Here is a 144,179-nt window from a genome sequence, read left to right as displayed (position 1 = left end):
GGTGGGCTTTTTTTAATGTGTCAGCTGCTGACAATAGTGTTGCCATCTGCAGCCTGTGCTGTCAATGCATAAGTTGCGGTAAGCCCAACACTCACCTAGGGACGACCGCCTTAAGAAGGCACCTGGCCTCCCATCACTGAGCCCAGTGGGAGCAACTCCGTCAGATATCACAAAGCCAAACTCTCGACGCTCCACGTCCTGCCTCTTCTCCTTCTCCTCTATCCTGCCATTTGTCCTCCACTCCACCTTCCACCGTGCCGTTGTCGCGTTCATCTGGCAGAAGGCAGGCTTTCGTACCCCAAATGTTAGAGCGTAAAAAGTTTATGACGCCGGATAACCCTCTTGCCCAATGGCTGACCGCTGGCTTGTTGGAATTGCTAGCCCAACAAATACTGCCATAAAAACTGGTGGACTCATAGGCCTTTAGAAAATGTGTGGCCATTGGCACGTGGAGTTAAGTTTATGGAAGGTCCCCGGAAGGAAATATTTCTCACAGAAGGGCATCCCAGAGCTATATGGCCATGTTCAGCGGCAATTGAATATATCTCTGTCACACAGTGTCGGTGCCAAGACACATGGTCTACCAAACATGGGCCGGCCGTCAAGCATGTAACCCGTGGCACCCGTGTGGATTTGGTGTTACTGCCACGGATTGCATGCAGGCCTGCCCCTATTCTCCTCCTCCTACTCCATTTTCCGTCTCCTCCTCGGCTGACTCCTCCTTTTCCACTGCTACCGCCTCTTCCGCTGCACCCCCCAAGCTCCCCAGAACCTTTTCGACGTGCCAGTTGAGACGTTGCCATGCTGTGCTGTGGCTGTTGTGCCTGGAAGCCAAGAGCTACACTGGTCCTGCACTGCTTTCAGCTCTGTGGTCACAGGCCGATCAGTGGCTAACCCTGCTCAATTTGACAGTTGGTAAAGTGGTGTGCGACAACAATGCCAATCTGCTGAGCGCGCTGAAACAGGGCAAAATGACACACGTGACGTGCATGGCAAGCGTCCTGAACTTAGTCGTGCAGCGGTTCATTGCCAAATACCCCGGGGTCCAGGACGTCTTGCGGCAGGCCAGGAAAATATCTGGCCATTTTAGAAGATCTTACACGGCCATGGCTCGTCTTGCTGACATTCAGCGGCAACATCAACTGCCCGTCAGACGTCTGATTTGTGACAGCCCAACGTGCTGGAACTCAACCTTGCATATGCTTGATAGGCTTCTCCAGCAGCAACGTGCTGTTAATGACTACCTGTACGAAATCTGCAGCAGGACAGGTTCTGGGGAGCTTGGTTTCTTTTCACCGTGCCAGTGGCTGCTCATGCTCAACACATGCAGACTTCTGCGGCCATTTGATGAGATTACCAAACTGGTCAGTTGGAGACAGGGCACCATCAGTGACATCGTACCTTACGCCCCCTCTTTCTGGAGCGTTGTCTCATTGATCAAGCCATCGAGGAGCAGGAGCTGGAAGATGAGGAAGTCGCAATGCTGAATGAATTCCCAGGGGGGCTACTCCATCTGAGACAAGTCAGCAGGAGTATGAAGAGGAGTCAGAGGAGGATGGTGGCTGGGGGGAGGAGGAGGAGCAAGAAGAGCAGGCTTTGAGGGGACTTTAAACTTTTCGGGGATCCCTGTTGTTGTCCACGGCTTGGGGGGGATACCAAGGACGACATTCTCCTGGGCGATGAGCACGAGCCAGGGCGCTCCACCGCTTCCAATTTAGTGCAAATGGGGGCCTTTATGCTGCAGTGTTTGAAGAGGGACCCCTGTATAAAAACCATAAAGGGCAAGGACCAGTACTGGGTGGCAACGTACTTAGACCCCCGGTACAAACACAAAAGGGCAGACATGTCACCAGCATCACAGAGGGCTGTCAGAATACAGCATTTCCAGGCCTTGCTGCATTCTGCTGTTGCGGGGGCGCTGGCAGAGGAATTTCCACCGACAGTGAAACGGGTGCGGGTACCAATCCTACCGCGCCTGCAAGTAGAGGGCAGTTTGAAGATGTGTTGGTTACTTCGTATATGAGATCATTCTTACAACCAACCCATCGAGAGCCTCACTCCGGAACCAGCCTCAGGCAACGCCTAGACCGACAGGTGTCCGACTACATCGGGTTAACAGCCGATGTGGATGCTCTGAGAAGCGAGGAACCCTTGGACTACTGGGTGTGCAGGCTTGACCTGTAGACAGAGCTGGCACAATTTGCCATGGAACTCTTGGCTTGTCCCTCGTCGAGTGTCCTGTCCGAAAGGACGTTTAGCGCACTCGCCTAGCTCACGACAGTGTGGACTACCTCACATTTCTAAAAATGAATGAGGCATGGATCTCGGAGGAATTCAACACCTGTGACAACCACATGTAGTTGAATTTCCTCATGCCAGCCCACACATATCCGCCACCACCCAGAACAAAGAATGGTCCTTGTCTTCTGTATATACAGCGGCATAAAAGGCCTTTTCTGTCAGGTGAATGCCTAATTTTTGGGGCCTGTACTCCACTGGCCTACAGTAAAATTGTTATCCACTGACCACCTAATATACCACCAGCCACATAATCACTTGCTCTTTTCTGTCAGGTGAATGCATAATTTGTGGGGCCTGTACTCCATTGGCCTACAGTAAAATTGTTATCCACTGACTGTCTAATATATCTCCAGCCACATAATCACTTGTTCTTTTCTGTCCAGTGAATGCATCATTTTTGGGGCCTGTACTCCACTGGCCTACAGTAAAATTGTTATCCACTCACCTCCTAATATACCACCAGCCACATTAATCACTTGTTATTTTCTGTTAGGTGAATGCATCATTTTGGGGGCCTGTACTCCACTGGCCTACAGTAAAATTGTTATCCACTGACCACCTAATATACCTCCAGCCACATAATCACTTGTTATTTTCTGTTAGGTGAATGCATAATTTTTGGGGCCTGTACTCCACTGGCCTACAGTAAAATTGTTATCCACTGACCGCCTAATATACCTCCAGCCACATAATCACTTGTTCTTTTCTGTCAGGTGAATGCATCATTTTTGGGGCCTGTACTCCACTGACCTACAGTAAGGCTACTTTCACACTAGCGTTCGGGCGGATCCGTTCTGAACGGATCCGCTCATAATAATGCAGACGGAGGCTCCGTTCAGAACGGATCCGTCTGCATTATATTAGCTAAAAAAAGCTAAGTGTGAAAATAGCCTCGGACGGATCCGTCCAGACTTTCAATGTAAAGTCAATGGGGGACGGATCCGCCTGAAGATTGAGCCACAGGGTGACATCTTCAAACGGATCCGTCCCCATTGACTTACATTGTAAGTCTGGGCGGATCCGCACGGCCAGGCGGACACCCGAACGCTGCAAGCAGCGTTCAGCTGTCCGCCTGTCCGTGCGGAGGCGAGCGGAGCGGAGGCTGAACGCCGCCAGACTGATGCAGTCTGAGCGGATCCGCTCCATTCAGACTGCATCAGGGCTGGACGGCTGCGTTCGGGTCCGCTCGTGAGCCCCTTCAAACGGAGCTCACGAACGGACCAGCGAACGCTAGTGTGAAAGCAGCCTTAAATTGTTATTCTCTGGCCGTCTAATATACCTGCAGACACATAATCACTTGTTCTTTTCTGTCAGGTGAATCCGTAATTTTTGGGGCCTTTACTCCACTGGCCTACAGTGAAACTGTTATGCACTGACTGTCTAATATACCTCATGCCACATAATCACTTGTTCTTTTCTGTCAGGTGAATGCCTAATTTTGGGGGCCCGTACTCCTGTGGCCTAAAATAACATTTCTCTAGGCTCCAGCAGAGAACATTTTTCAGAGTTTCCCTTTAAGATGCATACAAATGGCTCCTTATTAAAATACATTTTTTTTTGTGGGAATTTTTGCCATTGATCCCCCTCTGGTATGTCACTGTCCATGTTGTAGGACTATTTGTGCACATCTAGTAAGTATTTGGTGGCTGCAAATTAAAGTGAATGGGGACCGCCGGGAACGCGCGGTCCTTCAACATTTAAACGCGAACGCGAATGCCGGCCAACGTCCCAGCCAATGTTTATCCATCACTAGTTTATCCATACTAGTTGATATTTGCCATTGTGGGCCGGCTGCTAGGTGTGCCACTATTGAGAGTGGAAGCTAAAGGGCAAGTAGGTAAATGACAAAACCTGAGGAGATTTTGTTCAGAGTGCAAGTGACAGCTCATTATACCCCTTAGGGCCCCCTGACCATATAACATCAACAAACCAATATAACTGACATATATCACTGACAATATCAGAGAACATTTAAAGGGAAGCCACCTCAGCCAACCATTTGAAATTAGGAACTCTGTCCACTGTGGAATTGACATGTATAGAGGCCTCTTAAACAGACTTAACCACCATGGCTGTTGAAGTTTCTTATAGTAATCTCCTGAAGGGCCTCCTCGGACTAAAAGTGAGTTAAGTTGCTAGAAGTTAGTTGTGCTTGTGTCTTTTCCTGTGCTATTCTTCCTGTAGGGTGGATACCATCTGGCCCATTGCCTACCATACACTGGTTCAGTCAAATTACACAGGCATAGCACCCCTAGCAGCCAGTCTATCCATTTCTGAAACATTAATTAGATTTTAATATAATAGACATGGGTGGAAATTTTATTTATAGACGCCGGTAGTTTGAAAGTCTCAAAAAAAAAAGTCACATGCGCCCTTACATCCCACTGGGTTTAGGCAATGTCTCTTCAGGCTGCATTACTCAGCTCTTTAATCTTGTTGCTGTGGTTTATATTACTAATGGCAGTGTATGATCATTTTGTACACAAATTCCCATTTCTCATATCCTTTGCTTCTTTATTCGTCCTTTACAAGGTATTTAAATTTTGATACAAGTATTAAACAAGTCTTAATCAGAAGAAACGAGATTTCTGCCTTTCAGCATGGCTGTAATTGTAATGTGCAATCCCATATTTATTGCTGCTCTGATTAGCTTTAAGAATTAGGAACAATCGATCAGTTTTGTCTTCTGTTTCCATTACTTGTAAAAAAGACATTACAGGTTATATGCCTCCAGTAATGGTAGCTGTGACAAACAGAAGACACTTTATGCCATTGCTGGTCGGTCCTGAACCAGGATAAAGCAGTGCAGTAAACATTAGAAGCTATAACCATTGGTGTAGGACGACCTACTGTGACAACAGCATCCATAGCCTGGGGCTCAACAACCTCTGGCTTCATATGGATGGGCTGACAAGTATAATCACCATTGGTTGACTCCTGCCAGCAACTGTTGACAGAGCTGACTGACCTTGGTCCTTGGACCTTGGCTACTTGGTCAACACTTACTGTGACTTCCATATGGCTCATGTTCTGCCTTTGTCCTTTTTCCAAAAACAGTACAACTCGCTCCAGCTAAATACCCCACCTGAACTCTCCGTACTTTGTAATCCCTTTGTAGCATTTTCTGACCTCCATCCCACCTAGACTACCTGGTGCCTTTATGGCCACAGAAGCCAACCCCTTCTTGGCCTGTCACATTACTATGTATGTGCCTGCCTTGAACATGTGCACCTGTTATGGCTGGTCTCCTGAATGAACTGGACCTGACGGACAAATCTTGATTTCTGGTGTGAACTGTATCTCCAAATTTTATGAAGCATCAGCTCATACTTTTCTACCTCTCATTGTTTGTGCTCCATATCAATGTAGCTCCTCAATGACAGTTCTTACCTCTACTGATATATTGTAGCAAACCAGAAGTAACGAAGCTTCAGGACCCCAAGGCAAAATCTGTTATAGGGCCCTCATTTCCCATGTGCCACTTATTAATACTGTTATCTTCATATGTGGCAGAGGGATCATTGGGCCCCCTCAGGCACCAGAGGTTGGCTGTAACTGCTCACCGCTATTCCTCTAGCAAGACCCTTAACATTCCTGCAGCAATAATTTGCATTCTAGCTGCCTGGTAATGTTTATATACATGGAAGCTGTACCTGGCGGAGATGTTATATAGAGACGTATATGGGGAGGCGAGATAAGTATTGTATATGAAGAGAGGGAGATTAAACAGTGAGCAGGGATTAGATAAAAGGAAGCATAATGTATGGGCTCTGAGCGGGGTACCCCAGCATGCTGGTCTTGGTGCTGACAGGAGACACATGGCGGCAGGAGGCAAGAGCTCTGTTGAGATGTTAGAGCAATGATTTGGCTCTCTCTGCAGAAAATGAAATAAAGCCGCCAATCAATATGCCACAACAAAAAGCTTTTGCTAATCAAGAACGCGATGAAAAAGTGCAAGTGAGAAGGGAGAGACGAGGAGTGTTCTGTATATACGTCTCACAAAGCGAGGATGACGAAGGAGGCATAAACAGAAATATAGAAAGAAACAGAGTCACCAGCTTTCCCAGAATGCTGATCGGCATGCCTCGCTATAGAGCTTGATATAACAGGACAGATCTGAGAAATATGTGTGACAACCCCTGTGGGAGCTGTAATGGTGGGCGTATAGGTTGTCACCCTGCTTTCCCAGAAACTGTATGATAGAGATGTCTGTGTGACAACCCCAGCGGAAGCTTAGATTGTGGATATTTTAGCTGTCACCCAGCTTTACCAAAAACTGTAAGTAAGAAACGGCTAAACAGAGTTTGTCTTGTCTGTGAATGTTTATTTTTAAAGAGATGGCTTAAAAGTGTAAAAAGTGACAATCACCTCACCAATCCCCTGCCGCTCCTGTATATTTTCATCTCTTGACACGGAAATATGACTGCTCAGCCAATCACTGTTGAGGCAGGTCTCCGCCCAGGCTCAGACTGGCCCACAGGGGTACAGGGGAATCCCCCGGTGGGCCTCTGAGCAAGGTGGGCCCCTAGTCTCTCACCCCCTGCACAAGTGGCACATAACACAGTAGACTTACTGCACTAAATACATATATTCAATGTACAGCACCTCAACCAGCCAATGTTCATATAAAAAACTTGTTAGATTATTTATTATATTTCAATGTATTTGTACGGTGGGCCTCCAAAATAAATTTTACTGGTGGGCCCTAGGCATCCCAGTCTGACACTGTCTCAACCATTTCCAGTACCTGACAGAGCAGTCACATTTCCTGTGTCAAGAGCAGGGCCGGACTGGCCATAGGGCAGACCGGGCATTTGCCCGGTGGGCCGGGCCGCCTCAGGGGGGCCGCCTCAGGGCTCGAGTGGGTGTGCCGTGACTGCCGGCCGGGTATGGCCTAATCACACCCCTGTCACTGTGACTGCTCCGCCTCCTGCCAGCCCACAGACACATAGAGATACTGACTGTGACTGCTCCGCCTCCTGTGCTCCGCCTCCTGTGCTCCGCCTCCTGTGCTCTGCCTCCCATCTTCCGGCGGCCGGCAGCGTAACGTCGCTCACTCCGACGTCACGCGCCTGCTCTGCCTTCATTAATAAAGTGGGAGGAGCATGCGCGTGCGGCGTTACGTAGTGAGTGACGTCACGTCACGTTACGCTGCCGCCGGCCGCCTAGTTTGAACTTGAAGAGCGGGACTGGAGCCACCCACCAGCTGCCACCTGCCCACTGACTGTCCAAGGGCCTTGGACCAAGGTAGTAAGTTAGTCATGATAGTGATTGATAGATTATTAGATAGTAACTTATGTAAGTGAGCTATTGAGCTTGTAAATAAACTTGTGCAAAGTATATGAGTAGTTACTAACTACTCATATACTTTGCACAAGTTTATTTACAAGCTCAATAGCTCACTTACATAAGGAACGGCGGGGTCTGTCTTACAATAGGGAGGGACACTGTTATGGGGGGGGGGGGGAGAAATCTGTGGATCATGTGGATGATGACACATATATAAAGCACAAGATGCTTGCGCTGCCATATATGTGTGTCATCCACAGATCCCCCCGGCCACCCATAACAGTGTCATCCACAGATGCCGCCATAACAGTGCCATGCAATCCACAGATATCCCCTTAACAGTCTATTAAGGGGGTATCTGTGGATGACACTGTTATGGGGTGGGGTCTGTGGATGATGCACTGTTAATAACAGTGCATCATCCACAGATACCCCCATAACTGTGTGTCATCCACTGATGCCCATAACACTTGAGTGTCCTCCACAGATGCCCATAACAGTGCGTCATCCACTGATGCCCCCATAATAGTGTCATCCACAGATGCCCCATTAATAGTGTAATTCACAGATTCCCCATAACAGTACGTCATCCACAGATGCCCCCATAACCGTGTGTCATCCACAGATGCCCCCATAACAGTGTGTCATCCACAGGTCCCCCATAACAGTGTGTCATCCACAGGTCCCCCGTAACAGTGTGTCATCCACAGGTCCCCCATAACAGTGTGTCATACTGTCATCCACAGATTCCCCATAACAGTGCGCCTGCGCACTGAGGAGAGACAGAAAGGAGGGCACATAATCAGTGGAAGCAAGCAGAGGACGGCACAGCAGATGACTGAATAGCTTCTTTTGTAAGTAAATTGTTTTATTATAAATGTAGTTTAATGTTTTTGTCTTTTATTATATTCTGGCTTTTGCTTGGTTATGTATGATGCTTTTTGATAATAAGTAAATGTAGTGGTGCTATAATGTGGCCCCCAGGCCTCTTCGGTGTCCTGCAGGCTGGCGCTGTGGCAGCATACGGTTGGTCAGGCAGCAGAAAGGCTCTGGGGCTGTCATTGTGCTCTGGAACTTTTCCCTTCACAGCCACTGCTATCTCTCGTACAGTGCAGACTCTGCAAGAGGCTTTCCGTTTGCTCTCCGTCCTCTTAAAAGTCTATGGGAATCAAAACGGATCCATCTGGTTCCTGTTATGCAAGACGGAAAACAAAGTCCGTCTTGCATAAGGGGACCCAGACTGATCTGTTATGCTTTCTCATAAACTTCTATTAGGACAGAGCAAAACGGAATGTCTCTTAGGGTCCATTCACACGTCCGTTGTTTCTTTCCTGATCTGTTACGTTTTTTGCGGAACAGATCTGGACCAGTTCTGTACCCATTCATTTTCAATGGGTCCTGAAAAAAATCGGACAGCTCAATGTCTGATTTTTTTTCAGGACCCATTGAAAATGAATGGGTACAGAACTGGTCCAGATCTGTTCCGCAAAAAACGGAACAGATCAGGAAAGAAACAACAGACGTGTGAATGGACCCTTAAAGGTTTCCGTTTTGCATTCCATCTGGCCATTCCGTTATATTCCGTTTGAAACGGAACCTATAACGGAATGGCATAACGCAGATGTAAACCCACCCTGTACGGAATAGGTGGTATTTGCCAGAGTTGCTGGAGAACTGTGAGTGCAATTTCGGGGGCACTGACCTGTACAGGGTGTGGAGGATGGGGAGGTTGAGATCCACTGAGGATATTATAAGACTTTTCTGTAGCTTCCTATATTGTTGCAAAGCTTGTGTGTTGGCTGAAGCCTTCCTATCTTACTGGTGGCTGGCCCTGCCCCTCAATTGTGCTTCCGGGTTTGGCTCCGCCCCTAGACTGCAAGGCGGTGGGGCCTGTTGGGGGTCATGTGATTGGGCTGCTCAGTCAAAAATGCCCGGGCCTATTTTTTGTCCCAGTCCGGCCCTGGTCAAGAGGGACCATGAAGTGCAGAAGGCATCAGAACGGGAGTGGTGGGGGATTCGGTGAGGTGAGTATGGCTTCTTTTATGTTTTTTGAAGTCATTCTATTATTTATAATTTTTTATGAGCAGCCGGATAAGCCCTTTCAATCAACTTGACACCAAAGTCTGGGAAAGCTGGCTGACATCTCCTGTGGGCTTTCCAGAAATAGATATAACTAATATTAGCTGAATCTCTTTTTTCCAACTTGAGATACATCAAAGGAACGAGAATAGTCATATCAATCGGATGTCAGTCACCCAACTTTCCTACACTTCTGAAAGGCAAGTGTTCTTAGTAATAAAGCAACACAAGAGGTGAAATCCTATCATGAAACAACCACAGAAGACAGTGGAGCTATATCGGGAGCCATATTTGTTGTCAGACAACTTTCCCAATGCTGAATGGCTTTTTAACCATTTGAATGTAATTATAAAGAATGGGAATAGTTTGTTCTAATTGTCAAGGACGTCACCAGGCTGCTATTGATTTTATTGGCTGCGTTTTCATCAAGGTGGACCAAGCCTAAAATGGCCAAAAGGAAACGTAAGCGAGAAAATGACCTTCTGTCAAATTGTCATTATTACAAGATTTGTAGATTTCTCAGAAAGGTCAAGACATTTTTCCTGCTCTGCTGACAAGAGATATCTTGTTAAAACAAAGGACAATGGAGCGGCTTAGAGTCCTCAAGCAATATTATATTCTACTAACTACTATTATATTCTAACAGAGATTTAAAGATGTAGTAATACTGACATTTTGGGGGACCGGCCACTGGGAAGCTTGCTAGTCACTAAACTTGAGGGGCATCTACAGTAACATGCCCCTTTGATTCCCATCAGCCACTCTCAGCCTCAACTGAAAGGCGCCAGAACCCTAATGATAGTATTGGGGTCACTTATTAAACTGGTGTAAAACAGAACTGGCTTAGTTTCCCTTAGCAACCAATCAGATTCCACCTTTCATTTTCCAAAGGGGCTGTCAAAAATGAAAGGTGGAACCTGATTGGTTGCTATGGACAACTAAGCCTGTTCTACTTTACACCAGTTTGATAAATGACCTCATATGTATGTATATCTGGCCTTACACATTAGATAGCTGCCAAATGCTTGTTGGCTATCTCTTTCAATCCTCCTTGTCAGGTTTGGCCAATAAATATCTAATGTGTATGGCCAGCTTAAAGGGAACCTGTCATGTGGATATTTGATTATAATCTAACTAATTATATACAATCTTTAACTAATAAAAAGTGCCTTAGATGTATTCACTTACTGGTGTGACAGATGGTTACCTCATAATATACACACAAAGATGCCACATGCCGCATGCTAATGAGCTGATTTGAATTCAGCGTGATGTCAGTGAGTCCAGCGTTTATTTAATTAACAGCAATAGCCACTCCCCTGCCCACCTGCTGCTGATTCATATGGAAAAAAACTGTCAATCAGCAGCAGGTAGGCAGGGAGAGTCAGGAGCTCATGAATATTCAGGACTCATAATTATGAGCTGGAGCTTTTCAATACAAGATGTTGGCAGATTGACTGGGTCAATTAAAGAAAGTGACCCAGCATTTTGCTAAGAGAATCGGTCACTTATTTATGTTTCCCTTAGTTAGGACACCATAAAACTGGTGACAGGTTCCCTTTTAGTGTCAGTCTTTACTGCAGTCAGTATTGGAGTGGCCCACCAGAGTACCAGATGATCCTCTGGCGGGCCCGGGATCTGTTACCATAATGGGCCTAGAAGATTTAGGGGAAAAAACATTGGGCTGCCTTTGAAGCCAATCACTTGCCACTAGGGTCTATTTATGTAATTCAAAACCCATTAAACTTTATTGGTGATATAGGGGTTGTACCTCAAGAATAATTTCCCTTGGTAGGCCCCAGGACCCCGAGTCGGACACTGACTGCAGTGCTGGTATTCCATTCATGTACATCATGTCCATTTGGCTCCCATTGGATTGTAAAACAGCTTTTCACAAATCTGAAAAGTGATATTACCTCTCCTATAGCATTACCTGTGTATCTTTACTGCAGTTCTGGTGTTTAGCTCATGCACCAGGAAGAACAGGCTGAACAGTGGTCTTCAGTGCATTACATTATAAGAGGACATGAAAAAATAATGACTTGGTACTATGAAGTGAAACGTATACAAACATTTTACTTGATTTATTGATAATATAGTTTGAGGTATTTTAGATGAATAAATAGGGAATGCTTTTTTAGCCACATAAAACCTCAAAAATCAGATCAAGCCATATGGGATGATTGTACGATGCCTCTCATTCATCAACATGCCAGTCATCTCCACTAGTCACAAACTGGAAGAGACAGAATCCTTGAACTAAGAGACCTTAGTTTATTATGTCAGCAGCTTTCTATGTGGCTAGGCTGAGATGTCAGCTCTGTTCAATGTTGTGTGTCCCAGTGGTTGGGAGAACAATGATGAACTGGAGTGACAGCAAGAGGTGCTCAGAGAGGAACCTCTGCATGGACAGAGACAATCTGATTAGAAGAATGAGCGTAGTGATCCATTTTGTACTGCAAGTGAAATTGGACATCCCATCCCGAGCCGAGGGCGGCAAACAGTGTCTACACAAACCATCAGAATGTGTTTGCATAATATTGGTCTATGAGCCACTGCTCTCAAAGGCCATTTAGCACAGCAACATGGTAAAGGGGACTAGAATGTAGGTCTGTCCTCTTCAGCAATGAGTCCTGCTTTTGTCTTGGATGCAGTGATACCTGGCGAATGGTCTGGAAACCATGTGGGCAGATCTTCACAAGGGAACGTCACACCAGTCTTATTCCAGGGATCATGGTATGAGGTGGCATAATTATGGTAGCCAGACCCAGGGGCGAAGCTAAAGGCTCATGGGCCCTGGTGCAAGATTTTAGCTTGGGCCCCCCTTCCCTCAGTGCTTTGTGACCAGGGAAGCAAATATTGAATAATTTAAACGGCACCCGCCAACCCCCCTCATGCCAAATTCTTGACCTAACCCCTTCCATTCAGCCAGGTGTAACTTGACCAGCATGCACTTTCCATAATACCTGTGTCTTCTTATGTGGCACAAGGGTCTTTGGGCCCCCTTAGGCTCCTGGGCCTGGTAGCGACTGCTACCTCTGCACCCCCTATAGCTGTGCCCCTGGCCAGACCCCTCTAGTCTCCATTTCAGGTACGTACACAAACAGCTTGGTGTTACATAGATTTGGTCATGGAACCAGTGGTTATGGCTATTTTTCAAAGTGTCCCAGGGACATGTTGTTCGTGCTACTGTGAGCAGCCGGCCTGGTCTAAAGGTGTTATCATGGCCACCAGCATCTCTGGATTTGTCTCCCATTCAGCGCAACTGGGACGACATTGCTCAGTTTTTGCTCTGTCCACTAAAGACTGTATTACACAGAAGGATGTGGCAGGTGATTTTCCGGAGGGAAGCGTTCCCTCCCGGCAATCACCTGCTGGCTAGTGGAGGAGGGAGCTGCTTTTACATGCAGCGATCTCCTCTGCATTATGGGAAGGAACGATCAGGGCCAGACTGGCCTGCCGGGATACCGGGAAATTTCCCACTAGGCCGTGGCCCTGGTGACAAGTGGGGGCGGCCGGCGGGAGGGCACAGCAGCAGGAGATGAGCGCTTCCATTGTGGAAGCGCTCATCTCCATAGTCATCTGTATCGCCATCCTCAGGACGGCGATATAGATGTCTATGCTGCGGCAGGGGAGGGAGAGGTGTTTTAAAATAAATGCTTTCTCCTATTATAAACAAATAAATAATGACGCAATGCTGTGGGGCTGGTGTGAAACTTTTTCCAGGTCTGGTTTTTATCCCCAGTCCAGCCCTGGGAACGATCGCTATGCCAACGCTCGTCCCCATGCTGTATAGTGGTTTGCCGGCTGTTATTAGACACCACAATCTGCTGCCTGCAAATGATAATTTTTTAACATGTTAAAAGATTAAGATTGCCCGATGATCGAGTGTTTTCTCGTTCATCAGTAATCGAGAGCAGTATTACACTGCCAGATGATCACCAATGAGTGTTCATATGAATGCTCGTTAGCGTTTATCTGCTGAAAAATTTTGCAGTGTAATACAGGATAGTGATGCAACGGACTACTGGAGACATGAGCCATGGGATCCCTTTAAGATGTTATGAGAGTTTTTGTCGTGACTCCAGTTGCATTTCAGCAACGAGGGACTAAGTCCCCCTATGTAGGTAGTAACAGTGGAACCCAGGTGTAGGAATGCCAGAGTGGTGTAAGGGTAGCCTAGAATGTCCCTCTAAGTGTGGCTGTGCACTTGTCTCGGTGCTCCTGCATGGATACCCTGGAACCCTAGGTGTTGTAGTCCGAAGCATTGCAAATAGGGTGAATGGTTGAGAAATTTGTAGAATGAATTGAGTCCAGATTTGGGTTGAAGTTGAAACAGCTTTTACTTGAATAAACTTGCATCAGAAAACAATCTAATCTTTCAACTTTGTCTTGGTTGCCAGCAGGCTTTGGCATGAAATCTGGCAGACAAACACATTCAGCTCTGCTACAGCTGTACTCTCTAGCTCTGCTGTGCTGGCTGGATTAAATAGAAACTTTTTCCTTTGCTGCTGTATGCTGCAACTTCTCTCTCTGTATTCTGACTCTGTCTTTATCTTGATCTATGTCTTTGTCTTTATCCAGAGAACCTTTCCTCCTGGCTTCTGAGGCCTGTAGAATGGGCCCCTATGCCTAGCAGAGCAGACAGTGCTCTGCTGGCTGGAACACAGCCTTCCCCTTGCAGGGGGTACTCTGAACTAACTCAACTCCTCCCTCTCTAGAGAGGGGGCTAGAATGGAAGAAGGGCTCCATTCTAGCTAACACATCACTGTCAGAGGTGTCGTCATCTGCTGGTAGACCAGGTATATTGCATGAAGGAATACACATGGTGCAGGACATAGTAATAGATGCATAAGATGACACGGAATCACCCATTAAAGATAGTGGAGGGGTGCAAAAGGAGGTAATGCCACTCCTGGGCATTACATTGGCTATTAATAGGCTCCACTTTTTAGTCTGTTCAGATCACTTTTCAGCAGTCATGTCATTATCACATAATTACAGGCAAGATTACAATGACAGATTTTATATATATATATATATATATATATATATATATATATATATATATATATATATATATATATATATGTATATGTATATCCACCATTACGGTAGGAGTTGTCACATCTTATCTACTCCTTCCTTGTACAATCACCTCTGCTCAGGTCACAGAACAAGTTTAGAACTCTCCCATAGAAGTAAATGTACAGTGCACCATATGTTGCTACTCTCTGGGAGGGATGGTGAGCCTAGAGTACCACAATAGTAAATTTGTCAAAATAGTCAGGGTTTGCAATAAACTAGTGTACTTCTCTACTGGAGGAACTTAAAGGGGTTCTGCAGTTTTAAAAAAAGACTAATCTATCCTCTGGATACATCATCAGCATCTGATCGTCGGGCGCCCGACACCCGGGACCCCCGCCGATCAGCTGTTTGAGAAGGCAGTGGCGCTGGCAGTAGTGCCGCGACCTTCTCGCTGTTTACCGCAGGCCCAGTGACGTCACGACTAGTATCACTGGCCTGGGCACGGCTAAGCTCCATTCAAGTGAGCAGAGCTTAGCCCCGCCCAGACCATTGATACTCGTTGTGACATCACTGGGCCTGCAGTAAACAGCGAGAAGGCTGCTGCGCTACTGGCAGCGCCTCTGCCTTCTCAAACAGCTGAGCGGCAGGGGTCCCGGGTGTCGGACCCCTGCCGATCAGATGCTGATGATCTATCTAGAGAACTAGGGGCTCTGATTGTTCCACTTATATACAGTTGCTAGCTGAACTAGAAACTTCTAATGGGAGGGGTGGAGTGGAGAAACACAGCCTAAACAGAAACATTGGCACAATTGTAGTCTGTAGACTTATTTATAATTTCAATGCAAGTCTAGAGAAATTAATAAGTAGACATAAACAAGTCTTCAGACATAAACAACCAAGCTTAGGCCTCTTTCACACTTGCGTTGTCTGGATCCGGCGTGTACTCCACTTGCCGGAATTACACGCCGGATCCGGAAAAACGCAAGTGAACTGAAAGCATTTGAAGACGGATCCGTCTTCAAAATGCTTTCAGTGTTACTATGGCAGCCAGGACGCTATTAAAGTCCTGGTTGCCATAGTAGTAGTGGGGACCGGGGGAGCGGTATACTTACAGTCCGTGCGGCTCCCAGGGCGCTCCAGAGTGACGTCAGAGCGTCCCATGCGCATGGATGACGTGCCATGCGATCACGTCATCGATGCGCCTGGGGCGCCCTGACGTCACTCTGGAGCGGCCCCGGGAGCCGCACAGACGGTAAGTATGCTGCTACCCCGCTCCCCGCTACACTTTACCATGGCTGCCAGGACTTTAGCGTCCCGGCAGCCATGGTAACCACTCTAAAAAAGCTAAACGTCGGATCCGGCAATGCGCCGAAACAACGTTTAGCTTAAGGCCGGATCCGGATCAATGCCTTTCAATAGGCATTAATTCCGGATCAGGCCTTGCGGCAAGTGTTCAGGATTTTTGGCCGGAGCAAAAAGCGCAGCATGCTGCGGTATTTTCTCCGGCCAAAAAACGTTCCGTTCCGGAACTAAAGACATCCTGATGCATCCTGAACGGATTTCACTCCATTCAGAATGCATTAGGATAAAACTGATCAGGATTCTTCCGGCATAGAGCCCCGACGACGGAACTCTATGCCGGAAGAAAAGAACGCAAGTGTGAAAGAGCCCTAAGCCAGACAGTCAGAAGGTCAGTGTGTCTCGTTTCTCCCTCCAAAACTTTGCATAGGTACAAAATCATAAAATCTCTCACTTATTACTGTACTGTGCTGTACATTAACGCTTTCCAAAGTGCAGTGCAGCTATAGCGTAATAAGATATATTACAATAAACATAAAAAATACATTTCAACAATATGAAACAGTGCATACAACAGCATAAATCACAGTGCAAGTTAAAGGGGTTATCCCATGACTAATGTAAAAATAAAATGAAAATCAGACATCATATAGAACATGACAATCTCTAACAAAGCCAGAACCAGCCCTGTACCTCACATGGATCCAGAGATCTTCCCATTCATTGCTTTGCTAGATTTATATCAAACTGACAGCTAAAGGGGAGTGCTGCAGCTCAGGGGGCGTGTCTCAGCTCCACTTATCACAGCTAAGGGGTGTGTCTCAGCTCTGCCTATCACAGCTCAGGAGGCAGCTGAAGGGTGAAACTGAGCATGTGCGGCCTTCTCAGTGAGCAGGTCAAAGAAATAAGAAAAAAACTGCAGGTGGTGCTATACAGATAGATTTTTTTGAATAACTCAGTGGCTATACTGAATATTTAATTACTTGCAATTACAAAAGTATTCAGATCCAGGCGCTGGTTTGAAAACTGTAGAATAATTTTAGTGGGATAACCCCTTCAACCCTTCAAAGTGTAATAAAGTAGTGAGTTGATGGCTTTGCACAGTAGCAATAGGAGCAAATGTCCATAGTCCAAAATACCCTTGCTCCAGGGTCCAATAAATGAGTCCCCTCCAGTATTGTGTCTATGACACATGTCGGCTACTGTTAAGCTTATAACTAAATGTGGTTCACGACAGCCTGGGCAAGATGGCAGCCCCTATAATCATGTTTAGGAAACAGAATTTTAAAAAATCTACAACAAATCAATAAGCGGCAGTTGGGCAGGGGGCGTTCACAACTCATGAATCTGTCAGACTCCTGTCCTATAGCCAGGGGTGTTGCTAGGGTCTCAAAAGATCTGGGGTCCAAGCTCCAATAATTATGGCCCAATTCTCTAAGTCGACCCTTCCCCTGCACACCGCATTTTACTGTATTTGCTATACAGCAGCACATACAGATGCAGCAGGGTTAGCACTCCCGCTGTTAACTCAAATTTCTTAACTCATTTCATTATCTTGAGACAAAAGCCATTGAAAAGCAATTGAAGGTGTTTGCTTAGATTAGATAACCAAACTCAGAAATCTCAGAAAAAAGGAGTGCTAACCATGCTACATCTGTACCTGTCACATCCAATGCCTCTCAAGTGTACCTCTCCTCTAATATAGATATTCGCTGTCATCATCTTCTGTCACCACAGCTTCTTCCCCAGGACTTCTCCTCTTCACTTCTGAGCGCCATCCTCTCCTGCACTGGTCACATGATGGTAACATCATCACAGGTCCTTCTAAGCCACTGCTTTTAGCACTGATCACATGACAGTGATGTCATGACAGGTCTTTCAGCTCTTCCAGTGCATTAGTCCTGAGGACTGCAATACAGTTGTATCTATCTGGCAGGCAGTACTGGCGTACATCTGGGGCCTGGGACAAAACCATCACAGGGCCCAGGACCCGAATGTTTTAGCCTGGAAATGGCCCTGCTTATAGCATTTTTAAAAAGCACTATAAGGAATAATAGATATGCTGTTCTATTTTGTATAGGACATGTTCATATTCTTCCCTTCAATAAAACTAAAAAGAAATGTTCTAATGAATTTCCCTTCTTTTGCAAGTAGAAGAGTTGACAGTGCCGATTTTGCAGATACAATTCTACAGTTCAGCCAGTGAAAGGAGTGGAGCTCCAAGCCCAGCCCAAAAGGGGCAGTTTGTGTGCATTTCATTTTGGGGTGTTCCCAGGTGGTCTAAATTTTTAATTTTTAAATGTTGGTCAGTATGGATAGACATATAAAGTTGATAGAAACCTGCAGGAATATGGGAGATGGTGATATGTATCTGTATGAGAAAACACAAGTACCAGCAAGGTATTAAATAAAGGACAAGACGCATTAAGGGACACAGAGAGATGAGAAGAAGGGAGCGGGCAAAGGAGAGAGGAAGAGAGAAAAGCCAGTGCTTGCCAGTAAAGCAATTACTGATAGTCATGAGTGAAAGAAAGGGAGGGGAGAGAGGGAATGTGGCCGGACAAAACATAACACTCCTTCCTCCGCCAACCACATCAAAAGACACAACAAGGGCACCGCTCAATGCTTAGTTATTCTGGGACAATCAATTTACGGGGCATTTTACTGGCGCATAGGATATTCAGTATAAATCTGAATAGCATTATACTGGTCTACAGAGGCTACAGGCAATGTACAGAAATACAACTACAATATTCCACTATGCCAGTCGTGCCCCTCTGGAGGGAAATGCATACAGCTGCCTAGTGCTCCCATTGTAGTATTGTATTTGTATATACAGTCAGAGAGGGAAATTGGTCTCCTTTTCTATAAGCATAGTGCAGAGACATTCCACCTCCAAAATGAATCAAGGAGGCACAACCTAACAGTGGAAGGATGGACCTATTCAGATTTTTCTTTACGGACCCTCTACTTTGTGAACAATCCTGCTAGTTTTGGATATTACCCATGTTGTGTTTGGCATGCTGCTATTTCCTGCTATATGTATTGTGCATGTTGGCATTTTCTATTATTTGAAGTACACTGTTCCTTTAAGAGAGAGATAATAATGATGACTATTGGTACTGTGTTTTGCATATTCAGCCCATGTATATTGAAATGTGTCATGTCACATCCGGTTTACCTGTTAATACCTGTTTAGATATTGTAGTATTCATTTGTGACGCTAGGTGTCACTATTGTATATTATGTAAGTGCTTGCTACAGGGAAGAACAGTGCATACCTGAAGCCACCTGGTGTGAGGCTGCTGTAACAAACTCTGGGTCTTTACTAAGAAGTCAGGTTAGAGTGGTGAATCAGTTAGCCAGATATTGAGCAAGCTGTCAAAGAGAACATGAAGGATTGTGTGAAGCAGGATGATCATATGAAGGCACACACTAGTTATAAGTAGAGTTGAGCGGACACCTGTAAGTTCGGGTTTGACGGGTTCGGCCGTACTTCGCAAAAAAGTTAGAGTTCGGGACCCGAACTTGACTCCGAACCCGAACCTTATTGAAGTCAATGGGGACCCGAACTTTGGAGCACTAAAATTGCTCTAAAAATGTCATGGAAAGGGCTAGAGGACTGCAAAAGGCAGCGAAATGTGGTTAAGAGCATGGCAAGTGCTCTGCAAACAAATGTGGATAGGGAAACAACTTTAGGGTACTTTCACACTTGCGTTTTTCTTTTCCGGCATAGAGTTCTGTCACAGGGGCTCTATACCGGAAAAGAACTGATCAGTTTTATCCCCATGCATTCTGAACGGAGAGTAATCCGTTCAGTTTGCATCAGGATGTCTTCAGTTCAGTCGTTTTGACTGATCAGGCAAAAAAGAAAACCGCAGCGTGCTACGGTTTTCTCTCCGGTGAAAAAAACGGAAGACTTGCCTGAATGCCGGCATTTTTTCCCATAGGAATGTATTAGTGCCGGATCCGGCATTCAGAATACCGGAATGCCGGATCCGTCCTTCCGGTCTGCGCATGCACCTGGTGGTGCTGGTTGTTGTGGCGTGCTGACAAAGCTTTTCCACATTTCGGCCATGCTAACCCTGCCTTCTGAGGTGGTGGCGGTGCCCCAGCTGCGTTGGCGACCTCTTCCTCCTCCTCTGCCTTCGCCTTGTGCTTCCACTGTGCCCCCGCTGTCAGGTGGGAATGCCATCAGCAGAGCGTCTACCAGCGTGCGCTTGTACTCGCGCATCTTCCGATCACGATCCAATGACGGCATTAGGGACTGTACGTTGTCCTTGTAACGGGGATCCAGCAGCGTGGCCACCCAGTAATCAGCACAAGTTAGAATGTGGGCAACTCGGCGGTCGTTGCGGAGACACTGCAGCATGTGTGCCAGGCTGCCCAGAGGCAACGAAAAGCTGTCCTCTGTGGGAGGTGTATCGTCTGTGTCCTCTGTATCCCCCCATCCACGCACCAGTGAAGGCCATGAGCTGGTCTGGGTGCCACCCTGCTGTTAACACAGTTCCTCCTCCAACATCTCCTCCTCCTCATCCTCCAGAACTGTGCCCTAGCTGGACAATTGTGTACCTGGCCTATGTTGGTGCAGGAACCCACCCTTGGAGCCACTTGTGAATGACTGGCCGGAAACCCTATGAAATGATCCTGTTTCCTACTCCTCCTCCTGGGCCACATCCTCTTCCATCATCCCCCGAAGCATTTTTTCAAGGAAACATAGAAGTGGAATAGTAATGCTAAGAACGGCATCATTGGCACTGGCCATGTTGGTGGAGTACTCGAAACAGCGCAACAGATGTATTTAATGAAACAGATGTATTTAACTGAGATAATATTGCGCTCTCACAAATTAAGCACAGGTTTTTTTTTTACAAAAAAAATGGTGGATATGTCACCCCTCTAATGGAACAGATGGATTTTCTGAATTTATGTGCCTAACTTTCACATGTGCAGGCCTCAGAGTTACCCCCAATCCCGGACAACCCCTTTAAATGGACATTATGCGTTTAATAGTGATGACCTAACCTCAGGATAAGTCATCAATATCACAGCAGTGTGGGTCTGACATAGCTTGAGTTTTTTTTATTTACCACTTGTGCCTACCACACAGACATATTACAGCCAAAAAAATGCTGGCTGGAGAAGTTCTTGGACAATGTCTACCCCACATGCTTTAAGAAAAAGAAGAGAATGGCTGCCTAGACCAAGGATCAGCAACCTCTGACACTTCAGCTGTTCTGAAACGCCAACTCCCAGATTCCTCCTTTCACTTCTATGGGAGTTACAAGGACAGCTAAGAAAGTGTGCATGCTGGGAGTTGTAGTTTCACAGCAGCAGTAATGCCGAAGGTTTCTGAATCCTGGCATAGTGCAAGTCCAGACCTTCCAGTGTTGATCCTCATCTTTGATCTGTTTGGTCAGATTCTTTATCTTTATGAGCTTGTGACCTTAACACATCTTTCAGATTTTATGCTTTGTTTCATCAGCCCTTCTTCCACCTGTCAGACTGAAAGACAGGCTTGAGGGTCATGAATAGGAAACATTTGGTTGATGAGCAATGTATTTTGCAGTGGCTCGGGGTGATGGTAAAGTGGGTTTAGGTTAAAGGGGTTGTGCCACTAATATAAATGTATCCCACCCAACAGATATCACTGTTATATCACTTTCCTCAAATACCAACATTTATAAAAACGCGCCATTGGTAAGAATAAGTGGCGTGGCACGTGTCACATGCTCTGCTCTAAGGCATGATGGCACAGCAAATACATGACAAAGTAGGATTCAAGCCTGGGGTGTAAGAGAAAACTGCAAATGAGGTAAATATGAAGAAAAACTAAAACAAACCAAGGAGGAATGGAAGCTAGAGTAATTGATGACAATAAACGTTAGAGTGAAACTTAGTTTGTGACACAACCCATTTAAGGATACAGCAGAGGTTTTGTTACAGTGTCACCTACACTAAACTCTGGAGATCCACAGAGTGTTGTAGTTTAGCCACAACCTGGTTCACACCGATTGTTGACAACTGCCATAATATAGCAATTGTCATTGATTCTACTAGGAAAATTCAGAAGAAATACTTTTCTGCAGAATAGACTCTCTTATAGATTGTAAGCTCTTGCGGGCAGGGTCCTCTACCCCTCTGTACTAGTTTGTTAATAGTTTCTTGTTTACTGTATTTTTATATTTGTGTAACCCTGGCTGGATGTACAACACCATGGAATTAATGGGGCTTTAAAAGAAATAATAATAATAATGATATGGCTTACTGAGTAGATTATTCTTAAGGGCCTTCGGACAGTCCTACAAGAAATGGAACAGCATTTCTTAACATGCAGAAGCACGGGGCAGATATCTCTCCAAAAACCAGAAATGTAATTTGAATGAATGGAGACACAGACATGCATCTGCAGGTGTAGACTAAGAGTGGTCTGGGCCCCTAGGGTCATGGGTCCCTTAAAGGGGTTGACCGGGTTCAGAGCTGAATCCGGACATACCTCCATTTTCACCCCGGCAGCCCCCCTGACAGGAGCATCGGAGCAGTTCATGCTCCGATGCTCTCCTTTGCCCTGCGCTAAATCGCGCAGGGCAAAGGCATTTTTTGGAGATCCGGTGATGTACCAGGGCTCTCCATGGGGCTGCCAGGAAGCCCGGTGATGTCACTGGCACTGATGGACGGGATTTAGAGCTGCCCTAGCCAGTAAAACGGTTATAGCAGCGCTAAAGCCCGCCCTTCAGAGTCGGTGACATCACCAAACACACTACCGGGCGGAAGTTTCCACCCGGCAGTGTGTTATTGTAAATAAAAGATCGCTTGCCCTGCGCGATTTAGCGCAGGACAAGGGAGCGCATCGGAGCATGAGATGGTCCGATGCTAGCCTCAGGGGGGCTGCCTGGGTGAAAATAAGGGTATGGCCGGGTTCAGCTCTGAACGCGGACAACCCCTTTAACTTGAGCCTGAATGGTCAGTCCACTTCAAGAATGTATCTTCCTGAATCTCACTGTACAAACATCACAAAATATGTCTGTTATTCCAAACAGCTATTCTTCCAGATGTAAACCCCAGGGAAAATATGTTTCTTCTGTTTTTAAAGGACATTTAATTGAAGCTTCTGGCTTGTCTAATTGGTCAACAAAGAAATCTGGAATAAAGATTAAGCCCTGGTCTGGAGTTCTTCACCTCTACATGCTGCCGCGGAGTGTGTTGGATCTTGGCCACTGTGCATTCTGGGATTTTTTATTAACAGAAATATTGTCGGTGTGTTCCCGGTCTGACATTAAATGATATAATAACAAATAAAGCAGATAAACAGCCATTAGTCTCATATTTCATGCTCGCTATGTCTAAACACTGTTGCACTAAGTGCATCTTGGCAGCGGGCACCTTCACTCTGATACTAATTATTGTTTTTGGCATATGATGTAAAATATTTGGGAATTCCACTGGTTGTAAATGATAACTATATTGTTTATATTGTCTATTTTAGCCTATATAGTCACAGAGCTGGGTTTATAGCAAACTTTAACAGCCCCCTGAACATGAGATTCACATGCACTATTTCTTTGAATATTTAGAAAACCTCCATACAATGCCCACAATAATACTGCCATAATGTATGTAAATAACAGTACAATATAGTGTCCATGTGTAGTGTTTGGTTGTGAAGGGTTTTTCTCACCTGTACAGGTTCCTGCAGGTCCTGCTGTAACCGGAAACTGAAGAGACGAGTCTAAACTTCCCTTCCTCTCCTGCAATGTGCCTTGAGATGTCATAGAGACACAGAGTGGATTCCACAGGACCACTGGAACTGACAGCAGAGCAGAAAGCATTCTGTACTTCACTATTAAGCCTCATTCACACGTCTGTGCTCAAATCCGTGAGCAGGTGGTCAGTGATGCATCCGTGAAGCTGTCTTTAAAGGGTCCCTATTGGGTCCGTTTTTTGCTGTCCGTGTTGCATCTGTGTTTCACTGACACTGAATAATTTTCAGACCATTTCTTCTTAATGATCTGTGAAACACGAATGGCATCCGTGTTGCATCCGTGGTTTTCACGGACCCATAGACTATAATGGACGTGATGGATCCATGAACACGGACAAAATTGACCATGCATCCCTGCTAAAAACACTGACCCACGGACCATGCTAAAACACTGATGTCTGAATACACACATTAAAATGAATGAGGACGTGTGCTATTCGTGGAGAACACGTACAGCACATGTCCGTAAAAAACACTGACATGTGAATGAGGCTTTAGGCAGGATCCGCACATGGCCAAATTGTATTGGGTTTTCAATTGTATTGGATGTCATATCCTCAGGGCCCCCTTGGGCGGTGACGGCTTGGCATCGGTCCATTTTGTCAACCATTAAATCTGGCCATGTATATTAATAAAGTTGTGGGAATAGGGGTTATCATAAAAAAGTTTCCAAAAATAGGCCAATGGGGCTAGATACCAGCTTTACCCGGAAGGCAATATCTCATTAAAATGTAACTTTTATTTATCACTGTATAAAACTTGATAATGTGAGACATTCAATGTGGTATTAAAAATACACTTTTCCCTGTCTACTGATCATACACGTTTCTGCTGCCTATTGATATATCCGTATTTCAATGTTGCTCTTGCAAGGATGTGCACTCTCCCTGCTAGGGATAACAGCTTTCTAGTAACTTGTCCTTCGTTTCCAGTTAACTCACTGGTTACTGTATTGGACTGAATCTACCTCTTGGTTGTATTGTTGTATGACTACTAGTTGCCTGACACAAAAAGACAGGTTAACAAGTGATCGTAAAACCCATGTTGAATACACCATAAACAAGTGGAACTTGTTTCAAAGTCTTATGATAGATAGAAGACATCAGTCCATAAAACTGGAGAATATATAATAATCTCTTGAAATTGAATACAGAGAAGTTACTCACACATTTTGAGCTTCTCTGAGCCTTTAATCCTAGGTGAAAAGCTTAAAACGTGTGTGTATATATATATATATATATATATATATATATATATAATTCTCCGAGATGATTAAGTAACGTCTAGTTTTATGGACAGACAAAGTAACAGATTTCTACTATCTACTTGTGATGAGCAGCAGGGGTCATATTCGAATTTGCGATATTTCGCGAATATATTGTAGAACAGTGATCAGCAACCTCCGGCACTCCAGGTGTTGTGAAACTACATCGCCCATCATGCACACTTGCTTGGCTGTTCTCTGAACTCCCATAGAATTCAAAGGAGCATGCTGGGAGTTGTAGTTTCACAACAGCTGGAGTACCGAAGGTTGCTGATCCCTGTTGTAGAATATTTGCAAATTTGAATATTCTTTATATTCTAAATTTTTTTTACTCGAAAAATCGGCAAGGTAATGATCGTGTAATATGCGAATATTACTCAATCAATACAGGTGGCGGTCAAAAACGAATATATAGTACTATAGAATTTGTTTTTTAGAATATTCAATATTATTTTTTCATCTGAAGTCATGATTCCTCCCTGCTTAAGTAAGGAATCATGACTTCAGATGGAAAAAAATTACAAATATTCTAAAAAATGAATCTATAGAGCAATATACGGTAGCTAATATAGTTCTAGATTCGTTTTTCAGAATATTCGTAATATTCTAAAACAAGAATATATAGCAATATAGCGAATATTCAAAAGAAAACTAATATAGAGCAATTTAGCTAATATAGTGCTATAATCTTTTTTTTTTATAGTCGTAATTTCCGATGGTATATTCTAACCTCCAGCCGTTCCCATGTCAGTGAGATAGTGAAAACTCAGATCCGATGGTATATTCTAACCCCCAGGCATTCCCATGGTGACAGGGATGCTTGTCGGGGAGGAGTATGCTGAAGTGGAACAGCTGTACAGATTAAAAAAAAAAAAAAGAAGCATATTCTAAAAAACAAATATATTCGATATAGTGCTATATATTCGTTTTTTAGAATATTTGTCATTTTTCCCACCTAATGTCATGATTCCTCCCTGCTTAAGTTGCTTGTGGGCCAATGACTAATTGGCCCACAAGCAAGAAGCAGGGAGGAGTCATATGTTCAAATGGGAAAAAAATGACGAATATTCGCTATAACGAATATATAGCACTATATTAGAAATATTCGCGAATTCTCGAAGTTGCGATATTCGAGATAAAAATTTGCTATTCGAATATTCGCGCTCAACACTACTGTCTACTGTGGATTCTACATCTGGTCTCTAATGTACTCTGGTGAAGTATAGGCTGCACTCGTACTGTACCAACTCTGTGTGTTACACCTTCAGCAATGTGAATCTCTATCTTAATACTTTATTTATTTGTGTCGTCACCTTCCCTTTGGTTTGATCTATCAGTGTGATGTATGTAGGTCCATAATTACTAGACATGGAAGTGTCATCTGGCCCAAATCTACCTACCAGCTTTGTCTAAAGATGAGTAGATCATTTTGACACCCATTATTACTCACAAGGAGGTCTGATTTTTGTTCTTTTGTCCCATGAGACTTCTGGTCTGTAGCACCATTCTAAAGATAAAGAAATAGAGAGATACATAAAAGAAAGGCATTTCTCAGAGAATTTACCACTACAGGTATCCTCTTGACCCTTCCCATAATATGAGCATATTTTTCCCATAAATATTGCTCCATTTTGCTTTCATGTTGGGTACATTTACATATAGCTGGAGCTGTAAATGTAGCCCTGCCTGAAGCATATATTCCAGGTGTCTTTCTATTGTAGGGACAGTTTCCATATATGAGGCAGATTCAAGAATGGACTAAGGGCATATGAGGCACCATAACAAAGGTCAAATGTGCCCACACAGACGGTGCTCCTTACACCATCACACAATGCCTATCCCAGGACAGGAGAACCTGTTGCTTGTCCACATTTGTGACCCTTGGCTCAGTTGCCTCCTTGTTTGTTTGCAAACATTGTTGATCCTGTAGAAAAGGAGAGACATGAGCATATTCAAATCCCTTTAGAGCCAGCTTGAGTTGAATTTTGCTCCTCTCAAGTTCATAGACTCAGGAGCTCCATTAATTATGAGTGTGATGTTACACAAATCTCACTATTTCTCTTTTTTCCAATCAATCCACCTCTACGGGGTGCTGCATACTATTTATACATAGATCTCAATAATCAAACAGTTGGCAGTAAGCTCCCCTTAGTGGTGCCTATAAGCAGACAGAATTGTATAATTTAACCTTATGTCTGTGCTGGAATTTTGGAGATCTGTATCAGAAAAAAAGTGAGCTCATATAAAGATTTATCATTAACAATAATCAGCATAGAATGCTGGACCTGAAAAACAGCATGACAATAAAATTTAGACATTCACTTTAAGGCTTTACCTACCAAACACTAGTTCCTTCTATAAATATCACTGTGACCTCCAGTTGCTTTTGTACAAGAAGGTTAGGAAGACATATGAGCAAAAGTAAACCTGAGAGCTCAGGGGATTTTACGAGCATAGCTCACCTCATGTGTCGAGCTGGACTGGGCCTCTTCATGATCAGATTTCCTCACTATGTTAGTGCCCTCCATTTCCAGTTTTTTCAGTATGTGTGGTTATCTGACCCAGCAGCTATCATGTGTTATATTCCCCTTTGATACCGCACACACAGAGAAAATCCTGCTCAACTATGCCCAAGTTTAGAGGACCCTAATGTCCGACCCTACTACTGCCCAGAAAACAGCCATATTACCAAAGTACTCGTGAGAAAGAGACCAGATATTTGAGAAGGTATAGAACTGACAAGGCTGTGCATTGGACTCAGACAGCAAGGTATGGTGCTCGCTAATAGAGTTGAGCGAACCCAAACTGCAACCCGGACCTGAACCCGGACTTTTTCACTGAAGTTCAGTGTTCGGGTGATTTTATTATTTTCTGTTATAACATGGTTATAACGGAAAATAATAGCATTCTTAAAACAGAATGCTAAATAAAATGTCTATTGAGGGCTTAAAAAAACAAACAAAACTCACCTCATCCACTTGATCGCACAGCCGGTATCTTCTTTTTTTCAGGACCTGCAAAAGGACCTGCGGTGACATCACCGCAGGTCCTGCTGTAGAAGGGACTATTGCTAAAGCATTCCACACACTTTGATCAGATTGGCCATCCGTATCTCAATTTTACACCCTTCAGTCTGGGAACTGCAGAAGGACTTAACAAGAACCTTATGGCAAACCTGTGATTCTGCTGGAAGATTGAAAAGTGTCTTTAGAGAGAGGGGGTACTATAAACACCATCATTGCTGCTGTCCATCAGCTGCTATTTGGGGAATATTGTACTCTAATAATGTGGAAATGTGCCTTTTGCTGCTATTTGTACTACAATCCCTATCATCAACTGATCATTGTCTCCATCCTTGTGACTAGCAAAACATCCAAAATCAAGGGCACCTCAATCTGACTGAAGAAAGGGTGCATCTTTTTGTCACTGCACAACCATAGAGAGCACAGGAATTTAAGTTAATATCTCAGAAAACTAGAACATTGTGACAAAGTTTAACATTGTAGACTCATGATGTCACACTCCAATCAGCTAATCAACACAAAACACCAGCAAAAGTTTCCTAAGCCTTTAAATGGTTTTGGTTCAGTAGACTATACAATCATGGGGAAGACTGATTTGACAGTTGTCCAGAAGACAGTCATTGAAGGAGATACACAAAAGACCAGTGCTAAAGAAGCTGGCTGTTCACAGTGTGCTGTATCCAAGCATATTAATGGAAAGTTGAGTGGAAAGAAGAAAAACGTGTCATAGAAAAAGATGCAAAGCAAAGGGAATAAGGATTCAAGGATCAAGAAAGGCCATTCACGAATTTGGGGAGATTCACAAGGAGTGGACTGCAGCTGGAGTCAGTGCTTCAAGAGCCACCACACACAGACATATCCAGGACAAGGGCTACAACTGTTGCATTCCTTGTGTAAAGCCACCCATGACCCAGAGATGACTTCAGAAGCCTGGACTAAGGAAAAAAAGACCTGGACTGTTGTTCAGTGGTCCAAAGTTCTGTCTTCAGATGAAAGCAAATTTTGCAATCTATTTGGAAATCATGGTCCCACAGTCTGGAGAAAGAATGGATAGGTAAAAAATCTAAGTTGCTTGAGGTCCTGTATGATGTTTCCACAGTCAGTGATGATTTGGGGAGCCATGTCCTCTGCTGGTGTTGGTCCACTATGTTATATCAAGTCTAAGCACAGCCATCTGGCAGGAAACTTTAGAGACCTTCATGCTTCCCTCTGCTGACCCGCTTTATGGTGATGCTGAATTCATTTTCCAGCAGGACCTGGCACCTGCCCACACTGCCAAAAGTACCAATACCTGGTTTAATAACCACAGTGTCACTGTTCTTGATTTCCCAGCAAACTAGCCTGACCTAAACCCCTTAGAGAATCTATGATGTATTGTCAAGAGGAAGACGAGAGACACCAGACCCAACAATGCATACAAACTGAAGGCTGCTAGCAAAGCGACTTGGGTGTCCATAACATCTCAGCAGTGCCAGGCTGCATTGATGCAGTAATTCATGCAAAAGGAGCCCCGACCAAGTATTGAGTGCAAATACTGTACACACTTTTCAGTAGCCGACATTTCTGTATTAAAATATATTTTTTTTATTGGTCTTATATGATATAGCACAGCCATCTGGCAGGAAACTTTAGAGACCTTCATGCTTCCCTCTGCTGACCCGCTTTATGGTGATGCTGAATTCATTTTCCAGCAGGACCTGGCACCTGCCCACACTGCCAAAAGTACCAATACCTGGTTTAATAACCACAGTGTCACTGTTCTTGATTTCCCAGCAAACTAGCCTGACCTAAACCCCTTAGAGAATCTATGATGTATTGTCAAGAGGAAGACGAGAGACACCAGACCCAACAATGCATACAAACTGAAGGCTGCTAGCAAAGCGACTTGGGTGTCCATAACATCTCAGCAGTGCCAGGCTGCATTGATGCAGTAATTCATGCAAAAGGAGCCCCGACCAAGTATTGAGTGCAAATACTGTACACACTTTTCAGTAGCCGACATTTCTGTATTAAAATATATTTTTTTTATTGGTCTTATATGATATAGCAAATTTTTATGACTTTTGGGGTTTCATTAGCTGTAAGCCATCAACATTAAAAGAAAAAACACCTTGAAATAGATCACAGAAACCAATGCCTCCTATTGACTATATTTGTTGCCATCGGGTTTCAATCAGGGAGCCCTGCATCCTACCAGAAAGAATAGCACAGTATGCTGCCGTAAAGTACTCTGTCTTCCTTTTTAATAGTCTGCTATCAAGGCCCGAAGCTTCAGATGCAGATGAGACACTAACCTATGTCATTGTAGAAAAGATCAGCAGTTTTTGTTACACAGTGCATACTACTTTAAGGATCCTAGGCACGTCATAATAATACAGTAGATTGCTTTTAGCATAAGCATCATGACGTGGCCAGATGCCAAGACACTGGAAATTTGTAGATGTAACCAAGCAGCTCTACTTTAAGAAATGCTGAGGCTCAAGCAAACTGACTGATCTGAGGGGCACCTAAGACCACCAGGGTTGTCTCTTAGTAACATAGAGTAAATAACAGAAATATGACATAATGTTTTACAATCAGTAAGATCCACCTGTTCACTGGGATTGGAAAGACTTTAAGCCCGTGTCAAGATATACACAAAGCAGACTGCAAAGTTATTCTTGCAAAATAGCACATTTACTACTACACACACCCGAGTCTTCATAAGTGTCACAATGGGGGGACCCATAGCAACTGATAACATGTCTACAGTCGTGGCCAAAAGTTTTGAGAATTACATAAATATTGGAAATTGGAAAAGTTGCTGCTTGAGTTTTTATAATAGCAATTTGCATATACTCCAGAATGTTATGAAGAGTGATCAGATGAATTGCATAGTCCATAGCTTTGCCATGATAATGAATTTAATCCCCAAAAAACCTTTCCACTGCATTTCATTGCTGTAATTAAAGGACCTGCTGAGATCATTTCAGTAATCGTCTTGTTAACTTAGGTGAGAATGTTGACGAGCACAAGGCTGGAGATCATTATGTCAAGCTGATTGTGTTAAAATGGTAGACTTGACCTGTTAAAAGGAGGGTGATGCTTGAAATCATTGTTCTTCCATTGTTAACCATGGTGACCTGCAAAGAAACGCGTGCAGCCATCATTGAGTTGCATAAAAATGGCTTCACAGGCAAGGATATTGTGGCTACTAAGATTGCACCTCAATCAACAATTTATAGGATCATCAAGAACTTCAAGGAAAGAGGTTCATTTCTTGTTAAGAAGGCTTCAGGGCGTCCAAGAAAGTCCAGAAAGCGCCAGGATCGTCTTCTAAAGAGGATTTAGCTGCGGGATCGGAGTGCCACCAGTGCAGAGCTTGCTCAGGAATGGCAGCAGGCAGGTGTGAGCGCATCTGCACGCACAATGGGGCGAAGACTTGGAAGATGGCCTGGTGTCAAGAAGGGCAGCAAAGAAGCCACTTCTCTCCAAAAAAAAACATCAGGGACAGATTGATCTTCTGCAGAAAATATGGTGAATGGACTGCTGAGGACTGGGACAAAGTCATATTCTCCGATGAAGCCTCTTTCCGATTGTTTGGGGTATCAGGAGAAAGGCTTGTCCGGAGAAGAAAAGGTGAGCGCTACCATCAATCCTGCGTCATGCCAACAGTAAAGCATCCTGAGACCATTCATGTGTGGGGTTGCTTCTCATCCAAGGGAGTGGGCTCACTCACAATTTTGCCCAAAAACACAGCCATGAATAAAGAATGGTACCAAAACACCCTCCAACAGCAACTTCTTCGAACAATTCAACAACAGTTTGGTGAAGAACAATGCATTTTCCAGCACGATGGAGCACCGTGCCATAAGGCAAAAGTGATAACTAAGTGGCTCGGGGACCAAAACTTTGACATTTTGAGTCCATGGCCTGGAAACTCCACAGATCTTAATCCCATTGAGAACTTGTGGTCAATCCTTCAAGAGGTGGGTGGACAAACAAAAGCCCACTAATTCTGACAAACTCCAAGAAGTGATTATGAAAGTATAGGTTGCTATCAGTCAGGAATTGGCCCAGAAGTTGATTGAGAGCATGCCCAGTCGAATTGCAGAGGTCCTGAAAAAGAAGGGCCAACACTGCAAATACTGACTCTTTGCATAAATGTCATGTAATTGTCGATAAAAGCCTTTGAAACTTATGAAGTGCGTGTAATTATATTTCACTACATCACAGAAACAACTGAAATAAAGATCTAAAAGCAGTTTAGCAGCAAACTTTGTGAAAACTAATATTTGTGTCATTCTCAAAACTTTTGGCCATGACTGTACATGTGATTAAACTCACAGTGAATTTCTCATTCTGTTATAATAAATACAATTCTGTTATAATAAAGACAATTTCTGGAAACCTCTTATATTCCTTGCAAATACTTCACCTCGTCATTGATACGACAGGAAATGTATGAGAGCACATGCTATCTCATCCTGGCATACTGCAGATATTTATATACGCAGTTGCTCATGCTGATGATTCTTGCTTTGCTGGATGGGAATATCTGACATTGTTACTTATGTTTATGGTAATGAGTAGCTAATGGTCTTTGGCTACAAGACTAAGAGTGACCCCTGGTGTACACTGCTGGTACTTCAGCTTAACTTGTAACCAATCACTGAAACCTAAAGGGGTATGCCCAAGATCTAACTGATGGCTCCTTTTCTCTTATATGTAGAAGTTAGCAAATATAATATAATTTTCTGTAATGCACTATATTTGTGGAATGACTCCCCCCCCAATATACCCCATGAAATATTGATATTGGTACCTGGTTGCTATGGTATAGAGTACATCATTCAGTAGGTCTTTACTTTACATATGCACTATATATACACTGTCTCTATATAGTGTGATCGGTAAATCTCCCTGTTCAGCGATTCCATGCAGTAGATACTGCTTTGCTTAGCTGCTTAGCCTTTTAAAGCAGCATGTGGTATATAAATTGGTATATAAGTATATATAAATGGGGGTTTTACAAGAGCGCGTCCATGGGGATCTGCTCCATTTACCACTAACTTCGCAAAGGATTTATTATCATGTGCTTAGTGAAGAAAGTCCAAAACTAAGGGAGTTTTTTCATAAGTTAGGAAGGTACTAGACTTTTGAAAAACAGTCAAATTGTGAGATAACCACTTTATGGTACGGTCACATGGTCAGGTTTCCTGATGCAGTTTTGGAAGCCAGAATCAGGAGTGAATGCAAAAATGAGATGAAGTTGTAGCTGTCCCTTATACTTTCCTTTTATGATCCACTACTAATTTTGGCTTCCAAAACTGAATCAGGAAACCTGAGCATGGGGCCATACCCTGAGAGGAATGGCCACTTTTGCTCTATTTTTGCCTTGTGTAAATTTAGTGCCCTGGAGCAAAGGATTTTGAACTATGGGCACTTTTGGACATTTTGCCCTTATTGCTACTATGCAAAGCCATCAACTCATTATTGCACTTTGCAGGGTTAACTTGCACTGTGTGTAACATTTTCTTTTTATTGAAAATTTTGTATTAGGCATAATAATTTCTTATGTCAATACATTTATAATATTTAAGTTATATAAACAGTGGTCAGTGTTATAATACGAACATATCAGTATACACCACTTGTAACAGATTATGAACATATCCTTCAGCTAGCATGAGTAAAAATCAATTCGACTTAAGAATCTCTTTATTTCTGAGTCAGTAAAGGACGTGAGTCTTTATTAGTGACCTCATTATTCTGGAGTGTGTACTCTAAATAAAAGCAGATTGATAACTTCTGAACACAACTTATTTCCGGGTTATAGGAGATCAAGGGCCTTATTAACGCAATTATAATATGGCGAATAAACCAAAGGACAAAAGGCCCAAAAACCCCATACGTTATGTGTGGGATAACACATCTTATAAGTGTAGGAAAATTATAAGTGTTATATGCCATTTCAGTTTGTCTAACCAAAACAACACAAAGGGTAGGGCGAACCTAGCCTACGGCAACCTTAAAACCTTAAAAAAAATTCTGCGCCAAAATAACTTAATGGATGCATGGAGGGTTTTAAACCCCACCGGCAGAGACTACTCTTTTTATTCTTCTGCTCATGCAACATATTCCAGACTAGACTATTTCTTCATACACCATAAAGACATCCATTTATTGAAAAAAGCAGATTATAAATCTCTTCATCTCTCCGACCATGCCCCTTTATTGTTGCACCTCTTCCTTGGAAATGACGCAGCTAGACAAGGTTAACTTGCACTGTGATTTATGCTGTTGTGTGCACTTTTACCATTTCATAATGTAAACTGGGTTTATATGTTTATTGCACTAAATCATGTTCATTTGAACTGTTATTACACTATAGCTGTACTGCACTTTGTAAAGGGTTAATGAAGCAGCCAGCTAATACTGAGGCACAGTATTTGAATAGTTTTGTATGAAAAAAACCCAGACACCCTGATTTTCTGTCTGGTCTGGCTCTGTTGTTTTTGTCTGAAGACTTGTTTATGTCTAGAAAGGCTGTTTATTTATTGAAGTTTATGATGGACAAAAATTGCAACAGTGTTTTTGTTTAGGCTGTGCTTCTCCACTCCACTCCTAGCATTAGAAGGTTGTAGCTCAGCTGGAAACTGCCTATAAGGAAAGCAGTCAGAGCTCCTAGTTTTCTGCAGATAGGGACCAGTGCTTACTAGGAGAGACTCTGCCAGATTGCATGAGAACCCAGAAGAAGATGCTGGGATACTCTGCTACAGATACTCGGTCACCAGCTCTGTGACCAGGGAGCCCGTCTGACAACTGAACCACAGACCCTGTGCCACCAGCTTTTGTCAAGGGGATGTCCCCCTGAGACAGAGAGGGACAGCTAGCTCAGGCCTTTCCTTAGCACAGAACCTTCTTCTGCCAGGGAGAAGACTGAAGAAGCCAGCCCTATACCTAACTTATTGTTTTGTACCTGAATTCCTCCAGTAAAGAAGCACACTGGTTTACTGGTTTACTACATTGGGGTGCAAATGCTGTGACACCTTTATGGTGTCCAGGGGACCCAGCGTAGCATTGGGACCACCCCAAACCCAGCCACTGCATAAACATAGTAATATATTTTAATTAAAGCGAACATGCCTATGTGCTAAAATAAACAGTGACAAGACTATACATAAAGCAATAGTACAAGTAAATAAAAAAACCTTTGTAATATATTTAATTTGAGAAAATGCCTCTTTCTCAATTTATTAGCCACTTATTTTTCTTCTTTTCCTCCTCTATTGATTATTCTCCCTCAATTATTCACAATTAAAATGCCCCTTGAGAGACTAGATATATAAGCTTGCTGAAGGATTGGGTTGCATGCTGGCCATAAAAGCCTATGGAAGGGGGATTATGGGATCAGCTGCAGAGTGAGACCAGACAGAGAGATAGAGAGACTGGTGAAAGCTCTAGAAGGTTTTCTATCTCACCCCAGTGCTAGATTCCAAACTTCACTGCTTAGTCCTGTTGTATATTGTCCTCCATGATGTTTCTGCTTCTGAGGGTGCACTGCAGAGAGATAGGGGAGCAGAATCTCCTCTTCTCTATGTGTATGCTAGGTATGTTAGACATCATAGCACCTAGGCTCCTCCCACTATAGAACTGAGCTCAGGGGATACTGGCAATTACAGATGGAGCCTGCAGAGGGGTAAAACTGGTGAAAAATGCAAAAAGCAAGTCATATAATGTCAGATATAGCTCTGCTCCTCAAGTATACACACATGACAGCTTATGTCACTTGAAATAATTCAGGTAAGCACAGGAGCCAACAGTTTGCAGGGTTTCTAGATATCAGTGGTGGTGACTGTAAGACATTTTTGCTACTGAGCTACTTTTTTGTCAAGCTCGAGCCAAGTAATCTAACAGCCACCAATGAGTAGTCATGAGAAGTACTGCTGCTGAAAATGGAAAACAGCAACAATGTGGTGTGTGTGGCAAATTTCTATGACGTTCCTTAAGTGCCTGCTATATCACTTCATCCATAGATAACGTCACGTGCTAGTCACAGATGTCTTCCTAACTGCAAGCATTAGTCACAGAAACTGCAGTAACAGTGTATCGCCCACAGATGATCCCAGGTCAGTGTACCAGCTACAATGCAATAAGAAGGGAGGAGAGTGGAGGGGCAAGTGCAGGATTGTTGCTACAGTGATCATGACCGACCTGCAGCTCCACCGTCTGAAACATGACAGTCAGTGATTACTTCTTGTGAATAAACTAGGAGAAAGGAGAGGAATAAGCATTGAAGGAAATGGCCCCACAAAAGTACTGTGGATGAGGATCTAAGAGCTTTCTGTAAATTTATTTCACCGAAGGTATGCATAAAACATAAATACATTACAAATTATAATAGCATTGTTGCCTGTAGGTATAAAAAAGTGATAAACAACAAGGAGGAAAACAAAGGATTCGTGAAGCATCTGTAGAGAGCCTCATCCCGGTCTCTGCTGTGTATGCACTAATACTCTTACTCATTTTTAATAACTTAGAACAACCCTCCGAGGAGTAATAACTGCTGCGCTCTATAAGCTCAGCTTGCCAGAGTCTCTCTTATCAAAGTGCAATGAAACCGCTACATTATTTATTTGCTGGTGAATTGAACCTGGCAGATATTTTGGTAATCTTGATTCGGTGACAATGGTAAAAATATAATTTATTAGTCTAATGATTTTATAAATGAATTCGGTATGCAATGGTTAAAGGGGTTGTGCCACTTCCGTAATTTATCATGTAGAGAAAGTTAATACAACCCTCTTACTCAGCGCCATCTTGAATATTGATTGGACCCTGGGCAAGAATTTACTTGGGCCCCCTGGATCCTGCCTTCCCACACCCTAGCATGCAATCACACCCTCCACCACAACACACACAAAAAAACAATCCACACACCTCGAAGAGTAGTAAACTTTATTAATGATGAGTGGCCACTACTGTAGAGGTGTTCCTTGGAAGTAATGTAAATACTGCCTTTTTTTTCTGAAAAGACAGTGTTTACATTAAAAAGCTTGCAGAGACATGCTATAGACACCAGAACTACTGCGTTTAGCTGTTGTGGGTCTGGTGACTATGGTGTCCCTTAATATAGAGAAAAAAAAGAATCAGCACAAATGTATCAAATAAAATGGCTGTATCATTTTTCTAAAAGATTTTTCTAAAAAAAAAGCACAACTTCTGACACAAATATATAGTATTTTGCAGATTACTTTATTTTTACAATGTGCAGATAGTACTGTACTACTAACCCCTCCATCCACCCCTACATACAGGGTAATACAGCGCCACATACCTCTTACATCCAGTGACGTCTCTTTGATGTAGATATTCTCTTTCCTCATCTTCTCCTTTCAGACGCAGACCACCTTTTTCCAGCCATTTCTCGTCTCTGCAGTTTGACAAACAAAATCTTAGTTTACTACTTTTCCATCATCCTCACATCTTTTGGACAATACATCCTACCACCCCAAATACTGTGCCGCTGTGCTCCCCAATACTATACTGCAGAAACAGATAAACCCCCTGATAATAGTAGTACCATGCAGATAGTGCCCTTCAATAATTATTGGCACACAGTGCCCTAAAATAACTGTGCCCAGCAAATAGTGCCCCTGACACTAATCGTGTAAACATAACGTCCCCAAAAAATAATTGTGGTAAGCTGATACTGTGCCAGTAATAGTGCCCCCAAAAGTCCCACCAATAGGAATAATTCCCTGCTAGAGCACACATGGTAGTAATAGTGCTCCTACAGTGCCTCCAGCATGTCCCTACTGTGCCCAAGAAGTAATAATGCTCCCATAGTGCCCATACTAGTAATCATGTTCCCCTTAGACCCCCAGTGGTAATAAAACCCATCATAATGCCCCCTGTAGTAATAATTCTCCTTATAATGTGCCAGTGTAAAAAAAAATAACCCCTTTTAATGGCTTCAGTTGAGCTAATGTCCCCATAGTGCCCCCATAATGTGCAAGTTTAAAATACCCCTATATAGTGCCCCCAGTAAATGCCCCATAGTGCTCCTCTCCCCCCTTCTTCCTAGTGCCCCCCATAATGTACCAGTATAAAATACCCCATATATAGTGCCCCAGTAGATGCCCTCAGTGTCTCCCTATAATTTACAAGTATAAAATACCACTTAGTGCCCCCCAAAGATGAGCCCATAGTACTCCTCTCTCCTCTTCCCCATAGTACCCACCATAATGTGTCCCAGTATAAAATACCCCTATACAGAGCCCCCAATATAAAAAAAACCTTTTTTGTGGCCTCAGTAGAAGCCCCCATAGTGTTCCTCTCCCCCTTCCCCCATATAAAATACCCCTTGTTTGTGGCCTCAGTAGATGCCCCCAATAATGTGCCAGAAAGAAGTGCCACCCAATAATGTGCCAGGAAAAAGTGCCACCAATAATGTGCCATTAAGAAGTGTCCCCATGGATGCCCCCACAGTGTCCCCCAATAATGTGCCAGTAAGATGTGCCCCTATAGATGCCCCCAATAATGTGATATTAACAAGTGCCCCCATAGATGCCCCCAAGCATGTGCCAGTAACAAGTGCCCCCATAGATGCCCCCCAATCATGTGCCAGTAACAAGTGCCCCCATAGATGCCCACCAATCATGTGCCAGTAACAAGTACCCTCCTAGATGCCCCCCAATCATGTGCCAGTAACAAGTACCCCATAGATGCCCCCAATCATGTGCCAGTATCAAATGCCCCATAGATGCCCCCCAATCATGTGCCAGTAGCAACTGCCCCCATAGATGCCCCCCCAATCATTTGCCAGTAACAAGTACCCTCATAGATGCCCCCTAATCATGTGCCAATACCAAGTGCCCCCATAGATGCCCCCCAATCATGTGCCAGTAATAAGTTTCTCCATAGATGCCCCCCAATCATGTGCCAGTAACAAGTGCCCCCATAGATGCCCCCCAATCATGTGCCAGTAACAAGTGCCCCCAATCATGTGCTGGTAACAGGTGCCCCCATAGATACCCCCCAATCATGTGCCAGTAACAGGTACCCCCTATAGATGCCCCCAATCATGTGCCAGTAGTAATACCATATAAAAAAAATAAACACTTATACTTACCTCCATCAGGATGGCAGCGATGCGATACAGGCCTCTTCCGGCCTGTGTCCCGCTCTGTACGGCTCAGGCGGTGCCATGACGTCATTGCGCCGCCTGCGCCAGCCTCTGATAGGCAGCAGGCCTAGGCCTGCAGCCTATCAGAGGAATGGGGATGGGAGACGCCTCTCCCTCCCCTGCCCCGCCGCAGCACTCCTATCTGTATCGCTGTCCTGAGGACGGCAATACAGATGACTATGGAGATGAGCGCTTCCACAATGGAAGCGCTCATCTCTCTGTGCCCTCCGCCGCCCCCGATGTCAACAGTGGCAAGCAGGGCTCAAGAAGCAGCTGCCTTGGGCCTCCCAGGAGCAACTGGGCCCGGGGCAGCTGCCCCTTTTGCCCCGTGTTAAAGACGGCCCTGCTCTTACTAATGTACTGTTATTATCCATATTGCTTATGTTGCTTGGTGGATTGATTTTTATATTACTTTATACACTGCTCGTTTTCATGGTTGCGACTGCAACGTGCCGATTGTGTCCCAGAAAAAACAACATATAACACAAAGAAAAAAACAATATATAACATCTTTAAAGTATATCAAGTTACTGTCATGGTACACGATTGTATAAATACTATGTTCAGAATAAAATAGATTATGCATATCTTACATGAAGGGTAATCATAATTATCATGCATGAGAGGATTATGAAATATAAGATCATACACTTCGTTGTGGGGAGGGAGAAAAGTGGAAGGGGAGGGAAGAGGGGGATATACTTCCTGACATACTGTATCTTCTAGAAAGAAAAGGGAAAAAAACTAAAGAATAGGACTTGAGTCCAAACAATCAGCCTGAACCAACCAATTCTGAAGGGCTTGTGGACTTTTAAATAGAATGCAAGGGGTCCAAGTTTTAAGATATCTCTTATCTACTCCCTCATCTTCCGCTGATAGTTCCTCCATTCTACGGATCATCTCAAATGTGTCTAGCCACTCCCTAAGGGTTGGTTTATTGGGGGATTTCCAATATCTAGGTACAACCAAGCGAGCGGCCTGCCTAAAGAATCTCAGGAGGCCCTTTTTCAGGGTAGAGATGAAAACCAAGAGAATAGATAGCACAGCTTCCTGAAGGGTACACTGCAAGGCGCTGCCACTCATCTAGTTGTATAAATTATTTTAGGCCCTCCAGAAAAGTGCCACACGATCACACTGCCACCAGATGTGGAACATAGTGCCCATCTCCTTGTCGCAGTGCCAACACAGATCCGGACATGAGGGGTAGAATGAGTGGGTCCTGTACCATCTGGATAGGATCTTAAAGTTCTTCTCCTGGAGTCTACCACTAATGGACAACTTGTGTGAAAAAATGAATGCTTTCTCCCATTGGTCCGAGGAGAAAGATCTCCCCAACTCTCTCTCCCATGCTGACACATAAGGCAGGAAAGATGGGGTTCCCCTATTTCCCTGGAGCAATCCGTAGACCAGAGACACCTGAACCTGATGCATGGATGGAGTGGATTGAAGGCAGATAGATTCAAAAGGGGTGAGGTCTCTAGAGAGAGTCGAGTCTGGCATATTGATACCATGCCCCACTTCCGATCCCTCCAGGGAATGAGTCAAGGGGGCGCACGGCTGTCCCTAAGAAAGTGCTGCACCCGACACGAGGATTGTCCCCTTTCAGAAGACCCAAAATTGCCGGTTGCTCCCACTCCGAGGGGGAAGTTTAGGTTATCAAACACAGGAGTCCTGGGTCCTGGATGGGTAGTAAGACCTAGAGACACCGCATATCTATCCCAGACTTGCAATATTCCCGTTGTCAGCGAGGGGAAGTGTGGGGGTCTGTTTGACTTTTTAATCCAGAGCAGATGTTAAGTGGGCCGACCCACTTCCTGCCTTTCAAACTGAGTTTATCTTTTAGATGATCCAAAATGGAACCAATCTAGGACATATGAACAGATTGCGGCTTTGTGGTAAAGTTATAGATCAGGAAGAACCACCCCTCCCCTAAGTTTAGAACAGGTCAGGAAATGTATACCTAGTCTAGGGGATGTGCCTGCCCATACAAAGTCCAGGAACATTGAGCGAAAGGCCCTAATGAAAGGCCCTAATGAGCCTTAATGATTTCTGTGTGTGTCACGCTGCTCCTACATTGATGCCGTGGATCCCCAGGGCTAGGCTCTGAAGTAATAGGGGAAAGTAATGGAGGATGTGGTCCAGACTTCATAAAGTTCAACAGCTTTACTTGACTCACTTGCATCAGTTCAAGAAATGATCTTTCTCTTGGTTCCAGCAGGTTTTGGTATAAACTGGCAGGCAAACTGTGATATTCTGCTTTATCCTTCTCTGCTTTGCTAAACTCGGCTTTCGTCTGGTAACTGGACTCTGTAGTGATTTTGGTACCTTTAGAGTGGGGTGCCTTTGGCTGTTGAGCCCGTCGTGACACTATATCTGTAAATCTGTAAGGAGTCATGGTGCTCTATGATTTACGTCCCTCTGGAGAGACTCCTGCTGCAGCTTTACTTGTCTGTTTCCAATACTAGAATGAACTAAGAATGAATTAACACTTCCTGCAGCCTTTACCTTGGTAGGAAGCAGGGCTAGCCCACTTGTGCCCAAAAGGGGGAGAATGGAATGGTAAGTTCCATTCTAGCTAAAGATCTCTCCTCCATATATCCGCTGCCACCTGCTGGCGAACTGGGCATATAACATGTAATACAACAAATAACAGTTACATAGCAGAACAATTAATGCACAGTGTAAGAGGACCTGGAATTAATACACAGATGACATTATAGTCAGCCCATTAGAGACAGTAGCAGGGTGTAGGGATGGTAACACCACTCTGGGGTATTACACAACCACCCTGCAATCGATCAGCCATGGTCGTGCTTGCACACTATAGGAAAAAGTGTCGGCCTCTCTGGTGGCCGGGACTGTGGGAGCACATACATGCTGGTGCTTTTATCTATAATGTGCAAACATGGCAATTGCTGATGGATTGCAGGGTGGTTGTAACCATGGATGCAAGCAGTGTATAATGTGATGGAAAAATGAATCCAGCCAGCAAAGAAAGCAATATGGATAATAACAATACATTAATAAGTGTCTTGTAACTTTCTCTACATAATAAATGCTATTTTCTGAAGTGACACTAGCCCTTTAACATAAAGTCATATACAACCCCCTTTTGGTGTTGTTTGATCCCCCTATTCCTCACACTCCTCCAGCCAGGGACATGTGTTTCTTCTTTTTCCTATTCTTTGTCTGTGCACAAATAAGGTACTGTTTGTAAAGATTCAGCTTGTAGGGAGTCTTTATGACAATGCTTTAATGCTGGGAAAAAGATATGCAAAATAGCTCAGCTTCAGAAGAACGAAGACCACGTCATCTAGTGACATTGATAGGTGGCACTGGAGAGACTGGGTCCTTCCTTTTGCTAAAGAGCTATTTTTATACTTCCTATCATGTCTAGAAGAGATTTTAAGAGAGCTCTGCATTTGCTGAAACCACCTATGCCTTGTCTTCCCCCACCTTATCTAGAAACCCTAAATATGTTCCATTGAGAACTTTGATGGTTTATTTGCCCTTATTTGCTAGGTTTGTGAGACCGTGCTCCTCGGGGACTGAGAGAAGAAAGAAAGACACAGTGTAGGCATATATCCTCTTTAGAATGTTCATGTGGTGGCCTACAGAGGTGCAACTTCAAGCTCCTGGATCTTGATGCAAAATTTATAACTAAACCCCCTCACGAACCATATGCTATTTATGATACCGTTGTCTTCAGATATGACAGAAGGGCATCTATCATGTCTATAGTAGACTAAGCCATGGAGAAATATGAAGACCCCTGCTTAATTCCTGAATAAAATATATATACTAGGTTACTTTTCTAAGAAAATGGTAATTTAGAAAATCACCACCTATTCTCCTATACAAGTGTTACACTGGCAGCACATGTCCGCCACTGTCCTACTTTCCCCTGGCAACTGTTAGTCCAGTCACCCTGTGTGAATTGGGACTAGTGCTCCATTAACGTCCTTACAGTGCTGCTCGAGTTAATCCTTCCTATTTTGCTCCCTGACTACTGCTGATCAACCATTTAGCTGGGCTGTGGATCCACCTCCTAGCCTGAGCTTTGCGTTTTTTAGAGTCTAGTAACCAGCAAACATGATCTGTTGTCTGAATACCTGTGTACCATACCTTGCTTGACTATTGATTCTGCTCCTTGCCACCTGTCCTGTCTTTGGAATTGCTATTTGGATTACGAACATACTCAGCTTGCCCCGACCTTGAAATTGCCATCTGGAATAAACATGTACTCAGCTTGCACTCATCTTGGATTTTATCACATCCTTGCCTGATCCTTTAGTGCTTCACACAAGTGTTTCTGACCCCCGTGGGTCAGCTGCCATCTACACCAGGTCTACTCCAGGAGGTAGCAGCCTGATTGGTTCCCTGCAGAAAAGTCCAGATCCCTGAACAGGGGTTAATAGGTGAATACCAGGGAACCACCAGGACAACTCCCTTAGGTTTAGCCCAAAGTCAAACTGGTTAGTTTGCACAGTGGGTCCACAACTACTGCCTGCTACAACAAGATGGACAGACTTAGATGTAGTGATGGTCTTGGATAGGCAAGTATTCATTTTCATAAATCACTGCGAAAGGTGCACCACAATGCACCTTTACAATTGTCCAAAGGCTACCAGTAATTATCCTTAAAGGGGTTGTCTGGTTTTAAAACATTATTTTCAAATATTCCTCTCTCATTAATAGAAACAGAGTGGGTTCCTTCATTCAAGACCTCTGTTAATTAGCCGGAGTAGAGAGCAGCTATGAAGCCTTGCGCGTTACCCACACAGCCCATTGATTTCAGTACACACCATGTAACACTTCATTACTCCTGTGGTGGCGCTACAGGAGAACTGAATATTTGCTGCGATCTTCTGCAAATAACACCTAATTGATGCTGATCTCAGCAGTAGGGTTCCCATGTAACAAAAATAATTGTAAAACTAGTTTAAGGTCAATCAGTGAGTTCTTCCCGATAACTGTCAGTTCCTAAACTTCCACCAAGGTTGTCTTGTAAGTAATCCGCCATGTTTTACGCTGTACGCAAGGTACAATCCTGTCCCATGTGCTTGACGTGTATTCATGTGATATACAGCGACAGGTCTACTTTGCTGTTTGCTTTAGTTAAGAATGCCCCAAGGACACAAACTTACACATTCCTTCAGAGGAGCAGAAAATGACCATATTACCAGAGCATAGTACTCCAGGTGTCCTAGGTTTATAAGAACATTGCTGGTTTTTATAGGTCTCTCCTTCGCAATATCTGTTTTCTTATCTTCAGGTTGGGATTTTGGAGTAAAACCTCCTTTTCTACAACTCATGACATCACTACTTTCACACCAGCGTTTTTACTGGATCCGGCAGGGTTCAGCAAAAAGCTTCCGTTACTGATAATACAGCCATCTTCATCTGTTATGAACGGATCCGGTTGTATTATCTTTAACATTGCCAAGACGGATCCGTCATGAACTCCATTGAAACTCAATGGGAGACGGATCAATTTTCTATTGTGTCAGATTGTGTCCAAGAAAACAGATCCGCCTTGCTCCGCATCCCAGGACGGAAAACAAAAAGCAGCATGCTTCGGTTTGCTCTCCGGTATGAGAATGGAAAGGAATGCATTTTGAAGCATTCCGTTCTGTTAAGGTACGTTTTGTCCCCATAGAAAATGAATGCGGACAAACCGGAAGCGTTTTTTTCCGGTATTGAGAACCTATGACGGATAGAAACGCTAGTGTGATAGTAGCCTTAGGCTCCATTCACACGTCCATACTGTGTTTTGAAGATCCACAGATCCGCAAAAAACGGACACCGAAAATGTGCGTTACTAGGTGGTATACTAACCTTTAAAAAATATTTTACAATGTACCTGTAGATACAATCATAATAAATTGAGCCACTTTGTAAATTAAAGGCTTTTTCAAATATATTTTACTGTATAGGTCATCAGTAGCTGATCGGTGGGGTTCTGACACCCATGACCCCTGTTGTTTGAGAAGGTACCAGCACTCGCAGTAGCCTTCTCCAGCTTTTCCAGGGTTGCAGCGCTGTGCTTGGCGAGCAGTGAGAAGGCCGCAGCACAACTGCGAGCGCTGGTGCAGAGGATAGGTCATCACTAAAAAAATCTTGAAAACCCCCTTTAATTTAATAACTTATCCTGTTACAGGATACAGTCTGCCATATACTTCAGAGCTGTATTAATAATTCTGCTTTGTTTTTGTTTTTTGTTTTTGCCATTTGTTTCACATGATGTCAGGCATACTTCTAACAGCTTAGGTGAGCTCTGACAATGCAGGAGGACAGTTAGTTTTTGCTATATTAGATTACTGAACACAAGCTGAGGACAATTCCTCGAATGCATATCACTAGAGTAAGTGTGCAGACATTGAGCCAGTAAGGAGTGTTGGAAGGTTTCAGATCTGAAGCATGCAGAATTGTGAATGCAGCTCCACAATAAAATACAGGCTGTAATTCAATATAGCATATAGGTAATGTAATATCAGTTTGCCATTGTGGCTCCCATGAGGGTTGTCATGCCATCCAGTTATGCCAGGATAAGTTTCCCTGCTCCCATGTTTCTACATAACTAGTCCTATTTGCCAGTCTGGAGTATAGGAAAAGAGGATATGAGCTGCTATGGCAGCCATGTTCATTATCACCAGCTTTCCCAGGAACAGATATAACGAAGACAGAAGCATGTCTAGGACTTATATTAACCAGCAATTTATTTTAGAGGGAAAATGTTTTTACTAAAATGCTCTGCGCTGGTGTTCGGTGGGGCCCCAGGATGGTGAAGGTCCCAGTGATGGCCCATCTTAAGGACAAGCCATCAATGTTACATCCCGGAAAAACCTCTTTAATAGCATCTCTATAAATCACCAGTATAACCAGAAAAGCCTCAGTGTTTGGACTGTACAATGGCAATGGGTTATTAATCCAGCCTAGGTCATGGTATATGTTTGCTTGGCAAAAAAAGATCATCCATAAAAAGGCCTAAGGGGCCGAATGGAGATAAACAATTAGGCATGGCCTAGTAAATTTACGAGGTGGAATGTGTAACCAATGAAGTTGAATTATTACCTAGTAGTCACCAATAGCAAGAAGACAATACCAACCTCCGACATTACTTCACACAGCATTGAAATCTTGATACAAAGAATCCAGAAGGAGAATTACTACTATCCTGTCACTTCAGATGACATTAGAAGAATCAAAAAGTTGCATGGCCCAAATTGCTGAAAAGTTGTTTTTGGTCCCAACTTGAATAGAAGACTTGATGGATTAGCCTTAAAAATGGATTGTCTGGTTTACAAAATTCATCTTCAAATACCCTATCTGGGAACAAGCTAGATCGGAGAGCAGCAACGAAACACCCACAGGTTGTACAGAACTTCAGTGAGAGGGACATAATGACAGAAGCTCACTCTTGGATTTTACATTCCCTTGTTTTGGACTATGAACTTTGAAACTGAGAAATCTAAGAGTTTGATGAGCTATAGACTGTTAATGAAGTCATTTGCAGTGTTTCTATAATAATCTGCTAATCTTTGCTGCTGGGCTGGGTATGAGACTCTCCAGCCTGCTACATTGGCCCTGTATAACTGCACATTTACAGCTCTGCCTGTGGCCAGCACTACTAAAACTCTACTACACCAAGTGTGTTCCTACTCTGCTTCCATGGGTGCACCACTAATGAGGTGAAGCGATTGCCTGAGGCAGATCCAGTTAGGGGCAAGAAGGACCATGGGCAATGAGCTCTTCCATGGTGGAAACACTCATCTCTACATATTTAACTGCATCACTGTACTCAGAACAGTAATATCGGTGAATGCTGCAACGGGGCACGGGAGAGATGTCTGCCTGGCCCACCGTTTCCTCTAATAGGTTTTAGTCCTAGTTCCTGTAGCTTATCAGAGGCCGGTGTCATCATCATCACACTGCCTGAGCCTGGCTGCATAGAGCTCAGGGTGCAGACTAGAAGAGGTCCGTGTCTTGCACTGCATCACTGACAGCAGAATGGAGGTAAGTATTTGAGTTTATTATTTTTATTTAACTGTTGGGCCACAATGGGTGGGGGTCATTATTTTGTAACTGGAGAAAGCACTGTGGGGACATTACGGCTGTAAAAAGGAGCATTTTTGTACTGGCACACATTATAAGAGGACCACAATGGGGACATTCTTACTACTTGGGGCACTAAATGGGGGAATTTTTGTCGTACTGAAACACGTTATAAGGGAGCATTTTTGTACTGGCACATAAGGGGGAATTTTGTGTACTTAGTGCACATTATAAGGAAGCATTTTTGAACTGGCAAGTATGTCTATAACAGTAGGGCTGTAGGGAAGGGGTTAGGTTAAGAAATTGGCATTGGGGCTTTGCTTCAGCTCTTCTTCATTTTTGGATGTCCACAGCTCGTCATCAGTTCCACCACTCTACCTGTGCTGCATCTGAACTGCACCTGTCTATTCCTCTGGATCAGCTCTTCCAGACCAGAGGCTTAGTGGATCCACCTCTTCAGGTGAGACATAGCAGTCATCTGCAGGTTACAGCTACAAGGAATAAGTTTTTCTCTGGGGGACCCAGCATGTCAAGACATTATGTGGACAGCATATTAAAGGGGGCCAGGCAATCTTTTATTTCCCTTGTTGGGAAATCCAATGAATGCTTGTGGCCCAATACGAAGAAAGGATTGTCTAAAGAGGGGTAGGAGGCCCCATGCATGTAGATAATTGACCAATCCTGACGAAATCTACATGTTTGGCCAACTTTAATCCAACATGTATGTCCAGATATATCCATGTATGTCCAGATATACATATATGTATGTCCGGATATATAATCCAACATGTATGTCCAGATATATTGTCTAATATTAACACAAGTCCTGTCCCACATGGTGAGTCAAGGCTGCGGTGGTTTCATCAACAGGAACGCATTGAGTCACCCAATGAGAAAGACCCAATACAACGTCAATACAACTACATACAACTATTTGCAATTGCAACTCATTGCAACTATTCTTCAATATGACAATCTGACAACCACCTCCTGGAGAAATCTATGGAATCTGCCACTGTGGCTAAAGGATCTTACAAATTTCCTTTTTTTCTGAAATAAAACTCAAATTGAAATATCCTCCTCCATCTCCTCTATAGCAGTATAACAACAGCAGAGAGGCAGTAGAGAGGCCTGTACTTCTATGCAAACCATACCTGAAGCACTATTATTTGAGTGTAAGAAAAATGTGTTGTAATGCAGGTAGCTAATCTTCCAAGTACAGTATAGTTCCAGTACAGCCCTTGACATAATGGACGGTTGGCATCCCGATCACTCAGGATGAGAAATGTGTTTGTGTCAATGCTTGGCTGAAGAGAGAACATTGATTGCAAAGAAGTAAATGGATGTTTACATTACCTAAACATTATCCCAGAGGGACGGGCCCAGCAACAGTTCTATTACATTGATTACATTCTACATAGTTAAAGGGGTTCTCCAGGAATTTAATGTTGATGATCAGCTGTTCGCTGGAGCTCTGGTGGGTGCTGTGGCCTCCTAACGCCTCACCAAGCACAGTGCCGTGCATAGTATAACGGCTGTGCTTGGTTTTGCAGCTCAGGACCATTCACTGGAATGAGACTGAGCTGTGCTTAGGCAGTGTGACTGATGTATGGTCACGTGTCTGGCCTAAGTGCATTCAACGTGCCAAGGTCTCTTCTAACAGCTGATCGTGGGGGTGCCAGGAGTCAGACCTCCACCGATCTAATATTGATAACCAATCAAAAAGGCAAAACAAAATAGTGCAGCATCCTGTACTATTCTGTCCAGTCAAATGCCAGGCTCCTTGACAGAAAACCCATTATAGACAAAGGGGTCCGTCAGGCACCAGTCATTTCCATCATAAAGCTGCTCCAGTGCTTCCATTATTTTAATCATTCTGCTCCTGTAGATAATAGATAGTGCAGATGTGAATATAAGTTTAGATATTCTGTAGTGTAAAGGTCCTTTTACACAGGCTGCTACAGGAGACAATTATAGAGAATGATCCATTCATTCTAGGTCAGTGATGCCCAACCTGTGGCCCTCTAGCTGTTGTAAAAATACAACTCCCACCATGTCCTGTTGTAGTCTGATATCTGTGGGCTGCCAGAGCATGCTGGGAGTTGGAGTTTTTCAACACCTGGAGGGCTGCAATTTAGGCATCCCAGTTCTAGATAATTTTTTACTTGTCAGAGGAGGTGAGAGCTGTATTTATGGAGTAGATATATCACCCATAGGGGATATAAGACATAAGCGCTGGTACACAATCAAATTCAGCTAGTCCTAGGAAGTTGGCACTATGCTTGGTGCCAATCTGAATAATCAGATGATTTTGCTGCACAAGTAGGATATATCGGAGTGTGGATAACTGTCGTAGTAGGTCAGGATGTATAATCAGTGGCTGGGAGTGAGCGGACAGTGTGTAATATAAAGGTATTGGCACTAGGAATAAAGCGGCAAGTGAGAGGTGAATACTGGTATAACCACTATCCTGGGTACCTTGTTTGTTCTTTCTCTAAGAAGTTCCTTATGTCGGTGTTCTATTGTGTTGTTCCTTCTGCATTCTTCTTGTTGCTTCCGTGGGGATGTTGATATCCTTTCAAGTCCTGGCGTTCTTCTTGCTCTCCTGTCAGCAGCAGCGCGGCCCCGGCCGGAAGCACGCGCGTCGCGAGGGAGCTTGGTCCGTTACCCGGGAAACCGCTAGCGGTGACGTCACCTGATACGAGTATGGTGGCCTTCGTGGGGCAAAAGACTGTAACCTACGCGTTTCGGAGCCAAAGCGGGCTCCTTCGTCAGGGTTAACATCTTACCAAGCACCCTGACGAAGGAGCCCGCTTTGGCTCCGAAACGCGTAGGTTACAGTCTTTTGCCCCACGGAGGCCACCATACTCGTATCAGGTGACGTCACCGCTAGCCCATATACAGGTGGCTGTTCTGTCCATGTAATGGTGTTTTCAAGGCCGGTGACCGACTGCAGTATTCACATATGGCATACAGGAACCCCACTACTGTAGCCAATGGCCGCAACCTGGAAGACTGGACGGATCAGCCGCACTGGATCAGAAGGGTAAGTTTATTTTTTTTTTTATTATTATTCTAACAACCTCCCTGTAGTTTTCCTAGAAAAAATCTGGTTGGACAACCTCTTTAAGGACGCAATTTATTTTGGACTCTATGGCGTGACTATTTTTTTTTTTCAAACCATAACTTTTTATTTTTCCAGTTACATAGCTGTAGGTTTGTTTTTGTGGGGTGAGTTACTGTATATTTTTCAATGGCACCATTTTGTAGTAGATATAATGTATTGTACTGTTTAACTTGTATTACATTTTTGGGTGAGATGGTGTGAGATGGTTGTTTTTATGGCATTCAACGGAAACTTTTTTTATTTTTGGAAATTATTTGTTTCTGTGTTTTAAGACCTATACCATTTTTTATTTTTCTGTTGACCGAACTGTGTGAGGACTTGCTTTTTGTGGGAAAAGTTGCAGTATTCATTAGTGTGATTTTGGGGTACATTTCACAATATAGTCATTTTTTATTTACAATAAAATAGCCCTTTTGGCATTGTCTTTTTAGGTTTTTACAGTGTTCACTGTATGGAAATAAATAATATAATCCTTTTATTGTACAAGTCATTTAAGATGCAGCAATACCAATTATGTCGTTTATTTCATTTTTTTACATTTTTCTTAATTTTTTCCCCAGTAGGGAATCTGAGGTCCTCTGATCCATATAATACACTTCAGTACTTCTGTATTGCAGTGAATTATGTCAGTTACAGTAAAACTAACTTAATGCCTATTAGGCCCTGCATCTAGCAGCCCTGGAGGTTATTATTAGGCCTCTGGCTGCCATGGCAATGCTTTAACACCCTGTGATTACATCGGAGGGGCTGATGGGGTAAGAGAGGAAGGCCCCTCCTCTCTCTAACCACTTAGATGCTGCAGTCAGTATTGACAACTAGGGCTGTACTGGAACTACAGGGAGTGCAGAATTATTAGGCAAGTTGTATTTTTGAGGATTAATTTTATTATTGAACAACAACCATGTTCTCAATGAACCCAAAAAACTCATTAATATCAATAGCTGAATATTTTTGGAAGTAGTTTTTAGTTTGTTTTTAGTTTTAGCTATTTTAGGGGGATATCTGTGTTTGCAGGTGACTATTACTGTGCATAATTATTAGGCAACTTAACAAAAAACAAATATATACCCATTTCAATTATTTATTTTTACCAGTCAAACCAATATAACATCTCAACATTCACAAATATACATTTCTGACATTCAAAAACAAAACAAAAACAAATCAGTGACCAATATAGCCACCTTTCTTTGCAAGGACACTCAAAAGCCTGCCATCCATGGATTCTGTCAGTGTTTTGATCTGTTCACCATCAACATTGCGTGCAGCAGCAACCACAGCCTCCCAGACACTGTTCAGAGAGGTGTACTGTTTTCCCTCCCTGTAAATCTCACATTTGATGATGGACCACAGGTTCTCAATGGGGTTCAGATCAGGTGAACAAGGAGGCCATGTCATTAGATTTTCTTCTTTTATACCCTTTCTTGCCAGCCACGCTGTGGAGTACTTGGACGCGTGTGATGGAGCATTGTCCTGCATGAAAATCATGTTTTTCTTGAAGGATGCAGACTTCTTCCTGTACCACTGCTTGAAAAAGGTGTCTTCCAGAAACTGGCAGTTGGACTGGGAGTTGAGCTTGACTCCATCCTCAACCCGAAAAGGCCCCACAAGCTCATCTTTGATGATACCAGCCCAAACTAGTACTCCACCTCCACCTTGCTGGCGTCTGAGTCGGACTGGAGCTCTCTGCCCTTTACCAATCCAGCCACGGGCCCATCCATCTGGCCCATCAAGACTCACTCTCATTTCATCAGTCCATAAAACCTTTGAAAAATCAGTCTTGAGATATTTCTTGGCCCAGTCTTGACGTTTCAGCTTGTGTGTCTTGTTCAGTGGTGGTCGTCTTTCAGCCTTTCTTACCTTGGCCATGTCTCTGAGTATTGCACACCTTGTGCTTTTGGGCACTCCAGTGATGTTGCAGCTCTGAAATATGGCCAAACTGGTGGCAAGTGGCATCTTGGCAGCTGCACGCTTGACTTTTCTCAGTTCATGGGCAGTTATTTTGCGCCTTGGTTTTTCCACACGCTTCTTGCGACCCTGTTGACTATTTTGAATGAAACGCTTGATTGTTCGATGATCACGCTTCAGAAGCTTTGCAATTTTAAGAGTGCTGCATCCCTCTGCAAGATATCTCACTATTTTTTTTACTTTTCTGAGCCTGTCAAGTCCTTCTTTTGACCCATTTTGCCAAAGGAAAGGAAGTTGCCTAATAATTATGCACACCTGATATAGGGTGTTGATGTCATTAGACCATACCTCTTCTCATTACAGAGATGCACATCACCTAATATGCTTAATTGGTAGTAGGCTTTCGAGCCTATACAGCTTGGAGTAAGACAACATGCATAAAGAGGATGATGTGGTCAAAATACTCATTTGCCTAATAATTCTGCACGCAGTGTATACTGTACTTGGAAGATTAGCTACCTGCATTACAACACATTTTCTTACACTAAAATAATATTGCTTCAGGTATGGTTTGCACAGAAGTACAGGCCTCTCTACTGTTGTAAAACTGCAGAAATCAGAGAACTGGAGTCCCCGACCTACCCGGTGAGACAACCATGAGCTTCTGCATCCAGGCAGAAGATCAATGGAGAACTGGTTGTGCTTTTGCTCTCTCTTTATTGACTGCTTTGGAAGATACAGAAATGCCTGAGAAAGACTGCCAGTAGCCTCATTCTTTCTCTGTCTGAAAGTGGCCACTGTCTCCCCAGGTTAATTGGCTGTCAAGGGATCCCTGTTCCTCATGCAGGTGAGGATACCAGATGTGGGACTGAGCCCATTGTCTAAGAGACATTTACTGGGAGCTGGGAAAACCCCCTTTGTAAGGAGGAGATGCAGAAAGGCGCCTCCTGCCACCTGCTGGTAGAATTGCTCATTGCATTTCTTTCCTAAAACCTTCCTGGAAAAGATAGAAAAGAGCATGATAATACTATTCAACTAGACTAAAACTTCACCCCTCTTGTTTAATCATCCACGCATTGTGTTTATTGTCCCATCAGTTAGTAGATACTAATGAATGAACATTAAACAACATTTCTTACTTCATTTATCCACAAAGAGAGAGGATAAAATGATTTGTTTCGGCAGCAAATGAACGTCACATTCTCTAAACCGAACAGTCAGAATGATAAATGTGCAAGGAAGACAAGTCTAGATTTGCCTACTATATGTTCATCTCTTCACAGACCATTGCTAAACTAAGATCTGCACTTCACGCACGTTTATCACAAGCTCAACAATCTCTCTGGCATTTGAAATCATCCTCACACCACGCATTTCACGTCACTTCACTTCTCCTAATACAGTGGGAGGGAGGAACTGGACTAGTCTTACATATGCTGTTTACTGAGAAGCCTATGCTGCCATCTTAAAGGTAATCTGTTTATATATAAGAACGAATTTATGTACCGTAAGTCCGTTAAAACACCTAAGGGTAACCCTATGCTGTTATATAAAAAAATTCCAAATACTGCTTTTAACTAATACATAGTTTCCAACATTCCTGGGAAGGGACTGGTGCTGACTGCAAAGGGGATGTGAATGTCCTGAATTATGTTGAATTATGTCCCGAACTATTACATTTATTTTCTTTCATTAAAGTTTATGGTACATAACTACCATCCGAAGGTGTATGTGTGAGGCAATGGCCCGCAGGGTGTGTGTGGAGTGGTTGAGAGGATGGGAGTGGTGGCAGTGGAAATGAAGTCATCATGGTAGCTACTCCCTGTTCCAGTGGTCTCCCAGCCTGGACATGCAGTGCAAGGAGAGGCGCAACGCTTTAATCCCTCAGATTTTATGGTCTGCTGCCTGGTGGTGGCTGGGTTGTCCTTAATATGGAGACCAATGACGATGGCTACTATGATGGTCCTACCTGAGTTTCTTTCCACAGATACCCAAATGACCAAAGGTGTGCAGTTTCTCTAAATATTTCTCTGCAATGCCCAACTGCAGGGTGCCAACCTAGATTAGATATTCAGTCTATTTCATTAGTGTGGTGGGCGCCAGAAGCACCCAAGCCACATGCAGTAAAATCTAAAGCAATATGGGTGCGTTACCTTTACTGTCTATGTCCAAGCACTGTCCCTTAAATTATCCTCAACCTTCTGCAAAAATTCATTTTCTGGCAGCTTTTCACTCACGGGGATGGTGTCTCCCTGGAGAAGAATTATTTACTCCTGCTTCAGCTTGTCTTGTTTACACACCAGCAGCATATACATCCACATTCTAGGCCAGTGGGGCCAGCCCACCACCAGCAACTTTTACTAATGACTGCCAGTTAACTATTTACACCCCATACACAGCTTTTTGGAATACATAGTGCATAGTAAAGTCACATTAGTCATTTGTACCACTGGATGTGCCAGTTAGCATCTCAGTAAACATCCTGACAACTTTAGATGTGAACCATAACATAATATAACATTAACTCTTAAGTAGTGAATAATGGCATTAACCCTATAGCAGTGAACCATAGCATTAACTCTTTAGCAATGAAACAGCGGGGCACTGTATATGTACCATAGAGACAGCCCATGTGTCTGCAGTGTGGACCCTGGAAAATGGGGACCCATTCAGGTTGGGTGCGTCCTTTATTTAAATAGATTGTAAGACCCTTTCGTTAGACCTTACAATGTTAGCAGACTTGGTCCGGGAGATTAACTGGGTTCTTCATGGGCAGTAGAGAACCATTAGTATCTTACGGTTCTTTTATGCAGCCCAATTTGGGACCATAATAAGCAACAATCCAAGATAAAAACAATTGATCACGTTTATAAGGCACTAGCAGAAGGACCCGGCTTTGCACGGGTATATTTCTTCTATTTCAATTAATGTTTCTGTGTGTCGTTAAAAGATATTGACAGTATCCCCCATAACAGTGACCTCTACAGCACCCTGCACCTTTAACAGTGAACTCCACAGCCCCTCACCCCTTAACACTGACCCCCCCCCCCACAGAGCCCCGCCACTTTAAAATGGTACCTCCATAGCAGCCCATCCCCTTAACTTTGACCTTCACAGCAGCCCGCCCCTTTAAGAGGGAGTTTCACAACATCCGACTTCCTTGACAGTGACCTCCTCAGGGTCCCGCCTCCTTAACAGTGACCTCACAGTACCCTGCTGCCTTAATAGTGACCTCCACAGCAGTTGCCCCTTTAATATTGGCTCCTGCCCCCTTAACAGTGACCTCCACAGTGTCCGCCCCTTTAAGAGCGATCTCCACAGTGGCCTACCCCCATAACAGTATCATCCACAGTGAAAGCCTTTTTAACAGTGACCTCCACAGTGCCCACCCCTTTAACAGTGACCTCCACAGCGCCCTGCCCTTGTCACGGTGGGGAGTGGGGGAAATGTCAGGGATAAATAGGATGCCACCAGGCCAGAAACCACGGATAAGGGATCAGGTCACCTCCTAAAGCATCCCTAATCCTCGCCCTAACTCCTCACAGTATGAGCGGACCTAGATGGTAGGACGGCTCATACCCAGGATACCTAGGACCCTCACATAGGAGCAGGGGAGAGACGACCTGTTCTTCCAAGACATGGAAGAACAGGAGTCTCAACTGGCCTAGTAGCAAGAAGAGGTAGCCAAGTGGAACGACAGGTAGGGAAAACCACTGAACCGAGAACCCAGGTAGGCATGGTAACATACCTGCCGCAGCTGCTGGACGGCACAGCAGAAGACTACACCAAGGTAAACTGGAACCTATACTAACTGCGATCCAAACACCAAACGGATACAGTACGTACTGACACACAGGAACCAGCACTCCAGCAACAGCTCACAGACTTGACATTTGGTTCACCCCAACAGACAAACAGGGGAACATCTAGCATCCATGCTGGACATAATACACCAAACACTGACAAGACACGGAACAACAACTAGACGTACAACAACCCCAGAACATATACCCACACCAAACATAACAACAAGTAAGGTAGGGAAAATGGAGGAGACATAAGGAAGACATCGCTGAAGACATCGATGTCCCACTAGGTGGCCCTCACACTGGAAGATGAAATATCCAGACAAGGAGCATAACTGCAGCACACACCATGGCTAGAGTACAACTGACTCCTGACCTTAAAGGGGTATTCCCATCTTCTTCATCATGTTTAATTCAATTCTATACCCCCCAGTGAGCGTTTCACTAAATATGTATTTTTAAAATCCTATTGTTTTCTCCTAAAACTGCAAAATCCGATTCTATTGTTTATATTCGCTGCCCATGGATACAGCCACCGATCGCCGGCCACATCCATGGGCCGCGCTTGCACACAGCTTACCCTGGTGATCCAGTGGCCGGCCTCTTTTACAATCAGCATGTGCTGTTCAATCTTCCTTCGTACTGCGGCTCCAACGCAGCACAAAGGAAGATAGTTTAGCGCATGCGCAGCCGCCCGAACAGTTCGTGGGAGGAAGAGACGTTCGGACAGTGTTCAGAAGGGGTGAGTATTTTGTTTATATGCACCACCAATTCCAACAACGATTGGGGGCTGATGGAGGCACAGTGGGGGGCAGATGGAGGCACAATGGGGCTGATGGAGGCACAATGGGGCAGGTGGAGGCACAATGGGGCTGATGGAGGCACTTGGGCTGATGGGGGCTGATGGAGGCACAATGGGACTGATGGAGGCACAATGGGGGCTGATGGAGGCACAATGGGGGCTGATGGAGGCACAATGGGGGCTATTGGAGGCACAATGGGGGCTGATGGAGGCACAATGGGGCTGATGGAGGCAATTGGGCTGATGGGGTCTGATGGAGGCACAATGGGCCTGATGGGGGCTGAAGGAGGCACAATGGGGGCTGATGGAGGCGCAATGGGGCTGATGGAGGCACTTAGGCTGATGGAGGCACAATGGGGCTAATAGAGGCACTTGGGCTGATGGGGGCTGATGGAGGCACAATAGGGCCGATGGAGGCACAATGGGGCAGATGGAGGCACAATGGGGGCAGATGGAGGCACAATGGGGGCAGATGGATGCACAATGGGGGAAGATGGAGGCACAATGGGGCTGATGGAGGCGCTTGGGCTGATGGAGGCACAATGGGGGCAGAAGGAGGCACAATGGGGCTGATGAAGGCACAATGGAGCTGATGGAGGCACAATGGGGGCTAATGGAGGCACAATGGGGCTGATGGAGGCACAATGAGGCTGATGAAGGCACTATGGGGGCTGTTTGAGGCATATGGGGGGTGTTTGAGGCATATGGGGGCTTATGGGGGCATATTGGGGCTGTTTGAGGCATATGGGGGCTGTTTGAGGCATATGGGGGTTGATGGAGGCATATGGGGGGGGGCTGATGAATGTAGCAGAGCTGAATATGCTGCTGTTCAGACACAGTTCTAATCGGGAAGGAAATAGACAGATGTAGCAGTGCTGTATATGTGGCGGGTCAGTATCAATGCTGGTGGAAGAGAGAAACTGATGTAGCAGAGCTGAATACACTGCTGTTCAGACACATTTCTAATGGGGAAGGGAATAGACAGATGTAGCAGAGCTGTATATTTGGCGGGTCAGCATCAAAGCTGGTGGAAGAGAGAAATTGATGTAGCAGAGCTGAATACGCTGCTGTTCAGACACAGTTCTAATGGGAAGGGAATAGACAGATGTAGCAGAGCTGTATATGCGGCGGTTCTGACACAGTGCTAGTTGAAGAGATAAACAGACAGATGTAGCAGAGCTGTATATGAATCTTTTCAGACTCAGTGCTAGTGGGGGAGTAGAATAAAGATGTAGCAGGGCTGTATAGGAAGCCATTCAACCAAAGTAATGTTAGAAGACTGGAGAAGACACATGTAGCTGAGCTGTATATGCATCTATAAAGATACATAGTGTAAGGTTTATACACAACTGGAGTACAGCTGTAATGGAAACAAATCTGCATCAGTGCTGGTGGGTGGGGGTTGGTCAAGCTTTAGAGCTAATGTATAATATGGAATTATAGTTTTTGATGCACAGAATGGGTTTGTAAAAGATCAGACTGAGATTTTATGTGTAAAACTGTGCAGAACAGCCATGTGTTACTGTACACTGAGCTCACTTCACATGGCTCTCTGATGATTCCCCAGCAGGGGGAGGGGCCTCACAGACACTGCAGGCTGCCAGACTGATGAATCATACTCGTCACATAAACTAGCACGCAAGGACTGAGTTCTCAGTGTGATATCATAAGGAGGTGTTGCCGGCCTTCACTCAAACTGCCTAAGCCCGTCCAGCCTTAGCAGCAGAAAACCAGGAAGTGAACAGCTAGCTGGCAGCAATTGAGGATGAAGTAGCAAGATGGGAATACCCCTTTAAGCCACAGGTAAAAGAAGCACCTAGTGACCAGACCACACCCAGCAAGGTAGTTAACCCCTCCAGCACCAAACAGGGAAGGAACCAGGAGAAGGGGAGAAAGGCACATATAAGCCAACATAAATGTGTTGCCTATGGCAACCGGCATGCACGGACATGTGTCACGCGCAGAACACCGAGGCCGTGACAGCCCCCTTTAATGCTAGGGCTACACGGCGACATGTGTCACATTGTAACATAGTAACATAGTATATAAGACCAAAAAAATACATTTGTCTATCCAGTTCGGCCTGTTATCCTGCAAGTTGAGCCAGAGGAAGGCAAAAAAAAAAAAAACTGTGAGGTCCAAGACAATTTCCCCCACTTAAGGGGGAAAAAATTCCTTCCTGACCTCAATCAGGCAATCAACGACCCCTCTCTAGTAGCTATAGCCTGTAATATTATTACACTCCAGAAATACATCCAGGCCCCTCTTGAACTCTTTTAGTGAATTCACCATCACCACCTCCTCCGGCAGAGAGTTCCATAGTCTCACTGCTCTTACCGTAAAGAATCCTTTTCTATGTTTGTGTACAAACCTTCTTTCCTCCAGACGCAGAGGATGTCCCCTCGTCACAGTCCTGGGGATAAATAGATGATGGGATAGATCTCTGTACTGACCCCTTATATATTTATACATAGTTATTAGATCTCCCCTCAGTCGTCTTTGTTAAAGTGAATAACCATAATTTGGATAATCTTTTGTATTCCACCCATTCCAGTTATTACTTTAGTTGCCCTCCTCTGAACCCTCTCCAGCTCTGCTATGCTCTACTGTACACAGTACTCCATGTGTGGTCTGACTAGTGATTTGTAGTGATAGTGGTAGGACTATGTTCTCATCACAGGCATCTATGCACCTTTTGATGCAACCCATTATCTTATTGGCCTTGGCAGTAGCTGCCTGACATTGGTTTTTACTGTTTAGTTTGCTGTTTATTAAAATTCCTAGGTCCTTTTTCATGTCAGTGTTACCGAGTGTTTTACCATTTAGTATGTACTAGTGACTTGCATTATTCCTTCCCATGTGCATAACCTTACATTTGTCAGTGTTAAACCTTATCTGCCACTTCTCTGCCCAAGCCTCGAATCTATCCAGATCCATCTGTAGCAGTATATTGTCCTCTTCAGTGTTAATTACTTTACACAGTTTATTGTCATCTGCAAGAATTAATATTTTACCGTGCAAGCCTTCTACAAGATCATTAATACATATATTGAAGAGAATAGGGCCCAATACTGACTCCCGAGGTACTCCGCTAGTGACAGTGATCCAATCTGAGTGTGTACCATTAATAACCACCCTCTGTTTTCTATCACTGAGCCAGTTGCTTACCCACATACAAACATTTTCTCCCAGTCCAAGCATTCTCATTTTATTTATGGGAGAGGCTTACCTGTGATGAGGGGGGAAGCGCTTCCCCTGACCTAGCTGGCTGTGTTGTGCCGGAAGCCAGGAGCGAGGGTAAGCCTAGTAGTGGGTGTACCCTAAGGGGAGTGTTTGAGAACAGGGGGGGGGGGTGGGTGGGTATGAACAGAAGCGCCCTGAGGAGCTGGGGGCTGGAGCTTAAGAAGGTAAGATGCCCCTCCCACAAATTCAGGCTGACTTTTCAGCCTTCCACTTATGGGAGAGGCTTACCTGTGATGAGGGGGGAAGTGCTTCCCCTGACCTAGCTGGCTGTGTTGTGCCGGAAGCCAGGAGCGAGGGTAAGCCTAGTAGTGGGCAAAGATAGACGAGGAGAGCAGAGTAGTGACCAAAAGCTTTTAATTCCACTCAGAGAGCAAGACTACAAAACGCCTGGGAAATCTCTACATTCGGGTTCGGGATGTATCTTGTGAAGCAGGAAGAGCGCCAACGACCCATGCATTTGATCACGTGCGCCGGGACCCCGTTTTTTTATGTTGAGGACACGGCCCCGATTCGGAGCGAGTGTCCTGTGATGGCCAGTGGGTTATGGCCGAGACCTGAGGCAGGACACTAACTGAATTGACGTCAGGGGCCCCCCACGCCAAGGAAGCAGCGGGCCATCTAGGGGGGCATCTTGCAACAGGGCTAACAATTGACGGAGGACCATGACCGGGCACCAATCGTTCGAGGTTTAAAACCTGACCTCCGAGGGAGGCCCATGCTGATTGGCCTTCGTGAAAGGGAGCCAGAGGACAAAATGGTCATGGGCCCAGGACAACTGCCGCACCTGCAACCCCTGACGTTTAGGGGAGGTGCTGGTAAACTCACCTGGCCTGAGGAACCCGTAAAACCCGAGATACATGGCTGCCTTAATAATTAAACTAGGAGAGTGTCCAAAAGGATGTCTATCCAGCGCGGGCGACAGTCTCCCAAACATCTCGCCGGAGACAGGCTTTCTACGGGCAGTAGGGGCATCCCCGCACCTCTGGATCCCCCTAAGGGCTGCCGTGACTGCCTGCACTGAAGAAATTGAACCTCCATTTGGATTATGAACAGAAGCGCCCTGAGGAGCTGGGGGCTGGAGCTTAAGAAGGTAAGATGCCCCTCCCACAAATTCAGGCTGACTTTTTAGCCTTCCACATACTAACCTTTTATGTGGTACAGTGTCAAATGCTTTGGAGAAGTCCAGATATACGACATCCATTGATTCACCACTGTCAAGTCTAGAACTTACCTCCTCATATTACTGATTAAATTAGTTTGACATGACCGATCCCTCATAAAGCCATGCTGATATGATGTTATTTGCTTGTTTTCATTGAGATCCTCCAAGATAGCATCTCTTAGAAAACCTTCAAACAGATGTTAAACTTACTGGCCTATAGTTTCCGAGGTCTGCTTTTGCACCCTTTTTAAATATTGGCACCACATTTGCTATGCGCCAATCCTGTGGAACACTCCCTGTCAGTATAGAGTCTGTAAATAACAGAAATAAGGGTCTGACTATGACATTACTTCATTCTCTTAGGATACGGCGGTGTATGCCATCTGGTCCTGTCGATTTGTCTATTTTAATCTTTTTAAGTCACTGTTGTACTTCTTCCTGGGTCAGAAAGGGCACTTTTAATGGGGAATTTACTTTTACATTCTGTATTTAATCTGCCAGTTTATTTTCCTCAGTGAATACAGTGGAGAAAAAATATTTAATAGCTTTGCTTTCTCCTCGTTGCTCTTTGCAACTTCCCCCTCATTACTCTGTAGAGGGACGACACCTTCAGATTTATACTTTTTACCATTTATATAATTGAAGAACATTTTAGGGTTAGTATTGCTCTCTTTTAATCTCTCGGTCTCTAGTTTGGCTGCTTTTATTAGTTTTTTACATATTCTGTTTTTTTCCTTATAGTTTTTCAGTGCTTCCTCGCTACCCTCCTGTTTTAGTGATTTAAATGGTTTCTTTTTGTCATTTATTGCTTTCTTTACAGTTCTATTTATCCACATTGGTTTCTTCTTGTTCCTTAACCCTTTATTCCTATAAGGTATGTACCTCTCGCAATTACATTTTAGGATGCTTTTAAAAATATCCCATTTTGTGGCGGTATTTTTATTTTTGAGGACTTTGTCCCAGTTAGTTACATCTATGGCGTCTCTTAGTTGTCTAAATTTAGCTTTTTTGAAGTTTGGTATTTTTGTTCCTCCCTGTAGAAACGCTCATTTGAAGGATAATTGGAAGGTTATTACTTTATGATCACTGTTTCCTAGGTGTCCCTCAACCTGCACAGCTGTTATTCTGTTAGGTCTATTGGTTAATACTAAGTCCAGTATGGCCGTCCCTCTAGTCGGGTTCTGAACCAGTTGGGAAAGGTAATTGTCTTTGGTTATCGCCAAGAACCTGTTTCCTTTATGAGATATACAAGTTTCAGTTTCCCAGTCTATATCTGGGAAGTTAAAGTCCCCCATAATAACCACCTCATTATGATATGCCGCCTCGTCTATCTCGTTTAGTAGTCAATTTTCTGTGGACTCTGGTATATTAGGTGGCTTATAGTAAACTCCTATTAGTAATTATTTTTATTTTTTTGCCTCCATGTATTTCTCCCCACAGTGACTCCACATGTTCATGTCCCTCACTTACTGTATATCTTCTCGGACTGTGGGCATTAGACAGGACTCCCTCCCCCTCTCTGGTTTTGACAATCCTTTCTAAACAGACTTTAAATTAAAGGGCTTCTGTCACCCCACTAAAGTCTTTTCTTTTTATTTATTTTTTGGCTACTTATAATCCCTATACTGCGATATATCAATCTATAATGCTATTACTCATTTTGGTTCAGTAGTTAATAAAAAAAATGACTTTTATAATATGCAAATTACCTGTCTACCAGCAAGTAGGGTGGCTACTTGCTGGTAGCAGCCGCATCCTCCTTTCATAAAGACACCCCCTCCTCATGTTGATTGACAGGGCCAGCGAACGCGCTCGTCCTCTGCTGGCCCTGTCTGCATTCAAAATCTGGCGCCTGGCTTATGCATGTATTTACTCCCTCCAGGTATCTTTAGTGGGACCACGGTGGTCCACAAAAACTTGTTGTCACATCTGGCTTGGAGCTAAGTATCATTTTTGTATCACATTCCGTATCTCATTTACTGTATCCATCCTGGTATTGAAATCACCCCCTGATGAGCCTAAAAAGTTCTAGGCGAAACGCATCGGGGTTTGATTTTTGTGAGAAAGTGGTAGTGGTATCCATCTACTTGGATAACCACCCACATTCCATATGTGTATTATCTTTTCCCTGATTAGGACTTTTTAGGGACTGGATAGCATTAGGTTCGGGGACAGGGAGCCTCCACAATCAGGGGGTCGCCCTGGGCTAAGCAGTCTGTAGGGCAACTTGGGTAAGTGATCTTTGCCCTGCCCTGTCTAATAGACCTTGGTCCCTCCGCCGGAACCTCGTGTCCTATCCCGTCACCACAAATGTTTTCTTCTAGGGGTCACTACTCCCCTATAGAGTAATTATGTTAATTGTAGTGCACAATTGTTGGTATATATTTACCTATACCCATTTGATTATTATTAAAGGTATTTTTAAAAGTCACATTCTTTACCCCATCAAACTCATCTGTTTGTTACACTGAAGTAGAACAGTAGGGTCAAAAGCCACCGTTTACTGAGGTTGAGATCAGGCAAGGAGCTGCATATCGGAAAAGCACATATCTCTCTACACAGTCTGAAGTTCTAACCACCCATACAGCCTGTTACCTTGATTTACAGCATACCACCCTCAACCTGCATATAAGACTGTTTATTGTTGGATGTCAATTGCTGTTAAAAACCCTGCGTACAGTAAAGTTCCTGGTTGGAGTTCACTACTGTCTTCTTCCTCATTTCCACACCAACTACCCTAATCATTTTGCACCACCAAGGTGCTGGCTTCACGATTTTACTCACATCAGGGGCCCAGCCGAACAAGCACACTGAAATCCAGTCACCATCAAGCGCACCTCAATCACCACCTGGCCGGTGTCCCCTGTAGAAGAGTGTGCCCCGGAGAATTTGGTGCTGTTCTACCCTACACTGCAGCCCGGCCCAAGGAGCGTCAAAACTGTGACTAAAGAACTAGCTGCCACTATTCCTCGGTCCACTGTCACCTCACAAGTTGTACCTCTGTGGCCTATGTGTTGCATAAACCTGAAGTAAAACTGTGTGTATGTGTAGACTAAGGGCCTGCAAGCTTCTATTGCCTGATAAGGGACATGTGACCGTATGTATCGCAGTTGGGATATGAAGAGAAAGACTTGCAGGCTTGTATTGGCTAATGCTGGTCATTTTTTGGGAATATCTCAGGAACGGTACACCCCAGAGAGCTGAGACCCGGTCTAAAACCTTCCCGGACTCCTGATGTACCTGTGTGCCAAATTTTGGGAACATTGGTCCAGTCGTTTGGTCGCGCATAAAGAACAGACAGACAGACGTCGGGACAGACAGAAACTGATTGTGTACTGGCATGTCACCTGCACAGTATTCTTTCCCAGATAGTAAGTGATAGTTTTGTTGAAATCGTCCTTCTTTAGGCCTAGTTCACACGAACGTGTGTGATCCGTGGCCGTATTGCGGCCCGCAAATTGCAGGCCGCAATACACGGCCACAGTTTCGTGTGCATTCCGCACGATTCACTTCAATGGGTCCGCAAATCTGGAATTGCGGAACGGCCACACGGAACGGAAGCACTACGGAGTGCTTCCGTGGGGTTGCGTCCCGTACTTCCATTCCAGCAAAAAGATAGAACATGTCCTATCTTTTTGCGGAACGGGCGGATTGAATGGGTCCGCGATCCGATGCGGCTGACCCACAGCCGGCGATCGTGCATTGCGGCCCATCAAAAGCACATGGGGATCATCTACTTTTATGTGTCCCCCATTCTTTTTCAATATGTTACAATTGGTGGGTTTGACTGCTATACCTCTAGTTTTCATGTTACACCCAGGGCCTAGTGTGTGAGAGGGCCTAAAGCACCCCTACCACATAAGAAGATTTCAGGTTTATACAGCACATGGTAATTGGGGTTCCTAGAGAAAAGGGGATCTGTAACAATGGGCAATGCTGGAATGTAGCTGGAGGGTGGGGGAGCTGGTGGAACGTCTAGGACAGGGATTGGAAACCTTCAGCACTCCAGCTGTTGAAAAACTATAATTCCCGGCATGCTTCATGCATTTCTATGTGAGTTCTTAGAAGAGCAGAGCAAGTATGCATGCTGGGAGTTGTAGTTTCACAACACCTGCAGTGCCGGAGGTTGCCTATTCTAGGATGAACATAAAGGACAGGAATCAGCTACTCTGACCTGGCCTGATTACACAGTGCTAGAGCAGCAAAATGAATCTTTTCCCCAGGTGATAGAAAACTCACCCACCAGAAATAAAAAGGTTAATAACAAGGAGTGAATAGGTTAAAGAACAAGGACTCAACATCAACAGACAGGAAAGACGATCAATACAGAGCTGTAACTCTTACGAAATAACAGCTCATTCTCTTCCCAGAAGTGGGATTATCACACAGGTATTCATGGGTGAGTGCAGCTGAGTTATTTGATATTTGTGGAAACAGAGGGGTAAGGCAAGCAATTATCTGTGCAGTAAACCATGTCTGCCTGATGTCAAGGTAGAAAGTCTAAACACGACACCTGGAATGTCGCCTAATCACATGACACCGCCATCCGGTAAAGAGAATCACTCAACATCACAACTCCAACAGGTATGCTTGGATGATAGGGAAAGTTTCCCTAAGAAACATACTTCAGCAGAACCATGCACCGTCCCAGAAGCTGAGAAATATCTGTGGGAAGTGCAGGATGTTTATAACTTCTAGCTGAAAGCGAACCTGTTGACCGTGAAAATGCCATGCAGTCTGCAGACACATTATAGAGCTGGAGGAGCTGAGCAGATTGATATAAAGTTAACAAAAATGCTATTCATTTAAATCTCTGCTCTTTCTATGCTTAAGAGTCCAGTGGGAGGTCCTAATCAGGGACTGACAGCGATCCCATTGGTAAATCTATATTTCTGCATAAATCTGACCTTAAACGACATCATCCTAAATTGGACCATGCATGGCCTCCCTTCCTACATCTAGTGACAGATTCTTAGAGGTCTTAGGGCTCATTCAGACAGCCGTATGCTATCCTCAAAAATGCGGATCCATTTTTGTGTGGATTAGATGCTGCCCCATTCACTTGGGGCCCTTTGAATGAAACATGTCCTATACTTGTCCGTGAAAATCAGGACATGGCCCCATTAAAGTCTATAAGTCCGCAAAAATACTGAATGCTATCCGTTTTTTTGCGGATCCGCAAAAAAACTGATAGCATTCAGTATTTTTGCGGACAGCATACGGCCGTCTGAATGAGCCCTTACACAAAGGCATCATACAGAACTTCAGGCACTGTGAGGTACTGTAGTTTGGTTCTCCTCACATATTATGGAATTATCTTCCCTAAAACCAATGCTGGTAGAAGAGAATAGTTCCATAATACAACATCTAATGGAACATGGCATGATTCTTGTTTTCTGTTGGTTTTATGTGGAATCTGACAGAAAAAAAATAACTTCATATGCCTCCATATGTATTCTATGTGGGTACAGTAGAGGCCCCATAAAACTTCTGAGGTAACTCTAATACAATGCGTGAGGCACTGTATATAGAACCAGACATGGATGATGACCAACTTTAATTGTAATAACTACAGTTCAAGCCATCAAGCTCATTTTCATGATAAAAGTCATATTGATATACACTAGTGAGTTCGCCTGAAACTGTGATGTAAAATATGACTACATCACTGGGGCAAAGGTTGGAAACTTTTATATTACCCTTTCATCACCTGCTCGTAAAAGCAGTTCATTCTGGACAATATTGCATCATAAATTGAACAGAAGCCTATTGACATTTAATATTAATGGAGCGTTAATGAGAATGTTTAATATTGTTGCTTTTATTAAATATTAGTGAATTATGATCAACCAACCCTGATTTACATTATTTCCTGGACTTTTCTTTTTCCTGATGCCTTGTCGCCCTCTGGTGGCTCAAGTGGATTATAACAAGGTAAAATGTTCTTTTGCCCTTAAATCTACTATATATTTCACAAGGGCATTTTGAATGGCCAGGATTGGTCATAATAAACTCTACAGAGAAATTTCCCGGTGGGCTGATGCCCAGAAGAGTTGCCTGAGTCCTCCTCACGGCCAGGTAAGTAATGGTCTGTCACACTTAGGGTTAATTAATGCTGGGTGCATTAAGTAGTCAGGTGCCCCCCTGAATGCTGAATTCAACTGTATTGCCATCCTAAAGCAACTAGAGTAGGAGGGCAGAACGTGGCAGATGGCCCTGGCCACCAAATAGGGACAGCTTCTGAGGAGGTATTTTGTGCAGCACTGTGGTTTTTGATGGCGCTGGAGATAAAACCGTTTATTGTTTTGCACTGAGATATTTGGCTCTGCTGGGGCGGTATTTTGTGCCGCAATATGGCATTGCTTGCCTACTTGCGTTAGCCCTACCTTCTGTGAATTTGTACCCGCCTAGAAGAATGGGCCACCTTTTTTTTTTTTTCCAAGACCACTCTAAGTTCCCAGTCTGGCCCTGATGGCCAATGAGTAGAAGGCTGCTCTCTAGTACCATTGGTGATCAGTCTCCCCCTGAAATGTATGGTCTCATCTGTGATTTCATTGCAAGTACCTTGTCGAAGTGAGCAATATGAAAAGTGGTTGTCTAATTGGTTCCACGCCACATCTGAGTAATACTAGCTAGCAATGTTTTGATATTTTCTGCAAAGCTTAGGCTACTTTCACAGTTGCGGCAGAGGATTTCGGCAGGCAGTTCCGTTGCCGTAACTGCCTGCCAGATCCGTCAAAACGTATGCAAACTACTGCCATTTGTCAGACTGATCAGTTTTATCTCCATGCATTCTGAATGGAGAGCAATCCGTTCAGGATGCATCAGGATGTCTTGAGTTCAGTCTTTTTGCCTTTTCAGGACGGAGATAATATCGCAGCATGCTGCAGTTTTATCTCCGTCCAAAATTCCGGAAGACGGAACTACCTACCGGATCCGTCAAAATGTATGCAAACTGATGGCACTTGTCAGACGGATGAGGATCCTGATCCGTATGACAAAAGCATTGAAATGCTGGATCTGTCTCTCCGGTGTCATCCGGAAAAACGGATCCGGCATATATTTTTTTCACATTTTTTGCGGTCTGAGCATGGGCTCACCACAATGCCAAATCCTTTTTGCACTCGGGGCTGGATTTGGCATTAATGCATTTCAATGGGAAAAAAATGACGGATCTGGCATTCCGGCAAGTGTTCCGGAATTTTGGACGGAGATAAAACCGTAGCATGCTGCGGTATTATCTCCGTCCTGAAAAGGCAAAAAGACTGAACTGAAGACATCCTGAGCGGATTGCTCTCCATTCAGAATGCATGGGGATAAAACTGATCAGTTCTTTTCCAGTATTGAGCCCCTAGGACGAAACTCAATTCCGGAAAAGAATAACGCTAGTGTGAAAGTACCCTTAGTGAGTCAGCCCTTCTGTCCAGGAATGTTCATGCGCATGGTAGTATGAGTCAATACCAAAAGATGGAGACATTTCATATTTTCTATAGGACCCACCATGACATATAGTTAATATTGTCTCTTTCCATTCTCCACGATCTTCAGACACTCATTATCTTCTTGGATATCCCAGCAGGTCTCAATTGAACCCCAAGATTGATTTATGCTTCTTCTCACCTAATATACAGTAGGTGTTTACCATTATGACCCACAGTCTGTGTCTGATGCAATCATTTCTACTTGTCCAATTCATTGTATAACCACATGAAAATTCAAGCTGTGGTGAAGGGTACTTAAACCTTACAAAAACATACAAGGGATATTGAGGTTTTCTTCATTGCATGGCAGGAAGTTTACAATAGTCTTGACATATGTCATCAATAAATGGTTGGTCCATAAATCATCCCATCTTCCCTTATGTACGTCTTGTTATTGGAGGTGGGCATGGATTTGTGCCTCTATTGATAACATCCAGAGCCCGCAGTTGTACTCTTTGAGATGGCAGGGAGAATCGGGCAGCCCAGGGAACTGATGATGTTCTGGACGTAGAAGGAAGAGAATCAAGAGTAGGTGTACTAGGCAAAGCCCTTGTGGATGAGTGGTGAGCAGAGACGCTGGGGGCATTAGGAGGTGGTGGTGGTAATGGTCGGTTCCTAATCCAGTCTGCCTCCTCTTCATGAACATTTTCAGTGAATCCATGCCATATATTTGAGGCAGCGTTCTGCTGGCACAAGATAACGTCATGGTTATAAAGTCATTCAGATGCCACCTTTGAACAGATAAACATGGAGAGTCTTCTACGAAGTCAGACAACACGAGACAGCACTGCAGAGACGACAAGACAGACAGAGATAGCCACACAACCGTCTGGATTTACACCGTTCACTACTCACATCATTGTCTGACTGTTCTGCAGTGTTTGGTAGACTTGATGGCTAGAATACAATAACATTCTATGTAAGGATAAAAACTGATATAGAACATAGAAGAAAACTGAATACATATCATATAGGATGAACAGTGAGTAAACTGTAGATAAGAAGAGGACACAAACAAAGTGAGTGAATTTTTATATATTTTTTAATGGGCCAAGGCCTAAAAAGTAGTGATGTCATTACACCGGGCATAGAGATGCCCAGTCACCAATTGGTTGAGTTTTTACCACAACCTTTCGTAGTATTCACTACTAGGCCTTATGACCCACTGCTCAGCCACTCAGTCTATCCCATAAAACGACCCGTCACAATACCTACCAGTTCCACTTCTGAGGCTGCGGCAATGTGAACCTCTTCTCTGCCTGTGATTTTGGTGCGACAGAATGGGCACGTGTTGTCAGATTTCTACAGAGAACAAAGTGTTATCAGAATAAATGTCTAGTTACGTAGACAATACCAGCCTGCTGTATTGTAATCATTCTTCCAATTAACCTTAGTGTCTAACTACGTCAGGGCCGGACTGGCCATAGGGCAGACCGGGCATTTGCCCGGTGGGCCGGGCCGAACACAATCAGCCGTTTTTTTGTTTTTTTATTAATGTGGCAGGCAGCAGCCAGCAACAGGACGGCCCGATGTGGGCGGAGCTATCATAGCCCCGCCCCTTTTCTAGCCGCGAAGCGATTCCTGCAGCCTGAACCTTTCCTGCCCAGCAGCATGCTCAACATCAGTTGGATTGTCACCAGTTAACTGCACCAGTGATGTGAGTGGCAGGGGAACTGGGGTTATATTCAGCTTTCCCAGACTGTGCACATGTGACATGCAGTACAGTAGGAAAGCTGGGTGAATTATATCATGAGATGTCATCCAGCTTCCCTGCTATCCTGCATGGCACAAGTGCAGAGGCATTAGAGTATGGGGGAGAGGCACAGCAGGAAAGCTGGGTGTCTATATATGTGTATGGTATATGTGTGCGTCCATGTATGTGGAGAGTGTGTGCATGTGTGCGTCCATGTATGTGGAGAGTGTGTGCATGAGTGCATCTATGGATGTGGAGAGTGTGTGTATGACTGCGTCCGTGTATGTGGAGAGTGCATGTATGACTGCGTCCATGTATGTGGAGAGTGCGTGTATGAGTGCGTCCATGTACGTGGAGAGTGCGTGTATGACTGCGTCCGTGTATGTGGAGAGTGCATGTATGACTGCGTCCATGTATGTGGAGAGTGCGTGTATGAGTGCGTCCATGTACGTGGAGAGTGCGTGTATGACTGCGTCCATGTATGTGGAGAGTGCATGTATGACTGCGTCCATGTATGTGGAGAGTGCGTGTATGAGTGCGTCCATGTATGTGGAGAGTGCGTCCATGTATGTGGAGAGTGCGTCCATGTATGTGGAGAGTGTGTGTATGACTGCGTCCTTGTATGTGGAGACTGCGTCCATGTATGTGGAGAGTGCGTGTATGACTGCGTCCATGTATGTGGAGAGTGCGTGTATGACTGCGTCCATGTACGTGGAGAGTGCGTGTATGAGTGCGTCCATGTATGTGGAGAGTGCGTGTATGACTGCGTCCATGTACGTGGAGAGTGCGTGTATGACTGCACTATGGGGGTATCTACTGGGGGCCCTATATACTGGCACGCATTATAGGTGGGCACTATGGAGAAGTGGGGGACAAGAGCACTATGAGGGCATTATATAGGGGCATTTAATACTGGCACCCATTTTGATGCCACTATGGGGAAGGGAGGAAAGGAGCATTATGGGGGTATCTATGTGGGGCATTTTATAGTGCCACATTATGGAGGGCACTATGGAGACGGGGAAGGAGCACTATGGGGGCATCTTCTGGGGGGACTATATAGGAGTATTTTATACAGGCACAAATTATAAGGTCACTATGGGCACCTAAGCTCAACTGGGCACTAAGTGTTTTTTGTAGTGGCACACAGTGCAGGTCATTAGAACACATGAGGGCACTCTGGGGACATTGGCTCTACTGGGGGCACTAAGAGGAGGTGTTTCTTTTTTTACTGCCCCACGACTGAGCATTTTTTGTACTGGTGCACATTATAAGGAGGGGGGGGGGGGGTTCTACTGTCACACATTATAAAGATAATTATTACTATCGGGGCATTATGGTGGGCTTTATTACAACTGGGGGACTATGGGAGCATTATTACTTGTGGGACACATTACTGACTTTGGGAGCACCATTACTGTGGGGGCACCTGGCACAGCATCAGTTTAGCACAGTTATTATTGCAGTATAGTTTTGGGGAGCACAGCTTCTCAGTATTGGGGGTGCATGATGGGATGTTAATTGGAGGATGATGGAAAAGTAGGAAACTAAGATGTCTGTCAAACTCTGCAGAGATGTGAGATGGCTGAAAGAAATGATCACAATGGTCTGGTCTGAATGGAGAAGATGAAGAAAGAACATCTACATCAGAGGAGACGTCACTGGATGTAGGAGGTATGGGGCGCTGTATGAGGCTACTGTCACATCTGCGATAGTGATCCTGGCAGGCTGTTCCAGCTGAGAATTCACTGGATCCGGCACTGCTGGATGCTGACGGAATGCCCGCCAGTCCCATTAACTATAATGGGGTACGGCAGAAATCAGGCCACAATCTGGGAAAAATGCAGAGAATCAGCGGGACATAAACCGCTGCATGCTGTGCTTTGTGTCCAGTCGATTCCTTGCATTTTCTGCCGAATTAGGTGGCCGGATCGTACTAAGACCCCTAATGTCACCTGGGGACCCCGAAAGAACCTTGTGTGTTGGCTGAAGCCTTCCTATCTTACTGGTGGCTGGCCCTGCCTCTCAATTGTGCTTCCGGTTTTGGCTCCGCCCCTAGACTGCAAGGGGATGGGGCCTGTTGTGGGTCATGTGATTGGGCTGCTCAGTCAAAAATGCCCGGGCCTATTTTTTGTCCCAGTCCGGCCCTGAACTACGTGTTGTATGTCACTGACCTTTCTGAGATGGTTATGAGCTTCTTCCAGGTAATATGGGGCTCACTTATCATTTTAGGTTGTTTTTATGTCAGTTTTAAGTCTGGCTTTGCTTTGTATACCTGTACCAAATTTATGAACTGGTGCGCCTTAATAATATATGTGGTAGACGAGGGGTTTGCTTGGCGTGAGATGTGGTTTACACCTTTAGGTGTACAAGTAGACGAGGGGTTTGCTTGGCGTGAGATGCTGCATTTTTGTGACATTTTAAAAAGTTGCACATAGTAAATGTGCCATATTCCCAATGTAACCTGTGGATGTAATTTTGTAGCCAATGTCATTTTTGTCTAGATAATGGAAGTCTTGCAGAATTGACATAGAATTCAAAATGTCTCAGAAAATGGCAAAAAAGTTTCTAAAAAAGTCATAGAAGCACCATCTCTGACTTTTTTAGACCAGAAAACAGGCATACCATTGGTCAGTGGTGGCGAACCTATGGGATTGGTTCCAGAGGCGACACTTAGAGCCCTCTCTGTGGGCACCTGCACCCTGGAAAACATCTATGGTGTACCAATATGCCTTAGACTTCTCCTGCCATTCATCAGCGCAGGGCGCACTATGAACAGCACAGGCAGCGCATTAAATGTAGACAGGCTATTATAGCTAAACGGAAGATATACTATACTGGACTGTAGTATTCAGGGTAAATTGCCTTGTTGGCACTTTGTGATAAATAAGTGGGTTTTGAGTTGCAGTTTGGGAACTCGGTCTCTAAGAGGGTCACTATCACTGGCATAGTTATATGTTTTTATATAGGAAACAGGGCAGATCAGGAGGTTGACTCCATGCAGGTCCGATGAAAATGAGAAAGCCAGCACCAAGAAGCCTATGCAATTCCTCTGATAGGGTATTTGCAATCGCTTGGTTTATAATGTTGTGGTAATGTTTTATAGTTACATAGTTACATAGTTAATATGGTTGAAAAAAGACATAAGTCCATCAAGTTCAACCAAGGTATAGGTGGTGACGTGAATCCCAGAAGGAAGTGAGACTTATATTTCTACACATTTTCATAAGCATTAGGCTCCATTCACACGTCTGTATAATGGGTCTGCATCCGTTCTGCAAATTGCGGAATGGGTGCGGACCTATTCATTCTCTATGGGGACAGAATAGATGCGTACAGCACACTATGTGCTCTCCACATCTGCATTTCCGGAGCGCGCCTCCGATCTTCCGGTCTGCGGCTCCAGAAAAAAATAGATCATGTCCTATTCTTGTCCACAATTGCGGACAAGAATAGGCAGTTCTATGGGGGTGCCGGCCGGGTGTATTGTGGATCCACAATTTGTGAATCCGCAATGCACTACGGACGTCTGAATGGACCCTTAATTTCATTTACTTTTAATAATTCATCTAAAGCCTTTTTAAAACTATCCATTGTTCCTGATTTGACCACCTCTGGAAGTAGTCTATTCCACAGATTCAACGCTTCTGGAGACTGAACTTTTTCTTCTCTGGTCGGAGACAGTGCCCCCTTGTCTTACCGTATTTTTCGCCCCATAAGACGCACTTTCCCCCCCCCCCAAAAGTGTGTGGGAGGGGCTGGAGTCCGGAACTAGGGGCGGGGCCCGGTGCAGTCACTGTACTCTTATACCGGGCCCCGCCGCTCACCGAAGTATTTATAAACATGAATCCTTATCCTGTTATTAAGTTTAACTAACGCTGCGCTCTCCCATGTTCCCATGTTCCCCTGTATCCCCTGTATCCCCACAGCACTTACGAACAAGCTTCAATAGCAGGCAGAGCGGACGGCAGCAGTAACGTCACTCACTGACGTCGAGCGCCTGCTCCGCCCACTTTATGAATGAAGCAGGCGGAGCAGGCGCGTGACGTCAGTAAGTGACGTTACTGCTGCCGTCCGCTCTGCCTGCTATGGAAGCTTGTTTGTAAGTGCTGTGGGGATACAGGGGAACATGGGAACATGGGAGAGCGCAGCGTTAGTTAAACGTAATAACAGGATAAGGATTAATATTTATAAATACTTCGATGAGCAGAGGGCCGGTGTATTGGGGGACACTTTTATGAGGGGGATCTGTGGATGACATATAGCAGTGTCATCCACAGATCCCCCCCATAACAGTTTCATCCACAGATCCACCACCCCATAACAATGCCATCCACAGATCTCCCACCCCATAACAGTGCCATCCACAGATCCCCATAACAGTGCCATCCACAGATCCCCCATAACAGTGCCATCCACAGATCCCCATACCAGTGCCATCCACAGATCCCCCATAACAGTGCCATCCACAGATCCCCCATAACAGTGCCATCCACAGATCCCCCATAACAGTGCCATCCACAGATCCCCCATACCAGTGCCATCCACAGATCCTCATAACAGTGCCATCCACAGATCCCCTACATGACAGTGCGTCATCCACAGATCCCCCATAATAGTGTCATGCACAGACCACCATTAATTCAAAACCCACCAAAAGCACAACTTTTGGTTGAAATTTTTTTTTCTTATTTTCCTCCTCAAGAACCTAGGTGTGTCTTATAGGCCGGTGCGTCTTATAGGGTGAAAAATACGGTCTGTCATGTACTGTTACACCAGCAGATGGCATATGAGTGGCAATATGAACGGAGCTAACCAATCCATTCCCTCCCTCTTGATAGTAGTGGGTTGGTTTGTCTTCCTGTCAGGAGGAAGGAGATAGCTAGGGTAGTGAGGAGACATGGAGCATGTCCATAAGCTCCTGCTCCTTAGTGCCTTAGGACCAAAAATCTATCTCCACTGTGAGGAACACTGCTCCAGGGGGACAGGAAGGTCCAATTATTATTGCTAGATATACCACAAGTTACCGTTTGCACTCATTTGGTGTTCTCTTATGTCTCCCTGATCCTTTCAATCCACTTTTTCACTGCATTGAATCCCAGAGAGCGAAGGCTTGAGGGAGTACACCATGACACAACATCTTATCAGGGCCACTACCACTCCTATCCTCTGCTCTGGCTCCTTAGGGGCTCACTGCACCTAGAGCTCTATGTACTGTGACACACAAAGATGGGGGAATCATCAACTAAATGCTATCTTTTATAGAGTTACTAATATGGTAAAGTCAGGCAATTTCCCTGTCAAACTTCTTTCTATCTGTTCCAGTGGTGCCCAGTACCACCTGGTCCTCCAAGTAGACATACACATCTAAGAATAGGAATATACAGGTTTATGACCAGCAGAGGTATTTCATTAGGACACTATGCCGTTACTAATGATGATTACGCATATGGTATGGTATGTTTAGGGCCCAATTACTTGGGGTTGATGAACAGAGCAATGTACTGTTCATTCCTGATCATTGCAGTATTCATCCCCTCTGTATGGGGAAGAATGATCCTTACTGTGGTCGTTCATCCCCACACAGTTTCCTTCTTTGTGGATAGCACATCTGTGTTTACACAGGGTAATGTGATGCTGACAAATGATTATTTTAGGTGCCATATGGAAGATGTGAAAAAACAATATTGCTCGTTTATTAGGCTATCGCTGCACATTAACATGGGGCAATTACTGGGAACAAGCCATCGTAGGAAAGTTCTTCCCCAATAATTATCCTGATCCTCTACCCAGATAAAAGAGATCTTTGTTATCTACATGTGCTGATTCCAGAGATCTCTGCTTCATACAATCTAAAGCAGGGATGCTCAACCTGCGGCCCTCCAGCTGTTGTAAAACTACAACTCCCACAATGCCCTGCTGTAGGTTGATAGCAGTAGGCTGTCCGAGAATGCTGGGAGTTGTAGTTTTGAAACAGCTGGAGGGCCGCAGGTTGAGCATGCCTGATCTAAAGCAAAGTCATGTGGAAACAGGTGGTATGAGATTGGCCATTTTCAGTTGTGCCATTTCTCCTTTATTCCTCCTGTAAGGGCTCATGCGCATGACCGTGGTTTGGTTCCACATGGGTGCGGACCCATTCACTTCAATGGGGCTGCAAAAGATGCGGACAGCACACCGTGTGCTGTCCGCATCCGTTGCTCTATTCCGTGGCCCCGCAAAAATTATAGATCATGTCCTATTCTTGTCTGTTTTGCAGACAAGAATAGGCATTTCTATAATAGGCCGTCTGTTCCGTTCCGCAAATTGCAGAAGGCACACGGGCAGCATCCGTGTTTTGCAGATCCGCAATTTGCAGACTGCAAAATACGGCATGGTTGTGTGAATTTACATAAATTTACAATTTAGTGTTAATGGAGTATATCCAGTATACACCACTTTGACAAGAGGAGTGGTGATAATGGTGAACTTTATTCATATATTTCCTAGAGGAATAACAGAGGACTGGCACAATGCTGCATTCTAAGAAAAAATGCTCCACAATGCTATTTCATGGGGAATAAACATAAACAATACCCACTTCAGGAGACCTGCCAAGACCTATTTGAGTGAATTAGAAAGGTTGAAGATTTGAACAACTTCCACTGCCATTTATGCAATGTGCTTTCTATGTAGTATGTTATAGATTTATAATATATGTATCTCCACTGGGCAGAAAAGCTACCTGGACAAGCAATGCATTACCTGCCATGCCGTTAGGCACGTGTCACACAGTAAGTGGCCACAGGGGTGTATTTTAGTATTCTTCTCTTTGTCTGCACAGATTTTACACAGTTCAAATGTGGAATCCATATCTGAGTACAATTCCCATTGTTCCTACATGGAAAGAGAAAAATATATACGTTTTCAGGTAAGTAAATAAAAGACAGAGGACACATAGTGGTGAACCCCTTCTAGAAAAGTGGTCTTTTTGTCAGTAGCGACAGAGATGTCATGTGACCACTGTGGGCAGTGATTGTCACCCGTAAGGATGCCACTGCTGCAGGTGGTAATTGGCCACCATGGTCATGTGACATGTTGCCCCTGTGACAATTTCCTTCTTTATAGAGTAAACCGGGGAGAAAAATATTACAGGAAGTATACGCTTATTGCTTTTGTGTTTTGGGTTGTATTTTGCAGATATTAGTTTCCCTTTCTTATGGCATCTTATTATAGAGATCCTATACATTAACCATGGTTGGCCTTGAGAAAGTGTTGGGCGACACAAACCGGCCGTAGGTCGGTTGCTATCCGCTTTTAGCTTATTATGCACTTTATGTTTGGCAATAAAGAAAATGAAAGTAAGTTGGAGAGTGTCGTGGATCATCTTGTTTTCCTGTTATTTAAACATGTCTTCCCCTTTCAGACTACAACGTAAGCACTCAGCATTTGTTTCCCATTGCGTAGGTTTTACCAAGCGACGGAAAGCCCCAAGAAGTCCACGTTTTAATATGTGAGGGGCAATACAAAGGTTGTAGAAGATGGACGTGAAATGTTAATGCAAGGGACATGATTATATTCATGAAGGGATTGGTAAAAGTGGATGTACAGGTTCAGGGGATAATCAGTGTAGTGAATTAAAGGGAACCTGTCACCATGAAAATGCAGTGTAATCTGCCGGCAGCATGTTATAGAGCAGGAGGAGCTGAGCAGACTGATATATAGTTTTATGGGCAAATATTCAGTATAAGTTGTAATTAAATCAGTTAAATCTCTACTCTGCAAGTTATACTAAATCATGTCCCATAAACCATACTGTATATCAATCTGCCATGTATCAAAAACCATGTGCTGTCCGCATCCGCACTTCTGTTCCATGGCCCCGCAAAAAAAATAAAAAAAAAATAGAACATGTCTTATTCTTGTCCGTTTTGCAGGCAAGGATAGAACATTTCAACAGACATTAAAAAATAAATAGCAGCATGCACTCAGCCTGGATCGGTGTTTTGCGGACCTGCAATGGATGTGGTTGTGTGCATGAGGCTTTAGTGTGTAGGAACATGTTTCTGTCAGCAAAACAACTCGGACATAAAAAATGTGTTAAACTGGTTGGTTTCAATAGGTGGCCTTCTAATGGCATCATGTGTGTTTCCAACTTGTAGTTTTCTGTGACATCACAAGTGTGTTTCCATTGGGTAATCTTCTTTGACATCACAAGTGTGTTTCCAACAGATAACTACATCAGAACTGCGTTTCCATTGGGTAATCTTCTGTGGCATCAGAAGTGTGTTTCCAACAGGTAACAAACAACCTGTGACATCAGAAGTGCGTTTCCATTGGGTAATATTCTGTGACAACAGAAGTGCGCTTCCATCAGGAAATCTTCTGGGACATCACAAGTGTGTTTCTATCAGACAATGTTCTGTGACATCACAAATATGTTTTCATCAGGCAATATTCTGTGACATTGTAAGGGTGTGGAGTAATGTTCATTAATGCTGTTGAATGTAATTTGTATTGTGCCTGAAATGTCTCTCTTCTGTCAATAGATGGCGACAAATTATAAGATATAGTTTCACTGAAGCTGTTAGAAGAGAAAATTTATATTCAGTTTTGTCTTTCAAAGTTCAAATAAAGTTAATTTAGGGGCTTAGTAGGACCCTCAGAAGGGTATTAGTGAACTGTAATTACAGATTTGAGGCTGCATGAAGATATTAACTTACTGCATCACACTCTCCCTGCAAGGGGAGGAGTTCCGGTGCAGAGCAGGAAGTGACCAGACGGAGTCTGCCTGGTGAATGCTGAGGACGTCAGGAGAGAACCTCTGTGAAGCCTGGAAGAGGATTTGCAGCTCACAGTGGAGTCTGGCAACAGTATCAAGGGAATATTCGCAGCGACGAACCCTGGGAATCACGTGACTGTATGGTCCAGTTCGGGAGTGGACCAGTGGTTCAGGGAGAGAACGTCAAGAGTCCGCCTAAGTATCCAATGAACTGTAAGTGCGTCTTTGCCGCGTCCGATCTTAATGCACTGTTCCAGTGACACTTTTGGACATACGGTACAGACCAAAAGTTTGGACACACCTTCTCAATCAAAGAGTTGTCTTTATTTTCATGACTATGAAAATTGTAGATTCACACTGAAGGCATCAAAACTATGAATTAACACATGTGGAATTATATACATAACAAAAAAGTGTGAAACAACTGAAAATATGTCATATTCTAGGTTCTTCAAAGTAGCCACCTTTTGCTTTGATTACTGCTTTGCACACTCTTGGCATTCTCTTGATGAGCTTCAAGAGGTAGTCACCTGAAATGGTCTTCCAACAGTCTTGAAGGAGTTCCCAGAGATGCTTAGCATTTGTTGACCCTTTTGCCTTCACTCTGCGGTCCAGCTTACCCCAAACCATCTCGATTGGGTTCAGATCCGGTGACTGTGGAGGCCAGGTCATCTGGCGCAGCACCCCATCACTCTCCTTCATGGTCAAATAGCCCTTACACCGCCTGGAGGTGTGTTTGGGGTCATTGTCCTGTTGAAAAATAATTGCTGGTCCAACTAAACGCAAACCGGATGGAATAGCATGTCGCTGTGGTAGCCATGCTGGTTCAGTATGCCTTCAATTTTTAATAAAATCCCAACAGTGTCACCAGCAAAGCACCATCACACCTCCTCCTCCATGCTTCACGGTGGTAACCAGGCATGTAGAGTCCATCCGTTCACCTTTTCTGCGTCGCACAAAGACACGGTGGTTGGAACCAAAGATCTCAAATTTGGACTCATCAGACCAAAGCACAGATTTCCACTGGTCTAATGTCCATTCCTTGTGTTCTTTAGCCCAAACAAGTCTCTTCTGCTTGTTGCCTGTCCTTAGCAGTGGTTTCTTAGCAGATATTCTACCATGAAGGCCTGATTCACACAGTCTCCTCTTAACAGTTGTTCTAGAGATGTGTCTGCTGCTAGAACTCTGTGTGGCATTGACCTGGTCACTAATCTGAGCTGCTGTTAACCTACGATTTCTGAGGCTGGTGACTCGGATCAACTTATCCTCCGCAGCAGAGTTGACTCTTGGTCTTCCTTTTCTGGGGCGGTCCGCATTTGAGCCAGTTTCTTTGTAGCGCTTGATGGTTTTTGTAACTGCACTTGGGGACACTTTCAAAGTTTTCCCAATTTTTCAGACTGACTGACCTTCATTTCTTAAAGTAATGATGGCCACTTGTTTTTCTTTACTTAGCTGCTTTTTTCTTGCCATAATACAAATTCTAACAATATATTCAGTAGGACTATCAGCTGTGTATCCACCTGACTTCTCCACAACGCAACTGATGGTCCCAACCCCATTTATAAGGCAAGAAACCCCACCTGTGAAGTGAAAACCATTTCAGGTGACTACCTCTTGAAGCTCATCAAGAGAATGCCAAGAGCGTGAAAAGCAGTAATCAAAGCAAAAGGTGGCTTCTTTGAAGAACCTAGAATATGACATATTTTCAGTTGTTTCACACTTTTTTGTTATGTATATAATTCCACATGTGTTAATTCATAGTTTGGATGCCTTCAGTGTGAATCTACAATTTTCATAGTCATGAAAATAAAGAAAACTCTTTGAATGAGAAGGTGTGTCCAAACTTTTGGTCTGTACTGTATATGAAAGCTGCAGGATACAGACTTCACCTTCTTTGGATTATAAATAGTATTGCGCAATACTTAGGGTGCACCCCAATGTTAAAGCTTGCTCAGGAACATTTAGGCGCAGCCAAGCTGCTTTATGGACATTGGGGAAAATTACTGTCGCGGTGGGGAGTAGGGAAAACCCCCCACCGTACGATGACTGGGGGATAATGAAAGCAACTAGGCCTGAACACAAGGATAAGGGAGCAGGTCACCTCCTAATGCGTCCCTATACCGAGCCCTAACTCCTCACCGTATGAGCGGACCTGGATGGTAGGACGGCTCATACCCTGGATACTCTAAGGCCCTGAGTCGCCCTGAGAATCCCTCATAAAGGAGATGAGGAGAGGCGCCCTGTTCTTCCAGGACACGGAAGAACAGGAGTCTCAAAAGGCCTAGAAGCAGGGAAAGGAAAAGACCATATGCAGCAAGAGAATCGTCAGGTAAGAAAACAAGAAAACACACTTACCTGCCGCTGCCACCAAGACTGGAACCCGTGAATACGTACCGGTGCCCTAACACCAAACAGGACACTGTACCAGCAACTCACACAGGTATCCAGCACAGCAGACTCCGCCAGGACCCCCATGCCTCAAGGTGCATGGCAGCCCCAGGTGGCACTGCATACAGGCTAGGAAGTCTAGCAACCATGCTGGACAATATCACCAAACATACCAGACAAGGAACACCAACCTAGACATTACAACACACCAAATCATAACACCACACCCAACATACAACGCATGTAAGGGAGGGAAGACATCGCTGGAGACCTCGATGTCCCACTAGGAGGCCCTCACTCTGGGAGATGGAACATGAAGACCAGGAGCATAACTCCAACACATCATGGCTGGAGTACCACTGACTCCTGGCCTCTAGCCACAGGTAAGATGAAGCACCTAGTGACCACGCACAACAAGGTGGTTAACCCCTCCAGCACCGGACAGAGGAGGAAACAACTGAAAGGGTAAGTGCACACACCAGCATAAAAAGCTACACGTTGCCGCAGGCAGCAACATGTAAGGCAACCATGTCACGGCACACACCTCAAAGGCCGTGACACTGCCCCCGCATGCTGAAACAGCAACATGTTGCCACGGGCAACAGCAAGCGTGGCATAAGTGTCACAGCGCACACCAAAGGCTGTGACAATTACGCAAGTACTGGGTTAGTGTTAGGCAGTATTATCCGTACTGTGTGTTTATGTTCTGTTACCATTAGAGATGGCCTTCCAGTTTGCCCGGCGGTCGTTTTGCTGTGAACTTTGCTCGTTCGTGATTCGCTGCATAGGCAAACATAAGGCGATGTCCGCTGGTGCCATATTCTTTTACATTATGAGGAACTTTAACCCATGACACATCCATTAGGTGGTACTGGACAGCCAATTGAGACTTTTCAGCACATGGACATACCCCCTTATAAATAAACCTGATCTGGCCGCCATTTTACATTCAGTCTTTTGCCAGTGTAGGGAGAGGTTGCTGTGTGGAGCAGGGACAGACTGTTAGGGACACCAAACACTAGCTAATAGGGCCACAAAAGTCCTTCTAAGGACTGGTATAGGTGTGCTATCGATATGTGTGACTTACTGAGGGGTGTGATATACTTCTAATATACTTTCTAACATAGAAAGTATATTAGAGTGCATTTGTATTGTGCAGCAGTTGTGTGCGGTTCTGCTGCGATACTGCAGCTATATAGAGTGCCAAACGCTATTGGAACAAATCATTTCTACTGGTGTGATTTACCAGTTTCTCCCCCCCCCAAAAGACTGATTGAAGCAGGGGTGTTATATACCAATAATATACTTTCTATATAGTGTATTTGGGAAGTGCAGCATTGGTTTGCGGTTTTGCTGCTTTACCTTAGCTACAGATAGGGACAATCGATATTGGAACAAATAATTTCTACTGGTGTGATATACCAGTTGCCCGCCCAAAAAACTGATTGAAGCAGGGGTGTTATATTCCAATAATATAAATAAAATCTTTCTAGGCTCCAGCAGGGCACATTTCAGAGAATTTCCCTTTAAGGCCTCATGCACACGACCGTTGTGTGCATCCATAGCCGTTGTGCCGTTTTCCGTTTTTTTTCGCGGACCATTTTTTTGATGGACAACGGTTCACAGACCCATTCAAGTCAATGGGTCCGTGAAAGAACACGGATGCACACAAGATTGGCATCCGTGTCCGTGATCCGTGGCCGTAGGTTACTTTCATACAGACGGATCCGAAGATCCGTCTGCATAAAAGCTTTTTCAGAGCTGAGTTTTCACTTTGTGAAAACTCAGATCCGACAGTATATTCTAACACAGAGGCGTTCCCATAGTGATGGGGACGCTTCAGGTTAGAATATACTAAAATAACCGTGTACATGACTGCAGACCCCCCTCCCCCCCCCGCCCCTGTAGTTAACACATTGGTGGCCAGTGCGGCCGGCCCCCCCTCCCTCCCCTGTAGTTAACTCATTGGTGGCCAGTGGGCCCCCCCCTCCCCTGTAGTTAACTCGTTGGTGGCCAGTGGGCCCTCTCCCCTCCCTCCCCCTCCTAATTAAAATCTCCCCTATCATTGGTAGCAGTGGAGAGTACCGATCGGAGTCCCAGTTTAATTGCTGGGGCTCCGATCGGTAACCATGGCAACCGGGACGCTACTGCAGGTAGCATGGTTACTTAGCAATTTGTATAAGCATCATACTTACCTGCGAGCAGCGATGTCTGTGTCCGGCCGGGAGCTCCTCCTACTGGTAAGTGACATCACAGGTAATCTTCTGTGACGTCACAAGTGTTTCCATCAGGTAATCTTCTGTGACGTCACACGTGTTTCCATCAGGTAATCTTCTGTGACGTCACAAGTGTTTCCATCAGGTAATCTTCTGTGACGTCACAAGTAGGGATGAGCGAACTCGAACTGTATAGTTCGGGTTCGTACCGAATTTTGGGGTGTCCGTGACACGGACCCGAACCCGGACATTTTCGTAAAAGTCCGGGTTCGGGTTCGGTGTTCGTCGCTTTCTTGGCGCTTTTGTGACGCTTTCTTGGCGCTTTTTGAAAGGCTGCAAAGCAGCCAATCAACAAGCGTCATACTACTTGCCCCAAGAGGCCATCACAGCCATGCCTACTATTGGCATGGCTGTGATTGGCCAGAGCACCATGTGACCCAGCCTCTATTTAAGCTGGAGTCACATAGCGCCGCCCGTCACTCTGCTCTGATTAGCGTAGGGAGAGGTTGCGGCTGCGACAGTAGGGCGAGATTAGGCAGATTAACTCCTCCAAAGGACTTGATTAACTGATCGATCTGCAGCTGTGGATCATTGAGCTGCTGATCCTCAATTGCTCACTGTTTTTAGGCTGCACAGACCGTTTGTCAGTCTCATTTTTCTGGGGTGATCGGCGGCCATTTTGTGTCTTGTGGTGCGCCAGCACAAGCTGCGACCAAGTGCATTTAACCCTCAATGGTGTGGTTGTTTTTTGGCTAAAGCCTACATCAGGGTGAAGCTGTCACACCAAGTGCATTTAACCAGCAATAGTCTGTTCATTTTTTGGCCATATACAAAATCAGGGGCAAGCTGCGCCTGTCACCAAGTGCATTTAACCCTCAATGGTGTGGTTGTTTTTTGGCTAAAGCCTACATCAGGGTGAAGCTGTCACACCAAGTGCATTTAACCAGCAATAGTCTGTTCATTTTTTGGCCATATACAAAATCAGGGGCAAGCTGCGCCTGTCACCAAGTGCATTTAACCCTCAATGGTGTGGTTGTTTTTTGGCTAAAGCCTACATCAGGGTGAAGCTGTCACACCAAGTGCATTTAACCAGCAATAGTCTGTTCATTTTTTGGCCATATACAAAATCAGGGGCAAGCTGCGCCTGTCACCAAGTGCATTTAACCCTCAATGGTGTGGTTGTTTTTTGGCTAAAGCCTACATCAGGGTGAAGCTGTCACACCAAGTGCATTTAACCAGCAATAGTCTGTTCATTTTTTGGCCATATCCCAGTCTAATTCTGTCACTAAATCCATACCGGTCACCCAGCGCCTAAATACTAGGCCTCAAATTTAATTCCCTCTAAATCTCTCGTTACCCACCGGTGTACTGTTGTTGCTGGGCAAGATATTTAGTGTCCGTCAAAGCACATTTTTTGTTCTGGGTTGAAGTACAATTCCCAATTTAGCAATTTCATAATTTAGTGGTTTCTGCTATATCAGAGCTATTTGAAATCTATCCCTAAAAGGGTATATAATATTGAAGGTGCACATAGGGTCATTCAGAATAACTTCACACACACGCTTCTGTGCATTTCCAAGTCTAATTCTGTCACTAAATCCATACCGGTGACCCAGCGCCTAAATACTAGGCCTCAAATTTAATTCCCTCTAAATCTCTCGTTACCCACCACTGTACTGTTGTTGCTGGGCAAGATATTTAGTGTCCGTCAAAGCACATTTTTTGTTCTGGGTTGAAGTACAATTCCCAATTTAGCAATTTCATAATTTAGTGGTTTCTGCTATATCAGAGCTATTTGAAATCTATCCCTAAAAGGGTATATAATATTGAAGGTGCACATAGGGTCATTCAGAATAACTTCACACACACGCTTCTGTGCATTTCCAAGTCTAATTCTGTCACTAAATCCATACCGGTGACCCAGCGCCTAAATACTAGGCCTCAAATTTAAATCCCTCTAAATCTCTCGTTACCCACCGCTGTACTGTTGTTGCTGGGCAAGATATTTAGTGTCCGTCAAAGCACATTTTTTGTTCTGGGTTGAAGTACAATTCCCAATTTAGCAATTTCATAATTTAGTGGTTTCTGCTATATCAGAGCTATTTGAAATCTATCCCTAAAAGGGTATATAATATTGAAGGTGCACATAGGGTCATTCAGAATAACTTCACACACACGCTTCTGTGCATTTCCAAGTCTAATTCTGTCACTAAATCCATACCGGTGACCCAGCGCCTAAATACTAGGCCTCAAATTTAATTCCCTCTAAATCTCTCGTTACCCACCGCTGTACTGTTGTTGCTGGGCAAGATATTTAGTGTCCGTCAAAGCACATTTTTTGTTCTGGGTTGAAGTACAATTCCCAATTTAGCAATTTCATAATTTAGTGGTTTCTGCTATATCAGAGCTATTTGAAATCTATCCCTAAAAGGGTATATAATATTGAAGGTGCACATAGGGTCATTCAGAATAACTTCACACACACCCGCTACTGTGTATTTCCAAGTCTAATTCTGTCACTAAATCCATACCGGTGACCCAGCGCCTAAATACTAGGCCTCAAATTTAATTCCCTCTAAATCTCTCGTTACCCACCGGTGTACTGTTGTTGCTGGGCAAGATATTTAGTGTCCGTCAAAGCACATTTTTTGTTCTGGGTTGAAGTACAATTCCCAATTTAGCAATTTCATAATTTAGTGGTTTCTGCTATATCAGAGCTATTTGAAATCTATCCCTAAAAGGGTATATAATATTGAAGGTGCACATAGGGTCATTCAGAATAACTTCACACACACGCTTCTGTGCATTTCCAAGTCTAATTCTGTCACTAAATCCATACCGGTGACCCAGCGCCTAAATACTAGGCCTCAAATTTAAATCCCTCTAAATCTCTCGTTACCCACCACTGTACTGTTGTTGCTGGGCAAGATATTTAGTGTCCGTCAAAGCACATTTTTTGTTCTGGGTTGAAGTACAATTCCCAATTTAGCAATTTCATAATTTAGTGGTTTCTGCTATATCAGAGCTATTTGAAATCTATCCCTAAAAGGGTATATAATATTGAAGGTGCACATAGGGTCATTCAGAATAACTTCACACACACGCTTCTGTGCATTTCCAAGTCTAATTCTGTCACTAAATCCATACCGGTGACCCAGCGCCTAAATACTAGGCCTCAAATTTAAATCCCTCTAAATCTCTCGTTACCCACCGCTGTACTGTTGTTGCTGGGCAAGATATTTAGTGTCCGTCAAAGCACATTTTTTGTTCTGGGTTGAAGTACAATTCCCAATTTAGCAATTTCATAATTTAGTGGTTTCTGCTATATCAGAGCTATTTGAAATCTATCCCTAAAAGGGTATATAATATTGAAGGTGCACATAGGGTCATTCAGAATAACTTCACACACACCCGCTACTGTGTATTTCCAAGTCTAATTCTGTCACTAAATCCATACCGGTGACCCAGCGCCTAAATACTAGGCCTCAAATTTAATTCCCTCTAAATCTCTCGTTACCCACCGGTGTACTGTTGTTGCTGGGCAAGATATTTAGTGTCCGTCAAAGCACATTTTTTGTTCTGGGTTGAAGTACAATTCCCAATTTAGCAATTTCATAATTTAGTGGTTTCTGCTATATCAGAGCTATTTGAAATCTATCCCTAAAAGGGTATATAATATTGAAGGTGCACATAGGGTCATTCAGAATAACTTCACACACACGCTTCTGTGCATTTCCAAGTCTAATTCTGTCACTAAATCCATACCGGTCACCCAGCGCCTAAATACTAGGCCTCAAATTTATATCCCGCTGAATTTGAATACAATACATTGGGCCAAATAATATATTTGTTGTTGTGGTGAACCATAACAATGAGAAAAACATCTAGTAAGGGACGCGGACGTGGACATGGTCGTGGTGGTGTTAGTGGACCCTCTGGTGCTGGGAGAGGACGTGGCCGTTCTGCCACATCCACACGTCCTAGTGTACCAACTACCTCAGGTCCCAGTAGCCGCCAGAATTTACAGCGATATATGGTGGGGCCCAATGCCGTTCTAAGGATGGTAAGGCCTGAGCAGGTACAGGCATTAGTCAATTGGGTGGCCGACAGTGGATCCAGCACGTTCACATTATCTCCCACCCAGTCTTCTGCAGAAAGCGCACAGATGGCGCCTGAAAACCAACCCCATCAGTCTGTCACATCACCCCCATGCATACCAGGGAAACTGTCTCAGCCTCAAGTTATGCAGCAGTCTCTTATGCTGTTTGAAGACTCCGCTGGCAGGGTTTCCCAAGGGCATCCACCTAGCCCTTCCCCAGCGGTGAAAGACATAGAATGCACTGACGCACAACCACTTATGTTTCCTGATGATGAGGACATGGGAATACCACCTCAGCATGTCTCTGATGATGACGAAACACAGGTGCCAACTGCTGCGTCTTTCTGCAGTGTGCAGACTGAACAGGAGGTCAGGGATCAAGACTGGGTGGAAGACGATGCAGGGGACGATGAGGTCCTAGACCCCACATGGAATGAAGGTCGTGCCACTGACTTTCACAGTTCGGAGGAAGAGGCAGTGGTGAGACCGAGCCAACAGCGTAGCAAAAGAGGGAGCAGTGGGCAAAAGCAGAACACCCGCCGCCAAGAGACTCCGCCTGCTACTGACCGCCGCCATCTGGGACCGAGCACCCCAAAGGCAGCTTCAAGGAGTTCCCTGGCATGGCACTTCTTCAAACAATGTGCTGACGACAAGACCCGAGTGGTTTGCACGCTGTGCCATCAGAGCCTGAAGCGAGGCATTAACGTTCTGAACCTGAGCACAACCTGCATGACCAGGCACCTGCATGCAAAGCATGAACTGCAGTGGAGTAAACACCTTAAAACCAAGGAAGTCACTCAGGCTCCCCCTGCTACCTCTTCTGCTGCTGCCGCCTCGGCCTATTCTGCTGCTGCCGCCTCGGCCTCTTCCTCCGCCTCTGGAGGAACGTTGGCACCTGCCGCCCAGCAAACAGGGGATGTACCACCAACACCACCACCACCACCTCCGTCACCAAGCGTCTCAACCATGTCACACGCCAGCGTTCAGCTCTCCATCTCACAAACATTTGATAGAAAGCGTAAATTCCCACCTAGCCACCCTCGATCCCTGGCCCTGAATGCCAGCATTTCTAAACTACTGGCCTATGAAATGCTGTCATTTAGGCTGGTGGACACAGACAGCTTCAAACAGCTCATGTCGCTTGCTGTCCCACAGTATGTTGTTCCCAGCCGGCACTACTTCTCCAAGAGAGCCGTGCCTTCCCTGCACAACCAAGTATCCGATAAAATCAAGTGTGCACTGCGCAACGCCATCTGTAGCAAGGTCCACCTAACCACAGATACGTGGACCAGTAAGCACGGCCAGGGACGCTATATCTCCCTAACTGCACACTGGGTAAATGTAGTGGCAGCTGGGCCCCAGGCGGAGAGCTGTTTGGCGCACGTCCTGCCGCCGCCAAGGATCGCAGGGCAACATTCTTTGCCTCCTGTTGCCACCTCCTCCTTCTCGGCTTCCTCCTCCTCTTCTTCCACCTGCTCATCCAGTCAGCCACACACCTTCACCACCAACTTCAGCACAGCCCGGGGTAAACGTCAGCAGGCCATTCTGAAACTCATATGTTTGGGGGACAGGCCCCACACCGCACAGGAGTTGTGGCGGGGTATTGAACAACAGACCGACGAGTGGTTGCTGCCGGTGAGCCTCAAGCCCGGCCTGGTGGTGTGTGATAATGGGCGAAATCTCGTTGCAGCTCTGGGACTAGCCAATTTGACGCACATCCCTTGCTTGGCGCATGTGCTGAATTTGGTGGTGCAGAAGTTCATTCACAACTACCCCGACATGTCAGAGCTGCTGCATAAAGTGCGGGCCGTCTGTTCGCGCTTCCGGCGTTCACATCCTGCCGCTGCTCGCCTGTCTGCGCTACAGCGTAACTTCGGCCTTCCCGCTCACCGCCTCATATGCGACGTGCCCACCAGGTGGAACTCCACCTTGCACATGCTGGACAGACTGTGCGAGCAGCAGCAGGCCATAGTGGAGTTTCAGCTGCAGCACGCACGGGTCAGTCGCACTACAGAACAGCACCACTTCACCACCAATGACTGGGCCTCCATGCGAGACCTGTGTGCCCTGTTGCGCTGTTTCGAGTACTCCACCAACATGGCCAGTGGCGATGACACCGTTATCAGCGTTACAATACCACTTCTATGTCTCCTTGAGAAAACACTTAGGGCGATGATGGAACAGGAGGTGGCCCAGGAGGAGGAGGAGGAGGATGAGGAAGAGGGGTCATTTTTAGCACTTTCAGGCCAGTCTCTTCGAAGTGACTCAGAGGGAGGTTTTTTGCAACAGCAGAGGCCAGGTACAAATGTGGCCAGCCAGGGCCCACTACTGGAGGACGAGGAGGACGAGGATGAGGAGGAGGTGGAGGAGGATGAGGATGAAGCATGGTCACAGCGGGGTGGCACCCAACGCAGCTCGGGTCCATCACTGGTGCGTGGCTGGGGGGAAAGGCAGGACGATGACGATACGCCTCCCACAGAGGACAGCTTGTCCTTACCCCTGGGCAGCCTGGCACACATGAGCGACTACATGCTGCAGTGCCTGCGCAACGACAGCAGAGTTGCCCACATTTTAACCTGTGCGGACTACTGGGTTGCCACCCTGCTGGATCCACGCTACAAAGACAATGTGCCCACCTTACTTCCTGCACTGGAGCGTGATAGGAAGATGCGCGAGTACAAGCGCACGTTGGTAGACGCGCTACTGAGAGCATTCCCAAATGTCACAGGGGAACAAGTGGAAGCCCAAGGCCAAGGCAGAGGAGGAGCAAGAGGTCGCCAAGGCAGCTGTGTCACGGCCAGCTCCTCTGAGGGCAGGGTTAGCATGGCAGAGATGTGGAAAACTTTTGTCAACACGCCACAGCTAACTGCACCACCACCTGATACGCAACGTGTTAGCAGGAGGCAACATTTCACTAACATGGTGGAACAGTACGTGTGCACACCCCTCCACGTACTGACTGATGGTTCGGCCCCATTCAACTTCTGGGTCTCTAAATTGTCCACGTGGCCAGAGCTAGCCTTTTATGCCTTGGAGGTGCTGGCCTGCCCGGCAGCCAGCGTTTTGTCTGAACGTGTATTCAGCACGGCAGGGGGCGTCATTACAGACAAACGCAGCCGCCTGTCTACAGCCAATGTGGACAAGCTGACGTTCATAAAAATGAACCAGGCATGGATCCCACAGGACCTGTCCGTCCCTTGTCCAGATTAGACATTAACTACCTCCCCATAACCATATATTATTGGACTCCAGGGCACTTCCTCATTCAATCCTATTTTTATTTTCATTTTACCATTATATTGCGATGCTACCCAAAGTTGAATGAACCTCTCCTCTGCCTGTGTGCTAGGCCTAAATATATGCCAATGGACTGTTGCAGTGGTGGCTGACATGAAGCCTGATTCTCTGCTATGACATGCAGACTAATTCTCTGCTGACATGAAGCCAGATTGTCTGTTACGGGACCTCTCTCCTCTGCCTGGGTGCTGGGCCTAAATTTATGACCATGGACTGTTGCAGTGGTGGCTGACGTGAAGCCTGATTCTCTGCTATGACATGCAGACTGATTCTCTGCTGACATGAAGCCAGATCGTCTGTTACGGGACCTCTCTGCTCTGCCTGTGTGCTAGGCCTAAATATATGCCAATGGACTGTTGCAGTGGTGGGTGACGTGAAGCCTCATTCTCTGCTATGACATGCAGACTGATTCTCTGCTGACATGAAGCCAGATTGTCTGTTACGGGACCTCTCTGCTCTGCCTGTGTGCTAGGCCTAAATATATGCCAATGGACTGTTGCAGTGGTGGGTGACGTGAAGCCTCATTCTCTGCTATGACATGCAGACTGATTCTCTGCTGTCATGAAGCCAGATTGTCTGTTACGGGACCTCTCTGCTCTGCCTGTGTGCTAGGCCTAAATATATGCCAATGGACTGTTGCAGTGGTGGGTGACGTGAAGCCTCATTCTCTGCTATGACATGCAGACTGATTCTCTGCTGTCATGAAGCCAGATTGTCTGTTACGGGACCTCTCTGCTCTGCCTGTGTGCTAGGCCTAAATATATGCCAATGGACTGTTGCAGTGGTGGGTGACGTGAAGCCTGATTCTCTGCTATGACATGCAGACTGATTCTCTGCTGACATGAAGCCAGATTGTCTGTTACGGGACCTCTCTGCTCTGCCTGTGTGCTAGGCCTAAATATATGCCAATGGACTGTTGCAGTGGTGGGTGACGTGAAGCCTCATTCTCTGCTATGACATGCAGACTGATTCTCTGCTGACATGAAGCCAGATTCTCTGTTACGGGACCTCTCTCCTCTGCCTGTGTGTGTGCTGGGCCTAAATATATGCCAATGGACTGTTGCAGTGGTGGCTGACGTGAAGCCTCATTCTCTGCTATGACATGCAGACTAATTCTCTGCTGACATGAAGACAGATTCTCTGTTACGGGACCTCCCTCCTCTGCCTGGGTGCTGGGCCTAAATATATGCCAATGGACTGTTGCAGTGGTGGCTGACGTGAAGCCTCATTCTCTGCTATGACATGCAGACTGATTCTCTGCTGACATGAAGCCAGATTCTCTGTTACGGGACCTCTCTCCTCTGCCTGTGTGTGTGCTGGGCCTAAATATATGCCAATGGACTGTTGCAGTGGTGGCTGACGTGAAGCCTCATTCTCTGCTATGACATGCAGACTGATTCTCTGCTGACATGAAGCCAGATTCTCTGTTACGGGACCTCTCTCCTCTGCCTGTGTGTGTGCTGGGCCTAAATATATGCCAATGGACTGTTGCAGTGGTGGCTGACGTGAAGCCTCATTCTCTGCTATGACATGCAGACTAATTCTCTGCTGACATGAAGACAGATTCTCTGTTACGGGACCTCCCTCCTCTGCCTGGGTGCTGGGCCTAAATATATGCCAATGGACTGTTGCAGTGGTGGCTGACGTGAAGCCTCATTCTCTGCTATGACATGCAGACTAATTCTCTGCTGACATGAAGACAGATTCTCTGTTACGGGACCTCTCTCCTCTGCCTGGGTGCCGGGGCCTAAATATCTGAGAATGGACTGTTCCAGTGGTGGGTGACGGGAAGCCAGATTCTCTGCTATGGAACCTCTCTCCAATTGATTTTGGTTAATTTTTATTTATTTAATTTTTATTTTAATTCATTTCCCTATCCACATTTGTTTGCAGGGGATTTACCTACATGTTGCTGCCTTTTGCAGCCCTCTAGCTCTTTCCTGGGCTGTTTTACAGCCTTTTTAGTGCCGAAAAGTTCGGGTCCCCATTGACTTCAATGGGGTTCGGGTTCGGGACGAAGTTCGGATCGGGTTCGGATCCCGAACCCGAACATTTCCGGGATGTTCGGCCGAACTTCTCGAACCCGAACATCCAGGTGTTCGCTCAACTCTAGTCACAAGTGTTTCCATCAGGTAATCTTCTGTGACATCACAAGTGTTTCCATCAGGTAATCTTCTGTGACATCACAAGTGTTTCCATCAGGTAATCTTCTGTGACATCACAAGTGTTTCCATCAGGTAATCTTCTGTGACATCACAAGTGTATCCATCAGGTAATCTTCTGTGACGTCACAAGTGTTTCCATCAGGTAATCTTCTGTGACGTCACAAGTGTTTCCATCAGGTAATCTTCTATGACGTCACAAGTGTTTCCATCAGGTAATCTTCTGTGACGTCACAAGTGTTTCCATCAGGTAATCTTCTGTGACGTCACAAGTGTTTCCATCAGGTAATCTTCTGTGACATCACAAGTGTTTCCATCAGGTAATCTGTGACATCACAAGTGTTTCCATCAGGTAATCTTCTGTGACATCACAAGTGTGTTTCCATCATGTTATCTTCTATGATATCACAAGTCTATTTCCATCAGGCAGTCTTTTGTTACATCACAAATGTGTTTCCACCAGGTAATCTTCTGTGACATCACAAGTGTGTTTCTATCAGTTAATGTTCTAAAAAGAAAACGATACATGGGGGCACTCTCTGGTGTGATACCTTCATGGTGAATGCAATTAGCGGAGGTAGATACACCCTACCTAATATTGTTGTGCAAGCTAGGCACAACACTAGAGGACAGCGGAGTGGCTTCCAAACAGGAGTGGTATCGTCTTGCTGTGCTTGGCATCGGTCAGACCTCAGGGGAGGCTGGAACAGGACCACGTGGAGAGGGATGCATTACAGCATAAAAAAGCGCGCTGCACCGAGGGATTCCAATCAAATACTTGTTTATTAAAAAATAAAAATACACAGAGCTTTGCGTTTCAGTGATGGTCTGTCACCTTCATCAGGCTAGTGCAGTGTCAAACAATGTGGTCATATATAGCTAGTTTTACTGGAAATGGTTTACAAGATCACAGTAATACATTAAATCACAATACACGTACAAAACAATATAAAATAGTATATAATATATACTATTTTTATATACTATTTTATATTGTTTTGTTTGTGTATTTTTTATTGTTTTGTTTGTGTATTTGTTGCCATATTCTGACAACCATAACATTTTCTTTTTCTTTTGAGAGATCTGCGTGGTGGGCTTATTGTTCTGCAGGACAAGATCTAGTGTTTGTTGGCATTTTAGGGTACAGTATATGTGACATTTCGATCACTCTTTATACAATGTTTTGGGAGGTGGTCTAACAAAAAAAAATGGAAATAAATAAAATAAGGTTTCTGCCATTGTTTTTCGGTGTTCACCACAGGAGATGTAGCAGATGCAGCAGTACTAAATGTTACTGTTCTGCATACATTACACTAATATCATTTCATTTGCTTACCGGAGTCACTTGAATCAATGTGTTTAGGGTTGGGTTGGCGAGTGCCAATAAATCGGGGTTACTGCTCAAACCATTTGGATAGAGATACCTGTAGTCACAGAAAAAATGTGTTAAGTATTCACATACAATCAAGGGTGTAGCTACAGGGGATGAAGAGGGGAAAATGTGCCCATTGCCATTGTGCCTAAAGGAGCCCAAATATCATTCGGTCCCATTAGAAGACACCGGTATTATCAATGGCACAGATGGTGGTCCTGTACAGATTTTCTATTTGGGCCCAAGAGCTTCAAATGACGTACCTGCATACAATATCTACCTATGCACACTAGTACCCATACCTATATAACTGGCAGTGCTCAAATCAGCTAATGATTTTTATATCTGGCCCTGCTTTTATCTGGGCATTTATGTGTGATCACTCTCTATTAAAGTGAATAAGAGGAAGCCTTAATGGAAACCCCTCTGATCAGACTTTTAAGGCATATCAAGTTGGTAGGTCATAATTATTTTTTGTTTACAATTGGAAAAATATGGTTGTTTGCCTCCAAATACAGCACTATACTTGTACCTGTCTATAGGTTATATATGGAATTACAGCTAAGTACCAGAAACTAACCATTGAGTTGATAGATGAGAAGATTTCCCACCAATCCACCCAGCCTATGCTGACCCTTGGATAAGTCACCAATATCAGATCCTTGAGGATCTGACTTTTGGTTGCCTCGCCAATCAGTAGATTGCAGCACACCAGTACCAGACACATCTCCGTACCAGGGGTGGACATATCGCCGGTGCAGCTGGTTCAGCTGCCCAGGGGCCCGGCGTGTGAGGGGGCCCATTCATACTAGTGAGCGCTTCTGGAAGGGCTCACTAGTATCATACTAGTAAGCGCATCCAGAAGCGCTCACTAGTATGCAGGAGATCTGCGCTTGCTTACTTACCCCTCTGGCGCTGGTCTCCTCCAGCCTGACTGCGTACAGCGCGCACTATGACCTGACGCTGTACGCTGTCAGGTCACGTGTGCAGCGCGGGCTGTTGGAGACAGGACAGGGAGAGCAGGAGAGGTAAGTTTTAATTATTTATTTTAGTCTGATCTGAGGTCTGATATCATGGGGCCCTGGGGTCTGTCACATCATGGGGGGCCTGAAATAAGCATATAGGGGTGCCTGATTTCTTGCATTTTCAGCCGGATCAGGTGTCGGGAGTGTTGTGTCGCAGGTGTGAAAGTAGCCTTACCCTGTATGTTTTGTATTGCTCTAAGTAATGTTAGGACGGAATAGGTTAGGATGCGAATTTGGCTTGGAGGAAGGGGGGGCCCAGGCACATTCTTTGCACAGGGACCCTCTGCCGTCTGTGTCCGCCCCTGCTCCGTACACTGTGTAGCGGCAGTGCCTGGTTCCTGCCCCTCTCTCCCATTCTTTGCATAGGATTGAGCTGCGGGAACCAGGCACAGTGTACAGAGCTGTACCTGGTTCTGGTGCACCGTGGCCCCCACAATCAGCTGATTGGCAGGGGTGTCAGGAGGCAGATAAATAATCAATGTTAAAGTCTTTGAAAAAACCCTTTAGATGGAACTGAGCTACAACACGGGCCACGACCCACGAACAGGAATGTCTGTTTCTGGAGCAGAGCCATGTTTTTCTAATCCTATACAACCTCTTCTATCAATTCACAGCCCGAGTTGAACCTGTCGTATACGATTCCAGTTCACTCATGGCCCAAATCCATTTGCCTCACTCACAGGCATTCTCGCTCTCCTTCCTTCAGAGCTTCATATAAAGACTTGTTATGTGGAATGGTCTGTAGGATGTTGCCTCCAGATGTCACATAGCCAATTGCCCATTGTCCGAGATGTGTGCAGCTCAATCGAAAGATATAGCTGTGGAAAGAGAGGAGATAATACAGATATAGTAAGATGGCCATAGTCATGGAGCATTGGTCTGGCAATGTAGCCCAATCCTCTGTAATGTTATTCCGAGAAAGCTCCTGATGCAGATGCGCTTGTCCATAAGGTTACATTATCTCCATTTGGCTAGTACAGTATGTGTAAGTATAACACAATACTCTATATTACGGTATTAAGTAAAATGCATATACTTCAGGTTAAGCCTGTAAATATTTTACAATGTGACGGATACCACTGGAGGCATCCAGTTAATCTGGACATTAAAACGGAGCCCATAAATGTCATGTGAAGCCAGCCTCATTGTGCTCCTCAGCAGGAAAATAAAAGGTTAAACAGGAAATCAAAGATACAATGGAGGTAAAGTCCAGGAGTCTGGAAATAACTGTGAACTTTGCGTCCTGGAGATTATTGCCTGCCAGGCAGCGACAGCAGATAATACCACCTCAGCAAAGGGAAAAGGGAGCAGCTGATTTATCTTCTAGATCTGGCCTCCTTCTGCTTTACCTGAACTTCCTGGAAAAAAGGAGCTTACCTGAACTTCCTGAAAATCACAGCACCATACCTATCCAAAAGTGATGTGTGTAACTGCAGGTCAGCTTTATTCAAATAAATGGGGATAAACTGCAATACCGCACACAACCTGTGGACAGGTGTGGCACTGTTTTTGTGAGAGAGCAGCCTACTTTCTAATCCTGTACTTTTACATTTCCACATCACCGCTGGTCCTGTCGGGGCCTCAAAGGCCTAACACAGGGCTGCACATGTCATGTGGAGGCTGGCTTCCTACCACAATTGTTTGTATTGAGTGTCACCACGATCCTCAAAATGATATTAATGAACAGTGACATCAGTACACAATTGTTCCTTGCTGATTATGAAACGCGATGTAGGTCACTGTGTGGTCTACAGAATCAAAGTGACTGAAACTGCGGTCTCATCAGCAGCAGGATGAGAATAGCTTTACTGAGCAGATGGGACCCACCTAGTCATGACCACCCACAGCAGTTAGGACTTTCAGAAATTAAATATGATTATTAGGAATTATGAATTTAAAGGGAACCTGTCACCGGGATTTGGGGTATAGAGCCAGCTAGCACATCCGCAATACCCAGTCTCATAGCTCTGTGTGCTTTTATTGTGTATAAAAACTGATTTGATACATATGCAAATTAACCTGAGATAAGTCAGAGCTTGAAAATATGACTCTTCTCTGGTCACACAAGTAAGATATGACTCTTTTATGTTAATTTGCATATGTATCAAATCGTTGTTTTTTTTACACAATAAAAGCACACAGAGCTATGGGGACTGGGTATTGTGGATGTGCTAGCGGCCATCTAGCAACCCATGTCCTTAGCTCTATACCTAAAATCCCGGTGACAGGTTCCCTTTAAAAGGAACCTGTCACATTGAACATGGTGTTTGAGCTGCAGACATCAGGTTATAGAGCAGGAGGAGCTGGGCAGATATATAGTTTGGTGGGAAATGATTCATTAAAACTTGTAATTTATTCATTTAAATTCCTGCTCATTCTGGGCTTTTGAAGTGAAGGAGACGGTCCCATCAGTGATTGACACCCTTCCCTCTATGTCTGTGTATACAGAGAGAGCTGTCAATCACTGATGGGACCACCTCCTTCACTTCAAAAGCCCAGAATGAGCAGGAATTTAAATAAAATACTGATTAGGGTGCATTCACGTCACCGTTTAGCTTTCCGTTCTTCTGATCCGTCAGAAGAAGAGAGAGAGAGAAAAAAATAAAAAAACAGGATCCAGTAAAAAAAAAACAGATCCTGTTGCATCAGTTGTCACCCGTTTGAGACATTTCCGCCTGAGATCCATTTTTTAAACGGGAAAAAACTGCATGCAGTACTTTTGTTTCCATCTGAGGCTACTTTCACACTTGCAGCAGAGGATTCCGTCAAAACGTATCCAAACGGATGGCATTTGTCATACGGATCAGGATCTTGATCCGTATGACAAATGCATTGAAATGCCGGATCCGTCTCTCCGGTGTCATTCGAAAAATCTGATCCGGCATTTATTTATTTATTTATATTTTTTGAGGACTGAGCATGTGCAGACCGCAATGCCGGATTAATGCATTTCAATGTGAAAAAATGCCAGATCCGCCATTCCGGCATATGTTCCGGAGTTTTGGACGGAGATAAAACCGCAGCATGCTGCGGTATTATCTCCGTCCTGAAAAGGCAAAAAGACTGAACTGAAGACATCCTGATGCATCCTGAACGGATTGCTCTCCATTCAGAATGCATGGGGATAAAACTGATCAGTTATTTTCCGGTATTCCGCCCCTAGGATGGAACTCAATGCCGGAAAAAAATAATGCTAGTGTGAAAGTACCCTGAAAAAGCGGATCTCGGACAGAAATGGCTCAAACGGATGACAACTGATGCAACAGGATCCGTTTTTTTACTGGATCCTGTTTTTTTCTCTCTCTCTCTTCTTTTAACGGATCAGAAGAACAGAAAACTAAATGATGTGAATGCACCCTTATACTGAATATTTTCCCATAAAACTATATATCAAGCTGCTCAGCTCCTCCTGCTCTATAACATGCTGCCTGCAAACTGCATTACATTTTCATGGCGTCAGGATTCCATTAAGCGTTTGTATAGAAAAAAACTTTTTCCCCTAAAGTAGTGCCACTGTTGTCAACAGGCAGTTTCTGATATTGCAGCTTAGCTTTCCTGATATAAATGGAACTGACCTGCAATACCAGACGTCAACTATTGAAAGAAGTGGCTCAATTTCTGGAAAAAATGCGGACCCAGTTTTCTACTACAACCAGTGGGATTAGAAGAGTTAGGCCCCTTTCACATGGGCGAATTTTCCGCGCGGGTGCAATGCGTGAGGGAAACTCATTGCAGCCTCACTGAATCCAGACCCATTCATTTCTATGGGGCTGTGCACGAGCGGTGATTTCCACGCATCACTTGTGCGTTGCGTGAAAATCGCAGCATGCTCTATAATGTGCGTTTTTCATGCAACACAGCCCCCAAACACGTGAATGGGGCTGCATGAAAATCGCAAGCATCCGCAAGAAAGTGCGGATGCAGTGCAATTTTCACACATGGTTGCTAGGTGACGATCGGGATGAGGACCCGATCTTTATTATTTTCCCTTATAACATGGTTATAACGGAAAATAATAGCATTCTTAATACAGAATGCTTAGTAATATAGGGATGGAGGGGTTAAAAAAATTAAAATGTAACTCACCTCATCCACTTGTTCGCACAGCCCGGCTTGTCTTCTTTCTTCTTCTTTGATAACCTGGGAGGAAAAGGACCTTTGGTGACGTCACTGCGCTCATCACATGGTCCGTCACATGGTCAATTACATGATCCGTCATCACGGTGATGGACCATGTGATGAGCGCAGTGATGTCACCAAAGGTCCTTTTCCTCCCAGGTTATCAAAGAAGAAGAAAGGAGACAAGCCGGGCTGCGCGAACAAGTGGATGAGGTGAGTTTAATTATTATTATTTTTTTTAACCCCTCCATTCCTATTTTACTAAGCATTCTGTATTAAGAATGCTATTATTTTCCCTTATTACCATGTTATAAGGGAAAAAATTATAATGATCGGGTCCCCATCCCGATCATCTCCTAGCAACCATGCGTGAAAATCGCACCGCATCCGCACTTGCTTGTGATTTTCACGAAGCCTCATTCACTTCTATGGGGCCTGTGTTGCATGAAAAACGCACAAAATAGAACATTCTGCAATTTCATGCAACGCACAAGTGATGTGTAAACATCACCGCTTGTGTACACAGCCCCATAGAAATGAATGGGTCAGTGCGGGTGCAATGCGTTCACCTCACGCATTGCACCTGCGCGGAAATCTCGCCCGTGTGAAAGAGACCTTAGAGATGTGAAGCTGGGGGGAAAATTAGAATCAGACTGGGCAAAACCAATCTGAGCAGGTACAGCCACCTGTGTGGTCAAGATGATGTACTTGTGCAGAAAAAGAAGACTGCAACTCCTTAGGGTCCATTCATACGTCCACACGAATGGGTCCGCATCTATTCCGCAATTTTGCAGATGCATTCATTTAAAAAACGATAGAGCATGTCCTATATAGGCATTTCTATTATAGTGCCGGCCATGTGCGACAATGAGCTTTGTGAGGACAGTCAGCAGTTACAGGCCAGCCCAGACTTGGAGGAGAGGTCCACTGGGGACTCCTTTAGGTGTGCAACTACTAATGATGACAGTCGGGTGGGAGCACATTGCAAGAGGTCAGGGATGTGAGCAAAAGACAGAGGAGGGTGACATAAGTGACTGCCAAACATTTGTAGATGATGATGAAGTCGATCGCACGTAGGAGCTGGGTGAAGAGGGAGCATCATGATCATCAGGGGGTGAGGATGGCAACATGCCCGTGATACAGCAGCTTGGAACCAGTGGGAGGTCTGGAGCCAAACACGGGAAGGGTACACCGTCTGCTCAGCAGACTACCTGTGACAAACCCACTAGCAGTGCACGTGTTCATGAAAGCAACAGCAGGCCAATCACACGTGGGAGCTGGGTGAAGAGGGAGCATCTTGGTCATCAGGGGGCGAGTGTGGCAGCATGCACATGAGACAGCAGTGTGGCAGCATGTCCGTTGGACAGCAGGGTAAAAGCAGTGGAAGGTCTGGAGCCAAACGCGGGAGTGGTACACCGTCTGCTACTCGGGAGACTACCTGTGAGGAACACACTAGGGTTCATAAAAGCAGGGTCAGGCAGGCATCACACAGTGGTGTTGGGAAAATGCCATACTTGGCAGTGTGGGAATTTTTCACCAAGTCACTAGGGGATGTTGGCATGCTGGTTTGCAGGATGTGTGGGCTAAAGGTAAGGTGGGGCATGACGGCCCTGGGTTAACATATTGAGCGTCAACATAAAGTGGCATGGGAAAACTGTGCCACTGATTTAGTGTTACAGCCTGATGCAGCATCTCCCATCGGCCCACATACCCTCTCTAGCAGTCAGGGCTCGTCAACATCAGCAGGAGGAAGGTGTCGTTACTTCCCATTGACTTAAATTTCATCTATTGCTACTGATGCTCCTCCTCCTCGTCACTTGTTTCGACAGCAATTGATGACGATTGCATAGAGACAACAGTATGTGTGCACTCATCCAATGACGCAGAAGCTGAACGTGCACCTGGCCAAGTTCCTGGTACTACAGTCCCTCCCTTTCCATGATGTTGACTCTGCACATTTCAGAGAACTGATGGCTTATGACCAGCCAAGGTGGAGAGTCCCAAGCCAACATTAATTTAGCAAAAAAGCTGTCCAGCCTTGCATACGTACGTTGAGAAGAAGGTGGGCCAGTCGTTGGGTATCAGTGTCTGGTATAGTTCACACCAGCACTGACGTATGGAATTGTAACTATAGTTAAGGACAATATATGTCGTTCACAGCCTAATAGTAAATATGGTTCTGGACAAGGCACACCAGTAACTTGGCCATGTGGTGGCAATGCCACCTTCATGTTGTAATCGTGGGATTTCTACTCTAAAGTCCTCCTCTGCCTCCTCATCCTCCATCTTGTCCTCACCCTCCCCTCTAGGCACAGTTCACAGTGGTCCTCCATGATATCACAGAAGGCCTCTTTCACACTTGCGTTGTCCGGATCCGGCGTGTACTCCACTTGCCGGAATTACACGCCGGATCCGGAAAAACGCAAGTGTACTGAAAGCATTTGAAGACGGATCCGTCTTCAAAATGCTTTCAGTGTTACTATGGCACCCAGGACGCTATTAAAGTCCTGGTTGCCATAGTAGGAGCGGGGAGCGGGGGAGCGGAATACTTACAGTCCGCGCGGCTCCCGGGGCGCTCCAGAGTGACGTCAGAGCGCCCCATGCGCATGGATGACGTGCCATGCGATCACGTGATCCATGCGCCTGGGGCGCCCTGACGTCACTCTGGAGTGCCCCGGGAGCCGCACGGATGGTAAGTATACTGCTCCCCCGCTCCCCGCTACACTTTACCATGGCTGCCAGGACTTTAGCGTCCCGGCAGCCATGGTAACCATTGAGAAAAAGCTAAACGTCGGATCCGGCAATGCGCCAAAACGACGTTTAGCTTAAGGCCGGATCCGGATCAATGCCTTTCAATGGGCATTAATTCCGGATCCGGCCTTGCGGCAAGTCTTCAGGATTTTTGGCCGGAGCAAAAAGCGCAGCATGCTGCGGTATTTTCTCCGGCCAAAAAACGTTCCGTTCCGGAACTGAAGACATCCTGATGCATCCTGAACGGATTTCACTCCATTCAGAATGCATTAGGATAAACTGATCAGGATTCTTCCGGCATAGAGCCCCGACGACGGAACTCTATGCCGGAAGACAATAACGCAGGTGTGAAAGAGCCCTAAGCTAGGTGTTGTTGTAATGTGGTTCTGCACCTCGTCAGCCTAGGGAAACAGATCCATGCCAGGTAGGAACTGCTCCTCGTCAGAAATAAAGCAATCGAACACTGGCTGTCTCCTTGCCAACTGGAGATAGGAACCATGTTTACTGATAATGGGAAGAACATTTTGTCTGTGCTGTGTCAGGGAGGGCTGACCCATGTGCCTGCATGGTGCATGTCTTCAATCGAGGCTGGTTCCTCAAGTCTTCCACTGAACTGCAAGAGCTGTTAAAAAAAGTCCAGGAAACTGTGCATGCACTTTAGCCACTCTTAGGCCCCTTTCACACGAGTGAGTGTAACGCTCCGGACTCGCAGTGCAGCACCCGTCCTGAACTTCCAGCACTGCTGGGGTAGCATAGCATTATACTGATTTATGATGCTACGTAACACTTAGAAGTCTGGAATGTTTTGGATAACACTGACTTCATTATGTCACTGTTATCCATGAATTCCAGGACTGTAAGGTTTACATAGCATCATAAATCAGTATAATGCTATTCCACCCTGGCAGTAATGGAAGTTCAGGACGGGTGCTGCGCTGTAAGTCCGCATTGTGACACTCACTTGTCTGAAAGGGGCCTTACCATGCAAAACACGGACACTTTGAGCTGCAAAGTCAAAATCCTCTTCTCCAACATCGATTGATTTTCCACTCGCTGGAACTCTACGCAACATATGTTAGACCGTCTGTACAAGTAGAGGAAGCAGGTCAGCGATTTCTCAATGCTGCAGGCGGACAGGTTTATTCCCCAGAGTAACTTCCACATTGGCCAGTGGCAGCTCATGCGTGACATGTGCCGTTTGCTCAGGCCGTTTGAGGAGGCCACTTTATTAGTCAGTTGGCAGAACTACAGAGTGAATGATGTCATTCCACTCCTTAACATCCTCGAGGGGTTCCTGAGAAGAAGTGGTGCCGTGGAGAAGGACATAAACGCCCAGGAATTTTATACACAACTAGGTGGTTTATCTGCCCAAGCAACAGGAGAGGAGCTGGAGGGCTCCTTAAAGGTTTACATTTTATGCCTACTAAGATAAAATGGCCAAGTTGTTAATATTCAACCATTTTTTCAGCAATCAAGAATGCTAATTCTCTCAAAATCCAAATGTGCCTTACCTGCCGGGCTTGTGAATGTGACCCTGTAAAATTTCCTTTACTTCATCATACGTTAGGAATGCCATGTAACCAGGATGGGTGACTGCCAGCAACATCCAGTTCTGGAGCAAGGTCTCCCATGGCTAGGGACAATAGAAAACAGAACAAAGCTTAGGCTTCGTTCACATCACCGTTCAGCCTTTCCGTTCTCCTGCTCCTAAACGGAGCAGGAGAACGGAAAGGACGGATTCGGCACATAACTGAGTCGAATGGAACCCAAGGACCCCATAGACTATAATGGGGTCCGTTAGGTTTCCGCTCAGAAGAAGATTTTTGAAGCGGAGACAAATGTCCTGCATGCACAACTTTTTCTCTCAGCTCCAAAATCATCTTCTGAGCGGAAACTCAACAGACCCCATTATAGTCTATAGCTCAGTTATGTGCCGAATCTGTCCTTTCCATTATCCTGCTCCGTTTAGGAAAAGAGAACGGAAAGGCTGAACGGTGATGTGAACAAAGTCTTAGAGGTATTATTGAGAGACATGGTGAGTAATAAAAATAACAAAGCTAAAAAAACAGACCAAATGAGAATAAAGGCAAAAATAAAACAAACAATGGATTTTAGTTATTATTCCTAAGGGTTTTTTATTTTATTCCAGACACAGTGCTACCATTGTCTATGGACTGTGTCTGATATTGCTACTTGGCTCTATTCACTTTAGTAGGGATGGGCTCCATACCAGACACAGCCCAGGAACAATGGCGGTGCTGGCTCTGGAACTCTTTTGACATTGAAAATGATTTTTATATGTTATCTATTCATTTTAGATCCCCTGAGATTCAGTTGGCAACCTGCTCTTAGTTTCAGACTTTTGCCATGTGATTGTGTCCCTTCAAGTAATACACAGTGGATGTGAGCTTTGTGTGTCTAGGGTGCTGCTGCCTTCAATAGCTCTCATGTATCAGCATAGCTTTTTGGTCTGATTTTCTAGAATTCATGGTATGTCTTTTCTCTTGTACTTGTAAGGTGGAAGGGAAACAGTTTACAGAGGGGAAAGATGGTGAAATTGTCATGTTTCATATGTTTATTTTACTGTAAAGCATGTGGCACAGGGTGACTGCTGTTGTGATAGGTCTACAGGCAAGTGGTAGCAGCCTGCAACTCATGTGGACAGGTAGTTAAGGCTGGTATGGCCCTTTAGGTATTTAGTGATGGCTGACTGGCTTTTGGGTGACATGCCTCATCAATATGGCGCTGGGGATTGTTGAGCCCGCAAGCCATTATTGACAAGGAGAAGAGAATGTAATTGGTTTCAGTGGACTGTGTGGGGTTGCTGCTGCTCTGAGGCATGGGGAGTAGCCTGCAGAACCACTCTCTGGCAGAGAGAGAAAAAGAGGCCCGAAATTGTACCCACAAAACCTACCATAATTGTGTCTGCCAAGTCATTGCACTTTTATTGTGGCCCTCCAGTGTGAACTTGGTTGAACTGGGACTGAAAACTGTTATGGTAGCAGAGTTATTATTGGAGTTGATAAACTTTTACTAGCAAGGACCCTTTTGTCACCTCAGTATTTTGGTGTACCTCCTCTTGCTGTACATATAAGCAGGCAAATGTCTACTGGATCCCTTTACAGAGAACAGGCATCCAGCGGTGTGAGGTGGTATCAGGTTATACCGGTTATACTGAAAACAATGAAGTCCTGCAGTCTGTTCCTCTGCCGGAAATGACTGCCAGAGTCCATAGTGCATATGTGAACGCAGCTTTAGCTGTATTTTACTCTGTTTTCTCTCTACATTTGTGCACAGTCTTTGTGATTCTCTTCCTGCAAAATGCCTTATGTGATTTCCGTAATCTCAAGATAGTGAAATCTGACCTTCTTAGATGCTTTCCCACTCTCTACTCTCTGATTTGCCATAGAAATCCTCCTATTCCCTGCTGCTATTTCAAGTGCTGAGAGAAAGGAGGGGAAGCAAAGATAGTCATCAGAAACAGATTTATATTCAGCACCTCCAGTTGCTACACATACTTTACAGCAGTGATGCCCAACCTACGGCCCTCTAGCTGTTGTAAAACTACAACTCCCACCATGCCTTGCTGTAGGCTGACAGTAGTAGGCTGTCTGGGCATGCTGGGAGTTGTAGTTTTGCAACAGCTGGAGGGCCGCAGGTTGAGCATCCCTGCTTTACAGAAATGTGGACAGGTAGTTAAGGCTGGTATGGCCCTTTAGGTATGCAGTAATGGCTGACTGGCTTTTGGGTGAGAGATCTCTCCCATCATCTATTTATCCCCAGGACTGTGACGAGGGGACACCCTCTGCGTCTGGAGGAAAGAAGGTTTGTACACAAGCATAGAAGAGGATTCTTTACGGTAAGAGCAGTGAGACTATGGAACTCTCTGCCTGAGGAGAGGGTGATGGTCAGTTCACTAAGGGTACTTTCACACTTGCATTGGTGGATTCTGACAGGCAGTTCCGTCGCCGGAACTGCCTGCCGAATCTGGCAATCTGAATGCAAACGGAAACCATTTGTAGACGGATCCGGATGCGGATCTGTCTCACAAGTGCATTGCAATACCGGATCCGTCTCTCCGATGTCATCCGGAAAAACGGATCCGGTATTTATTTTCTTTACATTCTTTACATTTTTAAAGGTCTGCGCATGCTCAGCCCTGAAGACCGGATCCGTCAATGCAGCACTAATACATTCCAATGGAAAAACGGCATTCTGGCAAGTGTTCAGGATTTTTGGCTGGAGAGAAAAATGCAGCATGCTGTGTTTTTTTTCTCTGTCCAAATACCGTAAAAGGACTAAACTGAAGACATCCTGATGCATCCTGAACGGATTGCTTTCCATTCAGAATGCATTAGGATAAAACGGATCAGTTTTTTTAGGGTATTGAGCCCCTAGGATGGATCTCAATACCGGAAAACTTTGACGCAAGTGTGAAAGTACCCTAAAAGAGTTCAAGAGGGGCCTGGATGTATTTCTGGAGTGTAATAATATTACAGGCTATAGCTTCTAGAGAGGGGTCGTTGATTCAGGGAGTTATTCTGATTGCCTGATTGGAGTCGGGAAGGAATTTATTTTTTTGGGGGGGGGGGGAAATTGGCTTCTACCTCACAGTATATTTTTTGCCTTCCTCTGGATCAACTTGCAGGATAACAGGCTGATCTGGATGGACAAATGTATTTTTTAGGCCTTATAAACTATGTTACTATAAAATAGTAGGAATTGGACTATTTAGAAAGTTGCATCATTTTTGCATTTAGGAAGTAAATGAACACAAAAAATATTTGCAAATGTGTCCCTAGCCTAACTTCTTTAAAAAAAAAAAAAAAAAAAAGAAATGAGAAGAAATTTGTTGTAGATTACCTGAAATAGTCTGGAAAAGATGTCAAACTCAAACACTGAAATGTAATCATTACATGTGAGATCCATCGTACTGCGAAGAGCAGATTCCAGAGGCCCATCCCCAATTGGATGCATAGAATGAAGCCTATCCCTAAACTCCTCCCATCTCACAAGACACCTGTAAAATATATACATATATGTGGCAAAATAAATTCTTTTTCAACATAATCTTTTGTAACAAAGGTCAAAAGAAAAACAGTCGGCACCCCGCTTTCCCAGTGGCGTGGCGGACGTGTCTAGGGTCAGCGTCCCCAGAACAAACATGAAGATAAGACCGGCACTCACTTGTAGGTTGCGATTTCTGTTTTTATTGTCACATGAACATGTACAGTTGTGACGCGTTTCGGCTCAAGGCACGAGCCTTTCTCAAACCTTTTGAGAAAGGCTCATGCCTTGAGCCGAAACGCGTCACAACTGTACATGTTCATGTGACAATAAAAACAGAAATCGCAACCTACAAGTGAGTGCCGGTCTTATCTTCAAATCTTTTGTAACCAGTCATATTCTTGAAAATGTTTTGCTTATACAGTATGTTAGTTTATGCAGGGTTTCTTACTCTTTCCTCCAGGGAATCTGGTCGCTCCAAAACATCCCTCAAACTAGAGTAAGCAGTGAATAATGTAAGTGGTGCTGAGTCCGGTTATGTCATTTTTTATCTTCATATCCACATGCATTCCAAAACTGTGTTTCCACAAACCAGCAGTAAAATGCATTGAGAGGACTCCCGTTCTCACGTACATAATAGAGAGGACTCACATAGGAGTCCTCTCAATGCACGTTACTTCTGGTTTGTCAGAGCACAATCTCAGAATGCAGGTCAATATGAAAATTAAAATCATATAATCAGACTCAGCATCATTTACACTACTGTGGTTTGGAGCTGTCGGATTCCCTTTAAGATTAGATCTCATTGGGTCCAGAAAGTTCTGCAAACAAGTGGTATCACTAGGGGAAACTGTGGGTGTCCTAGAAAAAATGGTATTCCAGTACATGGTACCTATTCGATAAGGGATTTCTGAAGAGGTGCCAGAAGTGCCTGCTTGGTTGATACAGTGGGGTATAGCCAGCTAAACTCTCCTCATGCATCCTACATGACCCATCCATTCTCTTATGCACCCACACCTGTTCTCACCTTCTTCAGGTGGGGGTCCTGAAGAACTCCCACAGAAGCGTGTGCCCTATCTTTGTGTGTGCTACTGGTGACAATGCACTCATGAGGGGACTAGATTTCTGCAGGCAACATGAGGTATAAAAAAAGTTTCACATAGAACAGTTACCTTTTCCCAAATGTTTCTCCCCAGAATTTTGATGCTTCAAGTTTCGTGATCCGATATGAATTTCCTTGAAATCGTCCCCCAGGGAACAAGGCTCTGAGTTCACTAAGAATATGACTGAAGATTAGAGACAACTTAGTGAGGTTCCTCCTGAAAGAAATAATGAAGAATTTGCACCATGAATTGAAAAGCCCCTGTCCTGAGACATAACACATTTACAATGTATGAATGTGAAAAGAAATGTTTCCTTTTATTGGGAGCAAGCAGAGATCTTGAAACCGTGAAGAATTGAAACGTAATTATACTAGAAAGCTATCAAAATTGTTCTTATATAACATTGCTCCTGTTCCACACTTCTTCAGGTTATTATAGCAGTGGATCCTAACCAAACTGGACTGAACTTATTAAATGGGATTTCCAGGAGTAGAATATTGATGATCTATCCTCAGTTGATCAGTGGGGGACATCATCGGACAGCCTATGTTGTGTGACATCACTTTCCTTACATATTCCTCCTTTCAGTATGCTGATTTATTCTTTAACCCCTTAAGGACCAGGCTCATTTTCACCTTAAGGACCAGGCCATTTTTTGCAAATCTGACCAGTGTCACTTTAAGTGCTGATAACTTTAAAACGCTTTTACTTATACAGGCCATTCTGAGATTGTTTTTTCGTCACATATTGTACTTCATGACACTGGTAAAATAAAGTCAAAAAAATTAATTTTTTTGCATAATAAAATACCTAATTTACCAAAAATTTGGAAAAATTAGCAAATTTCAAAGTTTCAGTTTCTCTACTTCTGTAATACATAGTAATACCCCCAAAAATTGTGATGACTTTACATTCCCCATATGTCTACTTCATGTTTGAATTATTTTGGGAATGATATTTTATTTTTTGGGGATGTTACAAGGCTTAGAAGTTTAGAAGCAAATCTTGAAATTTTTCAGAAATTTACAAAAACCCAATTTTTAGGGACCACTACAGCTCTGAAGTCACTTTGCAAGGCTTACATAATAGAAACCGCCCAAAAATGACCCCATTCTATAAACTACACCCCTCAAGGTATTCAAAACTGATTTTACAAACTCTGTTAACCCTTTAGGTGTTGCACAAGAGTTATTGGCAAATGGGGATGACATTTGAGAATTTCATTTTTTTGCCTAATTTTCAATTTTAACCCATTTTTTCCACTAACAAAGCAAGGGTTAACAGCCAAAAAAGACTGTATCTTTATTGCCCTGACTCTGCCGTTTACAGAAACACCCCATATGTGGCCGTAAACTACTGTACGGCCACACAGCGGGGCGTAGAGTGAAAGGTGCGCCGGATGGTTTTTGGAAGCCAGATTTTGCTGGACAGTTTTTTTGACACCATGTCCCATTTGAAGCCCCCTGATGCACCCCTAGAGTAGAAACTCCATAAAAGTGACCCCATCTAAGAAACTACACCCCTCAAGGTATTCAAAACTGATTTTACAAACTTCGTTAACCCTTTAGGTGTTGCACAAGAGTTATTGGCAAATGGGGATGAAATTTGAGAATTTCATTTTTTTGCCTAATTTTCAATTTTAACCCATTTTTTCCACTAACAAAGCAAGGGTTAACAGCCAAACAAGACTGTATCTTTATTGCCCTGACTCTGCCGTTTACAGAAACACCCCATATGTGGCCGTAAACTACTGTACGGCCACACAGCGGGGCGTAGAGTGAAAGGTACGCTGTATGGTTTTTGGAAGGCAGATTTTGCTGGACTGGTTTTTTGACACCATGTCCCATTTGAAGCCCCCTGATGCACCCCTAGAGTAGAAACTCCATAAAAGTTACCCCATCTAAGAAACTACACCCCTCAAGGTATTCAAACTGATTTTACAAACTTTGTTAACCCTTTAGGTGTTGCACAAGATTTAATGGAAAATAGAGATACAATTTCAAAATTTCACTTTTTTGGCAGATTTTCCATTGTAATATTTTTCTTCCAGTTACAAAGCAAGGGTTAACAGCCAAACAAAACTCATTATTTATGGCCCTGATTCTGTAGTTTACAGAAACACCTCATATGTGGCTGTAGACCGCTGTACGGGCACACGGCAGGGCGCAGAAGGAAAGGAATGCCATACGGTTTTTGGAAGGCAGATTTTGCTGGACTGGTTTTTTGACACCATGTCCCATTTGAAGCCCCCTGATGCACCCCTAGAGTAGAAACTCCATAAAAGTTACCCCATCTAAGAAACTACACCCCTCAAGGTATTCAAACTGATTTTACAAACTTTGTTAACCCTTTAGGTGTTGCACAAGATTTAATGGAAAATAGAGATACAATTTCAAAATTTAACTTTTTTGGCAGATTTTCCATTTTAATATTTTTTTTCCAGTTACAAAGCAAGGGTTAACAGCCAAACAAAACTCATTATTTATGGCCCTGATTCTGTAGTTTACAGAAACACCTCATATGTGGTTGTAGACCGCTGTACGGGCACACGGCAGGGAGCAGAAGGAAAGGAATGCCATACGGTTTTTGGAAGGCAGATTTTGCTGGACTGGTTTTTTTGACACCATGTCCTATTTGAAGCCCCCCTGATGCACCCCTAGAGTAGAAACTCCAAAAAAGTGACCCCATTTTAGAAAGTACGGAATAGGGTGGCAGTATTGTTGGTACTAGTTCAGGGTAGATATGATTTTTGGTTGCTCTATATTACACTTTTTGTGCGGCAAGGTAACAAGAAATAGCTTTTTTGGCACGTTTTTTTTTTTGTTATTTACAACATTCATCTGACAGGTTAGATCACGTGGTAATTTTATAGAGCAGGTTGTCACGGACGCAGCGATACCTAATATGTATACAATTTTTTTTATTTATGTAAGTTTTATACAATAACTTCATTTTTAAAACCAAAAAATTGTTTAGTGTCTCCATAGTCTGAGAGCCATAGTTTTTTCAGTTTTTGGGCGATTATCTTGAGTAGGGTCTAATTTTTTGCGGGATGAGATGACAGTTTGATTGGCACTATTTTGGGGTGCATATGACTTTTTGATCGCTTGCTATTACACTTTTTGTGACGTAAGATGGCAAAAAATTGCTTTTTTTGCACAATTTATTTTTTTTATTTTTTATGGTGGTCACCTGAGGGGTTAGGTCATATGATATTTATATAGAGCCGGTCGATACGGACGCGGCAATACCTAATATGTATACTTTATTTTTATTTATGTAGGTTTTACACAATGATTTTATTTTTGAAACAAAAAAAATGATGTTTTAGTGTTTCCATAGTCTAAGAGCCATAGTTTTTTCAGTTTTTGGGCGATTATCTTGAGTAGGGTCAAATTTTTTGCGGGATGAGATGACGGTTTGATTGGTACTATTTTGGCGTACATGCGACTTTTTTGATCACTTTTATTACCTTTTTTGGGAAGTAAGGTGGGCAAAATTTCAATTTTCTCATAGTTTTTATTTTTTTATTTTTATGGCGTTCACTGTGCGGGGAAAGTAACATGACCGTTTTATAGATCAGGTCGTTACGGACGCGGCGATACCTAATATGTGTAGTTTATTTTATTTTTTTTAATTTTTATTCAGTGATAAATGTTATTTTTTTTATCTTAACTTTTTTCACTTATTTTTTTTTTTTTTTGACCCAGACCCACTTGGTTCTTGAAGATCCAGTGGGTCTGATGTCTGTAAAATACAGTACAGAACCTATATAGGTATCTGTAACTGTATTTTACTTACACTGAACAGATCTATGCTTTCAGCATAGATCTGTTCAGCACCATGGACAGCAGGACGCCTGAGCAGGCGTCCTGTTGTCATGGGAACCTTCCCCGTCTGCTCAGTTATGGTCAGAACTGCGCAGACGGGGAAGGGTAAGGACGGGGCTCTGGGGGGGCTGTCTGGGGGCTCTCTCCCTCTCCCATCGGGGGGCTGCAAAGGCACAGCAGCCCCCCGATCGGAGAGGGAGGGAGCTCCCTTTTACTGTTAACCTTTTCCATACAGCGGTCCGTACGGACCGCTGTATGGAAAGGGTTAAACGGCTGACATCGCATCAACGATGTCAGCCGTTTATACCAGGGTGCCAGCAATGTGCTGGCACCCTGGTATACCCACTGTACACCAACGATTATTCAATGGGAGGCGGGCGGGGGATCGCGATCCCGCCTGCCGCACCGCCCGCCTCCCGCAACGCCCCCACCGCCTGCGACACCCCCCCTGCACCACCCGCTGCCATCAAATCATGCAGGGGTGCAGGGGGGGGTGTACTATATTGATTTTAGACACTCTAAAGTTTCTGATCCCCGCGGTCAGGGACCGCGGGGATCAGAAACTGCAAAAAAGCGCAGCAAACCGCAGGTCTGAATTGACCTGCGGTTTGCTGCGATCGCCGACACGGGGGGGTCACATGACCCCCCCTGGCGTTTTAACAGGATGCCGGCTGAATGATTTCAGCCGGCATCCTGTTCAAATTAACCCCTGCGTCGCCGGAATGCCGATTTTAAAGTCAGGACGTACCGGTACGTCCTTGGTCCTTAAGGACTCGGGAAATAGGGCGTACCGGTACGTCCTATGTCCTTAAGGGGTTAAATATATAACTGCTAAAAAACTAGGTCTGAGCAGGTAGGTCCACTAAATAATGGTAAAGGGGGTAGTCACTGAAGATAAGGAAAAGGCAGAGTTACTAAATGTTTTTTTTTAGCTCTGTATATACAAAAGAAGAGAAAGGAGCTGATATCTGTGGTGCTGGGGCTGTTAGTACATCCAGTAATATACTCAATTGGCTAACTGTAGATATGGTCCAAGAGAAGCTAAATAATGCAAATGTGAAGAAGGCTCCGGGTCCAGATGGATTACGCCCAAGAGTGCTTAAAGAGCTCAGTTCAGTCATTGCTGTGCCCCTGCTTATAATTTTTAAAGATTCTCTAGGTACTGGTACAGTGCCAAGTGATTGGCGCAAGGCAAATGTGGTGCCCATATTCAAAAAAGGATCTAGGTCCTCCACAGGTAACTATAGACCTATAGGCTTGGAAAGTATAGTCTGTAATTGGATTGAAAACTGGCTGAAGGACCGTGTCCAGAGAATTCTGGTCAATTATTCCTATTCAGAATGGTCCCGGGTTATAAGTGGTGTACCCCAAGGTTCAGTGCTGGGCCCTTTATTATTTAATTTATTTATTAATGATATCGAGGACAGGATTATCATCACCATTTCTATTTTTGCAGATGACACTAAGCTGTGTGGAACTGTACAGTCTATGGAAGATGTCCATAAACTACAAGCTGACTTGAACACTGAGTGATTGGGCATCAACTTGGCAAATGAGGCTCAATGTGGATAAATGTAAAGTTATGAATCTTGGTAGTAATAATCTCTGTGCTTCATATGTCCTAGGGGGTGTAACACTGGGGGAGTCACTTATAGAGAAGGATTTGGGTGTCCTTGTAGATGGTAGATTAAATAACAGCATACAATGTCAATCAGCTGCTTCTAAGGCCACCAGGCTATTGTTATGCATTAAATGAGGCATGAGGTCGCGGGGCAGGGATTTAATATTACCAATATATATAGAAATAGACCGGCACTCGAACATATGGGTTCACGTGAGAGACCAAGCAGATAAAGTGCAATTTATTACAATTAACGCATAAAAACATACGTAGACATAAAAATAGGATAGACAAAGTCCTAGGTGGAATAATGAATATACTATCTAATCAATAGAGTCCGCAATAACGCAGGTGATTGAATGATAAGTCCCGCTATATAGATAAGTCCCGCTGGATGGGTAAGTCCCAGTATACTGTTAAATCCTATTTGATATAGTTCGTAGCAATCAATCTTATAATACAACTTGTTGAGTACTCACTGTTTAGTAATGCACTTGCTTGTGGCGTCCCACGTATCAAAGCACTTACCTCAGGTGTAGATGGCAAGATATAGTTGCTTGCTGATAACATAGATCGGAGCTCCGATAGATCGCTCCTATTCTCGCGAGACGAGCTGTTACCTTTTATTTCGTATAGTATGTAATACAGGCTCAAGAAATCGCAAGTTGAAAAATCGATCACCTGTAAATCTTCATTCGTACTTTCAAGAAGATATTTTCATCAGTATCTTTCAACAGTGCACGGCCATGCTTGAAGTTTCGGACTCTTTACGAATAAACTGTAGATTCCAGACGCGTTTCGAAATAGATCCCTATTTCTTCCTCAGTGGGTTTATTCATGTTAGAGAGTCCAAGTTCTTATATACCTGTCTGTTGATTGCTAGGGCGGATACCATCAAATTAGGGAAATGCATAAAACATGGGTAAAGAGTGAGATGATAAATCTTGCATAGCTTTTTTCTCTATAATGCAGTATTGCGGTAATAATGAGTCTTTGCTGCGTTTTTTTCTGGTACATATGCGTTTTTTGGTAAATAATTGCTAAATATAGTGACAATAACAGCCTATGTGTTAAAAAACATTTTCCTCTTTTAAATTAAAAAATACAATCATATATATGTTAATAAGATACGAGTCATACGTAATACACATAAAATATAGTAGAATGTATAAAATATGTAAAAGATATAAAATAAGTATATAAAATAAGTTGCTAAGTGCACAATATTTGCTATGCTGTAGATTTTTTAATATAAGGTGAAATTCAAGATGAATTCCCAGATGAAATCTCAAATGGAATATCAGATGGAATATCGAATAAAAATCGAATGGATGGGGTATCAGATGAGATATCAGATGAGATATAAGGGGGTTTGCCCATCACCAAGGGGACATTCCAGTGCTGATAAACAGCCAGACATGGGATATCCCATCGGTAAGGGGCACTCCCCCCATTAATTCTTTTTCACAAAAAGCCAAAAATTTCTAATTCAGCATTCAACCCTGCAGGTGATAGGCTACCAAAGTCAAAAATTTGTCTTGACTCCCTCCTTGACATTTTGGCAATATGTTTGCCGCCCCTCCAGTGTCTATCCACCTTCTCCAGTGCCGCAAATGCCAAGCCTCTATAATCTTGATTATGAAAATCTTTTGGATAGAGGATGATTTGTCATTCCTTTTTAAAAAAAAATTCCCTCTATTCAAAGATTTTCATAATCAAGATTATAGAGGTTTGGCATTTGCTGCACTGGAGAAGGTGGATAGACACTGGAGGGGCGGCAACCATATTGCCAAAATGTCAAGGAGGGAGTTAAGACGAATTTTTGACTTTGGTAGCCTATCACCTGCAGGGTTGAATGCTGAATTAGAAATGTTTGGCTTTTTGTGAAAAAGTATTAATGTCTGGCTGTTTATCAGCACTGGGATGTCCCCTTGGTGATGGGCAAACCCCCTTATATCTCATCTGATACCCCATCCATTCGATTTTTATTCGATATTCCATCTGATATTCCATTTGAGATTTCACCTGGGAATTCATCTGGAATTTCACCTTATATTAAAAAATCTACAGCATAGCGAATATTGTGCACTTAGCAACTTATTTGATATATTTTACATATTTTATACATTCTACTATATTTTATGTGTATTACGTACTACTCGTATCTTTATTAACATATATATGATTGTATTTTTTAATTTAAAAGAGGAAAATGTTTTTTAACACATAGGCTGTTATTGTCACTATATTTAGCAATTATTTACCCAAAAACACATATGTACCAGAAAAAACGCAGCAAAGACGCATTATTACCGCAATACCGCATTATAGAGAAAAAAGCTATGCAAGATTTATCATCTCACTCTTTACCCATGTTTTATTTCCCGAATTCCGCCCTAGCAATCAACAGACAGGTATATAAGAACTTGGACTCTCTAACATGAATAAACCCACTGAAGAATAAATAGGGATCTATTTCAAACGCGTCTGGGATCTACAGTTTATTCATAAAGAGTCCGAAACTTCAAGCATGGCCGCGCACTGTTGAAAGATACAGATGAAAATATCTTCTTGATTCTTGAAAGTACGAATGAAGATTTACAGGTGATCGAAGTTGATAACGGCAATATCCGAAAGGAAGGCAAACTTTGAGTTCAGTGAAAAAAAAGTCGAAGATTTATTGCAACTTCCAGCTTGCGATTTTTCAACTTGTGATTTCTTGAGCCTGTATTACATACTATATGAAATAAAAGGTAACAACTCGTCTTGCGAGAATAGGAGCGATCTATCGGAGCTCCGATCTATGTTATCAGCAAGCAACTATATCTTGCCATCTACACCTGAGGTAAGTGCTTTGATACGTGGGACACCACAAGCAAGCGCATTACTAAACAGTGAGTACTCAACAAGTCGTATTATAAGATTGATTTGCTACGAACTATATCAAATAGGATTTACCAGTATACTGGGACTTACCCATCCAGCGGGACTTATCTATATAGCGGGACTTATCATTCAATCACCTGCGTTATTGCGGACTCTATTGATTAGATAGTATATTCATTATTACACCTAGGACTTTGTCTATCCTATTTTTATGTCTACGTATGTTTTTATGTGTTAATTGGAATAAATTGCTTGGTCTCTCACGTGAAACCATATGTTTAAGTGCCGTCTATTTCTATATATATTATTCATTTACTTTGAAGGGGTGATTCAATATAGACCTCTGCACCTATCCGTGATTATAGAGGGTGAGCCGTCCTACCACTATAGTTCATTTATGTAATATTACCACTTTACAAAGCGTAAATCTGGAATACACAGTCCAGTTCTGGGCACCAGTCCATAGAAAGGATGCACTGCAGCTGGAAAAAGTACAGAGGAGAGCGACTAAACTGATAAGGGGCATGGAGGGTCTTAGTTATGAAGAAAGATTAAAAGAATCTAATTCATTTAGTCTTGAGAAGAGACGTCTTAGGGGGGACATGATTAACCTATACAAATATATAAAAGGGCCATACAAAAAATACGATGAAAAACTGTTCCATCTAAAATGCCCTGAAAAGACAAGGGAAAAAGTTAGTCTCCAGAAGCGTCAAAGCGTCTTTACTGTAAGAACTGTGAATCTGTGGAATAGACTTCCTCATGATAAGGTTATGGGGAATTCTCTCGGGTCCTTCACGCCCACCTTACCACCTCAATTTTCCCCCACATTACCTTACCCCCCCACCTACCAACCCACCAACAAATGACGCCACACCGTGAGTTGGAATTAAATGGCCACAGCAGCCTTTTATTAATACAAACATAACATATAAACTCCATATAATAATATATATAACAATATACCATATAAATATAACTTGACGAAGGAGGTCCTAGAAGCCCCTGATTCGATTCCAGCTGATGCCCCAAACACCCGGTTAAGCCACCCTGCCTCCAGCCGTATCACTCCAGCTCGGAGACACCGAGTGATGGTCACCCGCTGAAACCAACCAACTTTCCACACCTGGGAGTCCAGCCCCACCGTTTGAGGCCCTCCCATCCACAAACACCAAGCCCTAACACCGTCTTCCAGGACCTCTTACCGCCACAGACGCGCAACTTGACCCTTAACCTCAAGCTTGCGCGGCCCTCCACACACCCAGGGCTCGCTCAATCCCACCCTGCAAACCTAACGACCACAAATCGATGCCCACCGCATTGAGGTGGACACCATCCGCCCTCCAAAACTCACCAATACCGGATTCCAGCTCCAAATGCCGCACCACCACCGCCCCATTCCGCGCCATAAACTTCCCAACCGCCCTGTTCACCTTAATCCGGGCCTTATTAATCCTTTCCACCGAACGCGCCTCGCGCCAACGCCGCCTGGGAACTATATCCGACCATACCACCACCATCCCGGGAAACAACGCCCACAACCGTAACAGGTCGAACTTAACGTCCCTGATCAGCTCCCTAACCGGTTTCACGCCCAAGTCATTTCCCCCTGCATGCAACACCAAAACGTCCGGAGGCCGATCCAGTTGTACGAACCTGTGAACCTCCCTCAACACCCCCCCCCCACAACATACCTCTGTAACCCAGCCACCGGATGGCCGCCACCTCCCTATCAAAGCCCAATTGACGACCATTAGGCCTCACATCCGCCCTCAACGCCCCCAAAACACAAACGAATGGCCGATAATCCACACCAGAGCCGGAGAACTACCTGCAAGGAAAAAGCAGACAAAAACACTCATTACTGCCAAGGCCCCAAAACCACCGCCCCTACAGACCTCCTAAGCGGACATACGAACGAAATCGTCCCGACTCCCACCTACCGATCCTCTTAATAACCTCCTCGCCCATACCTAGTCGGGCCGCCTCCGTCGCCGCCCCAATCCGAAACGAGTGACCCGTGTAACGCTTCGGATCCACTCCCAATTCCCCCAAGCACCGCTTCAACACCGCTACGAACTGGAATCTGGACAAAAAGGACCCTTCCGCATGCCGCAACAGGGGGGGCCCCTCCCGACCCCCCACCAAACCGATACCGACCTACACAAAGAACCGGGCACATCGAGCAACCCGGCACTGCAAACAGGCAAATACTACACCCCCTCCCCTCCTGATCCATTTTCGACTTCCGCAAACGAACTACCACCCTGTCCTGCAGCACCTCCACATCCTCGTCCCTCAACCCCCCGGCACAACTAACACTCCCGCTCACCAACCCCCCTAAACGAAAAGCCCCAAAAAAGGCCAGCGAAAAAGCCGCTTTAAACAAGCGAACCTCCCCCCCAGAGCTACATACCACCTCCAAACGCCCCCCCAGACTCAACAACAGCTCGAAAGACACGGGCAACCGCCTGTCCGCCGACCGACAGCCCCGCCTCCAACCCTTCAGCACCTGCCGCACTACAAAAGCCTTAGTACAGTCAACCAACCCCCGCAACTTGAAGCCAAACGCCAGCCCAGCCATGCACTTGTTCACCCGCGCCACCGACCACCCCTCCTCCTTCTTCACCCCCAAGAACAACAACAAGGGGACCTCACCCGCATCCACCCCCACACCCAGCATGTCGCACCACCCAACCCAGGCCCCCTCATACGCCGCCCACGTCCCAGTCGACAATGAAGCCCTGAACAACCCACTCACAGTACCTCCAAGACCTCCCACAACAGCGCCGGACACTCCAACCCGACGACCTCCGCCTCCGGTGCCAGCTGCCGAAAGCGCTCCCACTGCGAACGAGAAAGAGCATCCGCAATACCGTTAGAAACACCTGGAACATGGACCGCCACCACCCACACATTCAGCTCCAAACAACGCAACACCATATGCTGTAATAACTTAACTACCGGGGGAGATGAAGCCGACAAACTATTAATCACCTGCACCACCCCCATGTTATCACAATGAAACCTCACCTTCTGGTTGCGAAACATGTTCCCCCACAACTCCAAGGCCAACACAATAGGAAACAGCTCCAACAAGGCCACATTTCTGGTCCAACCCCTCTCCTCCCAAGACCCAGGCCAGCGATCAGCGCACCACTGCCCGTGACAGTAAACCCCAAAACCAACCCCCCCTGCCGCATCCGAAAACAACTCAAAATCCACGCTGTCCACCGCATCCCCTAACACCAACGCCCTCCCATTAAACTCCGCCAAAAACCGAGCCCAGACCTCCAGATCATGCCGCAGCTCCCGCCCCAATCTAATAAAATGATGCGCTGCCGTCACCCCTGCGGTCGCAGCCGCCAACCGCCTGCAAAAAATCCGACCAATCGGCATAATCCGACACGCAAAATTCAACTTCCCCAACAACGACTGTAAATCCCTCAAACGAATCTTAACAGACCTCCTCGCCCTGTCAACCTCCCCCCTCAAGTCGCACAATTTATCCTCCGGTAACCGACACTCCATAGCTACCGTGTCCAAAACAATCCCCAAAAAACTCAACTCAGTCGTGGGCCCCACCGTCTTCCCATCCGCCAGCGGCACCCCAAAAGACGAAAACACCGACTGCAACGTAGAAAGCAACAACTGACACACCTGCGAGCCAGCCGGCCCCAAGCACAAGAAATCATCCAGGTAATGGATGACCGACCGACAACCCGAAACATCCACCACCACCCATTCCAGGAAGGAGCTAAACGCCTCAAAGTACGCACATGACAACGAACAGCCCATCGGCAGACACCTATCCACATAAAACCCCCCATCCCAGTAACATCCCAAAAGATGCAAGCTATCTGGATGAACCGGGAGCAACCGAAAAGCCGCCTCGATGTCCGTCTTTGCCAACAGCGTACCCGGACCCAAACGCCGCACCCACGCCACAGCCGCATCAAACGAGGTATAGACCACCGAACACAAGTCAGGATCAATACCCTCGTTGACCGACGCCCCTTTCGGAAAGGACAAGTGATGAATCAGCCGAAACTTGTTCGGCTCCTTTTTTGGCACCACCCCCACCGGTGAAACCTTAAAGTCAGCCAACGGCGGCTCTGCAAACGGGCCATCCATCCGCCCCAACAACACCTCCTTCCTCAGCTTATCAGACACTATGTCCGCATGCTCCCCTGCTGACCGCAAATTCCTACCATTGAACCTGGTGGGACCTGCGTCCGACGGGATCCTAAAACCAAAACTAAAACCATCCAACAACAACTGAGCCGCTGCCCGCACCGGATATCTATTTAAAAACGGCTCCATCCTTCCCACCCGCACCGGCGTCACCCCCTTTTCCACCAGAATCCCCTCCCCGCGGCCTACCGCCCCGAAAACACCTGGACGCCCCATGAGCCCCCCCACAGGCCGTGCACTCGTGCTTGAACTTACACTTTGCTCCAAACCTGCAGTTCCCTTCGTTAAAAAGGAAGCACAACCCCTTTGCCGCCGCTGTGGACAGTCCAGACTGTCCCGCCCCACCACCCGCGTCCCCCCGAAAGGACTGCCCCTGCCGCCCTGGCGCCGCCACCCGCATCCACAAACCAATATCTTTATGGTCCCATCGCATATTCGGACGGACCGCCTTCCTCTGCCGAAACTGCTCATCATAGCGCAGCCAGCCCACACCCCCATACACCCGATACGCTTCCCCGATCGCGTCCATGTAACAAAACAGAGCGGAGCAGCACTCCGGCGCCTTTTCCCCAATGACGCTCGCCAGGATAGCAAACGCCTGCAACCAATTAGAAAAGGTACGCGGAATCAGCCGATACCGACGCTTTTCCTCCTCCTCCTTCTTCCCTTCCTCCCGTCGCGACCTGTCTAACTGAAATCTCTCTAAAGGCAACAACGAAAATATCTCGACATATTCCCCTTTCCAAATCCGCTCCCTCACATCCGCCTTCAAATGCGCCCCCAAGGGGCCCTCAAAACAAACGTACACCTCCCCTTGGGCCGTATCGTCCACCTTCCGACGCTCCTCTTCCCCACCCGCCTGTGTCTGCACTGACACTGCCTCACCCGCCCGCACCGTAGCCCCAGCCACCCCAGCTCCCCCCGGCACCGGCACCACGGGGCCCCCCCCAACCCCCCACGCCGGCAGCGGAGACAAACCCGCACCCCCAAGACCCGCAACCCACCCCGCCAGACTCCCCAACAACTGACTCAGACCCCCCACCAACTCACCGGGACTCCCCCCAGCCCCCACCCCCCCGGGGGCCCCTGACAACGCACACAGAGATGCCGCAGTGTTCTTACCTGGCTGCCCGGGCGCTGTGGACCCCGCAGCCGTCAGTCCTGACTCCAGACGATCTCCTCTCAGCACGCCCACGTCCTCCTGCGCCGGCACAATCACGGATCCGACTCCCAGCACCCCAGCCTCCACAGTGCTGGGTGCGCACGATGATGGCGACGACACCTCTTCTGGCTGGCACCTACCAGCGCTCTCCCCGCCTCTATCTTCCTCCCAAGGCCTGGACCCCTGCGCTCCAGCAGCCAGCCCAGCCTCGTGACCGCTCTGCCGCACGCTCCCTCGCCGCGCAGGCCTCCCGACCCCAGGTGACAGGGGGGATCCCGCAGGTCCTGGTCCCGATCCCTCGCCGCAAGCTGGTAAAAGCAGGGGGGGGGACCCCTGCCCTGCGCTGGGCTCCGCCGTACGACGGGATTCCTCCCACGCCGGGAGGCCGCTGCCGAAGCTCTAGCAGAGCCTCCCCGACGTGGAGGGTCCCTGGAGGGGCTCCCAATCCGGCGCCGAGCCCGTGGGGTCTCACTCGGGCTAAGGCGCGACGGCGGCCGTACCCGCCGCGGCCGTCTGCCCTCCGGTGTCAAGCCAGCCGCGCTTGCATCCTCCCCACCAAGCACCGCCGCCACCTGTGCCTCCAACCACTCAGGGCCCCGGGACTCTGCCGCCGCCCGCAATCTATTCAGCATCGCCTCCATAGCCGCACACACGCTCGATTACTCCACCAGTTTTCTACCCTAAAATGGCGCCCGCTCTTCCCGCCTCTACCCCTTTTAAATCCCTAGCTCCGCCCACCCCCTCTGCTAACCCGGCCCCTTAACCTTAACCTTTTCCTACCTAATTCCGCCCGCTTGTTAACCCCCGCCGTCCCCTCGACCCCAAACCTCTCATGCCAGCCTCCCCTTAGGCTGCGCTTAGTACGGCTGCACTGGACGTGGTCACAGCTGGAACAGTGGACAGTTTTAAAAAGGGTTTAGATGAATTTGTAAAAGTAAATTACATTAATGCTTATGAAAATGTGTAGAAATTTGAGTCTCACTTCCTTCTGGAATTCGCATCCCCACCTATCCCTTGATTGAACTGGATGGACTTATGTCTTTTTTTCAACCGTATTAACTATGTAACTATGAGTCGGTTAATCCTGATGGGGGATTTTAACGCGGTCATGGACCCCAATAAGGATAGATTCACTTTAGATGCAGATCGGGGGAGGAACCCTTGTAACTCCTCGTTGCCCCAGTTTTGTTTAGAGGCAGGAGTGGTAGATATATGGGAACACCTCGGCGGAGGAAAGAGAGTATACTCTTGTGTCAGTAGGGGCGGTAGAGCAATGTCTAGGATTGATCTAGCATTCACCAATGAGAGCAACTTGAGTAATATCCGTAAGATACGATACGGAGTAAGAACTGTTTCTGACCACTCACCCGTATTAGTTGAGGTTCGCACTGGGGAGAATAAGGATAGAAGGGGGCTAGGATTCAAGCTGAACCCATATTGGCTCACCATTTTGGAGAATCCTCAGTCTATTAAACTACTGATATCCTCCTTTTGGGAGGTGAATCTTCCCTCTGCTAGCATCAATATAGTATGGGATGCCTTGAAAGCATACTTAAGAGGGGTCTTTATAAGTGAGATTGCTGCAGCAAAGAGAACATTTAGGGAAAAAGAGGAGGAATTGGTTAAGATTGCTGCATCTACAACTGAGCGATTTACCAGTCAACCCACGGAATACAACAGGGAAGAGATGCAGAAGGCTAGCTGCTTTTTGGAGAATTATCTAGTAGAGAAAGCAAACCATAGAGTATTCTTTAAGGGGCTTAAATATTTTTCAGAGTCTGGACGCCCTGGTAAGCTCTTAGCAAGAATAATTACACAACAAGATAGGAAAAATCAATCTATCACCTCAATCCGTAATTCAGAGGGGGAAATTATAACAAATCCAGAAGGGATCAGGGATACCTTTCTACAATATTTTGCTCAGATATACAGATCCTCTTCTGGTTTGTCATCCGAACTGGCGATGCGGTTCTTGGAGAGGATTCCACTTTCTACCTTAAATGAAGCTCAAATAGAATATCTGGAAGAGGAGTTGTCTCTCTCTGAGCTGAGGGAGGCTCTGGGGTCTGTCTCGGGGAGCTCATCTTTGGGGAAGATCCAATTAGTCCGGTTTCTTTTTGTATGCAATGTATTAGTGAAGAATGCGAAGTCATAATGGAGTATTGGAGTATCTCTAGAAATGTTGGAGGTTGGCAGGACCCACCAGCATCAGTTATTGGTTAATTTTTGACCTACCTAAAATATTGAGTAATACATGGGCGGGGGCCCGGGGCTCGGGATCTCGGGGGGTCCGGGCGTCGGGCCTGACCCGGGATGCGGCTCTTCCTGTCGGACATGAGCCTCAACCACGGGCAGTGATCTGACACATGTGTGGGATGGGTGCTACTATGTGTCTTCTTTTAATGAGATGGAGTCGGTGTTGGGTTGTGCTCTCTTAATGAGACAGTGCTGGTTTTGGCTCTGTTTTTGTTTATATTCTCTTCAATTGCCGGAGACTGCTGAGCGACATTTGACTCGAGTCCTTTTCTACACGAGACACCGTGGTAAACACATGCGAGTTATGCTTAAAAAGGGCATTAATACTCAACTTAACCACACGGGGATGGGGCAGTAAAACACGTGAGTGGGCTTTACACCACTGTGATAGAAGACTGCTGGACCCCCCTTTTTCTTCGGTTCTATGGAAGTGTGCGATTAAAGATCGTTGTGAGCTCGCCCCGCACGGTGTATGTGAGCACCAGATGATTCGCCACACGAGTGTTGATCCTGTTGATCGTGCTCACTTATGTTTGAGGGAAGCCGTATGCGGTGCATGTTCGCTGCTTGGCGGGCCGCCCAGGCTGCGGGCCTCTGTTCCCTGCCCCTTATAGAGATAATAATATTAAATAAGATGTTTTTGTCCATCTGCATTATTAAAGCTTTTGATGCCGGGTGGGTCCTGCTTTCTTCCCATGAAGCGAGATCTCCATTTGATTTTGTTAACATGCACATAATTATGGACACTTGCATGAAATTATATTTAACTATGTTTAAAAAATTAGAATTGACGGACTTATGGATTTTATAGTATTGTAAATGTAATATTGGTATGTAGTTTTTGTATGATAATAAATAAAATATTTAAATAAAAAAAAAAAAAAAAACTATGTAACTATGTAACTGGTCTCTGTATACAGTATATAGGGCCCATGTACAAGAACAGTATATAGGCCGCCTGCTCTCAAAAGGGTCTCCCCCTAAGTCACTCTAAGGGTGGTGTCACACAGCATTTTGTTGCAGTTTTTTAAGCCACATCCACAAGTGGATCCAGCAGGAAGGAAAAGAAGTAGTCCTTCCTTTATATTTCTCGCTACTTTCCAATGCACTCGTGACTCAATAAACTGCCACAAATAGATGTGTGTGACACCAGCCTGAAGGTATGTAGTAGAGCCACAATGTCTTGTAGTACCAGCAAAGTGGATGTGATGCATTTTCTGTACCAAATTACATCCCGCTTGGATGTACCCTTCTTGTCCTCCAGTAATTAATAAACCACGCCTAATGTATGTAATACAGTGTAATAGTCACTAGGAAGATGCCTTTTTGGTAGAAGTGTCTCATTATCTTCTGGGCTCTTGTGTAACTGCACAGGCTGGGCATATGGTATGCCCACCCCCGAGGAGAACAGTGATGTCCCTGCTCTGTAGAACTCCAGGAGATATTTAGGAAGCAGCACTTCAAATCCCATTGACCTGAATAGGAGCTGGGCTGCACTACATCAGCATGGCCACAGCAAAGTGGAGAGAGCCTTCTCTACCTACTGTTATGGCTGCTGTCACAGCATCAGTACGGTTCTATTAGTACATGATAGAAAACAATTGATTGCTACTTGGAAGCTATCAACAAGCAGGATATGTCTTTTTTTCATTATGTCTTGTGTTTAAGCGATGCAAAACATTGTTATTGGGACAGTCAGACCTATAGCTTATAAACTGCAGGGCACTATTATGCACCCAAATTGCTTAATACGTACACAAACACAAAAGGTCAGTCAACAGCAACTTGTTTATGGTTTCCAAGTTGATTATTATTATTTTTTTATGTATACTACACAGAACAAACTCGCTTTTATCTACCTATGCCAATGTAAATGTAACCCTCCCTGGTTAATCATTCAGTGTTACCATCCCCCAAGTCTATGGTAGGTTATAGCCTGTATATAACTCTAAGGCTGGTATTGCAACAGCAGATGAGGCAGGCGAAGGAAGCATTACTTCCCAACAAGTGCCTGCTCGTCAGCACTGCTATTACATGCAGCAATCTCCTTCACAGTATGGGGAGGAATGATCACTAATGCCATCGCTCCTCCATTGTTTGCCAGCAGACCATGATTAGATGGCACGATCTGGTGCTGGTAAACAATGATTTTTTAACCTGCTGAAAGATTGCTAATGCCTGATGAATGAAAGTTTTCTCGTTCATCGGGTTATCAGCGGCAATATTACACAGACAGATCTGCCCAATTATAGCTAGCCTTAAGTTTCATCATACCAGGAATATGGTGTCATTGCTTCTTATTGTAAATGCTTTGATAATAGTCGAGACTCATGAATGAAGCTTTACATACTCTTTTTAATCCATCCATTGTTCTCATTCACCCTTATGAATGAGAACAAACATGCCAACCACAGAAAAATAAGAAAGGACACACATGACCCTACAGCGAAGAAGAATGCCAAGTATGTCAGGCAGATACCAGCTGCTGGAAAAGCTGGAAAGGCAAGATATAGCCAGGAGATAGAACTTTGACTTTACTCATCAAAGGCTAATCTGTATGTGGATGAGAAAAAGGATCCACCACTATAGTTCAAAGGCCGTGTGTTGTATTGCAGCTGAATTTTATTCAAGTGAATGTGGATGGACTGCAGTACCGGACACAGCCAATGTAGAAGAATGGCGGTAAAGAGCAGGACCAAAGACCAATAGAATAAAGCAGTTGAATTTAAAGTACAAGTTCTCCATGGCGGCCCATGAAGTCCATGGAGCTTTGGGGGAGGAGGTAAATATGCCATTGTGTCATTCAGTGCTTGGCTTCGTGGCCTTTTGCTTTCAGCATTAGTCACTCAGTTATTTTAAACCTTCAAGGTCATTTTTTTTTATCTACACCTTCCAAGAAGCCATAAAAAAATGTATGTTTCCATCGACGTAGCCATATTTTGCTAAATGAGTTCTACTATTTAGTGGCACCATTTGGGGCTGCAGATAATGTATCAAAAAGCTTTTACTCATTTTTTTTAGGGAAACAAGTAAAAACAGCTATTATTTTTCCAGTGTTCACAATGTGTTATCAAGGACAAGTTAACATATTTAGCAGTCTTATCAGTGATTGACAGATACCTATGTACACCATATACACATTTATACAGGTAGTGATGATGAATCATGTACAAGACTTGGCTTTTGAGCTCAGAAAAGAGCAGAAATTAAATTATATTACAAGTTATGATACAACACCTTTAAAGGGCTTCTGCAGTTTTTTTAAACTGATCCTCTGGACAGATCATCAGCATCTGATCGGCGGGGGTCCGACACCCGGGATTACTGACGATCAGCTGTTTGAGAAGGCAGTAGCGTTGCGGCCTTCTCGCTGTTTACCGCAGGCCCAGTGATGTCACGACTAGTATCACTGGCCTGGGCGGGGCTAAGCTCTGTTCACCTGAATGGAGCTTAGCCCCACCCAGGCCAGTGATACTAGTTGTGACATCACTGGGCCTGCGGTAAACAGCGAGAAGGTCGCGGCACTACTGCCAGCGCTGCTACCTTCTCAAACAGCTGATCGGCGGGGGTCCCAGGTGTCGGACCCCCGACAATCAGATGCTGATGATCTATCCAGAGACTGAACAGTGACGGAAGATTGTGAGCCAGCAGAAAGTAGTGGCAGTACTGCTGGTACTTCTGATTCCAAGCCACAACAGCAGAAGCACCACGAGTGAGCAGAAAAATCCACCCGCATACCCTAAAAACGACATATATGGACAGGAGTTTCAACTTTAACATGCTATTTGGTTCACTGGAGAAGTAATCTTACATAACAATCTGTTATTGTCATTGCTACTGTTCAAGTAAAAATGCTTTCTCTTTAAGGAGAGGGGAAAGCAGTATATTCTGGGCAACAATGTGTCAAGTTGCTGACTGTACATTGTTACAATATTAAAGGGGTCCTCTCACCTCAGCAGTGATGGCCAGTTCGCCGTGCTCGCCCGCGAACACATGCGGGCTGCCATCTTAAATCACAAGTCCGGCGAGGCACAGGTAAGCTCTTACCTGTGCCTGCACTGCGAGCCGGTCTGAAACAAATGCGGTCACCGGGAGCAAGCAGTTCCGAGAACAGCCCGATCAAGGCCCCCGGGGGCGAGCACAGCGAACTGGCCATCACTGCACCTCAGCAAATGGCAATTATACTGTAGAGAAAGTTAATACAAGGCACTTACTAATGTATTGTGATTATTGTGATATATTGCCGCCTTTGCTGACTTGAATTATTTTTCCATCACATTATACACTGCTTGTATCCAGGGGTTACGACCACCATGTAATCCAGCAGCGGTGGGGTGGACACAGAACTATGTAAGACCCACTGCAGGTGCAGAGTGAGCTGAGACAGACTGTTTCCATACTGTTACGCCTCATCTAGATTGGCTAAGGCTACTTTCACATACAGGGTAAAGCTATCCAGCAAAGGAACAGCCTGTCGGAGGTCACTGTATCTGGTATAGCTGGATAGGGCCATGCACTGCCGGAGCCCCATTGACTATAATGGGATCCAGCGGGCATTCGGACGGTTTCAGGCATGCACACCGGGTTTCAGCCGGACAAAAACCAGTGCGTGTGTGCATTGGATACAATTATAGTCAATGGAGTCTGGTGTTAAACGGCGGTATCCAGCTAGGACGGTTATGGTGAACTTTGCAACAGGTGTGAAACCACACTTACTTTTTGCACCAAAATTTCACATCCCTTTCCTAGACACTTTTAAAACTCTTAAGGAGGCTCAAAAAGTGTCTAAAACATATAGTAAATCTGACACTATGTCTGTATGCCAGTTTTTTGGAACAAACTGGGCTGAAATTCTGGCACATTTCACTTTGTAAATCTCCCCAACAGCGGAAGCAGAAGTTTTGTGCTTGAACTGCTACTTGGAGCAGCGGCCGGCCAAGATGTCCCGTCGTATCAATCAATGATGAGATGAATAGATTGTTATGAATCAATTCGCTCATCTCTATATGTGACTGAGAATCCAGAGAATCCTCACCCGTGCACAAATGATGCCGTTTCAAAGAGTTACAGTATATGACAAATTCCCATTTGACGCATCTTCACTTGTACTGGAGCATGTCCACTCACTGTATTGGTTCTCAGAAGGTAGAAATAAAGCTAACACTTCAGTGTACGTAGAAAGTTCATGAAAGTATGCTGAGAGCAGAAACTATGGGGCTTCATTTCTCATTTAAGGTTGTTTTTGTGTCAGTTTTAAGCCTGGCTTTGCTTTGTGTGTCTCCGACAAATTTATGAACTGGTGTGCCTTAACAATATATGTGTCAGCGTAATGTGGTTTTCACCTTTAAGCGTAAAAGTATACCAGGGGTCTGTCTGGCATGAGATGTGACATTTTTGTGACATTTTGAAAAGTTGCACATAGTAAATGGGCTATAATCCCAGTCTAATCTGGAGTTTTCGTCTACAAAATGGAAATGTAGAGACCAAAATGTCACAAAAAGTAGCAAAAACTCCACCTGCAACTTTTTTAGACCATAGTTCCTAAATGAGCCCCTATGTTCTAAATGTGGTCACAAACAACAAAAATCAAACATGGCATTTCCAACCTTAAAGGGTCTGGCCACTGTCTGGCCACCGTTGATAAATGTGTTTGTAACATGAGTATGTGACACTTACTATTATAGTCTTTGTTGATATTCTGCACCATTTTCTATATTTCATAAGGTATTCTCTCTTGTTGGCCACGTCCTTTGTGTTGTCCACACAGCAGTCCTGTCCAGAAGATGGCTGCTGATGGGGGGTCATGTGACCAGGCAAATCACTCAGTCCCCTCCATTAAAATACACTGAGCAGATTACAACACTAATTTGGAAATCAGCCTAATATATAATGCATATGCCTCCTCCTGCACCCTTATAATCATTATATTGTCAGCAGTTCCTTTTACTCCCCCAGAAAGTGGATGAAAAATACCTAGGGGTTTCATACCATCCAAGAGAACTCCAAATAATATCTGTATTGCCCTTCATGTCATCTCCCAATTATCTCATATTTGGGAAGATTGTTCCCAAATGGTCTTCAAGGGTCAGTGCTTATACAAATATGACATATATAGGTTGTTTCTAGGATGTTTGTGGGCATTGTTGGGCAGATCGGGCATGTGGGCCGACACATACAGCGCCCACCCTCCCTCCTACATGCGATCTCTTACAAAAAGAGCTGGCTTACGGCCATCCTAGCGCCGCTAATGCAGCGTTTTACACGTGCAGCATTTACCGCCGACTCCATGACAACTGTAAGTGACTCTCAGAAATTTATCCCTTTGCTTGTGCCTGGTGCTCCTGATGAAGTGTCCCGATGATAGGGGCACAGAAACGCGTAGAGCACATGCAGGGGATTCAAATCTGACGCTTTATGTTGCGGCTGCGAAGTAGCGCAGGGATTGACAGTTCTCTAGCAGAATAGCGCTCAGTCTTTAATATACACTTGGCTGTGAAACTGTCTCTCTCGTCCCCTGACGCTCTTGGCACAGCTCTAGTCAGGTGATCAGGGGCTAACACTTTCTTAATGCCCCAGCCTGATAAAGAGATTTTTTAGGGTTCAGACGGCTAGCTTTTGGTGACACCTGGTGGTTTACCCAGGATACATAAATAGTGTGACACTTACATTATTCGTGGTACTCACTTGTGGACGCACAATAGGTCTCCTAATTTTCTATTGGGAAGTGGTTCAGGGCAGAGATCCAGGAGTACTGTATACAGAGGTATTGCGACTATCTATCCGCATACCTACTGCTCTGACCACTTTAGGGCCAGTGGGACTGTGGCTATTCCTCCACGCAGCTCCACTCCTTTTCTGCCTAGTCCTAGTAAGGGCACTTGAGCATAGTGATTTTAATTAATTTTTCAATAAAGATTTCCTTTTAACCGTACATTTAGGCATCAATACGTTTTAAAATAAGTACGGTCTCAAGGCTAAACAATTTTCAGCAAACTCAGATCGGGCATGTGGCTTGAAGGGGTTATCCAACATGATATCAGACCTCACAGAGTGGCAGACCCACGGTGATCGTAGTACCCCAGATCTGGTGGCACTACAAATTGTATATAGTTATTTACTGTTTGTTTCATGGATGTTACTACCAGCAAGGAAAGGTTGGCAGGAATAGGGTTAACCAACCTGTTCCTCCCCATGCTTATATGCCATACCTATAGTAGCAGCAAGGCAAGGAATTGCATCTATAGGCCATTCACTTAACTGGGACCTAGCTGTAGTACCCTGCTCCTCTGCTGCTGGCAGTATGAACTGAGGTCTGGATCAATGTAAATAACATAAAGCCTCCAGCACTTGGTGCCCATTCAACCAGCTGATTGGCAGGGCTGGCGATAGATCCCCGAGGATTGCTGCATGTAAATGAAGCTAATGACTAGTAATAAATGAATGATTACATGTGTTGACTCATGTAAATAGGGGACACAAGTTTTCACAATCAGCATGGAAGATATTCTTTACTGTAAGAGCAAAGAGACAGCTCTACTGTAAAAGTTGACCCATTCAAAGATTTTAAAGGGGCCATTCCTGTAAGAAATAATCTACCAGGATGTGAATACTAGAAGGATATATTGTCATATTTAGAGACCCCAGTATGAAACGGTTGGCTCCTGTCTTATGGGGGTTGTTTTGTGTTCTATTGGATCAACACTGTGGAAGAATAGATTTTTTACTAGATGGAATTACGGCATTTGCCCCCACCCCCATAAGATGCATTTTTCCCCCAAAAGTGTGGGAAAAATGTCCCTGTGTCTTATGGGGGGTGAATACTAATGAGTGCTCCCATTATGGAAGCGATCATTAGTACCGGAGGACCAGAAAGCGGTGAAGGCTCTGTATTCACCACTTTTCTGGTCCTTGTCTGTCTGGCTGCGCACAGCGTGAGGGCGCTCTGTGACTGCGTAAGATCACAGCACAGCCAATGGCAGGAACAAGAAGAAATAGCACTGGCGGTGAGGAGAGGCGGAGTCCGGACCAGGAAAGGTGTTTATTTTATTTTATGTTCTCTGTGGCATGGGGGCTGATATAAGTCAATGGGGGCTGAAAATAGGCAAGAGGGATGATGAGAGGCATATGGGGGCTGATGAGAGGCATGGGGCTCTTATCTGAGGTCTGATTGGATGGGGGTCATTCACATTGGGGTCTGAGCTGAGGTCTGATTAGGGGTCTGATCTGAGGTCTTATTGGGGTCCTATTAACATTTGGAGTCTGATTGGGGCTGTCACCTGAGGTCTAATGGAAAATATTTTTTTTCTTATTGTCTTCCTCTAAAACCTAGGTGCGTCTTATTGGGTGAAAAATGGGGGTGCATACTTTTCAGCCTTTACAAAAAGTACCGTAATACAGTGCTATACTGTATTGTGTGTGCCTCCAATGTTAGAGCAGGTCTTTCCTCCTGCCAGGAGCGGTAGATCTTGTCCTGAGACAGAGTGGAGAGGAAGCAATCTGCAGTGCTCCTGTGACAGACTCCACAGGCATAACTACTTCAATTTGTCCTCAAGTAAAGCCTTGAGAGTCCAGATATCAGAGTGACCGGCTACTACTGCATCTACAGACACTGCTGTAAGGTGAGGGAATACAGCCAAGCCACCCATCACCAAACAACTACTAGGCCTGTATTATGATAAAGCAGAGAGCCGGCATCAGCTCCCTGCTTCATCATTCCTCCCCCCGCCGGCTCTCCACACCTCTGGTCTGTGCAGGGGGCGGGACTGGCCGGCAATCAGCCTCGGCTCCGCCTTCGTCACAGACTAGAGCAGCCGATTTCCTGCTGCTGCTAAGAAGAAGAAGGTAAGTATGTCGTTTTTATATATTTTTTTTTACTTTCTGTGAGGGGCACAATGTGGGAATATCACTGGGGACACAATGCGGGCATATTACTGGGGGCACAATGAGGGCATATTACTAGGGGGCACATAACTGGGCATATTAATGGGGGTCACAATGTGGACATACCACTGTGGGGCACAGTGTGGGCATATTACTGGGGGCCACATTGTGGGCATATTACTGGGGGGCACACTAAGGGCATATTACTGCGGGGCACAGCTGGGCATATTACTGGGGACATAGCTGGGCATATTACTGGGGGCACAATGTGGGCACATTACTGGGGGCACATCTAGGCATATTACTGGGGGCACATAACTGGGCATATTACTGGGGGCACATAACTGGGCATGTTACTGGGGGGCACAGCTGGGCATATTACTGGGGGCACATAACTGGGCATATTAATGGGGGCACAGCTGGGCATAATTCTGTGAAGACACAATGTGGGCATAAATACTGTGCGGTGGCACGAAAGGGGAAATAATTATTATGTGGGGGCATTAGGGGACTGGGTGGGATTAGGGTGTATAGCTATGTGTAGAGGTGTGGCCTAGTGCTGAAAAAATTTGCTGAGGCGCGCAAAGCGTGCTGCATAATGTGTCCCTCTTTGTTAGTTTACAAAGTTGGTATGAAATTGCCACCAACCAACCTACCTCCATATTCTTGCTGGTGCAGAGAAGAATTGCACTAAAGCCTGCTGCTACCATATGTATTTCAAGTTCTAAGTTGCACTAAGTAAAAAAGACTGTTACGTTTAACTCTGGCCTCCTACTTCAGTTCTATTTTTCCACTGCACCAATCCTCAGTGAGATACGGCCTGAGGGAGTACACCATGACTCCCTCAGGCGATTGCTTCACGTGACCATTTGTCGTTACGCAAGTGGAGCAGGTCACTGGCTGCAGTGGTCACATGTGTAATGCCCCAGAGTGGCATTACCGCTTCTGCACCCCGCTACTGTCTTTATTGGTTAACCTCATGTCATCTTGTGTAATTATTTCAGGTCCAAACACTGTGCATTTCTCTATTTTGCAACTGTTATGTTATAATGTAATGTACCTGGTTCACCAGTAGGTGTCAGCAACCATGGCAGTGCTACATTTAGAGAGAATGGAACCCTTCATTCCATTCTAACTCTCCCTCTAGGGAGGGGAGGGGACTAGTTAAGGGGAATGTGTGCAGTAGGACGTGTACTAGGCAAGCAAAGCGAGCCAGCTAGAACACCCTAAGCTCTGCTGGATATAGAGGCCACACCTTGGAGCCTCAGGAGCCAGGAGGAAAAGTTCCCTGGATGAATCTAGAGTCAGACTACAGAGAGAGGTTGCAGCATCCTGCAGAAGCAAAGATTCTATTGAAGCCTGTTAGTACAGCAGAGCCAAAGAGCAACAGATATAGCAAAGAGGAGTTTGCCTGCCACAGTTTTAATGCTAAAGCCTGCGGGAACCAAGACAAAGTCTGTAACTCGTTTGGAGAAATGTTTATGCAAAGTAAAGCTGTTATTGAACTTCATCACACAAGGTCTGGACTCACATTTTTCTTCATCCCCTACTACTACAGTACCTCCCCCTTTTACTGCTTCAGAGCCAATGCCCGGGGTTCAGTGTATCCAGGTAGGAGCACCGTGACACAACATTACACCAAGGGACGTTTTAGGCAACCCTATACCACTCGGCCATTCCTACACCTGGGTACTATCCACTATATCACAAAAAGGGGCCTCACTGCAACTGGCGTCACAAAACACAATCTATTTGTTGGCCCTGGGAGGCAGCTGCCCGTTGCACATTCCCACTATGAACATGGTGATATATCAGCGCACCAGGGAGATGAAGATCTGTCCATGGAGCAAGCAGCAGGGGCAAGGTAATTATGATCACCACCGCAAGACAGCTACTCTGTGAGGTCTGATATAATAATAATTATATAATAAATATAATAATTATATAATATTGGATAATCCCGTTAAATGTCTCACTTATGGGCATTCTAATGTTGGGAGGTACAACTGAACAATATGGGATGCCTGTGCATCACAAACATGAGTGAGGGTCTTCCTGACAACCGCAAGTCCCATCTACAGTGAGTCCATCTGTGCCTAGATAAATGTTCTTTTGAAACCTGCATGCCTCTGTGGGTCTCAGAATGCCTCTGTGGGTCTGAGACGGGTCCAAACTACTATGCAAAATACTGCAACAGTAGGATGTGGCAGCGCTATTCATCCAGTTACGGGGGTCCTAAATGTGGCTAGCCTTGGATCATTCAGGAGAACTGAGGCTGCCGCACAAACTAACTGCCTACCCCGATACCCGCCAGGGGAAGCTGTTGCACGGCCGGGAGCATGCGCTACCGAGTTTTTGAGCTCACAGATCTCAGGGGTTAAATATGTGAGATTGAAATTATCGTCAATCGCATACATTAGCCCCGGGTATCTGCTGTTTAAAACAGCAGGCACCCAGTGGCTATGGCGCGCGCGAGCAGGCGGCATAGTTAAATACCCGACTCCTGCCGTAAATTTAAAGTGGGTGGTCGGATAGGGGTTAACTCGATATCCATCTGTTAGGATTACTTCAAGTATTGTATTTGTGGTGATGCAGTTTTTTAAGCTGCAATAAGGAAGTATTGTCCTGAGCTATTGTCCTAAGGTTGCCTGCGTATCCTGATGTCACACTACAGCATGTGCGTTTGTTTTACAGCCGCTTTTCTGGGACAAATCTCCACCGTCACACATACTTCTACTGTTTTTTAGCCGTAACTAACTGCTTTTTATATTGGGTAATAAACATAAGGAAGTCAATGTATTATATGCAATAAAAAGCCACTATAAAATCTGTTAACTAAGTGCAAGTGTTCTGCTTAATGCTGTATTTTCCTATTAAAGTTAATAGGAGGAAGAGATCACAAAAACACCAGGGTCATGCCACAGTTTGGGGAAAACCCTACCTTCCCTGGAAACACATGTAACAAGGTTGTCCCAAATCAGTGAGTGTGTAAAGCCCCAGAGTGGCATTACCACTCCATCGTCGCTGGGTCAAGTGCCCGTATCTTCCCCAAGCCCGACACATCCTCTAAAGGGAGACCAAGTAGAATACACCCCAATGGAGGCCCTCAAGGGACCCTTGCTACTGGAGTGACCCTCGTCCCTGCGTCAGCACCTGAGTGCTGGCAGGAAGACCCAGCAGCTACGGGTCGCGTACGCTGCCTGCAGGAAACCACAGGGGGAGTACTGCGCTTCTGTGAAAAACCTCAAGCCAAGCCGGAGCTTCTAACTCCAGGTTTGCCCCTGCCACCAACGTGCCAAATGGGATGTGTATCCACCTCTACCTTTACCTACAGTACCACGGTGGTAACATATCAGCTCCCGTGGAAGATGATGTCGGCACTGGAGAGAGCTACCCGAGAGTCACCACCGCGAGAGGAGGATTGCCTACCAGCTCCTTTGCAGTCGGAGCTCCTGAATCCATTCCTTATGGCAGGAAGTTCCGGACCCAGAAAACAAAAAGTTGCCGCAGCGACGATGACAAGTGTGACCACCAGGTCACTTCCAAATCCGCCAGCAGGAGTCGCCAGAGCACCACCACTGCTGCACGTCTAGCCTACAAGAGGCAGGAGAGACTACTAATGTCGTTCAGCAGCAGCAGCAGTGAGGAGGATCTAGGATACCTACTGTAAGGAACTGCTCTGCTACACTCATCATCAGGACCTAAAGGACCATGAACTAATGGGGGCCACTTCATGGACTGGACTTGAGGGGTGAGGACTTGTTGGCTATGTTTTATTTGTTTTGTTGCCCCCGTTTTGTCCTCACCCACATAGCCATGTTTGTCAGGACTCCCCCAGCTACTGAAAATGCTTCCCAATTGCGCATGTCTCCGACAAAAACCCCATTTTCCCCACTTCTCAGGTTAATTGGGAGCCCCTTTTGCTAAAAGGGTTCTCATTATCTTTGCTTCTATTTTATACCCTATATGGATTACAAATAATGATGTTGTTAAGTCCTGTGGATTACAAAGGACTTTTGCACTTCATGTTCCAGTTTGGTGCACTTGATCCGTCAGCACTGAAGTAAAGGACTCGAATGTTACTTTATTACATTTGATTTCATTTTATATGTGCCTTATATATTTGCACTAACCTTTCCAAGTTTTCAGCAACGTTTAAAGTATTGCGCCCCTTGTATGTATTCCTTTACAGGTACTGTAATGTGATTGTATGCACTTTAATTCGATCTTTGCACTTAATCTTGTTGGCCAGATAGTTAAAACCTTACTCTAGCTCATATGGACTGCCTCTGAAGATGTTAGGTCACGTCACAAGCAGCTCTAACACCGTCAAGGGTAGACCTGCTGCTAATATGTGGTTGGAGGAAAAAACCCTCATGGAGATATGGGAGAGAACCGGCTCCTTCTCGTAGTCTGTTTATGTCCTAAGGCCTTGTGCACTGCCTTAAGGAAAATGTTGTAGCTACCTGTTAGTCATCAAGGTGACCGAAAAGCTATTTATAGACCTTGGTGCTTGGAATGGAATACAGGATGAAGCCACCCTTCTATTTGCAGGGGCGTCTCATAGCATCATGGAGAGATTACAGTACTTGACACCCCCATGCTCCATATACGACTATGGCCACGTTGTGGAGTATTTGAGCGCTTTGTGCAGTATTTTTTGGTTCACTGGTTATTACCGAGAGGGCAAACTGTGAATATAAACCCTACTCATACGGGCAGGAACCTAGTGGTAGATGTTGCTATGTCAATCTATATATGTGTGTAATAGTCCACATTCTCATGCAGCACTTGAATTTTTCCTTGGACACCCTAAGCACAAGCCGAGGGCAGCTTGGTTTTAAGTAAGGAAGAATGTAGCACCCCAGAGTGGCATTACCACTCCGATGCCCTGCTTTTATCTGTGTATCCTAATATAATATCATCTATGTATTTATTTCAGGTCCACTACACTGTGCATTTTCCAATGTTTTGTAACTGTTATGTTCACATGTAATGTGCCTGGTTCGCCAGCAGGTGACAGCAAACATGACAGAGCTACAGATAGGTAGAATAGAGCTTTCCATTCCATTCTAACCCCCCTCTGTGGAGGAGTGGGGTAGTCCTACTTCCTGCAGGAATTTTGGGGACTAGTGAGTCTAGCTTACCCCCTGCTAGGGGAATGAGGGTGTGCTGGGCACGTCTCTGCTGAACGTGCCCAAACCAATCCAGCCAGAGAACCTTCAGTTCTGCTGGATGTGGAGGCCGCAGCTTAGAGCCTCAGGAGCCACGAGGAGTGTTCCCTGGCCAAACGTAGAGTCAGACTACCAAGTGTTGTGCAGCATAAAGAAGAAGCAAAGTAATGAAATTAGCCTGTCAGTTGAGCAGAGCCAGAGAGCAACAGATGTAGCAGAGATGAGTTTGCCTGCCAGAGTTTTAATGCCAGAGCCTGCTGGGACCAAGACAAAGTTGGAAGATTGTGTCTGCTGAAAGTTTACCAAAGTAAAGATGCTATTCAACTTCATCAAAAGGTCTGGACTCAATTATTTCTTCAAATTCCTCAACTATTCTCCCCTATTTGTTTGCTTCAGAGCCAACGCCTGGGGCCCAGCCATATCCAGGTAGGAGCACCGTGACACTCTTACAAGATAAAGGGACATTTTAGGCCACCCTATACCACTCGGCCATTCCTACGCCTGGGTACCCTCATAACCTCTAATGAGGCCCCAGAGGTGGCGGCCCGCTGCAAGTGTAGACCAACTCTGCCAACTAACTGGTTTGGCTTTGAGCTAAACCCTGAGAGGGTCATTTATTATGGTGAAATACGTCTATATTAGGAGTATTTCAGATGCAGATGGTGGCGCAACACTTATTTGCGCAGCAATTTGCAACTTCTCCCCACTCAAGCCAGGTCTAAATAAGTTGGCCTGTTTTAGGCGTATAAAATGGTCTAAATGTAAGACAGCCTGTAAGCTGTCCTACATTTAGAATTGGCGGTGGATACACTGAAGTTATGTAGACGCCAGTGCAGGGGGTTTATTAAAAATGGCGTCTAAAACACTGGTCTTAATAAATGGCCCCCTAACTGCATTATTCTGGCACTCCCCTCATATTCACCCTTTAAAGAGGTTATCCAACTCCTATAATGCCCCCAAAAATGCCTGGGCACCTCATATAGGTTATACTTAAACTTCTCCCCAGCACCCTCTTCACTCCTGATGCCCGAATGGCCGCTGCTGCATCATCCCGTCGAGCGGATCAGAACATCCGGCAATGGGAAGGGGGAGGGGCATCTTTGGTGATGCAATGGTGAGATGCAATGTTGGCTGTGCAGGCATCAGGAGCGATGAGGAGTAGGGTAAGTATAACCTGTATGAGCTGCCCAGGTGTTGGGTAACCCCTTTAACCCTTATACAAATATCTGGACTTCACTGCAGGAGAGCAACCAGAATGCTACCTCTTGGGATAGTCCAAGAATATTTTCCGCTGACCCACTGGGGTCAGGGACACAGATGCAAGCAGCAGAGTCTATAGGCAAAGAAAATGTACCCAAAACACACCACAGGTATAGTCTGAACAGTCCCTCATACTTATTATGTGGTTTTAGGCAGGACTTGACTGTAGAAAACTGCAGAGAAGCTGCATCACAGAAGTCTGGACAGTCTTAAATACTGGAACTGTAGATACTGTAATGACAACACAAAACTGGAGACACTAGGAGAGCTTGCAGATGGGGTAGAGATGGATGCAGGAAGAAAGCAGGCAAGAACTAGGACTGTAAGGGTCCATTCACACATCCGTAACTGTTTTGCGGTCCGCAAATTGCAGTCAAACACGGACACGCAAAAAAGGACAGATCCGCAAAATACGGACACCGGCCATGTGCGTTTTGCATTTTGCGGACCACACATGGCTGGCACTATAATAGAAATGTCTTTTCTTGTCATGTTCTATCTTTTTGCGGGGTCCGCACCCGTTCCGCAAAATTGCAAAAAGGAAGCAGACCTATTTTGCGGATGTGTGATTGGCCCCTAATACAGACAGACAGACTAGGACAAGGATGCCCAACCTGTGTCCCTCCAGTTGTTCCAAAACTACAACTCCCATTATGCCTGAGCAGCCTACAGCTATAAGGGCATGCTGGCGGCCGCAGGTTGAGCATACCCGGACTAGGACAACTGAAACACATTCAAAAGTTTGAGCTAATGATCCTATCAAGATATCACATGGGGTTACCATTAGTTTGCAGGCGACCTTATCACAGTGCATAGGAGACGAGTTTAGCACTGCTTATTGGGATTACTGGGAATCATATTTCTCATCGTCTCCTTCCATTTGATAATGCAATAGCGAACTGAACGGTGAGGAATCAGTAATGGATCAATCTGGATCCCATTCCATGGGGACTATGGATGTCACTTGTTTTGGGCAATCCCATATGGACATGCACCTCTGTAAATTTGTATCGAGGAGATTTATGAATTCATTCATGATTAGAATGCCTTGGATTAGCAGCTTTACCTGCACTTGGCACCAGATACACATGCCGTGGCTTGATTTGCCCTGGCTCTTGGCACCAGCGATCGCCTACATTCAAATGTGTCTGCATGTTTCTTCCCCACCAGTCCCCCATGTAGGATTTCTCTGTATCACTACAACCATGAGGACGAAATATGGGAAGGTACAATAATATAATAATGTGCAATATCTTTCTATACGTTGTAGAAGAGGTGAGTTTGTCATTTGGTACAACGTGAAGTGATATCATGATCTGTGTCTCTGTATGTTTACCTAGAGCGTTACCGCAATAGACAAATAGTGCAGTCCCACAAAATAAATGGCAAATACAGCTTGACTACTTGTGTAGATGACACCCCGGTCATTGCACTTACCTGGCCACGGCCCCTTCCTTTTTGACTATTTCAGCACATTGCGCGGTCTTGCTGAGCAGACTATTCACTGTCACCTGCAGGTACTGGTTATGACTCAGGTCAGAGGTCTTGTCTAGAATTTGGCGCAGATGGTCCTTTATATCTCGGGTAATGTCTGGAAGGTAGGGGTGACTTCTCTGCAGTTGAGGAACCCCGCTAAGCCTTGACAGTCCATCCAGTTTCTGTATGACCCTCTCCATTGTCTTCCTGTCCAGACTGGCACTGTGCCCTACATGTAACGCATGCATGGGTACAGAGCGAGCAGAAGAATTAAGATCGAGTTCAGACCAGGCTCCGAGATAAAGGAGACTTGTATGAAGGACTGTGGAAAAGAGTTTTATGACAATGAATCAGATCAGACTCAAAGTCTTGAGACAGAGAAGAGGAAATAAAAGACACAGAAGCAGATGTTGGGAGTAGGAGTTACAGCAAAGTGAAAATCATCTGAGTAGAGAAGGAAACGGTCACAAGTAATAAAGTAACCAAAACTGAAATCAATGTCTAGTCCTGGGTGTAATCCAAAGGTCCCAGAGTCAGCAACCTGAGAGCAGAGACAGCTCCACGGAGCAGTATCTCTTCCTGTTTGTGCGAGGGTGTCACACCCACTACACGTGAGCACAGTGGAAATGGGTGGCACACGTTCATACTGGAGCATATATGATAAATGCTGGAAGAACTTGCTTTCACACATTGTAGTTTCAACTGGTGACACAAACTGCTCTTGTCAATGACAATTATTGCGGTCTGAAAGCTTTTATACGATGAGTAAGACCTTCCAGGATGGCTTCATCTTCACAGGTTAAAGATAGACACAGGGCTGTCCCCAGGTGAAAATGGGCACTAGGTTCACAGCAGCGGGGCACACTCTTTAGGGTCTAGCTTGACAGAAATTCCTGGACAGGACATCAGCGACGTGAGCACTCCCTCTCAGAGACTGAAGATATGCCAACGATTGAGGAGTCATTTTCAGGGATTAATGATGTGTCATTAGGTGTAACTATATACAGGTAGTGGTACATAGCTATACATAAGGAGATGCCTTTACCCAGAACCCTGCCACCCAAAAAGCCTGATAATCTAGCACTGGTGTCCACCAGAGAACTCCAATATATAACACATTTGCACAAGTCCAGAGGGTATAAAAGTGTCGTAGAAGGTTTTTGGTTTTATTTGTGCGATCCTATAAAAGTTTCCAATAATGCAGAAAAAATCTCCAAAGTTCATATTAACATATCTACAGGTGAAACTCGAAAAACTAGAATATCAAAGTTCATTTATTGTGAAACTAACATATGAGAGACTCATTACATGCAAAGCGAGATATTTCAAGCCTTTATTTGTTATAATTTGGAAGATTATGAAACCCCAAAGTCACAATTTTGAGGTACCCTTTGCTCAGGGGGTATGGATTATTAGCTGACTAGAGTGTGACACTTTGAGTCTAGAATATTGAACCTTTTCACAAAATTCAAATTTTAAGCTGCATTAATGCAATTCCTTTTAATTTGCATTACTGAAATAAATGGACTTTTGCACGATATTCTAAGTTTTCGAGTTTCACCTGTATGTAATGTATAGTAGTACATCCTCTACTTTAGGGATCAGCAACTTTTGGCACTCCAGCTGCCGTGAAACTACAACTCCCAGCATGCAGATTCAAACGATTGTTCTTGTAACTTCCATAAAAGTGAAAGGAGGATTCTGAGAGTTGTAGTTTCAACACAAGCTGGAGTGGCGGAGGTTGCTGATCCCTGCTCTACATGGTGATGTTATCAGAGATCCGTTTTCACTGGGTGGATGGTGGGTTAATTCATGGTTAAAATTGCTCCATCTCCCTTGCTCCTGAAAAGGTGGCGTTAAAACATTACAGGTGTGACGTTTTACCTGCAACTGCAAAAAAAAAAATGATTGCATCTATCAGTTTTATGTCGCCCTCGACACTTTCGCTAAAGGGGACGTGGCAAGGTTGGCAAGTGGGCATGGTCAGCTGCCCTGCCAAATTTATCTTCACTTACGCCTGTTTTCTGGTGCAAATGAAGCCAGAAATGTATGGCAGTGCTGAGCTGTCATAGATTTCTGCTTAGGTGTACGGACCGTAGGATGTGCCCGATTTATGATGAGGCCTGTGGTTCCTCTGGTAGTGCAGGGGGTATCAAGACTGGCGTACAAAGCGCCAGTATTGCAAAATTTCCCTCATTGTGTTTGGTTACAATTCTTACGTTGTATCTGAAATTGTCTGAAATCATTCCCCTGTCTTATCAGTTGCTAAGTCGCTGCAATGTCCCTCCCCCATGCTTTACACTGCAGCTCCATTTGCTGATTTTATCTAAGCCATAGAAAGACATGCTTCTCAGAAAGCCAATGCTGATTTTCATTATAGGAAGGGAAGAATGGATTTAAACTACAAACAGTTAAACCACCACTGACAAATAATGTCAGATATCTGTCACACCCTTGCTCATGGCCACTTGTACTTTAGGGCAAATGGTGCAGACACCCCCCTCCTAATGACAGCATGATTTTCACATATACTTGTGGCACAGTTGAAAAGCTATGCTGTATTATGTTCATAACTATATATTGATAGAGACAAAAAGTATTAAGAGGCACCTCGTAAAAGGGTTTCTACCACTTCAGTTTGACCAAATTAG

The 144,179-nt window shown here is 45.0% G+C and overlaps 1 protein-coding gene across 2 annotated transcripts; it reads right to left on the bottom strand.

Annotated features, from left to right (window-relative positions):
* Positions 1 to 68,609: 68,609 nt before the first annotated feature.
* On the bottom strand, positions 68,610 to 142,092 carry LOC122926669 (E3 ubiquitin-protein ligase CBL-B-B-like). 2 transcript variants are annotated; one of them, XM_044278119.1, is made up of 10 exons: positions 141,490 to 142,092; positions 108,859 to 109,005; positions 107,543 to 107,699; positions 104,191 to 104,312; positions 96,490 to 96,627; positions 94,749 to 94,836; positions 77,234 to 77,365; positions 70,015 to 70,101; positions 69,655 to 69,696; positions 68,610 to 69,485 (listed from the first exon to the last, which is right to left on the bottom strand). In XM_044278119.1, the coding sequence occupies exons 1-10, from the start codon at positions 141,774 to 141,776 to the stop codon at positions 69,177 to 69,179; spliced, it is 1,509 nt and encodes a 502-aa protein (XP_044134054.1). In that variant the 5' UTR covers positions 141,777 to 142,092; the 3' UTR covers positions 68,610 to 69,176. The 2 variants fall into 2 exon arrangements, with proteins under 2 accessions (XP_044134054.1, XP_044134055.1); XM_044278120.1 differs by having other exon boundaries at positions 68,610 to 69,482.
* Positions 142,093 to 144,179: the final 2,087 nt, after the last annotated feature.

The sequence above is a fragment of the Bufo gargarizans genome, chromosome 2 (genome assembly GCF_014858855.1).
Source record: "Bufo gargarizans isolate SCDJY-AF-19 chromosome 2, ASM1485885v1, whole genome shotgun sequence".
In the NCBI taxonomy this organism is placed as follows: Eukaryota; Metazoa; Chordata; class Amphibia; order Anura; family Bufonidae; genus Bufo; species Bufo gargarizans.
The sequence above is the reverse complement of the archived record's forward strand: the minus strand, read 5'-3'. Positions and strand labels throughout refer to the sequence as shown.

Bases quoted from the DNA above. Each gene is read 5' to 3' on its own strand.
- LOC122926669 (XM_044278119.1), bottom strand. From the start codon at position 141,776: ATGCATGCGTTACATGTAGGGCACAGTGCCAGTCTGGACAGGAAGACA. The intron at 107,700-108,858 runs GTAACTGTTCTA...TATATTTTACAG, and splicing joins GGAGAAACATTTGGGAAAAG to GTGTCTTGTGAGATGGGAGG. The intron at 96,628-104,190 runs GTAAGGCACATT...CTCTTTCCACAG, and splicing joins CACATTCACAAGCCCGGCAG to CTATATCTTTCGATTGAGCT.